The 114,900-nt window shown below is 43.4% G+C and overlaps 3 protein-coding genes and 2 non-coding genes across 8 annotated transcripts; 3 read left to right on the top strand and 2 right to left on the bottom strand.

Moving 5' to 3' along the window:
• The first annotated feature begins 11,223 nt into the window (after positions 1 to 11,223).
• VAC14 (VAC14 component of PIKFYVE complex) lies at positions 11,224 to 38,154 on the top strand. Its single transcript, XM_075282212.1, has 19 exons — positions 11,224 to 11,412; positions 12,282 to 12,432; positions 12,524 to 12,691; positions 13,354 to 13,416; positions 15,284 to 15,391; positions 16,327 to 16,436; positions 18,313 to 18,419; positions 18,839 to 18,973; positions 20,379 to 20,513; positions 27,278 to 27,320; positions 29,980 to 30,124; positions 30,526 to 30,591; positions 32,735 to 32,885; positions 35,276 to 35,408; positions 35,748 to 35,922; positions 36,320 to 36,438; positions 36,542 to 36,621; positions 37,145 to 37,295; positions 37,431 to 38,154. The coding sequence occupies exons 1-19, from the start codon at positions 11,309 to 11,311 to the stop codon at positions 37,585 to 37,587; spliced, it is 2,301 nt and encodes a 766-aa protein (XP_075138313.1). The 5' UTR covers positions 11,224 to 11,308; the 3' UTR covers positions 37,588 to 38,154.
• Positions 26,183 to 26,253, top strand: TRNAG-GCC (transfer RNA glycine (anticodon GCC)). Its single transcript has one exon. It is a non-coding gene; the product is annotated as a tRNA-Gly (tRNA).
• On the bottom strand, positions 26,890 to 26,960 carry TRNAG-GCC (transfer RNA glycine (anticodon GCC)). The gene has a single exon. It is a non-coding gene; the product is annotated as a tRNA-Gly (tRNA).
• Positions 38,155 to 42,230: 4,076 nt separating the features above from the next.
• Positions 42,231 to 83,379, top strand: MTSS2 (MTSS I-BAR domain containing 2). 4 transcript variants are annotated; one of them, XM_075282207.1, is made up of 15 exons: positions 42,231 to 42,634; positions 61,095 to 61,156; positions 67,373 to 67,446; positions 67,531 to 67,615; positions 68,324 to 68,415; positions 68,529 to 68,603; positions 68,843 to 68,851; positions 71,904 to 72,061; positions 72,137 to 72,244; positions 75,806 to 75,903; positions 76,136 to 76,262; positions 76,341 to 76,415; positions 77,067 to 77,228; positions 77,997 to 78,162; positions 78,766 to 83,379. In XM_075282207.1, the coding sequence occupies exons 1-15, from the start codon at positions 42,566 to 42,568 to the stop codon at positions 79,548 to 79,550; spliced, it is 2,145 nt and encodes a 714-aa protein (XP_075138308.1). In that variant the 5' UTR covers positions 42,231 to 42,565; the 3' UTR covers positions 79,551 to 83,379. The 4 variants fall into 4 exon arrangements, with proteins under 4 accessions (XP_075138308.1, XP_075138306.1, XP_075138309.1 ...); XM_075282205.1 differs by having other exon boundaries at positions 76,064 to 76,262; XM_075282208.1 differs by lacking the exon at positions 68,843 to 68,851.
• A 5,840-nt stretch (positions 83,380 to 89,219) lies between these two features.
• IL34 (interleukin 34) lies at positions 89,220 to 100,048 on the bottom strand. Its single transcript, XM_075280642.1, has 6 exons — positions 99,987 to 100,048; positions 97,787 to 97,863; positions 95,584 to 95,684; positions 93,986 to 94,063; positions 92,635 to 92,796; positions 89,220 to 89,890 (listed from the first exon to the last, which is right to left on the bottom strand). The coding sequence occupies exons 2-6, from the start codon at positions 97,818 to 97,820 to the stop codon at positions 89,660 to 89,662; spliced, it is 606 nt and encodes a 201-aa protein (XP_075136743.1). The 5' UTR covers positions 97,821 to 97,863; positions 99,987 to 100,048; the 3' UTR covers positions 89,220 to 89,659.
• Positions 100,049 to 114,900: the final 14,852 nt, after the last annotated feature.

Genomic DNA, 114,900 nt, shown 5'->3' with positions numbered 1-114,900 from the left:
CATGTATCCCCTTTCTCAAGACAATCTTTACGTAAAACAATGAGCAGTTCACTAACATAAGACTTACTTTTAACAAATCATTATCTAGTTGGACCATCTAATGTTACCAGACCTCTATTTGGTCAGATACCAGAGGTTTTCTCTGATGTGTACCAGCCTGGTACACAAGTGGAGGTGATTATACATTGAACATAATATATTCATGTAGATATTACTTATCAAGAGTATTATTGTCTTGGCTTTCTCTATTTTAAAGTACAGCTGGATACCTGTATATTATGTGGTTTTTCATTTCGGCAGTGACCTCATTAACATCTCAAAACAAGACAGTCAGGATCACAATAGAAGCTCACAGCTCTAGAGATAAAATCACTGACCTGTCATTGCATCCACAACCAAAAATAGATAATGTCACATTTATCTACTTCCCTGCACAGAACATGAGTAGAAAACTCTGCCGTAGACATCAGTGAGACAGCTCCAGACTATTGCTGTCCTATGGCCATGATTATACTATAAAGAATATCACTTATTGCTGTTAACACAGCAGAGGTGAAGCTCAAGCAGACTGGCAGCCTCATAATCACACAGAGAAAATAGAATAAAATACTACAATCAGAAAATAAAAGCACATTAAAAATAATGACAGATTTCACTCTCTGATTTAGCACATAAATAATTGGTGATCATTTCATTTTAAGGCCTCCACTAGCTGGTCTGGCAAGGGAGGGGATGATAAATCCCTACTACCAGACAACAAGTGAATAAACACTAAAACCTGATGAGTATATAATTGTGAAATCATCCTAGGGGGGCGTTCACACTTGTGACAGAAATTGCAGAAAAACTGCTTGGGGACAGTTTGCATACGGTCAGCTTAAAAACCCATTAATTGCAATGGGTTTTAAAACAAACCACCAGTGTCTGTATGCAGCCTTTCCGTCGTGAAACCGATTTTTTTTTTGCACAGACACAAAGTCCTGCATGTCCAACTTTGTGTCTGTGCACAAAAAGCGGTAATGATATAAAAGTGTGGATAAAGCCGAAGGCAATAAATTCACAATATTATCACAAGGAGTCCCTGAGGATTGTGAGAGGATCTAACAGAAACGGTTTTGAAGGCTTTACATAATCTTGTTGCTGAACGATATAACAATAGCAAAGTCAGTAAGGATGAAGGAAAGTTTCTGAAGATGATGAACCATTCATTTTATATTTTTATTTTCTCCCAAGAAAATTGAAAAACCAACAGATAGGCCTATAATATCCGGAATCTATTCCATGATTTATAATCTCTTCGCTTACATTGATAGCGTGCTGCAGAGGTTTGTTATTAATCTTCTATCATATGTAGGAGATTTAGCCCATATTATTATCCAGTTAAAAGGATTTACTTTGGAGGAAGGGATGATATTGGTCACCATTGATGTCACTTCTATATATAACAACCTCATACATAAGATAAGTCTAATAGCAATCCACTTATGCCAGATCGACAGAGAGATTTTGTTCTCAATTTATTTTATATTACATCATAATTACTTTCCTTGAAGTAGTCTTGTGTATACAAAAGAAGGGCAGAGCTATGGGGATAAAGTTTGCCCCATACTATGCAAATTTAATTATGGATTACTGCAACACTAATGACTGCAGTATCAATGGTTGGTTCTTTAGTTTTTGACTGTAAGTTTGTGGGGCACATGGTATGTACAGCATAAGAGGTACATAATGCTGCAAGGTTACACCACCAGTTAACAGAGAGCAGCATGTCCGACTTTGTGTCCGGTTTAAAAAAAACTGTTTCACTGCGGACAGGCACAAAACGCTCACGGGCGCTCACTTTGCAAACCCATTCAAGTGAATGGGTTTGAAAACTGACTGCGTTGTTTCCGTCCCCTGTCCAGTTTCTCGGGAAAGAAGACGGAAACCCGACGGATTGTCTAAAGCGGGCACGGGCGCAGGTGTGAACCCGCCCTTAGATAGATAAATCACTCTCTGAAAAGTCACTAAAGTTGAATGGAGCAGGTGAGGGCAAATTGGGCAATAGTTCCATTCAATAATGCACAATAAAAAATAAAATCACCTTTCTGCTCCTTGTACTGTTAGCGATTATTATCCAGATGCCGAATTCCAACTACAACAGAATCCCTGAACACTGAGCAAAACACATTGAAAAAGCATTGCGTCCAGTCTTAATGTACTCACTACAAGACTACTTCCACTCTCAGTTCTGACAGGATAGGACTCTCATATCTTCAACAGAAGTTTCTCTTCTCATCCTCCATTGTCAGAATCACAAAGGAGCCCAGCGTAGTGGAAAAGAATTTTATTCATCATACTCCCAATCAAACTTTTTGTAACAAATATTGAATAAAAATCCTGGCAGCATCACTGCAGTGGCCCATTGTGTATCTAACAGTCGAGGACGAGATCTAAAAGGGAAACTTGAAGAGAACAGAATCCTGTCCTGTCATATGCTGCGGTCTTTTCCACAGCGTTTTTTGGCAGCAATTTCCTGCATCCGACCATAGCCTAAAGTAATTTTGCACAGGACTGTTTTACATGGAGGAAGAGGCAACAGTCCTATGTAAGTTACCATGTCAGACTGAAACTGTGTCTTATACAGGACTGTTCCCGCTCACTCCATGTAAAGCAGACATTTCTGTTACACAGGGTATATGTAAAGGCAGCAGTCCTATGTAAGGAAAATTATAGACAGGCCAGGGTGGCCATTAAACTGTAGGTGAAGCATCAGCTGCCATCTCACTAACAGTCCACTGACTCCTCAATCTAGAAGCCCTCAGGTTCTGAACAACCCCGTAGGGGCCCGGGGCAGGTGTAAAACAAAAAAAAAGAAAAACATATTCCCTGGTGCTCTGGTGTCCACTGCGGCTTGCAATATTTTTCTCTACACATGATTCATGCATATACCCAGCAGAAACCATACTGACCCCATTATAGTCTATGGGGTCTGTATAGTTTATTAGCTAACTTCTTTTTAATGCGTATAGGTTTCCATTCCGGGGAGTCCCCAAGAGGACTTCCCAAATGGAATACGGAACGCAGATGTGAACCGGGCCTTAGAAGGAGATTATCTGCAAATAGACTAAGTTTATACTAGTGGGGTCCGGCTATGATACCTTATATGTCTGGGTGAAGTCGAATTGCTTTGGCAAGTGGCTCTATCACCAGAGCAAACAAAAGTGACAATGGAAGGCAGCCCTGGCAGGTGACCCTGATGATTTGGATGGGTGCAGAGGTTGTAGTGTGAAGTTTTAGGGACACTGTGGGGCTTTCATAGAGGAGTGCCAGGGAAGAGGAAAACCAAAAGCATGCAGGGTTCAGAAGAGATAAGGCCAGAGGAGTAGTGTTGAAATCTTTTTCCATGTCAGTTGCTAACATCAATAATGGAGAACATTGAGTGTGGGAAGAGTGGATAATAGTTAGGACTCTACAAATTTTATCAGGGGCTGGGCGAGTTGGAATAAATCCAACTTGATTATTATGTACCAGGCTGGACAAGCAATGGTTAATTCTCCGGACCAGAATAAAAGTGAAGATTGTCAAGTCAAGGTTAAGAAGGAAAATGAGGCAGTAGTTTTTCGGTGTAAGTCAGTTTCTTCTTGGTTTGATTAAAACTGTATCCTTAACCATGAAGAATTTCAGAGGTATCTGAGTAGAAGAGGAAATAGTTACAATAGGATGTGATGTGGGGGTTGTCATATAGGGGCAACTTTTTGTAGTAAATCGCCATTAGGCCGTCTGGGCCTGGGGCCTTGCCTAATAAGTCACTTCACAGTATCCTCCACCGCCTCATCTGTAATAGAAGCCTATAGAAGATCACTCTGGGATGTCAGTTGGGGTAGCTGAAGGCACTGTAGGAAACGATCAATGGGTGGGGTCCGTGGGCAAGAATATAGGGACTGGTAATATTGTTGAAAAGTCTGGTATACTTTATCAGGATGGGAAGTGACAGTCCCAATCTGATTCATAATAGGAAAAGCAGAGTTTGGCGATTCCTTGCTTCTGAGTTTGCGATCCAGCATTCTTCCATCTTGTTGGCATATCTGTAGAAGGTGGCTTGCATCCAGCGCCAGGCTCTCTCAGTGCAAGTCGTAAGAAGAGCCTGTAGCTTTACTTTTCAGTCTTATATTTGCTTACTCAGGTTCAGGGAACAATTGATTTGATGAACTGATGCTCGAGATCAGACTGCAGTTTAGTCCTTTCCTTTTTCCACCTTGACGCCGAATTGATTAAAGTGCCAGTGATGAATTTTTTATGGGCATCCACACTGTCCTCTCCGAGACCTCAGCCAAGCTAGAAATAGAAATATACAATCTGAGGTCTTGCTTAACATATAGCTTAACAGTGGGGTCAGTGAGCATGGATTCACTTATATGATATTATACAGTAATCTTAAACACACTAAGCACTGTATCATGGTCAAAGAGGAATGCAAATGTCTGGAGTATAGGAGGTAGGGCAAGGATAGAGCATTAGTACTGAAGAATAGTACATGTAGTCCCTAACAATGCCATGGGAGTCTCTCCAAGTGTCTGCTAAATGAATGGAAGCAAACCATATGCTTAGGGCTTTCTTATCCCTATGGGATCACTCTGGATGGGTTAATGGTAATGCCAGGGTTAATGGTAAAATTAAAGTCCTTGCACCAAATCAGCCTACTGTAGGAGAGCTGTGATAACTTAGAGCAAACAGTATGGACTGTCTGTAATGGAAAGGTAGGGGGAGCGTATTAATACATAAAGATTGTTGCTGTACAGTCCCAGTGATAGTGATTGCTAGATCATAATCAAGTGCATATACTCACTGCTACCAATTCGATCAAATCAATCCAAAGTCCACAAAAATAACTTGCATCAAGGTGACTCTTGATGTGAAGGTCAGGTTGAAGATGTTCTGTACACCTCACCATCTGCCATTCTCTTTTTTTTGAGAGTGCAGCAGTAGAGCCAAGTCAGTGTATTGGATTCCGGCTCTCTCAAGAGTTCACCAGGAAATTTGAGTTGTGAGTAAACGAAAGTGCAAATGGGAACCCCCATCAATATTTAACCAGAGCTGCCTGCAATGCGAGGTGATCAGTCTGATAGCTCGTCTTCTGGCAAGTGTAACCAGGCTGAGAGCTACATAGAGGTGCCCGGTAATCCTGGTAGGATAAGGCTTTCACGAGCAGCTGAAAGAATCAAATCAGGGGAGTCCTCATGTGAGGGTGTCCCAACGCTCAATGGATCCGAGTGATAGGTCCACCTGTGAAAGTTTCCCACAGGTCAGTAATAAACTCAGGAAAGCCTCTGATTCTAATTTTCCTCTACAGGATTTACAGCTGTGCTCAAAAGTTTACATACCCCAGCTGATTTTTTGGTTTTTTTTCAGAGAATATGAATGATAACACAAAACCTTTTTCTCCACTCATGGTTAGTGGTTGGGTGAAGCCTTTTATTGTCAAACTTCTGTGTTTTCTCTTTTTAAATCATAATGACCCAGTACAAAAGTTCAGATACCCCAGTTCTCAATACCATGTATTGCCCCCTCTAACATCAATGACAGCTTGAAGTTTTTTGTGGTCGTTGGGGACAAGGCTCTTTATTTTCTCAGATGTTAAAGCTGCCCATTCTTCTTGGCAAAAAGTCTCCAGTTCCTGTAAATTCCTGGGCTGTCTTTCGTGTACTTGAGATCTCCCCAGGGTGGCTCAATGATATTGAGGTCAGGAGACTGAGATGGCCACTCTGTGGCAATGACTGAGGCTTAGGGTGCCTGGACCGGAGACAGAGCAGCCAACTGCAAGGCCTGCAACATCAGCAGAAATGGTGAAGAAGTGGGAACCGCCGCCATGACAGATGAAAACGCAGTCAGTTGTTGATGGAGCAATTTCACAATGGACCGGGTCATAGATTGCGCGCTGAACTTCTTTTTAGATCGGGTCATAGTCTAGGACTCATGAGGGCTTCCACCAGTGGGTATTATGCAGGTGGGTGGAGTAAAAACAGTGTGACCACCACCCAAGTTACAGTGCTCAGTAAAGCATGTCTATGTACACCAAGTGCCTTCCATGCATCCCCCAAAATTAAAGAATTTTACTCTCTCATCCTTTGTTAGTTTTATACAATTTAGGTGGAATCTGATTTGATTAGATTCCAAGGTTTTCGCCAAAAGTGACATTTCCAAAAAGTCCTGTATTATTAGAGATGATCAGATCTCAAAGAGCATCGCCTCTAGTTGGATCCTCAACAATCTGAATCATAAAATTGTCCTGAATAAGCTGATGAATTGCCTCCACTCAGCAGACAATGCAGAACTATAACCCTGGTTAATATCTTGGTAGTTAAAATCTCCCATCAAGGCCACTGTCCCCGCCTGTGCCACCCACTGAGGTTTCTTATACACTTGATCCTCTTACTCTTCGGTCATTTGTCATTACAATGACGGCCGTAAATGACGGCAGTAAATTACGGACGTCTTTTCCTATAGAACTCTATGTAAACGTTTTATGACGGCCGTAAAAGACACACAAATTACACACAAATGACGCCTGGCGTTACTCTGTGTGAATGCAGCCTTAAAGCGGGGGCCTCTTGGAGACATCAATTTGTCGTAGTGGTTTTAACTGGTCTAAAATGACATCAGTGTGAGTGAGTCTTATACAGTGTCTTATTTTTTAGGGCCCGTTCACACGGCAGAAACCTTTTCCGCTGTGTGAGTTCTCCGTGCAGCTAGCCACAACAGAATGCTGAAGCAGTGCATTGTCATCCCATCGCAGCATCCCGCTCCTGATTAAGCCTGAATGAATGGGCCTAATTGGAAGTGAGTCTCGAGTCAGCCGCAGAATCTGCGGGAACATAGGGCATGTCACTTCTTCATCCCGCTAGCTGAAAAAAATTTGCTACCAGGAAAAAAAGCAAGCGACTCCCATTGAAATGAATTGGAGCTTTTTTTGCAGGCGGATTTTGAGGCAGATTCCGTGTCAAAATCCAGCTGCAAAAAAAAATCAGTGTGAACATACCCTTACTCTTTTGTTTTTTCCTCTGCACCCTTTTTTAAACACTGTGTACATAAAAAAAAAAAGTTTGGTTTAAAAAAACCAAAACAAAAAAACCCACTTCTCTGCAATATTGTAGAACAGAAGAGCATGCCACTCCACCTTCTTGTATAGAATAACTGAACTAACTGGCCTTTTTCTTGTTCCATATGTAGGATATCGACATTGTCTGGATACAGTTGATATATTTTATAGAAACAGTAATAGGAACATTCCTAAAGATATGGAGTATCTTGGGCATAATTAGTATTTTTATTACAGCTATTCTACCTAGCCAAGAGATGTCGAGCCATTTGTAACGTGCTAAATCAGTTTTTATGGCCTGATGTAATGTTTCATAGTTCGCCAAAAATTAATAGGATTCTTAATTATGGAAGGGAGGTGACAATCCTTTTATAGGGGTATTGGATTGAAGGTTGGAAAATGCTTTAGTAGGGAGTTCCATGTTTGAGATTTATTTTCATTTACTTTAAAGTATGACACATTGCTGACTGTTTCCAGTATAGACATTAAGGCCGGGGCCCCACGGGACGTAAACGCCGCAATTTGCTAGCAGAGGGAAAAATCGCGGCGTTGTACAGTGCAGGCAAAGTGGATGGGATTCATGCGAATCCCATCCCCACTTTGCGGAAGAAATCGCAACGCGGACATGCTGCGATTTGCAAAGCCGTTGCAGCTTTGCAAATCGCAATATGTCAATTATATCCACGGAAACGCCGGCGGCTTTCCCGTAGATATAATGTTAAGAGAAAGTCCGCAGAGGAAAACTCTGTGAACTTTCTCTTAAAAGCGCTGTGGAAATAACCGCAATGTGATCACGCAGCGGTTCTTCCTGCACCGCTTTATCACTGCGTTTACAGCCCGTGGGGCCTTAGCCTAAAACTGGCAAAGTAATACAGGGGGAGGTAATAGCCAACATAACATCATCAGAAAACAGACCAGTTTTCTCTACTTGTCTCCCATGTAGCTGTGAAGAACTGCGGATTGTTCCTGCTAGTGGATCCATAATAAGAGCAAAAATAAGAGCAGCCGACTCATTCCATGAGCAATTTTGAAGATAAGAAAGGGTAAGGGGGCGTTCACACTACCGTCGGTGTCCGACATGTAGTGTCTGCTCCTAGTGTCCACTCAAAATCTGTCACGGACATTAGGAGCAGACACTAGCTGTGTCCGTGACACCTGTCATTCATCTCAATGGGCATCGGGTGCGTTCTTTTGCACTCCGTGCCCGTCCTTCCCTGTCCGCAAGTGAAGATGTCCGACTTCTCAAGCGGACAGAAGAACCCTGGTTCTTGTCAGGTCCTGAACCAAAAATTGACCTGGTACTGATTGCTTAATAAAACTTACTTGGTTATATTTAGTCAGAGATGGAAGCATGTCAATCAGGCTATTAGCAATTAGTTATGCAAATATTTTTGTGCCACTGTTTAGTAGTGATTTGGGCCTCAAGCATTTCAAGCATGTGTCCGTTAGCAAGAATGTAGTTAAAGAGGACCTTTCATCAGATCGGGCACATGCAGTTTTATATACTGTTGGAAAGCTGACAGTGCGCTGAATTCAGCGCACTGTCGGCTTTCCCGATCTGTGCCCGGTGTAAAGCGTTATCGGTCCTGGGACCGTAGCGCTTTAGTGTCAGAAGGGCGTTTCTGACACTTAGCCAGGGACGCCCTTCTGCCCAGCAACGCCTATCGCGCTGTACTGTGGAGTGGGGAGGAACGCCCTCTCCCTCTGCTCACACAGCTCGTCCATATACGAGTATTATCAGCAGCAGGAGGGGGTGTTCCTCCCCGCTCCACAGTACAGAGCGATAGGCGCTGCTGGGCAGAAGGGCGTCCCTGGCTAAGTGTCAGAAACGCCCTTCTGACACTAAAGCGCTACGGTCCCGGGACCGATAGCGCTTTACACTGGGCACAGATCGGGAAGGCCGACAGTGCGCTTTCCAGCAGTATATAGAACTGCATGTGCCCGATCTGATGAAAGGTCCTCTTTAAAGGGATTCTACCATTAAAACCCTTTTTTTGTGGATAAGACGTTGGAATAGCCTTTAGAAAGGCTATTCGTCTCTTACCCTTAGATGTGATCTCCACCACGCCGTTCCTTAGAAATACCGGTTTTTACCGGTAAGCAAATTAGTTCTCTTGCAGTGATGGGGACGGGCCCCAGCGCTGGAAATGCGATGGGGGCGTCCCCACTTCTGCTCAAGAACAGGCTCCAGCGACGCCTCTATCTTCGGCTGAATCCTCCCCTTCTTTCGTCGTCTTTCTTCGGCGTCACCTCCGACGCCTGCGCAGTTGGCTCTGCCAGTGAGAGACTAGTAGAGCCGACTGCGCATGCGCGCAATTGCGGCCTTGGAACTATGGACCTATAACAGTGACTGTCTTTCTGCTGTCTCTAATATCATGTCTTCGCTCATGTTTGACTCAGACCTTTCCTTCACCCCTCATATTGAATCACTCGCACGTTCATGTCACCTCCACCTCAAAAACATATCCAGAATACGCCCTTTCCTTACCAGAATTACATTAAGGACACATTGTCTCTCTGATTCACTCTCGCCTTGACTACTGTAACTCCTTACTAATCGGTCTTCCCGTCACTAAACTCTCCCCTCTACAATCTATTCTGAATGCAGCGGCCAGGCTCATCTATCAGTCTAGACCAGGGGTGCCCAATACATCGATCGCGATCTACTGGTAGATCGCAAAGGACGTATGGGTCGATCGCGGGATGCAGGGATCCCCAGTGTCTGCTTGTTCACAGTGCAGGCTGAGAGTCATCTCCGGACACTAGTAGATCTTTTGCCTTGGTCAGCTAATAAAGTAGCTCACACGCTGAAAAAGTGTGAGCACCCCTGGTCTAGACGCTACAGCGATGCCTCGGGTCTGTGCCAGTCGCTACATTGGCTGCCTATTCATTATAGAATAAAATATAAAGTTATCACCCTCATCCACAAGGCTCTCCATAATGCCGCACCTCCCTACATTTCCTCCCTCATCTCTGTCTACCGCCAAACCCGTGTTCTCCGTTCATTCCATGACCTAACACTTACATCCTCTATTATCAGAACCTCCCACGCCCGTATACAAGACTTCTCCTGAGTTGCACCACTTCTCTGGAATGCTCTACCCCGGACAATCAGATTAACTCCCAATTTCGACAGCTTCAAACGCAAACTAAAGACGCATCTTTTCAGACAAGCCTATCACAATGTCTAACGTAAACCCTTAACCCTCCTCTGTCCCCGTTCCCACATTACCCCACATGATATGAGGCCATCTCAGGATAACTTTATAGGTCCAAGCTCCATCCACATGTTACAGGACACGACTGGTGACGGCTCATAAAGTTTTATGTTTGTGTAGTGAGTCACCTCTATTACAAAAGTGTCTGACCTCTGCATAAGCAATACCGCCCCTGCTACCTCTTGTATCACCCCCTCTACCTCATAGATTGTAAGCTCTTGCGAGCAGGGCCCTCAGTCCCATTGTGTGAAATGACTTTCTTTGTAATGTATCTGTCTGTATTTGAACCCTACAAATTTTACAGCGCTGCGGAATATGTTGGCGCTATAGAAATAAAATTTATTATTATTATTATTATTATTATATTATTACCTATAACGCTATAAGGACATAGTGGCCGTTAGTGCACTCACAGGAGCGGGTATTCACCTGTCAGTAAATAAATAAACAAAACTTTATTGTGCACTTTAAAAAAAAAGGAAATACATATGACCAGATCCAGAATAAAAAAAAATGTTCTGTAGTTTAACAAAATGAGCAAATCCTTACAGAAATCAAGATGTAGCCAAGTCCCTTTGAAGGAGCTAAATATTATCAGTTTTGGACCTGACCACTAGGGGGCAAAATGGTCTCTACAAATGATGTAAACAGATCGCTGATAGAGTCGGCTATTCCATCACTGGTAACGACCTGCTCCTTATGGATTAGCCAAATCACTGTGAGCAGACTAAATACTTCTATTAAGGAGGTGACCACTAGGGGGCACCAGTGTCCTTACAAGTGATGGGGAATTGCTCACGTACAGTCAGCTATTCTCACCACTCCGGGTCCTTGTGGTGATGTTTAGTCACAGTGGGTCCTCTTTTTCGTCTTGTCATATGTCAGCCTAATTTATTCTCTGGGACTACATGTCCCATGATGCACCGCGACCGTCTGTCACCTGACTTAGGGGCGTGACCAGGGCATGTGACTGCGGCCGCTGTACCGGGTTGTTGTGGAGTGAGCCGGGAAAATGAACGCGGAGCGGGACCTGAGTCCCCTGACACCGAATATCGTGCGGGCGCTGAACGACAAGATGTACGAGAAGAGGAAGGTGGCGGCGCTGGAGATAGAGAAGTGAGCGACACCCGGGAGAGGGAGGGACAAGGGAGATGACACCCGGGTGAGGAAGGGGACGAGAGAGTTGACACCCGGGTGAGGGAGAGGACAGGAGGGATGACACCCGTGAGAGGGAGGGCACAGGAGAGATGACACCCGGGTGAGGGAAGGGATAGGAGAGATGATACCCGGCTGAGGAAGGGGACTAGAGATGACACCCGTGAGAGGGAGGGCACAGGAGAGATGACACCCGTGAGAGGGAGGGCACAGGAGAGATGACACCCGTGTGAGGGAGGGCACAGGAGAGATGACACCCGTGTGAGGGAGGGGTCAAGAGAGATGACACCTGGGTGAGGGAGGTGAAAAAAACACCCGGTGGAGGTAGAAGGAAGGCACCTAGAAAAGGGAGGTTCAAGTGAGAAGACAGCAGGAGTAGAGAGGAGACTACAGAAAACACTAGAAGGAACAAGACAGAAGACACCAGGGAGAGAGAGGGATGAGAAAGGAGATACCCCGCATGGGGGGAGTGTTCAAATGTAGAAGAGACCCCCAAGTACAAATGAAGACACACCTGGGAGAAGTAGAGAATGACAGAAGAACCTCCGGGGAGGATGGACTGAGAAAGGAGACTGTACGATAGGAAGGAATATGAGCAAAGACATGCAGGAGAGGGAATAGACAAGAGCAGGGAGGGACTGAATGGAAATACCTAGGAGAGGATGGGACAAGAAAAGTGACACATGAGAAAAACAGGGGCAGAGACCCAGGAGATAAAGGAAAGAGACTAGATAAGAGGCAGCAAGGTATGGAGGAGGACCCTAGTGATAGGAGGTAGATACCCTTGGAAAGCTGTCTTTGTAGACCGTGTCTTTTCTATGTTTTTGCAGGTTGGTGCGGGAGTTTGTGGCGCAGAATAACACAGCACAGATAAAACACGTCATTCAGATCCTTTCTCAGGAATTTGCTCTGTCACAGCACCCGCACAGCAGGAAGGGGGGCCTCATAGGACTGGCTGCCTGCTCCATTGCGCTTGGCAAGGTGAAGACTTGGGCAGGGGATGATTTGGGATGGGGGTCCCTGCTTTCATGCTTACCCAACAGCTTGGATTAATCTTCTGATCTTGCTGCAGGACTCTGGCCAGTATCTACGAGAGCTCATTGAACCTGTCCTCACCTGCTTCAATGATGCAGACAGCCGGCTCCGCTACTACGCGTGTGAGGCGCTTTACAACATTGTGAAGGTGGCCCGTGGTTCTGTTCTGCCCCATTTTAACGTGTTGTTTGACGGACTCAGTAAGGTAAAGTGACAGCGGCGACATCCTTCTGATTTATATGTCGTGTCCTCAGCCTGGCCTATACTTCTTCTCATGTGACCTCCACTGCTATGGAATAATTTTATAAGATCAAGTGACAGGAACTCTGAGTGACTTTTTGTTTTAACTTGAACTTTTGCTTTCAGGACAGTTTTCCTGAAGATTTAAAGAGGGTTGTACGGGAGTTGGGAGTCTGCCGTGAATATGTTTAGGGCTGTATGGACTCCGTTCTGAATCTGTACAGGGCTTCTAAGGGAGTTGTGGCTCCACCTTGAATATGCATTGAAATTTAGAGTTATGGGGGCTCCCACCTACAGTTGTACAGGCTGTAGGGAAGTTGAGGGCTCCACCCTGAAGCTGTATGGGACTATAGGGAAATTAGAGGCTTCTGGGGTGTCCACCTTGCAGTTGTACTGAGCTGTAGGGGAGATGGGGACTCTTAGGTGAAGATGTACAAAGCTGTAGGGCTCTTCCCTGAAAATGTTCTGGGCTACAGGGGAATTGGAGTTCCACTCTGAATATTTCAGGGCTGTTGGGGAGTGGGGTGCTCCTTCATAAAGATATATAGGAGTTGGGGATTACAACATTGATTTGGGTCCTCCTCCAGTGTATTTGACTTGTTGTTTTTCTCTTTCTGTATTTCACAGCTCGCCGCTGATCCTGATCCCAATGTAAAGAGTGGCTCTGAGCTCCTGGACCGACTGCTAAAGGTCATTATTGGAGTCACCACATGGGTGTATTAGACTGTGACCACAACACTGTGTATGTTACTGTGCAGCTCCTGACCCCTTAGCCAGTGCCCAGACAGGGCTAAACATCTACATGCAGCCACACACTGTATATGACCAACTATTTGTACATCAAAATACTGAAGAGTGTTCCACTCCTATTTCCAGACTCTGGGTGTTAGCTACATAATCTGTGCTAGAGTGTGGAACAGTATTCATAGGTGTCTCTTATACCCCATATTACCCAAAATGAAATGGTAACAGCCCCAAGCACACCACTGAGTATATTATTGACGTGAGGCTGAATTTGTATCAGAATGTGCTTGGAGAGATATCTAAATCCATTCTATGATGCAATCAAGATATTGGGACCTTCTGATCCATTCCGTTCTGATAAAGCAAGTCCTATCCTGTTCCGTGTCATCGGAACAGAATGGATCGGAAGCCCTATATGTGAATATATAACAGAATGTACTTGGTTGTCACTCCACGTGTCATCCTAGCTCATTCTACTGCAAACTTGGCCCTATACTATGGTGTGTGTATGATGCCTAAAGAGGTTGCCCTGCTCTTTTTTTATTGAGATACTGCCCTCAGGATAGATTACCAGTAAGAGATTTTTAAGGGTGTGACACTCAGAATGCAGCGCTCATGCAAGCGTCTTGATCCCTTCACTGCTTACATCACACACAGCCTGTTTTATAGCAGCCGAATCTATAGAACTGAATGGGTTAAGGCTGTAAGTAGATCACATGGCCACTCTGAGACAAATGGCATGTGCTATGAACAGTGAAGAGGTCACAGTGCTTGCAAATAACTGAGGATAGGTCTTCAATTAAAAAAAAACAAAAAAAACTGGACGAGCCCTTAACAATTGATTACAATGGTTTGTCTTGTGACAGTGTCTTCTTTCTAGATACATTGGGAGGTTGACCGGCATCAACCAGACTTGGGACTGTTCCAAGCAAGTACACATGTGACTGAGGATACACAACACAAATGTTATGACCTAATAGAGACCTAAAATGTGCAGTTCATCCAGGGAAACTTTCAAATTGTTAGGATGAAAGCAGAGAGAAAAGTCAGGGGAAAACCCACAACAGGAAAGAGATGATGAGATATTATTGAATACAATTAAAGGGGTATTCCCACCTCACATACTGATCAGTCTTTACTGCTGTAAAATCTTCTTTCTTCCTGGTTTCTTGCATCATTTGGTGGGCGGGGTTTCACATGCAACCTGCCGTTTAGCTCCTCCCCCAAATTTGCGTGTAGCTCCGCCCACCCATATTGGACTATGAAGTACAGGCAGCAGCAACTCCATTCTGTGTTACATACAGAGACTGCCTGTCTCTGCCATAATGAACACAATTGTATTAGCTAGCCTGATAACTGGGAGAACAGAAGAAATGAAAGCAGCTCCTCTCCCCTATCTGCTAACAGGAAGCTAGGTCATGTTGTGTAGACACAGGAATAGCTAGATACACAGGCTCGCTCCCTGCACTTAGCCCCTCCTCCCTCCCCCCTGAGAGCAGCAGATACATCACTTGACTCATGAGCAGCTAGGTCAGGGCTGTGGCCACAAAGAATTGAATAAAGTAAGATAATGGACAAACAAAGCAGTTTTGCTGAAGCAATGTATTTAGGAAAAGTCTTACATCCACATTAACAAGCATTATAGATAGGATCCTTGTGATGGGACAACCCCTTTAAATATGTTTACACAGAGTTTTTCGCAGGTGGATTTTGACGCGGAATCTGCCTCACAATCTGCCTGTAAAAAAAGGCTCCCATTCACTTCAATAGGAGCCGCTGACTTGTTTTTCACTTGTTTTATTTTTTATTTTAGGATATTGTCACTGAAAGCAGCAAGTTTGACCTGGTCAGTTTTGTTCCACTTCTGCGGGAGAGGATTTATTCCAACAACCAGTATGCCCGACAGTTTATTATTTCCTGGGTGAGCAGCTCATCTGTTCAGACTTGTCCAACTTTTTCAAATCTCTGTATATCCAAGGTTCTATGCAAAATACCATAATATATCTGTAATGGGTGGGGGTCCGATTACTCTTCTTTCTTCCAGACAGCATAGAATCTATTCTGCTCTCTGCAGCCACCACTAGGTGGAGCTCACTTATTTATTCTTTATTTCACTGGGAGCTGTATGAATTTGTATGCAATCATCTCCCCCTAGTGTTGACAGCAGGTAGAACTTGTATTGTGTAATTTTTGTGTGTGAAAATTGGGGTCTGATTTGGATGACTGGATCATGGACATATTGGAATATGATTTGGGTGACTAGATCCTATTAATAGGGGGATTTGATATAGGTGACTGGATTCTAATGGTAAAGGGTAACAGCATTTTTACAGCAGTGGGAACTGCTATTGATAACTGGATGCTGGCAGTAGTAGAATTTGATTTCAGTGCCTGGATCCTGGCAGTCAGATCTGATGTGAGTAACTGGATGTTGGTAGTACTGAAATCCAATGTAGTTGGGTGGATTCTGTCATTACTCAGATTGAGGCTGGGGCCCCACATTGCGGAGAATCAGCTTTTTTTGTTTTTATTTTGCTGCAATTTTTTTGAGCCAAAGTCAGGAGTGGATTGAGCAAAAGGTAGAAGCACAAGAACTTCCTTTATATTTCCATTCCTTTTGTAGCCATTCTTGGCTTTGGATCAAAAAACCCGAGCAAAATCTGAAATAACTAAAAAAAAAAAAAAATCTCTGTTTCCACAGTGGGGGATCTTAGACTTAATGTCGGTAATCCGATACTAGCAATAGTTGGGTCTGATGTGGCCGAGTGGACTCTTACAGCAGTGGGAATTCTTCTAATAATATATGAGACTTAATATGCACATTTATTTGTGGTCTGACTTTCATTTTTGTCTCAGATTCTTGTTCTGGAAAATGTTCCTGATATCAATTTACTGGAATACCTGCCAGAGATTCTGGATGGTCTATTTCAGATACTTGGTGATAATAGCAAAGAGATACGAAAGATGTAAGTGCATGTAATTACAATTTGTGGAATTGGGGGTGGAGGGTCTGTGGATGTAAAACAGTCATGTAATGATTTCCGAACGGTCAAGGGTCTCTTATAAATAAACAGGCCTCAAGAATGAAAACATTTTTTGTTAACATGTCATTTAGCAAAGAGGCGTGTAGCCTGTCCATGCATAACAGATGCTCCACTTTCGAAATAATAAACATGAAAATTACTGGGACTGGGTTTGCCCAGTATTGGAGCATAATTTTCCTAGTCACACGGGCCCATACAACAAGCGTACACTTATTTGATTTAGAGAGACGGTTTCCAATACAGCACAGCTCCAGAAATAATGATAGATTTGTAACAATTATATTGTGGTGTTCCTCTGTTATTCCTCCTAGAAATATTCCAATCCTATTAACAACTGGTTGTTACCCTGATGCTGTCCAGTTGTTGTTTCCCATTTAGGGAGACACTTTTATTTTTTATTTTTTTTTTCTTACAAGGATTGTAATGGCACCCAATTGACAATTTATTCACAACGTTTTGGGAGGAATACCAGGAAAATAACAGTGCAGATGTAAAAAAAAAAAAAAAATCAGCTACAACTGTTATTTCATGGGGATTGCAAGTCAGCAGAGGTGGCAGGTCCTTTTTAACACTTTCCTGCTGCAGGCATTTTTTGATTTTCGTTTTTGAGCTTCGCAGTACATCATATAGAATATAATGTGGTACCATTACAAAGTATAATTTGTCCTGCAAACGTTAAGTCCTTATATAGCTCTGTCTTATAAGTCCGTTGCCCATAGACTTCATTGTTAAAAAATAACGGACACTTGCCATCCGTTTTTTTTTTTTAACGTACAGAAAAGTCCTGCATGTAGGATTTTTTTGTCCGCTGGTAAAAAAACAGACTTCTGTCAGATTGGGTGTAAACTGACACAAATGGACACAAGTTAAATTCCCATTGAAATTAATGGAAATTTTAACGGATACTGACGGTTCAGCTAGTGTCCGTTGCCAAAATCTTGTAATGGACAATGGCCTCGGGCACTACTGACGGTCACCAACGGTAATGTGAACACCCCCTTAATGGTGACAGTCTTTTGTCTTGATCAGTTGCCTTTGCATACTTTAAGACTTTAAGTTCACACGGATAGTGTAATGGCTGACTTTGGCACCGAGAGTGACGCGGGTAGCTGTGTCACTCTCGGACCAAAATCCGCCTGCCACTGCTGTCGCGGCTCCTGACAGTTGCGGCTTCCCCCTCCAGAGTAGGCACAAATGAATGGGCCGACTCTGGAGGTTGCTGCCGCGAGGCGGACGCCGAGGCTCAACGAGCCGCGGAATCTGCCTGAAGAAAGGACAGCCCGCTTCTTTTTTCTGTGAGCAGCAACATGCCGCTCACGGGAAAAAGTAGCCTAGTGGTCGCCATAGACCACCATTGTGAGGGGGTGGATTATGCGCCATAATCCGCCCCCTCTGTGCCAGTGTGAATGAGCCCTAAGGTTTTAAGATCCTGCTCCACTAAGTTTCTCAGTTTCACACTATACAATCTGATCAGTCTACATCTTGGTACAGTACAAGTGTCTTTTCATATTGTGACTAGAGATGAGTGAGTACTATTCGAAACTCCAGTTTGGAATAGCACGCACCCATAGGAATGAATGGACGTAGCCGGCATGCAGACTTGGCCGGCTGCTTAACCCCCTGCGTACCGGCTACGTCCATTCATTCCTATGGGTGCGTGCTATTCAAAACTGGAGTTTCGAATAGTACTTGCTCATCTCTAATTGTGACTATAAACTAGGGCCTTTTCAGTGGACACAGGGATTTCAGTTGTCAGATTTTCTAAACTCTGCTACAACTGGATGTTGTGTTTCTACAGGTGCGAGGTGTCTCTGGGGGAGTTCCTGAAAGAGATCAAAAAGATGCCAGACAGTGTGAAGTTTGCTGAGATGGCCAATATTTTGGTAATCCACTGTCAGTCGTCAGGTGAGTCCCCAGCAGTGTATAGCCCTGACCTGGTAGAACTCTTATGGTTGGTTCACACTAGCGTGTGTATTCTGTCTGGTTAGAGTCCACATGGAGACCCCCCTTCCCCCCGGACGGAATCCAAACGCAATTGCAAGCGATGTGCTGTCAAAGCATATGGACCCCATAGACTAAAATGGGCTCCGTGTACTTGGCACACACTGCCCGCACTAATCATTTGTGCGAGCAATGCGCAGCAAGCACACAGAGCCCATTATAGTCTATGGGGTCCGTGTGCTTTGCCAGCACAGCGCTTGTATTCCGTTCCGGGGTTCTCCATGCGGACTCCTTCTGAACGGAATACATATGCTAGTGTGAAGCAACCCTTACCTGTAGCTCTGCACAGCAGTGACATCTCTTACATGTTTTGTTGTTACCAGATGACCTCATACAGCTGACTGCCATGTCCTGGATGCGGGAATTCCTTCAGTTGGCTGGAAGAGTGATGCTTCCATATTCCTCAGGGATCTTGACTGCAGTCTTGCCTTGTCTGTCTTATGATGACCGTAAGAAGAGTATCCTTTATGGAAGTGCACTTTAATATTAACCATTTTCCCAATATCTGGCGTAATCGTACAGTAATAGTGTCGGGTCTTTAAATATGACAGCTGCTCTGAAGCAGAGCAGCCACCATTGCTGCAGGATCTGCTATTCAGAGATCAGTTCTTTCTGATCATGGGCATTTTAAATTTTTATGGGCCTGGACTCCCCCACATGAAGTTCCCATTGGCCTGGTACTTTTTAGGTTACAGGACAACTCCTGCGGAGTAAGATTGCAGGAGCCATCCTGTCTCCCTGATGGTTGTGAGCATTTTAAAGGCTCCCTAGCTTGCCTTCCCTAGATCTCTGTTTAGGATTGCTTGTGGAAGCTCTCAATAAGAAACTTTCCCTATAAACACAAATACAGTTGTATTGTAGTCTATTGGACAAGCGATCTAATGATCACAAGTTCATGCCCGCTAGGGGTTTATTTAAACCAGGGGTCCTCAAACTGCGGCCCGCCAAGCACTTCTGTCTGGCCCCGCCGACAACGCCGGCAGGCGTGCATTTATAATGAAGCTCCTGGGGAGCTCGGGCCAGGCCATGGAGCGCACTTCACTTTACCTATTGGAGGGCACCGCTCCCGATGTCTGTGCTACCTGCTCTGCCTCTGGCCCACTGTTTAAAAAGTTTGAGGACCCCTGATTTAAACAATTTGTTTAAAACAAATGTAAAAAAAAAATTCAAATCACTTTGTCTAGAGCAGTGGTTCTTGTTTGAGGTACCGAACCCACCAGTTTCATATGCACATTCACTGAACCCTTCTTTAGTGATAAATCAAATATGATTTTTTTTCCAAATTCAAGACATAGGTACCGTATATGCTAGAGTATAAGCCGACCCGAATATAAGCCCAGGCCCCTAATTTTACCACAAAAAACTGGGAAAACTTATTGACTCGAATATAAGCCTTGGTGGGGGGGATGTATTCTAGGGAAAGGAGTGATTTAGAACTTTTATTTACTTTATTTTTTTATTATATTTTTTAAAGCTTTTTTTTTTTTTTAACTATTTTATGGGATATTCTATACATTACTATTGCAGCTGGTCATAGACCAACATAGACAGTTAAAAAAAACAAACAAAACCCATAAGAAAGTGGCGCGAATGCAGTTTGGTTTTTTTTTTTTAAATTCCAACCCATTCTGAATTTTTTTTTCTAGCATTCCAAGTACATGTTATGGAATATTATATGGTACCATTACGAAGTACAATTTGTCCTGCAAAAATAATCCCTCATACAGTTTTGTGACGAAAAAATAAAGAAGTTGTGGGAAGACAGAGAGTAAAACGCAAAAATTTAAAAATGGCTATGGCGGAAGGGATTAATATGTGATACCATGGCTTCTTCTGTATCCTCCTTACATCTTGTGACTATAGGTATTAAAGAAGTGGCTAATGTGTGCAACCTGAGCCTGATGAAGTTGGTAACTCCAGAGGACGATGAAAGCGATGACACAAGTCAGTTACCAAATCAGGAGGAGCCGCCACCATATCAAGAGACTGCTGATCACGGTAAGAGAGTGTTATAGATGTAAGGCTTAATGTGACTCTCTTCGGAGAGCAGCAAATTTTATCTATGGTGGTGTGGGCAGATCTTAAACAGAGGCAGCATATAATGCTAAAGAGCAAGTGTGCATTGTGTTTACTTCAGACAATTACCCCTTTCAACCATGCAATATGATAGTATGGCACAGCCGGGAAGGGATTCCAGCTATCCCACCATAATAGTATGCAATGTAATAGTAAATCTTATATATATATATATATATATATATATATATATATATATATATATATATATATATATATAAAATCTCCTACTAATATTATAAATGTGAAAGTTTGTGAGTTTTGATGTTTGTTACTCAATCACGCAAAAACGGCTGAACGGATTTGGCTGAAATTTGGCGCAGATAGATAGGAACCCCGATTAAAATATAGGCTACTTTGTATCCCGGTAAATGACGTCACTACATTGTATATCATTGTAATGCTATCAATACATAAAATAAAGGTAACATGTTGCTTAAGAGTTCACTGTATTGTATTCGCTGCAATCTATGAAAAGGTCTAAAATGTATCTCTTATTAATACTAGCCGATAAAAGAATCACTAATAAGTGAATGTATCTATGTGCTCAAAACAAAAAATAGTAAACTGGCTGTCTAAATTTCAGTCAGACATGGGGGTGATCCTGATGTATATACTGTATGGATCACTAACCCCATCGATACTGTTACATAGGGTGTGATAAATTCTGGCTTCTATATAGTAGTCCCTAATTAGAGGAGTATATCTGCTTAGCCTGGCTGATACACTTACAGCCCGGCAAAACAAGACAGCGATCAAGAAGCCATGTTTGTTTAGAAAGGTGGACAGGGGTTCACCTTATTTTATATATAGTTTACTATATATCTCCTGATACCAAACTTGACTTTATGGCAGCCTGGGAACAAGACCTTGATTGTATCCTGCCCTCATCTCAATGGATTGACTTTTATACATCTATTACCAAAGGCATCTTTATGGGACTTTCTCTAAAAGTCTTTCATAGGACCTATCTAGTCCTTTATCAATCGCTTTTTCCCTACAGTTTCACCCCTTTGTTTTCGGGGCTGTAATGCCTTAGACACTACTTTCCATACATAGTGGGCCTGCCGTCATGCTCATTACTTTTAGCTGGCCATTCATAGAATCATGCAGCGACTTCTTGGACAGTCTTGCCCATTATCGACCCCCATATTTCTTTGTAATCTTTAGCCTGCTAGGTCCACATCACCTTCAAATGGGAACAGGTGAGTATGAGGTTTTCCTTTTTTTTTTTTTTTTCCCCTTCCCTTACCTAATATTTAAAAAAAAAAAAGAAAAAAAAATTATTGCAGCCAACTTTTTACAGGATGTGTAAAATTTGATGCCAACATAAAGCTGAGGAATAGTAAATTATATTGGCTGGTATGCCTATCTGTATGAACAGCAGATAATTTCAAACTTTTTAAACTGCATATTTTTCCAAATTTCCTATTTTTCCATAATTAAATACAAAACATCAACCAAAATCTATCACTAACACAAATGTGTGATGAAAAGCAATCTCTAATCATTTTAGTGAGTTAATGTTATTACCGCATAAAGTGATATGTCAGATTAGAAAAATGGAGCTTTGTGAAGACGTTTAAAATTGGCTGTGGTGGGAAGGGGTTAAAAATGTCTGAAGTAAATGTATTAGAAAACGTAATTCAGCTTCTGTTTGGTTGAATTCACATGTCTGGTTTTCAGTGGAGAACTGAATTGAAACAAAGAGGCAAAATGTAGTATAGACCTAATATAGATCTAGCTGCAGAGCGGCTGCAGTAAAGTGAAACTGCTTGTGAGACTTCATTCACATTTGGCAAATATGCTGCAGAAATTTGTGCACTAATCCATAAACGGTCATGAATCCTAGCAGAATATAATTACAAAACATCTGATCCTTAGAAGGATTTTAAATTAGGTAAATACAACTGCAGATGAACAACACCCCACAACAGGTTCCCCTTTTATTTGATTTTTCATACACTGCTTCTGCATTTTGGCCTATTGTTTTGTACACCCTTGCTATGGAAATTAAGAGGTTAAGTAGCATCCAGATGCACAAATCAAAGGACATTGATTAATTGATTACCAGCAAGTGTGACCACCTATATATGGTGAAGTTTTGGCAGTTTGCTGGTCTAGATCATTCATATATTCATATGTATGTTCACATGATGCCAAGAAGGCGCAATGATCTTAGAGAAACAGTTCATCATTCTAGTGTTAAATATTACTCATTAGTGGAAAACATTTAAGACAGTTGGCAATCTTTTCAGGATTAGATGTGTCAGCAAGTTTACCTGAAATTTTAGGCCATGCAATGTTCAGAGAAGTTGCAAAAAACCAAGATCTATCTCTCAGACTCTACAGATCTCAGATAGAATGTTAAAGGGGTTGTCTAGCCCCAAATTGGTTTTTTTTTTCATGCTGTTTAGAAGTGTTGCTGGGAGAAATTCTGTTTTTTCTAAAACGCACATGAAGACATGGATTAAGTTTGCAAAGTTGCATCTGACTAAATCTCAAGGGAAACCCATCATACCAACTATCAAGCACAGTGCTGGAGCTATTGCCATTGGAACTAGTCTCTTTGCAGTCATTGGGGGTTATTTATCAAATGCGCCTTCTTTTGGGTTACATTTTGCGCAAATGGGCCGTATGTGTGCCCTTTGTGACGTGATTTACTAATCGGGTGCAAGCTGTAGATAAATTCCATGCACGTGTTGGGGTTATGTGTGTTGACTTCTGGATCTGCTAGGAAGGCCTCAAATCCATTCAGCTTGTCCAATGAAGAGAGTTACCCCCCCCCCCCCCCCTTCCCCCCACTAGCTACGCCTCTGCTCTAGCATTCTTTTAAAAAGGTGCAAATAATAAATCTGGTGGACACATGTTCGCCCAAGTGGCCATGCCTACTTTTCTCGCCAAAATCACAAAGTGGTGGATAGGGAATTTTCAAGTAGAAAAAAAAAGGCTCAAACACTTCATAAATCCGACATAACAGCGAAAAAGTAGCAAGAAAAGTGCAGCCCACGCCAAATTCATGAGAAAACACGTTGATAAATGTGCCCCATTGAGTCATCCATGAACATCTCTTTTCCTTAAATGTGAAGCCATCTATGGGGCAGGACAGTGCTGAAATGCCGAGACGGGACCTTAAAGGGGTATTTCCATTTGAAGGATCCTATCTGTAGTCCTAGCTTATGTAAATTGAAGAGTTTTCCTAAATACACTGCTCAAAAACATAAAGGGAACACTTAAGCAACACAATGTAACTCCAAGCAACACTGATTGACAATCAATTTCACATGCTGTTGTGAAAATGGAATAGACAACAGATGGAAATTATTGGCAATTATCGAGACACACTCAATAAAGGAGTGGTTCTGCAGGTGGCGACCACAGACCACATCTCAGTACCAATGCTTTATGGCTGATTTTTTGGTCGCTTTTGAATGTTGGTTGTGCTTTCACACTCATAGTAGCATGTGGCAAGAAGGTTTGCTGTGTCTGTCAGCGTAGTGTCCAGAGGATGAAGGTGCTACCAGGAGACAGACCAGTACACCAGGAGATGTGGAGGGGGACGTAGGAGACAACAACCTAGCAGGACCACTACCTCCGCCTTTGTACAAGGAGGAACAGGAGGAGCACTGCCAGAACCCTGCAAAATCACCTCCAGCAGGCCACAAATGTGCGTGTGTCTGCACAAACTGTCAGAAACCAATTCCATGAGGATGGTATGAGGGCCCAACGTCCACAGATGGGGGTTGTGCTCACAGCCCAACACCGTGCAGCACGCTTGGCATTTGTCACAGAACACCAGGATTGGCAACTTCGCCACTGGTGCCCTGTGCCCTTCACAGATGAAAGCAGATTCCTACTGAGCACATGTGACAGAGTCTGGAGACGCTGTGGAGAGCGATCTGCTGCCTGCAACAGCCTTCAGCATGACCGGTTTGGCAGTGGGTCAGTAATGGTGTGGGGTGGCATTTCTTTGGAGGGCTGCACAGCCCTCCATGTGCTCACCAGAGGTAGCCTGACTGCCACTAGGAACCGAGATTAGATCCTCAGACCCCTTGTGAGACGATATGCTGGTGCGGTTGGCCCAGGGTTCCTCCGAATGTAGGACAATGCCAGAGCTCATGTGGCTGGAGTGTGGCAGCAGTTCCTGCAAGATGAAGGCATTAAAGCTATGGACTGGCCCGCCCATTCCTCAAACCTGAATCCGATTGAGCACATCTGGGACATCATGTCTCACTCCATCCACCAATGTCACTTGCACCACAGAGTGTCCAGGAGTTGGCAGATGCTTTATCAAGGTCTGGGAGGAGATCCCTCCGGAGACCTTCCGCAACCTCATCAGGAGCATGCCCTGGTGTTGTAGGGAGGTCATACAGGCACGTGGAGGCCACACACACTACTGAGCCTCATTTTGACATATTTTAAGGACATTACATCAAAGTAGGATCAGCCTGTAGTGCGTTTTTCCACTTTAATTTTGGTGGTGACTCCAAATCCAGGCCTCCATTGGTTAATGAATTTGATTTCCATTGATGATTTTTCTGTGATTTTGTTGTCATCACATTCAACTTTGTACAGAACAAAGTATTTAATGATAATATTTCATTCATTCAGATCTAGGATGTGTTATTTGAGTGTTCCCTTTATTTTATGAGCAGTGTATATTGCTTTTGCAATGCTGCTTTGTTCTCCTGCTATGTGAACTTATTCCTCTCATTGTTACACATTGTTTCCATAGAGTCTGACCTGTGTGATAAGACAGGACAGATGACATCACTCACTGCTCTCACTGTTATCTTCAGCTAATTGCTGTGTCTGTTATCTCTATGTAAACACACAGATATCAATGAGTCTAGAAGCATGTACATTTACATAAGATTTCTAGTAACAATAAGTATTGTGTTAATACATAGTGTCCTGCTCAGCAAGCTGGGGGGAGGATGGTTTGCACTGTTTGATAAGGAATACAGGAAATGAGAAGAGACTGGAGTTTGCCATGGTTTTTTCCACGGCGCTTTATTTTGCTGTGGGATGCCACGTGGGTTCTTAGGCTTAAGGAAAGCTATGCATAATGTATTCCCACAAACCCCAATGAATTGGAGAAACATTGTAAAGAAGAGTGGGCCAGAATTTCTCCAGAATGATGTGAGACTGACAAAGAATACAGAAGTACATTACTTGATGTTATTGCTGCTACAGGTAGTTGTACAAGCTGCTGATTCATGGGGTGGACTTTAGTTTTCCACACATGGCTTCATTTTGTGATATAAATAGTGGAATATGTTGCGTCATTCTTATCTGAGGTTGTGTTTACCTAAATCTAAGGATCCTAATGATAGATTTTGTTTATAATGTTCTGATATGTAAAACCATAGAATCCTGCATGACAGATGAGTTCTACTACTAAACCCCCTGTGCGTGTGACTCAGACTTATTCTGGGATTCCAGCACTTGAGGAGTTATGTGATTTACGCTGCTCCTCCAGGGCTCCAGCTGTGGAAGTTTAAACGTGGGGGGGCAGTAAAATTATTGCTTGCATGTACACGCGTACTCCAGATGTGTCAGAGCTCCACAGAGGGATTTTCACATCTGCAGCATTGGTGGTTCAGTGGTAGAATTCTCGCCTGCCACGCGGGAGGCCCGGGTTCGATTCCCGGCCAATGCAGCATAAATTTTTTTTGTTTTTTTGTTTTTTCTCTCTACAATATATTTCAGGCATAGCTATAGTGGACCAACCATATAACTGCTAGGACTATGTATGTATGTATTCACTGTGATGTGACTCCTGGTCATTTCTATGTATTTATATTTTCACCCCATATATACAACAGGGAGTGTCCCTGTGTGACAGTTGATCCACCTGTCTGTAACAATTTCTAAAGTATAGAGGGTTAATAGGACACAGGAGCTCATCACATAGCCCAGACTTGTACAGACCCTGTGCTTCTTTATGTTAGCAATAATGTTGAGGAGTTTACAGAGATACAGAGATGACTCTGCCGCCCTATATCTTCCCTGATTATAGGCTGCAATAGTGAAATAAAAGTTTCAAGAACTTGCTTGTAGGGGGGAAGGGAACAGATGTGACATTACCATTTTTAGAGTATTGTCTACAATACATACATTCATAACAATCCTCAACTATGAGAAGTAAATGTGACTGTCTATTCACTAATAGTGTACAGAGATCTTGAAGACCTCTGGTGGAGCTTTATATTCTGGAAACTGAATTGACTTTTTCTTATGACACTAATAAATATTATGTCTGAAAAATATATAATAATAATAAAAAAATTGCAACTGCATTGGCCGGGAATCGAACCCGGGCCTCCCGCGTGGCAGGCGAGAATTCTACCACTGAACCACCAATGCTGTATGTGGGATGTCACCTGAAGTGAGCTCAGACATGCATGAAGTAGACATTCCTTGGGGAATCTCAGACATTCCTTGGGGAATCTCAGACTTCTATAGTTTGAACCCTGGAGGAGCAGAGTTAATAAGGTTCTTGTTGTTTTGCTGGAATTTCAGAAAGCTCTGCCCAGGTGAAAGGACAGATACATCATTGGGGGAGGCCTGGCTTTTCTTGATGACTCATCATTCTGTGATAGCCATGGATTTATATGTTCTGCATTACATACTGACTAAACCTCTTGTTTTATTCTTTCTTTTTGCATGAACTCCTGATACAGATGACTCCAGTCTGGACAACATTAGCGTGTTTGCACCAAGGAGGTGAGGAAATTTGGGGATTCATATAACAAGTGTCTAGCAATGGAGGGAGATTTAGTCTCTACGCTGTGAATACTTGAGCCTCAAGATGGGAGGTCTTTACTTGGCCTCAATAGTACTATCTGTGACCACCAGATGGCAGTGAGAGCTTTCAGTTTTATTCCTACCCATCAGGTCCTCTCTTGCAGAGGCATCCTTCAATAAGCTGGGAATCTCACTCTTCATTATTATTGCAGTCACATCTTCATTTACTTGTACACCGTGCAGCAAATAATAATGAGAATAGAGCAGGAGGCTTTCCTGACATTCATATGACGTCCCGGGTCACCGGCCATAGTGCACCATATAATACTGTGATTTCAGGTGAAGTCTTCTTCCAGAGTTGGGGTTCACACACTTCTCACAGTAACTAATATCACACAGGTTATGCTTAACACAAAACAATAGCAATGCAATATAGGGGGCTTTATTAGATGCAGAAACATGCCACAAACCGATGAAACAATTACAATGATCTATCTCATAGATATGAAATCAGCCGCCAATTGCATTGGGCATCAGATTTGTCTACATACAGTGCTTGTGGAGTCAGTGCCCAGTGTCCCCATGATTGACATTGACAGCCTCTGTCTCTTCAGCCATATCTGTGAAATCATGATTATCTCTGCATTGTTATATCAGTTTATGACCACAGAGGTATTTTTTTTTTTTTTTTTACTAAAGGCCCCCACACTGCCCTATTATTGATTTGGAAGAAATCTTGGACCTGATAAATTTCCTTTTAAAGCGCACCTACAATTATAAATCCATTTTTCCACAATTAATAGTACACATAAATTTAAGAACATTTATAATATTAATAATATATTTTTCCTCCTCACAATAGGCTGCGCTCTTCCTCCTTTCCTTCACTCAGGCTGGGTTCACACTTCTGCTGTCCCCCATTCTGTTCTCCATTCCGCTTGAAAAGTTTTGGGGGCAGAAACCCAGCGAACCTTATGGTAGTCCATGGGATCCGCAAGTTTCCACGGGTAACTGCCTTTTAAGTGGATTGGGATTCCATTTTTCCCCGAGCATAGGTGTGAGCCTAGCATCAGTGTGTTATCACTAACAGCATCTGTAACCTTCTTCAGCCTCACACACAGAAGTCTATGAAAAGGGGAGGAAGGGGCTGGCCAATAGATTTATTGCCTCAGCCTGTGCAGTGGTAGAGCAATAGACTTTTATATTAGATGTAACTCAGCCTGCTAAGTAGAGACAGAAGCCCATTGCATTAAAAGCTATTGTAACATTTCTTATACTCGCCTGTACTACTTTATTAATGAAAAGCTATTTTATAATCGGAGGCATGCTTTAAGTTTCACACTATCGGTGAATAAGGAACATTTTTGCATGCAGAGGCTGAAAACCTTTGCTGTCCTGTTCACATTGCTGAAGGTTTGTTACATTTATCAGTATCCTGTCCTATTACTTTGTTTTACTTACTGTATAATTGTCTATAAAGAAGAAAATGTTTGTTTTTGTACCGTGTTAGCCAGTGGGTATGAAATATAAAAAACAAAAAACTTGAGTCTTCAGTAGATGATACCTTTTTTAATGTCTAACTCATAATGATGACAGATTATAACGTTTCAACGCTCTTTGGCTTCTTCTTCAGATATAACTAAGAAACATGTATATACTAATAAACCTCTTCTCCTCATCCCCCTCCCTCCTGAAATCCTATCCCTATGTGTCCTGTTGTACATAAATATGCAGCCGTCAGAAATTGTTCTTAGTTATATCTGAAGAAGCCGAGAGCTTCAAAACGTTATATTCTATCATCATTATGAGTTAGCCATTAAAAAAGGTATCACCTACTGAAGACTTTCAAGTTGTTTTTTTTTTTTTTTATAATTGTCTAGACTAGATACAATTTTACTAAACTGTGAGAATTTCTATGTAAAGTTGAGGAAGACATTTTCTATACTACATTTTCTAGTGTTGCATTAATTCATGATATACTAAAGTAGCAGCTCCTGGGGATAGCCCTCCGGCTCATATACTGAACAGGATTTTGTCCAGGGTAGACCAGAAACCATTTGAGGACAAATAAGAATACAAGAGTTCAGGTGCCTGGGTGGATCCTGTGGTTTTGGACTGCACATATTGCATCAAACCATGAGCTGCCAGACTTATTACATCTGGTGAGGTTTTCAGCCACTTGATGTAAGCAGAAGTGCTTTAATTCCCCTACAGTAAGCAGAGATCTTGAAATGGTGAGGAAATAGTGGAAGTGATAAAGCTCATTTTCCAGGCGGCTGCGCTGCCTCTGTAAGTTCTGCCTGCAGTGAGCGGATGTTCTGGAGGAGATGATTGTAGGATTCCTGCATTCATCATGTGGCATTACCATAACAATGGTGCTGTGAGCATGAGAAGCCGCTGCCAGGTCGCCCCTCTTCCGGCTAACAAGTGATTAATTAGGAGTGTTAACCCTTAATGTAAAAAAGTGTGCCGCAATTATGGTGACGGCACAGCCCAGGCGAGTCATCGTTTTGCCTATAATCATTATTTCAAAATATTAAGGGCACCCTCATACACGGCCTAAATGAGGAAACACAAAACAGTCACCCTCTGTATTTTGTATTTTATGCTTCTTGCTTTGTTATTTTGTGGCCCGCAGTTCTCCTGCAGCTGCAGTGACTCTTAATCTAGATGGAATTGTTCAGGTACTGGACCGGTACCTACATGAACCAAGCACAGGCATGATGACCCGAATCTGTGTGCTAAAGTGGTTGTATCACCTCTACATAAAGACCCCACGCAAGGTGCGTACTCTCAGAGCTACTCTCAAGTTCTTTTATACATTCAGGTAGTGGGCATATATAGACACTATAGATTACTAGGTGTAAATACTTGTCTGAAAGCTCCTCCTGTACTGGGGAGCCGTATACAGGCACCATAAATGACCTGTATATTGGAAATGAAGGGTCAGAGGAATTTGGGGCAGTATATAGACACTATAGGTGACATTCTGTGTAGAGTTGTATAGTCCACCCTTTTATATCTAATATGTGCTTATGGGGAATGGTGGGGGGTGTAGACACTGCAGATGATTTCCTGTATAGAGATGTAGAAGGGAGGGAGGGAGGAGGGATTGGGGTATAAATCCTGTAGATGGGTTCATACAATTACAATGTTGTTGACCCCTGTTATCCTCTTGATGCAGATGTTCCGTCACACTGACCTCCTGTTCCCCATTTTGCTGAAGACATTGTCTGATGAGTCTGATGAGGTGAGTAGTATGGTTTGTGCTGCTGCAGGTATCTAGTGAGGACAAGACAGATGTGCAGTGTACATGACTTGTGTATACGATGTGTTATGCCTTGTGTGGCCTCAAGGGGGAGCATAACTTCTGTCTACTGTATCCTTTAAATCCCCCTCAGGCCTGAACTTGGCATAACAGAGTGTGCACAGTTCTCATGGACCATTGTCATTCATTGATTTTCTGTTCTGGATTATTTTAGATGCTGAAAGTTTAAAGGAATAAAACTAAATAAAGTTTTCCATTAAACTTTGGGTCCGATCCATTGTGTGCCTTGTACGACAGCTTTTGTTGCACCTGACTGTTTATGGCAGAAAATTTGTCTTTTTTTTTTTTTTTTTTTTTGAAATCGTGCCTCTCTCACCATTTTTCAAAAAAATTGGGTGTAGAAGTGTAGGACCGGGGTGGAGATGCCTCACCTTGTCAGATTTACTATAAGGCTTATCTTACATCTTCGCCAGAGTCTGTATTGGAGACTCCATCTCTGTGTCCCCTTGCAAGTTGGCAGAGGAAACAGCTTTGCACAGAGGACTTTTTCGTCCCCCAGTTACAGCTTTAAAAGGACGGACACCCAATGGACCCCATTATAGTCAATGGGGTCCGTCAGACACTGTGTGTTACAGCTATTCTAGCAGCCCACCTCTCCGCTGTTCTGGTACTCCAACGGACCAGCACAAGGGAAATGCAATGCTAGTGTGAACCTAGCTTAACTCGCACTAAAAAACTGGCACGTGTTATATCAGAGACTGGCGTGGAATTAATTTCTGATGACCTTCCACAATGCACCTGAATTATTAAGAGACCGGATTCTCTTAATAATTCTGGCGCACCTCATGCCAATGCACAATAGTGGTTAACACCAGTGCACAAAGCAGCCATCTTAATAATTTGGCACATTTGTGTAGCTCTTTTCAGGATCTTTGCTTGCTGGGAGTGACTGGAAATATTCAGTGTTTGCACCAAAAGGCTGTAAACCTGATCAAATCCAATTGACAAGAGTCGCAGATGTAGCAGACCTGTATACTTGTGTGACCTGGGTTGCAGCTGTGTGAAATGTTGTGTTGCTTTTGTTCTCTGTTTTGCTGGGTGATGCTTGAGTTTCTGTCTGAGGCTGTGCTTGAAAAGTCTACAGTACAGAACACATGAGCCGTTCCCATGTGGCTGGTGATGTGCAATGGTTACATGTGTTATGCTGTTCTGGGCAGTGATGTGGGCAGGGTTCAATATCTGGGGTATTTCCTTGGCACCCTTCACCATGAATGATATGCTTTGTGTTTTGGAGATAAATGCAGTGTGGTGTTTGGGTTGGAAGTAGTTAATGGAGCTGGAGCGTATTTTCCCCCTCCTCTAGCAGAGCTGCGGGGCGGCCGTGCTTGTTTCCATGGTGACAGAAGGCTGGATTGCTCTGCAGAGCATTACACTAGGCAGAATGCTGTGTCCTGAATGTTAATGGCAGCCTCTGCTGCTCCCCCTTCTCTTAAATCCCATCATCATTTGTAGGCGATTAACCCTTTGTATAGTGGTGGTCAGAGGCCAGGTCAGTTGCTGCATATGTACAGAAGTGTGCAGTATTGGGGTGCTTTTGGTAATTTTCTGCAGTTCCTACACAAATTCCCCTTTTAATATGGAAATCGGATAAAATTGTGTTGAGAACTGGACCAGTCTTTGCATTTGCTGCATGACTCTGGGCTATAGGGAAATAATGCAGCAGATTGGCAGCTCTGAAATGATGGGACTAGAGATATTATGAGTGCACTACACAGGTACGATGATGATGAAACGTATTTGGTGTCTGTCAGCTGTACTGTGATCTTCATCCTCCCAGTGTCCTGTGTGCCTCAAATGAAAGGCATCCCATGTCCTCTGAGTGCAGCCTCCTCTCTGTCCTCATCATCATCTCCTACTATGATGTTGAAGATTTCTGTTGGGGACCATGTGGTGTCTCTGACTGCAGATTATTCCCCCTACAACAAGTGGACTGAAGAGATGATGATGATTCCTGTCCCTCTGATGAATGGAGGCACCTATGTGTCTCTGAGCGCACGCACACCTTTCCCCTGACTCCCCTTACCATACCTATTTGACCTAATGGTAATAATTATTCTTTCCCTAGGTCATCCTGAAGGACCTGGAGGTTCTCGCAGAAATTGCCTCCTCTCCAGCTGGACAGAGTGACACTGCCAATGAGGAGATTGCAGGCAGTCAGACCAAACTGCAGGTGCCTTCCCCAGCTCGTGGAGTGTTACCTGGTAGCTGCAGTGAGGGTGAGCAACTATACCATGAGGGGAACTTCACGGACCCCAAATAATAGTGGAAAACAACACTAGGGACCATAATACTATGCACAGCTGACATCAGTACTCCCCCCCCCCCCCCTCAAAATACCCAGATGATAGCAGCACTGTCCTCTCCCGCCGATCTATCTATCTATCTATCTATCTATCTATCTATCTATCTATCTATCTATCTATCTATCTATCTATCTATCCAGCTGACAACCTAGTCCTGTTCATACAGCCGAGGTTTATTACAATGTGTGTGTGCAGGTAAGAGCTATCAGCTAGGACTCCAGAACAGAAGAGAGATTTCTGGGGCTGCTGTGTTTACCTCAAAAGAATTTTCAACACTGATACGTTGTAAAATAAACCTTTGGAGTTGGAGCTGATTTGGGTGGGGTCAGACTGGCAAAAAAAGTTACCGACTCCAGCTTTAAAACATAATCATTAAGTGTCCATTCACACAGTTTTTTGGCGCTGATTTTGACGCTAAGTCCGCCTCAGAATCCACGTGGAAAAAAGCCTCCCATTGACTTCATTGGGTTCCTTTTTCAAAATCAGCACCAAAAAACTCCATGTGAATGGACCCTAACTTTTTAATATTTCCTTATACAATTATTAATATTGTAGAAATTATTAGATACATAGCATGTCACAGATTTACAATTAGTTTTACGGCTTTGGTCTATGATTAGCAGCCATTTGTGAAGGAGTTAGCGTTAGAGCAGGAGTCCCACTGAGATCAAGCAGAGATTTTTAAAATATAGAACAAAATGTATTAAATGATAACTCAACTTTTGAACCACTTTAGATTTTCTGGCAGTATTTGTGTCATTAATACATTTTTTTTTTTTTAATAAACTTTATTAACAAATTTAGTCTCCTTTCTGTGAAATTCTGCATTTCTTCAGTCTTACGCTTGCTTGTGTATTAAGAGCTGTCCCTGCTTCTCACTGTATACGATGTTCAGGCTTGTGTGTGTAATGAAGAGAAAATGACAATGAAGGAAGCGGTTATATCTCAGGCTTCTGGTGTCATATGAAAGAGCGATTCCCATCTGACAATAAGGTAAAAGTTGTACCTGACTGAAAATATAATCGGGACTGGGAAGCAGAACTGTAACCTTAGTGTGCGCTTTAATATGACAACGTTTTATAATGCCTGAGATATTTTTGCTTCATTACACTCACAAGCCCATACACCATGAGAAGTAGGGAACAGCTGTCAAGAGTAAGAATGCAGGAATGCAGGATTTCACAGAAAGGAGCCAAACCTGCTTAATAAAGTACTGTATATTACAAAATCTATTAATAATACAATACTGTCAGAAAATGAAAAGCTGTTTCACAGTTTAGTTTTGCTGTAAGAGTTGCACGCCTCTTAATATATTTTGGGCAACTTTTGCTGTCCGTGCTCTACAAAATGAAATCTACCGAAGCATAAATTATAGGGAATCTGTCGGGCCATTGGAGACCACATCCGTTCCCTCTATACTCCACCTATATTATTACTTTTGCCTGTATTGTGTGAAGCATAAAATTGCAAAACCTGATGCAAAGGCCTTGATGCAGTATTCCTATAGTCTTATTAGAAATATATTTTTTATGATTTTAACGGGATATCTGGGTTCAGGTTATAAGGATATTTCTTTTATTACAATTTACCAATATACTTTCACAAACCATCCTGATCATGTGATGCCTGCACATAGTTCTGATGTGTCCATCACATGACCAGGCATTTTATCCCCTGGAAGTAATCAATGAAAGCAAGTATATCGAAGACCTTGGTGAACCGAATCAGAAAGACATTTGGAAACTTCAGGTTGCTTATACGAGGAGTATATAAGAAACAAGATAGAAGATTATGCAGTCTGTATTGTTTGCACCTGTAGTCTGTATCTGTCTTTTAAGATCCTGGTAACTAATGTTCTCTTGTTGGGAATAATGATGAGCAGATAGAGATGAGTGGAGTATTTGCCCCCTGTATAGACATTACATGGCAGAATACATACTCATTTCTGTGCACATCTCTGCACTTGGAGGCCACAGGTTTTGTTAGTCCTGTCTGTGTTATCAGAGGATTACAGAGCAGGAGAGAGGGGAAGTTATTGTTTCTCATGTAGCTATTTCTGCACTATTAGTTCTCTTCTAATGTTGGGGGTCACGCTCCGTGTGGTAGTGCAGCTGGCGCAGGGTATGTAGCTACACTTATGTTTTATACTGCACTCTGGTTGCAGGAAGTTGCTCCACTACTCCACTTTCCTCTCCAATGAAGGCCAGCTTGCAGGTTTGATGTCAGTGAGTGCCACATCCTGGCGTGTTTGGCATTACATGATCTTGACTTCACGATCTTTTGCCTGTTAATTATCCTAACAGGAACTCGGGGTCCGGAGAGCTCACCCTCAACACCCACCATGAATTCCTATTTCCACCGCTTTATGGTAAATCTTCTGAAGAGATTCAGCAGCGAAAGAAAACTCCTAGAGACGAGGGGAGCGTTTATTATCAGGTATCAATGCAGGGGAAGGGATGGATCATGTGTCCAAGGAAAGAGGCGCTTAGACATATATCACTGTACCTCCATTCTTATGATAAGTCATGGTTTCATTCCCTTTACACTACATTCCCTCCATTCTAATTATAAGTTGGGGTCTCACCCCCTTACAAAACAGAGCCTCGATTCTAGGGATATGTTTTCATCTCTGTCCCCTTACACTACAGAATTATTATTGCTCTTACTATGTGTTTCCACCTCCACTAAGCAACCATGAGGAGAGGTCTGGTTTGTAGCGGATCATGATTTTGCCAATCCTCATATCTTTTTTTTTATCTGCTGTCTTCCCTTCAGACAGCTGTGTCTTCTCTTGAATGCTGAGAACATCTTCCACTCAATGGCAGACATCCTGCTACGGGAGGAGGATCTAAAATTTGCATCTACAATGGTCCAGAACCTAAACAGCATCTTACTGACTTCCTCCGAACTCTTCCAGCTGCGGAGTCAGCTTAAAGACCTTCAGACCCCTGTACGTATGTCCCCTTCCTACACTGTGAAATACTGTTCTATGACCAATTCTTAAAAAAGAAAATAACAATATGGGGTAATAGAAACGTATAACAACCCCTGGGATGAACCTAAATGTGTTTAATGTGACAGTGGAGAATGAGTTGGGGAGTGTAAAGGCTGGTGGAGGGTCTTGTCCTATAGAGTGGGAGAGGGACCTTATCTCAGAAAGTGTGGTAGGTGATCTTTTCTGTAAATTGTGGTTATAGGATGTTGTCTCATAATGCGGAAATCTCATCCTGTTGAGATAAGGGAGATCTTGTTTTGTACAACTGGGAGGATCTCATCCTGTAGAACTGGGTAGTGAAATGGTGAATGAAGGGTCTTCTTTCTAGCATACTGACTCTTGTTTCTTCTAGGAGAGCTGTAACCTGTTCTGTTGCCTGTACCGCTCCTGGTGTCACAGTCCTGTAGCTACTGTGTCTCTGTGCTTCCTCACTCAGAACTACCGACATGCTTATCACCTCATCCAAAAGTTGTATCCTTTGCTACTCTGCTCTCAGTAATGAAATGGCCACTGCGCTCATTGGGTGGCTGCTGCTTTCAGGCTCTGTTATTGTTCTTTGACCTCTCACTTGCAGTGGGGACCTGGAGGTCACTGTGGATTTCCTGATTGAAGTGGACAAGTTGGTGCAGCTGATAGAATGTCCGATCTTCACATGTGAGTACGTCCAGTGCCTGCCGTGTATACAGCACCCCCAGCACTAGGCAGGAAATAGAGCAGAAGTGATGAGTTGCTGCACGGGGGACTCTATGAAGAGCAAGTCAGGTCAGGGTAGAGCAATCTAGAGAAAAAAATGGAACAACATTTCACTAGTGCAGATTCACATTTATTTTTCAAATTACGTAGGATCCCTATGGTGTCACCAATAATTCACAATGTCTGTATTCATGTAGTGGTTTGCGTTCTAGAAAGCCATTCATCTGCTTATTTTAGTGTGGAATGACATAGCTAGCAGTAGCAGGTCAGGAGAGAGGAGCATAACATGGAAGGGGGGAAGCGTACAGTGTCAGAGGGGAAGGAGGGGCATATACAGTCAGAGGATTAGGGGGGTGGAGGTTGATTTCATTTAGAGTTCTAGACTTTATGGATGGGGTGACCTTCTCAGTGGGGTGTTGGGTGCTCTGTGGCCAGGTTATTACTATAGTTTATGGCGGTGACCTCTTACCTGTCTATTCTCTAGACTTGCGGCTGCAGCTCCTGGATGTAGAGAATCACCCATACCTGATCAGAGCACTTTATGGTCTCCTCATGCTGCTTCCCCAGAGCAGCGCCTTTCAGCTGTTGTCACACCGACTGCAGTGCGTCCCCAACCCTCAGCTCATGAGATCAGGGTAAGTCTAGGGGTTCATACATGGTGGCAAACCCTGATCTGTGTGTGTAGGACAATAATGAAGCAGTATACATTTGGCTGGATATTGACCTGCATAGTTTAAAAATTTTAAGGTATCACTCTCTTCTCTTTTCAGACTTGCTGAGTCAGCACCTCTGAGCTCCCCCAAATCAGACTCTGAAAGGATAGACTACACAGAGCTGCTACAGCACTTTGAAAAGGTTCAGAACAAGCACCTAGAAGTAAGACACCAACGAGCCGGGGACATACTGGAGCGTCGTCTGGGGCAGTGACTTCCCTCCAGAGTGCACTGAGCTCCTTCTTGCCCCTTGGTTTATGTAGCTCATCCCTGCTCCCGTTCAGGCCAGACCCAGACTCTAGCAGCCACCAGTGACATGGAGTAGCTGCAACCTTGGATGTTTGCAAAGGGGTAATGGGCTCACAAGGACTGCACTAGACCAGAGCTCCTGAGCAGAATCTGTTAGGGATGTTTTGGGGGGTTCAGCGGTTCTTGCCCCAGCAGTTGTCAGCATATAGGACATCACCCTGAAACTGGGCCTTCACTGTGATTGGCTGGATCTATATATCTTTAGGTGATGCCACCATCAAGGATCTGCAGTAAGGACAAAATGGGGCATCCTCTGTTCACTCTTCTTCTGTTCTGTTGTTTTTTATGAGTTGATTAAAGTAAGAGACGTCTCTTATGTAGTGTTTTTGCTTAAACATTCCAGAAACCTAATAGAGGAATTGCAGGTAGACTCACATAACATAAAGGGGCTCACCTGTAATTATACCCACTACCCGTTTCCAGCAGACCCATTGACAATGCCACTTACCTGAACAGCCCCTCCCATATGACTGTAATAAGAGTCTATCATACCCAGTGCTAGTAAATTTGTATTGTCATCAAAATCTCTTTATTCAGACCTCTAATAATCCGTCATTTGTTATAAACACTGCTATGATACATGACATTGCTCAGATTAAGTGGTCATGTTCTATTCTCGATTTTTCATTACCTCCACCCATTCACTATTCCATATTATCTGATGATCCGGTTGTCATGGATTGAAGGAATGTTACTGTATTGCTATCTTGTCTATTGCTTGGATTTGGGGCACGTGAACCTCCCCCTGACTGATCCACAGTGCAGTTTCAGGGGTTCGGTTCTCTCGGCTGTGGCAGGCAGTCTTGTCAGCAGGGGATGGCCTGGGAGGACAACAAGGTCAGGCAGGGGGAGGGGGATACTAGTTCCCACGGCACAGAGACTGTTCTCACGGCTCAGGCTTTGTGCTGGGACACGGTCATTGTGCGCCTGTATTTATGTAACTGCACAGCTGCTTTTAACCCCTCGCCTGTTGCTGCACAGCTCATTCCATGCTAATTAGCTGCTATAGATGACATGGCAGAAGAATTTTGGGGGAGCCCTCTGAGCAAGCGCAAGCAGTAATACATATTGGGATTCATTAATTTGAATTTATAATGGAGAAAATTAAGGGGAGGTACTGCATCCTAAGTCGCTATGTCCCCAAGAATGACATTTAATAGTAGATTCCCTGGCTGCTACTAACTAAAAATAACTTCAATGTAGAGTCCGGCACCTAATAATCCAGAAAATCTGGTAGTCTAGCACTTGCGTCCATCATCAGGGAATATCAGAAAGAGAATGGCGACTTCCTTGTATTACAATAATAATGTTGGGTCCTGTACAGAAAAGGAAGGGAGCTGTTCACTGACTGTATATGGGCTGTTGCTATATGTAGGAAGGCAGTCACTGATAATATCTCCATATACTGTTATGTCTACACCATAGTATATGGAAATATATATATACATGTTGATAGTCACTGACAGTATGAGAGTGCTGCTACTCTACAACTGGTAAATGTCCATGCTATAGGGACAGAATATGACACCTTCTTGCTGGTATGGCAATGTAAGGGGACTGCAGGCACTACAGAAAGTGCAAAAATGTACATTGTGATGGAGAGGCTAATGGAGAAGGGAATATATTAGAGTATGGAAGCAAATGGGCAACTCCTGAGAACAAACCCTCTTACAAATGAAGAAAAAAAAGCTAGTTGTAACATCAAAGCTTAAAGACTAAAAGTGTACACGCATTTATTATTCACTAAGACCAGTATTAAGATAAATTGCTGTGTGTCTTATCTGCCAGAAAACTGATTTAGCTTGACAAAAAAACTGTTTCTGCCAATCACAATGATAGTAGCATCTAATAACTCCGCTATAGAGATAAAGAAGATGAGGAAAGTGAGAACTGATCTGTTTATACATGGCCAACTTCTACCCATTTCACCCTCTGTAAGATTGGTCTGATTGGTTGGAAATTTGTGTGTTAAAGGTGAAATTCACATCTACGGTCGGAGTTTCTGGAAATTCCTCCACTGCTGTCATTTAAAAACAATAGACACTCAACACACTCCATTATAGTCAATGGGGTCTGCTGGGCTCCGTGTATGTACTAAGCTTTAGCAGTCCAGGTCTTCAGTTTTTGAATCCCTCAAGGGGCCTGAACATTAGGAAAGACAATGCCAGTGTGAACCTAGTGTAACCGAGCTCCACTGAAAATACCTCGCTATGTCTGCTAGTCATGGCATCACCATACACACGGTAGTACATTATTTTCACATAACAATTGGTATCTTTTTTTTTGTACAAGGCTGTTGGATCCATTTTCAGGGTTGCGTCCTGCATTATACTCCAGAGCTGTACTTCTGCTAGTGGAGTCACTGTGCACATACATTATATAGATTATGTACTGACACTGAATTACAGCCAGTACTTTATTCCAGAGTGGCACGCTCTATTTTACAGGTGGAGCACTGTGTGTGTATATATATATATATATATATATATATATATATATATATATATAATATTATCATGTACTGATCCTGGGTTACAACCTGTACTCCAGAGCTGTACTCAAAATTATTTGTGTACATACATTATGTAAACTTAGTTTACATAATGGAGATAAAATTCCAGCTTCAACTGTGGTTCCAAATATCCAAACGTGTATGGTACGATAAAAATTAACTTTTATTTCATTCCAAAATAAAAAGGTCACATCTTGGCTAGGAAATCAGCATACAAAGGGAAAACTTAGTTTACATCTCCGTCAGAGTCTCTGTCTCAGTGTCCACCTGAATCAGCGGATGAAAAAGTCCTACATACACAACATTTTCATCTGACGCTGTCATGAAAAATACCTGATGGACCTCATTATAGCCAATGGGTTGAGTCCACAGGATAGGTCATCAGTATGTGATCTGTCGGGGGTTTGATGCACGCATCACACACAAATCATGCTAGAGACCAGGCAGTGTGTGTGGTTCTGTCCCTGTTCAAGTAATAGGAGCAGTGCTGCAGTTCACCAGAACCAGCGCTATGCAGGAGATGGGGCTGCTGCACTGATCCTAATACTTAAAGGGGTTGTACCATCTCAGGAATCCTATCTATATTGGTCGCTTATGTAAATTGAAGACTTTTCCTAAATATATTGCTTTAGAAATGCTGCTTTCTTTGCCTGCTATATGAACGTATTCCTTCCATTGTTTACATAGCATTTCCATAACAACGGACCTGTGAGATAGGACAACTGACATCCCTTACTCAGTGTTGGCAGGACAATCAGTTCAGCTAATTGCAGTTTGCTGATAAAGCGAGTCTATTATCTCTCTCTATGTAAACACACAGATAACACTGAGTCCTCTCTCTACAAGCGTGTGCATATTATCTGATCTGCATAAGTATAGTGATACTTCATTATAGTGTACTATTCAGCAAGCTGGGGGGGGGGGAGAAATGCAGGAAGTGAGAAGAGGAGACAGCAGGCAAAGCTGAACAAGGAGATTGGAAAACCAGTTTAAATAGGAGCAGAACTGCATGCGCCGCTTGTCCGCTAGCAGCTTCCGATACCCGTAAGTTACTAGAACAGATGATCTTTTGGACCCCAAAGGATTCCATATTGACCTGTTCTGTGAATAATTCATCTGTATGAAAATTCAATTTGGGATTGGAAAACCCCTTTATATATAACCTGCATAAACATCCAGAGCTGTACTCTCTGGATGGAATTATTGTGCAAATCAATGACATTACTTATCCTGTATTGATTGTGAACTATAACTTGCATAATACTTCAGAGCTGCACTCACTAGTCTGCTGCTGGAGTTACTGTCCCGCAGTGATCCTGACTTACAACCTGTGTAATACTCCACAGCTGTACTCTCTACTCTGCATTGCTTCTTTACTTCCAGCCTGTATATAGGGCTGAAGGCTTCTGTAATGGTTTCTCATGGCTATTCAGCCCTTGGTGACACTTCCCAGAATACAAATCACCAGACAGAGCAGAGATTTCAGCTGTGAAGCTGCAGAACAGCAAGTGCACCTGTAATACAGGCTGTAACTCTGGCTTAGAAGGGGGGAAGTAATGTACTACAGGTACACAGAGTCCTGTCAGCAGAATACAGAGTTCAGCTCTGCAGGATATTAGACCTCCTACTTATTCTGCAGTCTCCTAGAAAATGGATGGGAGTAGTGACATCTCAGATTTGATCCATACAGTACACCTGTCGCTGTTATTCACTTTTATGACGTCACTAGTGAAATCTGTGGCATCACTTTGGAAGGTCTGTGGACTGTGTGATAAAATCACGACACCCCAGGGGGGCTCACGGGGTATATATTGGGTGTCTGAGACAGGAGTACATATGACGTCACTGGGGCAGGTCTGAGGTAAATTATTTGTGACTCCATGTGGTCGGGTGGCGGCAGTGTCCGGGGATGATCCGAAGATTGAGCTCTGATCCCCCAGTGTTATACAGACAGCGCCCCCTCCCCTCCCGGCTGTGACAGCTCCGTCCCTCCTCCCCTCCCTCTCTCCCTCCCCTCTCCCCAGTCTGCAGTGCAGGCAGCAGGCAGGCAAATCGCTGCAGAGTCCGGTGCTCCCGTTTTTCCTCCGATCATCAGTGTTGTCGTTCACCCGCCGCTCGCCTTTGGTCGATGCCTTTCCCCGGAGCTTGGCGCCCTCCCTTGATCCGGAGGATGAGGATGCTAGGCGACTGCTGCTCCCCCTGGACATGGGGTATCTGACTGCAGAGACTGACTGATCGGGGGCATTAAGCGGGGAGGGGGAGGGGATCCCCGCTTTGGACTCTCTGGAAGTCGCGTCTGTTTCTCATCTGCCAGGACTCCCGGGACTGCACCCCAAAACTCAGGGCACCTGCACCCCAATATTGGCGCAGCATGGAGGCGGTGGACAAGGAGTGCGGGGCGCTGGGGGGGCTTTTCCAGGCCATCATCAATGACATGAAGGTAACGGATGGTGGGGGTCCCCAGAATTATTAAAGGGAGGGGGGAAAGGGAAACGGGGCCGCTTCAATCACCCGGGGCTCTGTCATCTCCCAGAGATGGGGGAGGGGTCGGGCTGGCATCTTTGTGTAAGTTGCAGGAGGCTGGGCTGCTGCAGAGCATTTCACCCCTGCATTACCAGGGTGTTACCAGGGATGTCACCCGCTGCCCCTACACCTGGCGGGCATCATGCGGCACCCACCTCCCCTCCTCCTCATGCAATCTACTCCATCTTATGTTCCCAGGTCACTAGTGGGAAATGCTGGCGGTTATGCTTGATCATAAGGGCACGATAACTCCCGCCATCCACTACCCGCTAGGAAAGTCCTTCGTAGCCTGGGAAATAGCATTAGATCTAAGACTTCTCCTGTCTGTCATTGAAGGTCAGAGATGGAGACCAGGGACCAGGATGTCTAGTGATGCAGAGAAGGGGCCAGGGTCAATGATGTCTAGTGATGGAGACAATGATCCAGGGACTGGGATTTCTAGTGATGGAGAGAAGGGACCAGGATGTCTAGCGATGGAGAGAAGGGGCCAGGGACCAGGATGTCTAGTGATGGAGAGAAGGATCCAGGGACCATGATGTCTAGTGATGGAGAGAAGGGGCCAGGGACCATGATGTCTAGTGATGGAGAGAAGGATCCAGGGACCAGGATGTCTAGTGATGCAGAGAAGGGGCCAGGGACCAGGATGTCTAGTGATGGAGAGAAGGGTCCAGGGACCAGGATGTCTAGTGATGGAGAGAAGGGGCCAGGGACCAGGATGTCTAGTGATGCAGAGAAGGGGCCAGGGTCAATGATGTCTAGTGATGGAGACAAGGATCCAGGGACTGGGATTTCTAGTGATGGAGAGAAGGGTCCAGGGACCAGGATGTCTAGCGATGGAGAGAAGGGGCCAGGGACCAGGATGTCTAGTGATGGAGAGAAGGATCCAGGGACCATGATGTCTAGTGATGGAGAGAAGGGGCCAGGGACCATGATGTCTAGTGATGGAGAGAAGAATCCAGGGACCAGGATGTCTAGTGATGCAGAGAAGGCGCCAGGGACCAGGATGTCTAGTGATGGAGAGAAGGGTCCAGGGACCAGGATGTCTAGTGATGGAGAGAAGGGGCCAGGGACCAGGATGTCTAGTGATGGAGAGAAGGGTCCAGAGACCAGGATGTCTAGTGATGGCCAGGGACCAGGATGTCTAGTGATGGAGAGAAGGGGCCAGGGACCAGGATGTCGAGTGAGAGAAGGGGCCAGGGACCAGGATGTCTAGTGATGGAGAGAAGGATCCAGGGTCAATGATGTCTAGTGATGGAGAGAAGGGGCCAGGGACCAGGATGTCTAGTAATGGAGAGAAGGATCCAGGGTCAATGATGTCTAGTGATGGAGAGAAGGGGCCAGGGACCAGGATGTCTAGTAATGGAGAGAAGGATCCAGGGTCAATGATGTCTAGTGATGGAGAGAAGGGGCCAGGGTCAATGATGTCTAGTGATGGAGAGAAGGGGCCAGGGACCAGGATGTCTAGTGATGGAGAGAAGGATCTAGGGACCATGATGTCTAGTGATGGAGAGAAGGGGCCAGGGACCAGGATGTCTAGTGATGGAGAGAAGGGTCCAGGGACCAGGATGTCTAGTGATGGAGAGAAGGGTCCAGGGACCAGGATGTCTAGTGGTGGAGAGAAGGGGCCAGGGTCAATGATGTCTAGTGATGGAGAGAAGGGGACAGGGACCAGGATGTCTAGTGATGGAGAGAAGCATCCAGGGATCATAATGTCTAGTTATGGAGAGAAGGGTCCAGGGACCATGATGTCTAGTGATGGAGGGAAGGGTCCAGAACTGGTGATGTCTAGTGGTAGAGAGAATTATTTAAGTTTAATGATGTCAAGTGATGGAAAGGAGGAGCCAGGGTCCCTAATGTCTAGTAATGGAGAGAAGGATCCATAGTCAATGATATCTAGTGGTGGAACGAAGGGACCAGAGTCCCTGATGTCTAATGATGGGCAGAAGGGGCCAGAGTCTGTGATGTCTAGCGATGACCAGAAGGGTTCAGGGTCTTTGATATCTAGTGATAGAGAGAATGGGCCATGGCCCATGATGTTTAGTGATAGAGAGAAGGGGCCAGGGTCAATGATGTTTAGTGATGGAGGAAAGGGGCCAGAGTCAGTTATGTCTAGATAATGGGAAGAAGAGTCGAAGGTCCATGACGTCTAGTTATGGAAAGAAGATGCCAGGTATTGTGATATCTAGTTATGGAGAGACTGGTTGATGGTCCCATATGTCCAGTGATAGAGAGAAGGGTTCTGGTTCAGTAATGTCTAGTGATGGAGAGAACGGTCAAGGTCTGTGATGTGATTGAGAGAAGGGGCCAGGGTCAATAATGTCTAGTGATGAAGCAAGGGGACAGTATCGGTGATGACTAGTGTTTGAGAGAAGGGGTCAGTGTCCATGATATCTAATGATGGCGACAATGTTCTAGAGTCTATAATGTCTAGTAATAGACAGAAGGGTCCCTGGCTGGTGATATGTAGCAATGAAGAGATGAGTCCAGAGTCGGTGATATCTACAGATAGAGAGAAGGGACCCGGGTCCATGATATCTAGTGATGGAAAGAAGAGTCCAGATTCAGTGCTGCCTAATGTTGGAGAGAAGGGCTGAGGGTCCATCATGTTTAGTGATAGAGAGAAGGGGCCACTTTCTGTGATGTCTGATGATGGAGAGAAGAGTCCACAGTCAGTGATATCTAATGATGAAGAGAAGGGTCCAGGGACAGTGATATTTAGTGATAGACAGAGAAGTCCGGGGTCCCTGATGTCTAGTGATAGAGAGAAGGGTTCAGGATCAGTGATGTCTTGGTGATAGAAAAAAGTGACCAGAGTCTGTGATATCTAGTGATGGAGAGAAGGTGCCAGGGTTTCTAATGTCTAGTGATTGACAGAATGGTTCAGGATCCCTGATATCTAGTGATGGAGAGAAGGGTTCAGGTTCAGTGATGTCTAGTGAAAGAGGGAAGGGGCCAAGGTCCATGACGTGATGCAGAGAAGAGGTCATGGTCCATGATGTTTAGTGATGGAGAGAAGGGGCCAACTTCAGAATTGTTTCTCGGGAGGGAAGGGGATTCGATTTGAGGTTCAGAGTGTTTTTCTAGGAGAGAATGGGATTGGCATTAGTGGGATCTCTCTGGAATGAAGGGGTAGGGGTCACAGTGATGCCCCAATGGTCAAAGTAACTTTGCAGGAGAAGAGATCAAGGGTTGAAGTGATTTCCTGGGAAAAAAGAGGACAGGGGTCAGAATGGCGATCCAGGAGAGAAGAGGCGCAGGTTGAGAGTGATTTTTCCAAAAAGAAGTGCTGATGTCCCTAGAAAAAAGGGGCCACAGAAGAGTCTATGGTCAGTGATGCCATGAGGGAGTAACAATGATGTTCCATTGGAAAATAGACTGGGTTCAGTGATATGTCTCAGGGAAGAAGGGGCTGGGTACAAAAAAAGCCAGGGTCATTGATGTCTTGGGAGATAAGGGACTGTGGATCAGAATTCTATTCCAGGAAAATAAGGTCTGGGATCAGTGATGTCCAGGAGGGATGGAATTGGGGTCAGAGAGATATCTCAGGAGAGAGGGGCTGGAGTCACTGTAATGTCTAAGGGAAGAAGGGTCTAAGCTGCAGTGATGGAAAAAAGCGACCAGGATCAGAGTAGTATTGTCCCAGGAGAGAATGAGCTGGGCTCAGAGAAACGTTTCAGAGGGAGAATGGCTGACTTTAGATTAATGTCTCAGGAGAGAATGGGTCAGGGTCAGAGTAACGTACTTAGGGAAAAGGGGCAGAAAAGGGTGGGCTCAGACTACAGTCCCAGGGAAGAGGGGCTAGAGTCAGAGTGGTGAAGGGAAGGGGCTAGGGTCAGAGTGGTGGAGAGAAGGGGCTAGAGTCAGAGTGGTGGAGAGAAGGGGCTAGGGTCAGAGTGGTGGAGAGAAGGGGCTAGAGTCAGAGTGGTGGAGAGAAGGGAAAGAGGACAATGTGATAAAGAAATTATGCCACAGTCAGAGTAATGTGGGAGAGGATGGGCCAAGGTCACCATGATGTCCTGGGAGATAAGTGGAACTGAGGTCAGAGAGATAACATGTACAGTTACCAATATTTTCCTGGTGAATGGTGGGATGTTCACATACTTTTCTTGGACTCTGTGTTTTTTTCCTTTGACCCCCATACAGTTCCATGGAAAGGAGCCATTGAGCAGGGCCATAAATGTCTGGTGTAATAGGAACGTTAAATCACTCAATAATAAAATGTTGGGCAGCTTTTTGATAGACTCATCATTTCACGATCTCTGCTTACTGTCAGTGAATGGGAAGATTTTTGATAGCAGAGACTGAGAATCCATTGCAATGTTACTTTGAGTTCTCAACTTTTGAACCACAAATTCTATTCTAGTCCAGTGTGAGGAGTATATATAGAGCAGATACTGAGTATATGGACACCGTATAGTATTTCATTTTGTAGGGTAGGTGTCACATACCATTACTCTTGTGCTATAGCACCTTCAGATTAAAGCTGGACAAACACATTAGACTTTACACTACCGAAGTGGCAAATGTTGAATGTTTGTCGAATGCTACCAACACTAAACCCGTATAGCAGACCATGGACTACAGTTAGTCACAACCGAAATTGTGCATTTGCCCATCTGTAATCGCTTGTGTACGGGCTAGACTGACAGACCTGTGGGTGGTTTGTGTATGGTGGGAAGATACTTCTCAAAATACAGGCTGGTTAGAAACCCGGTGGGTTGGAGCGAACGTTCGTCTAACAAGCATTTGTCAAGATGTTCTTCGTGAGCTTGGAACAGCTTAAAGTACATTTGTTTCATACGAGTGATGACAGTGTTAGTGTAAAATCTAATGTGTATGACCAGCTCTACTCCTGGAATGTCAGGACCCCTCAATACGTTCCCAGAAGTCTCTTTTTTGGTACATGCTAGTGTTCATCCTTCATGCAGGATTTCATTCTCAGGATCTGCTCTTTGTATATGTGGAGCTATATATGTATATATAGATATTTATATATACTCACTGCACTCTTGTCCTATATGATGGGTGTAATTCTCAGTATCTGCTTTTATTCTGGATATATGGACACTGCTTAGTACCACTTCTCTTATTCTCTATGCTGGTTGTATTTGTCAGTATTTACTACCACTTACCTTGTCCTGTGTGCTGCCTATAATGTATATTGTGTATATATGGACAGTACACAGTACCACTTCTCTTGTCTTATATGCTGGATGTAATTTTCAGTATCTGCTCTTGTAGTATATATATAGACACTGCGTAGTAGCACTTCTCTTGTCCTGTATGCAGGATGTAATATAGGTATTTATCTCATGCTGCCTACTGGTATCTTCCTTTATCTTGTGTATCTGGACACTACACAGTGTCACTTCTTTGGTCCTGCTGAGTGTTTTTTCGGTCACTGCTATTAAACTGAGTCTTGTCAGCAGGAAAATTGGTATTAAACTAATGAGAGTTCCTTCTCGATGGTTTCTACACTTTCCAAAGATGTCTTTCTGTGTCTGTATTGCAGCTTAATTTTCATGGTTTTATTTTTATGCAAATTACCTGAAAAGTGCGTTAGGGGCGTCTGCTGCAGGGGCTTCACTTTCTATTCTAATCGCCATTAACTGCAGACAAAGTGGCAGATGTCATTCAAGCAATGGAGGATGAAGCTGGGCAGCAGTTAGAGGGTGATTATCTACAGCAGAGAACCCCCCCCCTCCCCCAATAAAAGCCCTTTTCAGCTAATTTGAATAACAAATAACACCCTGATGTTTATGAAAATGGATCTATAATTTAAGTAAGAAGGACATCTTTGGAAAGTGCTGAAGCATCCCTACAAGGTACAGTTATTAGTTTGATACAGATTTTCCTGCTGACAGACTCCTTTTAAGTTACCCACACATATTAGGCTATGAAAATAGATGGTTTCAAATAAAAGTTCTTGATTGAGGACACGCCATTGTCATAAAAAGAAGTCAGTCTCATATAACATGTTCAATTGTCAAATGAAAGACCTTTCTAAATGTGACCATACATAAATGGTTGTGAATGACTCCGTTTCAGATGCTTAAAGGGAAGGTGTGCGCCAGAAAAGGTTATATTTTTTATTACGTTTTGGTAAATATATTTTTGAAGAATTATTGATGAGGTTGTTAAAATTTTTTCCCTATTTTCGTCTATATTTTTAAAAATTCTTTAAAAATTCTGCAGCTCTGACTCTGCCCACTAAGCCCATTATATGCTGACACTTGTTTTCTGTAGAATTCTTTGCTGCAGCCCCTTCACTTACCAGCACGCTGAAGATCATTAGAGATGAGCGAACAGTGAAATATTCGATATTCGTTTCGAATAGCCTTTCAATATTTGACTATTCGAACGAATATCGAACCCCATTATAGTCTATGGGGAAAAAAGCTTTGTTTCAGGGGAACCACTCTTCGACTCAAGAGAGTCACCAAGTCCACTATGACACCTCAGCAAATGAGGACAACACCTCTGGAATGCAACTGGGACAGCAGGGGAAGCATGCCTGGGGGCATCTAACACACCCAAGTCCCTGTATTATGCCACTAATAATGCGGGAGCTGACTTTTTCCCATAGGAATGCATTGACCAGCGTTGATTGGCCAAATGCTATACAGAGTACAGCATTCGGCCAATCAACGCTGGTTCTGCCGGAGGCTAGTCTGAGGAGGCGGAGTCTAAGATCGGTCCACAGCAGTCTCCATTGTGGTCTGATCTCAGGTATAGCAGAGTTGACACAGCTCTGCTACACCTGAGATGCAGCAGAGCTGGCCGTGCACTGAGCTCTGCTACACCTGAGATGTAGCAGCATTGAGTGCACAGCACTGCTACATCTCAGGTGTAGCAGAGCTCAACGCATGGCCAGCTCTTCTGCATCTCTGGTGTAGCAGAGCTCAGCGCACGGCCAGCTCTGCTGCATCTGTGGGGTAGCAAAGCTGTGTCAACTCTGCTATACCTGAGATCGGACCACAAAGGAGACTGCTGTGGACCGATCTTAGACTCCGCCTCCTCTGGCAGAACCAGCGTTGATTGGCCAAATGCTGTAGATTGTATGGCATTCGGCCAATCAACGCTGGTCAATGCATTCCTATGAGAAAAAGTCAGCTCCCGCATAATGCATGATAACAGGGATCGCGACCAGATAGAGCCCCAAAGAGCTGTTTGAGTAACATTCCTACCCTAATAAAGCTAATTCCTAGCTAACCCTGCCTGTACATCTATCCCTGTCTCACAGTCACATAGTTCACAGTCTCATATGAACCGAATCTGAAATCCACCATTCGTATAAAATGATGGTCACCTGATTTAGCCAGCCAATTACTTTTTCCGATTTTTTTTCAATGCCTCCGATGTTGTAGTTCCTGTCCTACCTCCTCTGCGCAGTTATTGGTGCAAAAAAAGCGCCAAGGAGGGAGGGGATATAAATTTTTAGTGCGTTTGCTGCGTGGTATTCGATTGGAATCAAATATCTTGAGCAGCCCGATATTCGATCGAATACCAATTCAATCGAATGCCATTTGCTCATCTCTAATGATCATAGCTATCATGAATATGAAGAGAAGACACATCTACCCCGCTCTGTGCTATGACCTCTGCAGAGGTCACAGAGTATTCTTAGAAAACTATTCCATAGAAGTCAGTAGGTTCTGCTCCAGACTTTTGTGACTATGGCCCATGGTTCAACTCCAGGAGGTAGGAAGTCACAAAGTATTTTAGGCTTAGTGGTAAGAGTTGGAATTCCAAGATTTTTATAATATAGATAATAACAAAGAATATTAAAACATTATTAGGGCCCCTTCACACTGAGTATACGCTCGCTGATTCGGAACGTGTAACACTTTTCGAATCAGCGGCGTTAAAACAGATCCCATTGCTTTCTATGCGAGCCGGAATATGTGCACTCCCCATAGAAATGAATGGGCTGCTTTATAGGGAAAAAAGCAGGCCATTCATTTCTTTGGGGAGCGCACGTATGCTGGCTCCCATAGAAAGCAATGGGATCTTTCGTGCTTAGTATGCTTTGTTGTTTTGTATATTTCAAAAAATTCTTCAATAAAAATTAAAGTTAAAAAAAAAAAAAGAAAGCAATGGGATCTATTTTAACACCGCTGATTCGGAACGTGTTACACTTTCAGAATCAGCTAGCGTATACTCCGTGTGAAGGGGCCCTTACCAAAAATTCTTGAAACATATATGGTTACATATAGTGCAAAAAAATAGAAAAAAATCAGGGCACTCACCAGCCAGTAGTAAAATTCACCAAACTTTAATAATCTTCCATAAAAATAGGCACTTGAACAGCATTTACAGATGGGGGTATGGTAGATGGAATGTAGAAGAAATGAAGCGAAGACCGTTTCGTGCTAAATGCACTTCATCAGGCTTCCCCATATATATATATATATATATATATATATATATATATATGGTTACACTTTACCTTTAAAGCGCACATAAACCTTAGAAATAGATGAAATCCTGCTTTTCTTTATTCTCTTTTTGTGGATAGATGGGATCTGTATGTTAGGCTTAGTTCACGTGAATAGGGTGTGGCGGAATTTGGTCCGGAAAGAAAACACTTCAGGAATTAGGAAGCGGTTTTTGGACACTGAGGCGTTTTTTTTTAGCGTTTTTTTTGGTAACTGCCTCAAAAAACGCCAGGCGGTTTTTCCCTCCCGCACAGCGAATGGACATTAAAAAACCACGTCGTGTTTTTTTGGCACGGTTTTTTCCTCCCATTCACTTGTATTGATTTCCTGAGGTGGAATCAAGAAAAAGAGGTAAAAAACTGCTAGCGGAAAAACGAACGCTAACGGTCTACATAGACCACTATTGTATGGAGGCGGATTCCGCGTCCAAATTCCGCCCCACTGGGCCCATGTGAACGAGCCCTTACTTCTCAGTGGAGTATAGGTGTATTACATATATTATTGTCACAAATACTGCCAGAACATCAAAACGTTGCATTAAAGTTTAATCACACTTTAACTTCATTTACATTGACAATAGTTGAAGGACAAACAATCTCTTTGGAGACAATGTTTCACAGCTGACTGTGTCATTGGTGGGTTAAATCACTGGTTACATTCATTAAAATCCTCCACTTTGATCAACTTCGCTAATATTTTTGACTACAATATTGCTGCAAGAAAAAACATCCCCATAAGCTTTTAAAGGGATTATCCAGTTTTTCAAAATTGATGTCCTATCCTTGACAAGGCGCGGCTGCACCTGGGCCGGGAGCCTCAGAGGGCCAATAAGGTGTGGAGACCAGTACAACAAACAGTACACTATAGTTGTGGGGCCTGGGTACAGGGTTCGATTGAGGCCCAGGATCTTTATGTTATACATCTGTGTCCTATCCATAAGATAACCCCTTTAACTTGCCTTCCAAAGTTTGAAATTCACAGGTAAAACCTGCACAATAATTGATATTCTACAGGTTTTTTTTACACAATACGTAGACGTGCTATGGTGAAAGTGTAAATCGCGGCAGCATAGTCCCCGAAGACCTTCATCTCTGAGCAATCTTTTCTTTCTCCATACACCAAGTCTCACTGAGCATGTATAGCCAGTATGAATGACTGTGACGGCCAATGAGGCCTAAAATATGTATTGTTTACCAGGGGGATTCATTGTTCAGCCATTATTGTCCTCTAATGTGTATGGCCATACTGACTACGTTGGACTGCTTCACTTGTTCTGAGCTCTGTAAGGACAGCTTCAGTCATAGGCAGTGCCCCTGGTGTATTCTTTAGGTTATATGGCCACATGGCAGGAATAGAAAGGGTTAAGCTGTGGTGTCTCCTCCATTGACGGGATTTCTTACTTATGACAAGTGTTGGGGCTGCGTCTTGGCAGTTGAGGAGTGAGACGCGTTCACACTCCGTCTGGCGTAGGGAGGCGGCACATATGCTCAGACATCCATGATGTAAATGTAGATTCTGAGCACTGACTACGGAGAAAAGACTCAGGAGATCATCGTCACAGGGCCCCAGTCACCAAGCAGCATCAGTCTATATCAACCTATGAAAAGAAGGAGCCAAGATCACCAGAGACTCAAAATAAAAAATAAAGAAGCTGGAAAGGAGGAGACTTAAAGGGCCCGTGCCAGTGCATTCTGTGGCCTTCCGACTTGTAATGTTCATGTTCTCATCTCGGTTAGTCGCACAGCTTAGACTAGTATAAACACAGCAGCAGCTGCAAGAAGGCAACGTTGGTGCCAGTAGTTTTATAAGGACTGGTCTGTGGAAATTCTGCTTTCTTTCAGCTTTAAATCAAACCTATGAGGTCTAATTGGGTCACTAAACCATTCACAGGCCCATATAGACTGACTTAGTACCCCAAATAGCTTACCCCTAACCCTGTCCTTGCCTGTCAGCATCTGTGGTCTCTTCAGTCACTCACTGAAGCCAGATGAGTACACCGCAGCTTCAGGCACTTTCACCGGACTTCAAGTACAAGTATATCCTCTACTTCACTATAGGACTGCGCAGGCGCCTTGAACACCAGAGATTGAGACTCACCATTAGGTAAGTATAAGGTTATTTTTTTAATAGTGGTCATGTACAGAGTAAGGACTGTGGCGTGGTCAGTGTATTATTGGTGTATTTCACAGATAACACACAGGCCCACTCTGTTCTATAGGCCCATACACACAACCGTAAATTACACTCTCCTGTGTGTGCGGAGCCGACAATCTAAACCCACAAAATATAGAACAGGTCCTATTCCAGACCTATTTCTGCGGTCCTTGCTTCCGGGGCTCCTATTCATTTAATGAAGATTGCTGACAGTTTTTACGCAAGTATGTAAAATGTTTATACACAAGATCTCAAGGAACTGCAGAAGATGGGTAGGATACATTGGAATATCGGTGGTGATTGTCGGTGAGGTAGTTGGGTCCAAATCCCACAAAAATTCTATGTATACACCTTATAAAAAATAGAAATTCGGCTAAAACTACTCATGATGTGGTAACATATTCCTGAACACCTTTATAAGCTTAAAGGGGTTAACCAGGGAGTAATAAAGCGTACCAGTGCATTACCTGTGCTCTTTAAGCTTTCTTACTGATGTACGCCCTGTCCCCTGGAGCCCCAAGGTTACCTGTGCAAAGGGCAGCTGGGGTGGCCTGAGCTCTTATTCCTCTGCTTTCCCCTGCTGATGCTCCCACTCTCAGTCACACAACCAGCTTTACTTTACTCAAGGAGACCCTACAGGACAGGTTTTATAGAGAACAGTCGTACCGCTAAAGGCATAAACATTATAAACACGGCGAAACATGCTGCTGGTTACCGTTGCAGATAGTGTTGTCGGCCTCTGCTGAAACAACAGTCTAGGTCTCTGAGCAAAACTGTACCTTGAGTTGTAACAGGAGTTGCAAATCCCAAGGGATCGTGCAAGTTGTTTATGGCAGATCACTTATGCCTGTGAAGGGCCTTTCCTCCTAGCTGACGTGGAAGATAAAAGTGTCTGATTTTAACATGTAGAACAATTCAAGGTTACATTGCATTGGTAGAGGATCTAGCCTAATTGCAAGTGTGTCAAATGACTGGAAAAGAGTAGTCTTCCATTAGTTCCTACAGTTTAGAGGAGGTTTTGTGAAGCCTGAGGATGCCAATAGTCTCATTTGAAATAAAGGTAATCACTGACAGCAAAATATCCCTGTTCAAAAAGTTTCTCTGGGCCTTTACCCTTTAACAATAATAAAGTCACATAATGTACACAAAATGTATAAAGTGAAGGAAATAAATATTTGATCCCTTGCCGACTTTGTAAGTTTGCCCACTGACATGAACAGTTTGTAATTTTAAGCGTAGGTTAATCTTAACAGTGAAAGATAGAATATCCTACTAATATTATAAATGTGAAAGTTTGTGTGTTTGGATGTTTGTTTGTTACTCAATTACGCAAAAAACGCTGAACGGATTTGAATTAAATTTGGCACATAGATAGATAGTTTGTAAGCTCGATTAACACATAAACACCTAGTCTGCGTGTTGCTGGCCTCGATGATCCACCTATATTCAGCAAATTGCCTGCTCTGGTTTCGGAAGCTCTTAAGCTGTCCTGCTGCTGAACTTGTTCCTCACACTGTGCTTGTGATTGTTGCGGCATCTCAGCAGCTTGTTGGAAGCCATATAATGAGCGTGTTGTTTGCATTGATGATCCACCTGCTCCAGCATTTCAGCAGCTGTCAAGCTGGCCTGCGGTTGAACTTGTTCCTAGCGCTGTGACTGTGATTGTTCTGGCATCTCAGCAGCTTGCTGGGATGCCATATAATAAGCGTGTTGTTGGCGCCGATGATCCCCCTCAGCTCTGCTTGAGGAGAACTCGAAAAATTAGAATTGCAACAAATTAGATGTTCTTTTTCCTGACATGTTTAAAAGTAGCAAACTGCCAATTTGGGATTAAAGGTGTTTTCCCCATCCCATGTGTCAGCATGTTTCCTGGAGCAGATCGGATAATATGCAAATGCATGTACAGAATGGACTGAGGGTTAGCTGAGTGTTTACACAGATAGATAATAGACTTGGCTTTATCAGAAGCTGAGATAAGCTGTAGCCAAGAGCAGTGTAATATAGTATGTGAACATACATTCATAATAGTCATGAAGCCCTGTCATTTACCGGGATAAAAAGTAGCCTATGTTTTAATCGAGGTTACGATCTATCTATATGCCAAATTTTATTCAAATCTGTTTAGCCGTTTTTGCGTGATTGAGGAACAAACACACTCCAAACACAAACTTTCATATTAGTAGGATAGGATAGGATTACAACAGGTTTGGTCAAATAAACAAACTTATATGTTGCAGGGGAAGGAACTAACTTAGTAAACTCAATGTTATTGTTGTGTTTCCATAGAGAGATAAACACTGTATGACCTATGTAATAAGATGGGGACCAATATGTAAACAATGGAAGATATAACTTCACATATCAAGTAAATGAAGCAGCATTGCTAAAGCAATGTATTTAGAAAAAATTCTTCAATTTACATAAGCTAGCAGTATAGTTAGTGTACTTGAGATTGGAATAACCCTTTAAGATTCTGTGATTCTACAGTGTCTCACAGCTTATAATTTAAGAAAAAATGTCTTCTATGTACTTGTCTGTATTGCTGGTTGCTTGTTTGGTTACAGATGGAAAATTATTCACAGACAGCTAGCAGTTTTACTGACTTTTTATATGGGGATAACGTCCATCCTTAGATAGAGGTAGAGACCACCTTTTCAGGTGTGTGGTGTGTGAAGACTCATACAGCCATAGTTTCTTCACTGCAAGGGACCATGGGAAGGATATGCAAATCTGTCTCCCAAGATGTAAACAGGGAGACAGTGCCTCTGTTATGCTGCCCTCTATGGGAAGCACCCTGAACATCATGCCCGACTTTCCCAGAAGTCTTTACTGCATAATGCGGGGTTATAACCAAATCAATTTCTCAGCTACGGACGGCACAGTTTCTGTCTAGTTGGACTTCATCAGTGCAGCCTAGAGAGAATTTATTTGGTAGAAGTGAGAGGCTGAGATACTAGATTATGGGGATACAGATTTGGGAGACAGATTTGCATATTCTTCCCATGACTTTTTATATGAATTGCTATTTTCCTGTGTTATGCATGGTTGATCGTAGAATGGAGTGAGTATGTGCATATATCTGCTCTATATTTGCAATTTAGTGTTCATAGATCTCTTATTTTGGCTTTTATCAGCTATTTGTTTGTTCTTGTACAGTTACTCCTGGCTTGCAAACAACCCAAACTGGTTATAATGGAGAGGAGAGGGTTGAACGGCTCATTATTGTACATGGCCACAGCCTCAAAGCAACATGCAAAATGTGCTTCAGTCAAAATGGGGACATTAGGAGCAGAAAAACTAATAGGACATCATATGAAGGCTTACACAGTCATAGGCTGACAAGCAAGAGCCTGCAGATGTTACAATTTCTTCCAATGAATAAACCAAAGCAGATGGGGGCACAAGGTTTTGTTGTTGTTTTTTTTTTACATTGCAGAAAATGATGAGTGATGCCAAAAGAAAGTGTTCAGTTTGGATCAGCCCTTGAGGATGCAACAAATTGATGCAAAAAAAGTGTTGCGGAAGAGACCATGGCGGAAACACATTGTGTTTTTTTCATCAGCGTTTCACACAGAAAGAGTTTTCCTCTGTGGACTTTCTGTCTCTATTATACCTATACAGAAAATGCCAGCATTTCTGTAGGTATAACTGACATGTTGCGGATGGAATTAGCCAGAATCCCATCCAATTTGCAGGTAATGTAAAATGCAGCATTTTCACAACAGGCCCCAGAACTACCATAAGCAACAACAGAACTTCTGCTGAGATACAAACTATGTTTGATTCTACGTCGGAAATGCTGCTGCAGAAACCGCCAAAAGTCCTACATGAAACCGGTGGATCTGTTATAGTTTATAGGGTTCTGCCAGTGTCCGTGTGTAAACGCTATTTTAGCGGTCTGGCTCTTCGTCATTTGGGTCCTCCAGCAAACCTGAACAACAGAGAGCCTGGTGCTAGTGTGAACCTAGTGTAAGGCCAGTCTCAGGGTAGTTTATATTGTGGGTCCTGATTCTGGACAGGTATATCACTCTTCACCCAGATATTTGACTTGGTGTGTGGTAAGGTTACCTTGAATGTTGTTCTGCTTTCAATTGACCCATATTTGGCTTGTCTTGAGATATTACCTGGTCCTAATTTTTATACTGGATTATGATTGCTTCTTGTTACATTAATATTAACATAATCACATTTACATTGCAATGAATATTGAGGTCTGAGGATCAAACCCAATATGTTGCAGACTTTTTGCATTACAAGGTATTCTATAGCCTTTAGGCTAAGGCCCCACGGGCTGTAATCGCAGCACTAAAGCACTGGGGAAAGAACCGCTGCGTGAACGCACTGCGGTTGTTTCCACAGCGCTTTCAACAGAAAGTTCGCTGAGTTTTCCTCTGCGGACTTTTTCTTAACATTATATCTACGGGAAAGCAGCCGGCATTTCTGTAGATATAATTGACATGCTGCAATTTGCAAAGCCACAACGGCTTTGCAAATCGCAGCTTGTCCGCACTGCGATTTCTTCCGCAAAGTGGGCATGGGATTCGCATGAATCCCATCCCCTTTGCTTGCACTGTAAAACGCAGCGATTTTTCCCGCAGCGTCTCCGCTGCGGGCAAATCGCGGTGTTTACGTGCCATGGGGCCCTGGCCTTAAAGAGGTTTTCCAGGATAAAAAAAAAAATTTAATTAGACTGGGGAAGGAGAAAAAACAAAAACATACTCACCTGTCCTTGAATGCTCCGGTGCTCCCCAGCGAAATCCTGTCCTGTTGTTCCGCTGTCTTCTTGTGCTGGAAGTCTTGCTGGCTGTGACATTTTGGACACGGGAAAAGACACAGATGTCACGGACACAGGAAAGTACACAGGATGTCCCATGTCCTTCGCAAAGTCTGCTGATTGGCCTCAGTATTCACGTGCGGTTGGCTCTTCCTGCGTTTAAAAAAAAAAAAAAAACAGTGAAAGGGTCCATTGACACGTAAACGCGCTCATTTTGGCAAAATACATGTGTAAAGAATAGAGATGAGCGAACAGTGTTCTATCGAACACATGTTCGATCGGATATCAGGCTGTTCGATGTGTTCGATTCGAATCAAACATCACGTGGCAAACTCCAAAAAAATTCGATTCCCCTCCCACCTTCCCTGGCGCTTTTTTTGCACCAATAACAGCGCAGGGGAGGTGGGACAGGAACTACGACACCGGAGGCATTGAAAAAAATCGGAAAAAGTCATTGGCTGCCGAAATCAGGTGACCTCCATTTTAGACGAATAGTGGATTTCAAATCCGGGTCATATGAGAATGTGAACTTTATGACTATGAGACAGGGATAGCTGTACAGGCAGGGATAGCTAGGGATAACCTTTATTTAGGTAGGAATGTTATTAAAAATAACTTTTTGGGGCTCTATGGGGTGTGTAATTGTGATTTTTGTGAGATAAACTTTTTCCCATAGGAATGCATTGGACAGCGCTGATTGGCCAGAGTACGGAATTCGACCAATCAGAGCTGGCTCTGCTGGAGGAGGCAGAGTCTAAGATCGCTCCACACCAGTCTCCATTCAGGTCCGACCTTAGACTCCGCCTCCTCCGGCAGAGCCAGCGCTGATTGGCCGAAGGCTGGCCAATGCATTCCTATGAGTATGCAGAGACTTAGCAGTGTTGAGCCAGTTCTGCTCAACTACACCGTGTGCCGGTCAGCCCATCAGATGTAGCAGAGCCGAGGGTGCATTAGAACCCTTATGCACACTCGGCTCTGCTACATCAGATGTAGCAGAGCCGAGGGTGCACTGGAACCCCTGTGCACACTCAGCTCACGCTAATAGAATGCATTGGCCAGCGCTGATTGGCCAATGCATTCTATTAGCCTGTTGAAGCAGAGCTGAATGTGTGTGCTTAGCTCAACTACTCCACCGGCGTAGTTGAGCTAAGCACACACATTCAGCTCTACTTCATCGGGCTAATAGAATGCACTGGCCAGCGCTGATTGGCCAGAGTATGGAATTCGACCAATCAGCGCTGGCTCTGCTGGAGGAGGCGGAGTCTAAGATCGCTCCACACCAGTCTCCATTCAGGTCTGACCTTAGACTCCGCCTCCTCCGGCAGAGCCAGCGCTGATTGGCCGAAGGCTGGCCAATGCATTCCTATGGGTATGCAGAGACTTAGCAGTGTTGAGCCAGTTCTGCTCAACTACACCGTGTGCCGGTCAGCCCATCAGATGTAGCAGAGCCGAGGGTGCACTAGAACCCTTATGCACACTCGGCTCTGCTACATCAGATGTAGCAGAGCCGAGGGTGCCCTAGAACCCTTATGCACACTCGGCTCTGCACACTCGAACAGTGAGCGGCTGTTCGAATCGAATTTCGAACCTCGTACATTTTAGTGTTCGCTCATCTCTCCCATGGACTTCAATGACATTTTTTACACATATAAAAAATGCGACACGCGTTTTCAGAGTGAGCACTACTTTAGCTGGATATAATTCCATGCAGCTAAAATGAATTGGTGTGACATTTACACCAAAGTGAGAGCCACTGGTGCCCAAGGACTGGGTGCAGCTATAGCCACATCCAGGTGCATAGTGACTCACCACCCTAAGAGGAGCACCCTTACAATTTAGTAACTCTATATGCCTCACATTAATAGCAATTAGCCCCATCATGTACCCTCACATTAACCCCTGTGTGCCTCACAAAAGAGTTACTAATATGTGAGAGACATGGAGGTCCTTTATTAGTACCTTCATATACCTTACATGTTAATGAACTTTTTATGTGAGGGTACATGATGGGGCTAATTGCAGTTAATATGAGGCTAAATAACCCCATGTGCCTGACAGTAATACAAATAGTAACCCCAACAGGAAGTGAGAGGGGATCTTAGTAAACTGCAATGCATCTTGGTAGTTGTAGGCTAAGACAGCTGGAAACTACCCCTGTAAACAAATGCAGAGGATACCGGGAGCTCCCAGAGAAAGCCAGAAATCACTCAAAACAATGCTAAAGGTATTTGGGTATTGGGGATACAATAATCACGCACCTGTTTGGTCAGGGGTAGAATGTGTCAGAATATGGCGACAATAAATTTTCTCCCCAAAATTTAGCATTTTTTAAGGGATAAAAAAAACCCCAAAAACTTAGTATTCTCAGAATCATGCCAACACTTACAATAAAGGTGACGTGTCAATTTGACAGCACAATAAATGCAGTAAAAATAAAGCCTATAAGAATGTCACACAAACACATTTTAAGGCTAAGGCCCCACGTTGCGGAAAGCAATTTGTTTTTTTTGTTGCAGATGTTGCTGCGTTTTTTATGAGCCAAAGTCTGGAGCAGATTGAAAAGGTTTGGAAAATATAAAGGAAGCTCTTAGACACTTCCCTTCTGTTAAATCCACTCCTAACGTTGGCTCAAAAAATCGCAGCAAAATCTGCAACAAAAAAAAAGCTGCGTTTCCGCAATGTGGGGCTTTACTCCAAATCCACCACTTTCTGTTTTTTTTTTTTATTTCTAATTTCCAAGTACATCGTATGGAATATTAAATATGAAGTACACTTTGTCCTGCAAAAATTAAGTGCTCATACAGCTCTGTTGGGGGAAAAATAAAAAAAAAAGTTATGGCTTTTGGCAGGCGGAGAGTCATAAACGATAATCTGAAAATAGCTACAGCAGGAAGGGGTTAAATTTGATTATGTTCATGGGGAAACCCTTTATATGATGCTGAAGGGCTGACGGGCAGTACATGGAATATGTGATGATATCTCTAATTTCTTACTTTGTCTTTCTTTTACAGAGTTCTTACCCAATTTGGGAGGACTTCAACTCTAAAGCCACAAAACTCCACTCCCAGCTCAGGTAAGTAGATGATCCCCCGCCCTACAGCATGTCAAAAGGCAGGAAGGGCTCCCTGTCAGTCTTATGATCTGTATATACTGTGCTTGCGGGTCCTGTCAGATATATACTCTGGTAGCTGGCAGAGGCTTGTGCTGGACAACATATAGAGACATCTCTCATATAAAATAACATACACTGCACAATATACAGTTTTTTCTAGTGGCCATCTGCTGAGGAAACCGAAGCCTACTGCAGAATTCAGGCACAGTCATATGATGGACCCACGGGCGCACAGCATGTCACCATAGGCGATCAGCTCCTCTGACTACTGTCCTGTGACTATAACCTGCTGTGTGTCCATCACATGACCATGGACTGACTTTATCCACATCAAGTAAGCAGAATGACAGCAAGCAGAGATCTAGAAAACTGTGAGGAATTAATAGAGAAAGTATATAGGAAAATTATATCACTTATTATACAAGCAATAACATTTGCGTCTCAATATTTGTCGGAAACTGGACAGCCCCTTTAATTTGTGCTAAATTTATGAAACATGCCATGTTAAACTTGGTGCATATTCAAGCCTAATACTTAGGCCGGGTTCACACGGAGTATTCTGGCTCGTCACTTGGTACGTAGACGCCGCGGGAGGATTTGCGGGCCGTATACGCTCCCATTGTTTTCAATGAGAGCCGGTACCGTACACGCGGCGCTATCAAAATCACGGCTGCAAAATAGCGCCGCGTGTACGGTACCGGCTCCCATTGAAAACAATGGGAGCGTATACGGCCCGCAAATCCTCCCACGGCGTCTACGTACCAAATGATGAGCCAGAATACTCCGTGTGAACCCGGCCTTACATCCAACATTACCCCCACTCACCTGGAGTGAGACTGAGACCAGAATCAGTGGCGCAGCAGATATTACATTAGGTTCTCACTAGCGTTCAGCTTTCGATTCATCGGACCTGTTTGGGGACCTGAAAAACAGAAACCATATCTACTTAAAAAGTGGTTACCCATGGACCTCACAAACTATAATGGCATTTGCCTGGTTTCTGCCTGAAATCAGCGGAAAGAAAAGCTCTGTTTGCAATGGCAGATGGAGTACCTGAATGCTAGTCTGAACTGACCCTTAAATGATGTATAGAGCTGGACTTGGTGGAGGAGATAAAATGTCCACTTTAAGTGGCAGTCCGCACTATTGACAAGCGGTATATAAAACTGCATGTGCCCGAGGACATGAAAGGTCCTCTTTAAATAATCCAGAGTAGTGTACATGTGTAGAGTAGTGTACACATTGCTAAATTGAAAAAATACAGTCACTGCAAATTGCATGGATAACACAAGTGGCATAGTAGTAACTATTAACCACTTCCGGACCGCCCATAGACTATATACGTCCGGGAAGTGGTTGCCTTGTTCTGACAGGACGTGCCTGTACGTCCAGTCAGAACACAGCAGCTGCACGGAGATCGTGTAGCTGCTTTCAATAGGAGCCGGCTGTAACTTCAGCCGGAACTCCCAGAAAGAAGACAGGACAGATTTATTACCTCTCCTGCCTTCTCGATCGCTGTGTATACAACAAAGCACAGAACGGAAGTAGAACGCAGGTGTGAACCTAGCGTTAGTTATAGGAGAAATCAGCCTCAAGTACAAAAAAATAAGTGATCAGATGTCCCCAAAGGTCTCTTATCACCTTATGGGGACACAATCTGTAAAAAAAATAAAATAAAAATATAATAAAAAAAGTTTTTAAAAAATGTAAATAAAATAATCATAAAAAATAAATAAATAATACGCTAATAAAACGCTGTTATTAAAGGTTATAGCCCCACCCCCGACGACACCATACAAAATAAAAATTACCGTAACGGAGAGGAAAAACTATATTATAAAGTTTTTCAGTGACACTTTGTGTTATTAAATTAAAAAAAATAATAAATTGAAAACCAGACACAATTTCCCTCCTATTTTGTTTATATTTTCCTGGATATAAAAAAAATTTAAACACATTCGAAAATAAAGATAACATAAAAATAAAGCCCTATGTGTCCCCGAAAAAAGACGCAAAAATTAGTTGACTGAGACATACGGGAAAAATGTTACAGACCTCAAAACCGCACATACAAAATAAGCCTAAAATGTGTCTGGTCCTGGACCACAAATTGGCCCAGTACTGAAGTGGTTAAGGGCAGTAAGGAACGTCCCCTCTGACAGTACAGGGCTATGGACTGTACTGTCAGGAGGGGCGTTCCTCACAGCCCGGCTAGACTGGCAGGAACACCCTTCTGATAGTGAAGAGATATCGGTGACAGCACTGATATTTCTTGCCTCATGGCACATAATGGAAAAGCCGACAGTGCACTGAATTCAGCACACTGTCGGTTTTCTAGCAGTATATAAAACCGTATGTGCCCCAGGACATCAAAGGTCCTCTTTAGTGCATTAGATGAATTTGCATCCGTCAGTATACCTCATACTAGTGCTGCCCCCTTTCTCCCACACACAATCGCACATCCTCTTGGGTTTTGCTTTCTTTAACGTTGTCTTGTGAGTATCTTTTTTTCTAATTGATGGCTGATTTGGTCATCAAACCTTTTCAATAAAGCTACTCTATGTGGACAAAACTTTTGGGACTCTTATATATTACACTTATAGGAGCTTTTTATAACATATTCTAAATTGATAGGCATTAATATGGAGTTGGTTCCCCCCTCTGCAGCTAAAACTGCTTCCACTCTTCTGGAACAAACTTTTACAAGATTTTGGAGAGTATCAGTGGGAATTTTTACCCATTCATCCAAATGATATTGGATGAGAGGACATTGTTTGCAATCTCATTCCAAAAGTGTTATAAGAGGTTGAGGTCAGGGCTATGTGCGGGCAAGTCACGTTGTTCCACACCCAGTCATGCTGTTATGGATTTTGCTTTGAGTACTGTGGCACAGTCGGCAAACTGAGCTGTCCCCAAACTGATTTCACAAACTTGGAATCATACAGTTGTCCAAAATGTCTTGGTATGCTGAAGATTTCCTTTCATTGGAACTAAGGGGGCTTAGGCTAACCTCTGTAAGACCATCCTCTACCAAACAATTGGAACAAAGACAAACAGGTAAAATTTTTCAGTCTGCCAGAGAAAGAAGTGTGATTCATCATTCCAATGAACGCATTTCCCCTTCTTCAGTCCGGTGGTGGCATTGTGGTTTTCACAACTCTGTCGGAGGTTTGACAATGTTAATGCCAGAGTATGTTAATACCAGAGAAGGTTTGTAACCTTGCAGTTATTAGGGAACACTTGTTATCATACCTAAAAGAAAACTGTCTTTTATGCTTATAGCAACCAATCACAGCACAGCGTGAATTTTATACTTTACCTTTAAAAAATGAAAGCTGCACTGTGATTGGTAAAAAAGTACATTTTTCTTTTGGAGTATTGGCGACGTTAGGAATCTCAGGAATCTTAGTTTAGCCACTGTTACTTTAATGTTACTGTGCCAACATGTGAAGCGTCTGCAGTCTTCAGGCTCCTCCTATGCTGATCCACTTAGCAGCTGAGGAGGAAAATTTTAATTCTCTTCCCCCTCAGCCAGGTGCCTGCTATTTGTTTATACCTAGTGTGGCTTTCATATCCTGATCGTTTGTGCATGCTTGCTCTATATTTGGCTTTTTACTGGATAAGCACTTGTTTTCTGATTTTGGTTCTGACGTTATCTCTTGGACTGACTTTTAGTTTGTTACTGAAAATTTGCTTGTCTCCTGATTTTGGTTCTACCATTACCTCTTGGACTGATTGGCTTGGGTACCTTCATTCTCCAAATTCATCCGCCTGGTTTTAATCTGCTTTGTAAGTTTATTGTGGGCTCTGGTTTGACTTCAGTTTGTGCAGTGTTTATTACTGTGGTGATAACTTGGGCCAAATTCAACACACGTCTATCTGGCTTTGCCGCTGGCACTGGTGAACACATTTAGGTGTCTGGGATCTATCTCTTATCCCTGTATAAGATTTAAGCCGCTATTTCTACTGCTCCCTGTTGTCACAGTCATTGCAACTTCGCACTCGGTAACGCCATGGTGTAACTTTATGTGGTTTGACACTTTGTGGCTGAGTTTCTTTGGTTTCTAAATACCTCCAATACTCAATAATGTTACTCACAGTTGATGGTGGAATATCTATGAGGGGAAAAATTTCATGAACTACCTTGTTGAAGCTGTGGCATCTTATTACAGAAATTGAGTGAGCTCCTTAGCGCAAGCCATTCTTTCACAAATGATTTTAAAGACAGACTGTATGGCTCCATAGGAACAATCCCATCATTGGTCATGCAGTTGCACGTAATGTGTATGGGCAACTTAAGAACTGTGTCCAATACTTTTGTCTGTATAGTGTATTTATAGTCTATAGTCACCCTCCCCCATAGAGAATTCCATTTCAATTCTACACCTGGATTTGGCTGAAAAACACAAAATTTGCACAAACCCCCCCAGAAATTCAACATGTGTTTACAGCCTAAATTTGGTATGGCTGTAGTCCTACTGAACATGTTATTTATACTGCACAACACAAAATTTTGTTGCCTTTTTAACGTCCTGCACAGAAATAAGTTACCGTATATACTCGAGTATAAGCCGAATTTTTCAGCACAGTTTTTGTGCTGAAAAAGCCCCATTCGGTTTATACTCGAGTCAAGCAAAAACAAAAAAAAAAGGAAGAGGGGGTCTATGACCAGCCGCAATAGTAATGTATAGAATCTCCCATAAAATAGTGGGAAAAAAAGCTTTAAAAAAATATAATAAAAAAAATAAAGTAAATAAAAGTTCTAAATCACTCCTTTCCCAAGAATACATATAAAAGTAGAAAATGACTGTGAAAAACATACACATTAGGTATCCCTGTGTCTCACAGTGCCCGGTCTACGGAATATAGGGAATCTGCTCCTGTTCTGTCGTGAAGGGGTTAATAGGAGCACTGCAGATACCCTATACTCAGCCAGGCTGAATTCCAAGTGGGAGAAAAAAAACTCAGTCCTCAAGCTCAGGGAAGGGGCAGACAGACAACCAAAACACCCCCTCCCCTTCCCCAGCACCCAGCAACTACTGCACCCAAAAACTCCGACCATTTTAATTTTTGAAATTTTCCAGTAGCTGCTGCATTTCCCCCCCTCAGTTTATACTCAAGTCAATAAGTTTTCCCAGATTTTTGTGGTAAAATTAGGGGCCTCGGCTTATATTCGGGTCGGCTTATACTCGAGTATATACGGTAATAATATGTAATCTATAAGCTATAGGTTTCCTAACATAGTTTAAAACAAAAAAAGCTCATTGTGCAAAAAACAAACCCTCATATCACTTCGTCAACAAAAAAGTGAAAAAGTTATGGCTTATAAGATATGACAATGGGAAAAACTGAAAAAGGTATCATCAAGTATCAAACTAGTCAGTGTCCTTAAACAGCTATAATACTGTGCCCTCAGAATACAGCCATATAGTATCTAAGCACTACAGCCATACAGTACCCAAGCACTACAACCATATAGTATCCAAGCACTACAGCTGTTGAATACGCAAGCATTACAGCCATTGAGTACCCAAGTACTACAGTCATACAGTACCCAAGCACTACAGCCGTATAGTATCCAAGAACTACACCCATTGCGTACCCAAGCACTACAGTCATACAGTACCCAAGCACTACAGCCACACAGTACTAAAGCATTACAGTCATACAGTACCCAAGCACTACAGCCACACAGTACCCAAGCACTACAGTCATACAGTACCCAAGCACTACAGCCACACAGTACCAAATCATTACAGTCATACAGTACCCAAGCACTACAGCCACACAGTACCCAAGCTCTACAGTCATACAGTACCCAAGCACTACAGCCATTGAGTACCCAAGCACTACAGTCATACAGTACCCAAGCACTACAGTCAGATAGTACCAAAGCACTACAGTCATACAATCGTGCTTTGAGGTACACATTTTCAAAATAAGATGTATTAAAACTATATGGCTAAATACTTCACTGAGTTGGCGACAATTGTTTCAGCTGTTATAGCAATATATTGGTGTAAATGTGTGTCTGTGCCTGCTGAATTTGGGGTTGTGCCACTTATTTTGCAGTAAGCACTATCTTCACTTGGTGCAATTATAGCTAAGTAAAAGACTTCAATGCTACTTTGCTTTTGACACTATTGACTCTCAGACCGACTGTGTCTGTCTCCCCAGGACCACAGTGCTGGCTGCTGTCGCCTTCCTTGATGCTTTTCAGAAAGTGGCAGATATGGCGACCAATACCCGAGGTAAGTGGCTGGTGCGGTTATGTCCAAGCGTTACAATCTCATCATTCTACACAAATACATTGCAACGTACTTTTGGTTTTGCAGGAGCCACACGTGACATCGGATCTGCTCTCACCCGCATGTGTATGAGACATCGCAGCATCGAGAGCAAACTCAGACACTTTACTAAGTAAGAACTAACAGCAGATGTCGCAGCTTGTAAGAAATGTTGCAACAAGCTGGCAGCAGAAGCATTAGAAATATGCAGCCATTTATATCTAAAGAGCAGCGCCATCTTCTATTCATTAACCCCATTGAGCACCATTACCCTAAGGACTTGTTCACAAGTTGGTATTTTGCATCAGTGTTTGTGAGCCAAAACCAAGAGCAGAGACGACACAGTGATAAGGTATAATGGAATTTATTAAGGCTGGTGTTTCCCCACTGGCTTGAGATAAGTCAGAATTATTAAGAATCTCTGACAGGCATGCTTTGCTTACTGTCTTAAAAAGTGTTGAGTGGGCAGAAAACTGACAAAGAGGCAGATATTTGGGAGAAATACAACGACGTACTAAACATGCATGACTTTGACAGTGTTCTGACATAGGTTGGTTAGTAAATTCCCCCGCTACTGCAAGACTTGGATGTGTAAATAAAGTGGGTCACCATGCCCTGTAGCTCCTTAACAACGTAGTTCTGCACCAGAACATATAAAGGGAAATGCAACATGATGGGAGAAGGGAAGCCATTAAATAAGCAAGAGATCTATGTACACCACTTTGGGACAGAAATTCAGTTAATAACCCTATCTCTGAATCTGAATACCGTGGCACACCCCTTCCCCAAATACTAGGCCTAAACTCCATGAATACCACTGAACTTGATTTTCTCTCTGCAGCGCCCTCATGGAGAGTTTAATAACTCCTCTGCAGGAAAGAATAGAAGACTGGAAGAAAACAGCTAATACATTGGACAAAGAGCATGCACGAGGTGAGGAGAACCTCACCCAGCCCCTCATAATGCTGTCTGCATCCCAAATACTGCACCTATACTGCAGATTAACAGAGGAGCCACAAACCCCATTATCTTCTTTCCCCTCTCAGAATACAAGCGAGCGCGCCATGAGATTAAGAAGAAATCCTCTGATACTCTAAAACTGCAGAAGAAAGCTCGGAAAGGTATGTGTATTATCAGAGACATCCCCCTCCCCATACATATTGGCACTCTCTTATTATTTGTTACAACATAGCAGTCTGTCTTTAACCATTTCTTTCTTGATGCTTTGCTACCGTGACACTTGGGGTGTAGGTGTATAGTGAAGATATAGGATGGGACTGGTTGATCTCTTCTTGCATGCCTGTTTTTCACTAACCTTCCTTTCCTTTTTTCTTGCATTGCCTTCCACTCCCTCCTGTAGAAGTTCTAGGTAAGTGACCATTCTCTGGATTTGGGGAGGGTGAGGGTCACACTGGAACTACTAGCAAAATTCTTTTCTGATCCCCAGAAGATGCAACCAATCACAATTTGGTGAATTGAGACCACATAGACTTAGTTCACACGGTGCTATTTTTCTTGTTGAATATATGCTGGCACTCTTTAATTGCAATGATTTGTAGCACGTTACATATTTTGCCTGTATGCTAAGGGACTTTACCCCATGTAGTGGGCTGCAGCCAAAAAGCGGTTAGGGGAAAAAACGCGTCAGAAGCATTGCTGTTTTTTCTGCAGCGCTTGTTTACAGAAAATCTGCAGAGTTTTCCTCTGAAGACTTTCTGCCTCAGTTATACCTATAGATATAGCCAGTATGGTAGGTATAATTGACATGCTGCGATTTCAAAAGACGCAACGGTTTTGAAAATCACAGCATTTCCACTGCAAGTATGTTTCTCCAATTTGTGGATGGGATTCATTAGTTTCCTTCCTCTCCTCCCACTTTCTCAAACTCAACATGGAGAAAACAGAGTTCATCATCTTCACCCCACCCCGTATGGCCCCTCCACCTGACCCATCTATCAAAGTTAACGGAACCACAATTACCCCTGTCTCACAGGCCCGATGCCTTGGGGTAACCCTGGACTCTGACCTATCCTTCAAGTCACACATTCAAACCCTCAACACTTCCTGCCGCCTCAACTCAAAAACATCCACCGAATCCGCTCCTTCCTCACCCCTGAAACTACTAAGATGCTCGTCCAGGCCCTCATAATCTCCCGCTTAGACTACTGCAACACCCTCCTCCATGGACTCCTAGCAAACACCCTCGCCCCCCTCCAGTCCACCTGAAGCTGCGCTGCTTGTTTAATCCACCTCACCCCCCTATCTTCATCGGCTGCTCCCCTCTGCCAGTCCCTCCACTGGCTACCCATAGCCCAGTGAATTGAATTCAAGCTACTAACGCTAACATACAAAGCCATCCACAACCTGTCCCCTCCATATATCTCCAACCTAATCTCCCGCTACCTGCCTACACGTAACCTTAGATCCTCCAATGACCTCCTACTCCACTCTGCTCTCAACCGCTCCTCACACAACTGTCTCCAAGATTTCTCCCGTGCATCCCCCATATCTGGAACTCCTTACCAAGACACATAAGACTGACCCCCACAATCACAGGCTTCAAGAAGGCCCTGAAGACTCACCCATTCAGGAAGGCCTACAACCTCCAATAACACTATCACTGCACTGCCATCTGTACAGTCTCCCCCTCTCCTTCTGTCTCTCCCCCCTTCCCCCATAGATTGTAAGCCCTCACAGGCAGGGCCCTCTACCCCACTGTGCCAGTCGGTCATTGTTAGTATTATATCTACCTGTATATTCTGTGTATTGTATGTAACCTCCAAATGTAAAGCACCATGGAATTAATGGTGCAATATAAATAAATAATAATAATAATACTTTGAAGGTACTGTAAAAAACAGCAGCTAAACCACGACATTTACAACATGTGGGGTTTCTCCAGCCTCAGGTTCGCCCGCGGCGGAAACGTCAGGAAAAAAACACAGTGTTTTACAATCACAGCAAAGTGGATGGGATTCCAGAAAGCCTCTGCAAACTTTCTGTGCTAAGCGCTGTGGGAAGAACCACGATGCGTTGCCGCTGCAGCTTTTCTTGCAGCATTTTTTTGTTGCACTACACCCACATGGGGCCTTAGCCTTAAAATGGAAATCTCTGTCCATTATCATTCAGGTGAAACGCATAGTAACCTGTGCCACTCATTCAGGATTAGAGATGTATGCAAAAAAGGCTTGATTAAATACACATCCAAATAATTGAAATAAAAATATTGTCTAAAAAAGACAGGATGATAACGAATACAATAAATATTTATTAAAAATACATAATACAACAACAGTTGTCACCAATAATTTCATATAAAATAAAATGGAGGAAAAACCCCAGACAAATATTGATAATAATAACCAGGTAGTGGGTGGCAAATATATATTGATAAGGCATTAAATAAACTAACCAAGCAAGGTAAAATGTGGCAATTGCAACGACAAATAAACATTCAGTGCAAAAATGTATAAACAAGGGCACACCGTGCTGAACAATTATTGTAATATACCCCAAGAGAAACACCACAATACATCATAATACATAACAAAAGCATCCACCTAGTGTAACCAATATAATGTAGCCCACACAGAACCAAGCTGGAAAAAATAAATAATGAATAAAAAAGTAGCCAATGCCTACCCACAGGACCTGGGCACCCGACGAAGCCTGTGCGAGGCGAAACGCGCGTCGGGTGCCCAGGTCCTGTGGGTAGGCATTGGCTACTTTTCCCCTGACGAAGCCTGTGCGAGGCGAAACGCGCGTCGGGTGCCCAGGTCCTGTGGGTAGGCATTGGCTACTTTTTTATTCATTATTTATTTTTTCCAGCTTGGTTCTGTGTGGGCTACATTATATTGGTTACACTAGGTGGATGCTTTTGTTATGTATTATGATGTATTGTGGTGTTTCTCTTGGGGTATATTACAATAATTGTTCAGCACGGTGTGCCCTTGTTTATACATTTTTGCACTGAATGTTTATTTGTCGTTGCAATTGCCACATTTTACCTTGCTTGGTTAGTTTATTTAATGCCTTATCAATATATATTTGCCACCCACTACCTGGTTATTATTATCAATATTTGTCTGGGGTTTTTCCTCCATTTTATTTTATATGAAATTATTGGTGACAACTGTTGTTGTATTATGTATTTTTAATAAATATTTATTGTATTCGTTATCATCCTGTCTTTTTTAGACAATATTTTCATTCAGGATTAGGAAACATAGTTGTTTTCTGTGAGAAAGAGCTTCAAGTGTTCTTGGGCGGAATTATAGTATTATGTCTATTGATCACATGTCCATGCTGCAACTCAGTCCCATTCAACCCTGGCAGCGTATCTGAGGCTTTATGTCCCTCCTTCTAACCAGACTGATGGTGGCAGCGAGTGCCTCATTCTCATTCCTGTTTCTGTCCTGCAGGGAAGGGAGATCTACAGCCACAGCTGGACCACGCACTACAAGACGTAAATGACATGTACCTGCTGCTGGAGGAGACAGAGAAGCAGGCGGTGCGAAGGGCTCTGATTGAGGAGCGAGGGCGCTTCTGCACCTTCATTGCGTTATTACAGCCAGTGGTGGTAAGTACAGGTCAATGATAGGTTATGTAATACCGCATCACATGCCGCCTCATCTTCTTGTCTTGTCACTTTTAGAATGGAGAGATTCACATGCTGGGGGAGGTGACCCATCTGCAGGCGATAATCGATGATTTGATGGTACTGAGTGAAGAACCTCACAAACTGCCTGCAGCCAGTGAACAGGTCAGAGCTCTACCTCCTATACGTATAGCTAAAGTGACGCTTTGCAGTCCTATGTAAATAAAGCTTCATGTTCAGTAACTTTCTGAAATACTTTAAACTTCAGTTTTTCACCATTTTTGAAATTTGATTTCTGATGTAATATTTTTTATAGATGAAGGTTTGTTAAAATTATATCCAATCTAGACACTTCTCTGTGAGGTCAAACATGGCAGCAGTATGGATCTCCCAGCTGCCCTGATGGTTTGTTACAGTGTTTCAGTGCAGGTAACTTATATCAGTCTGAAGTCCTGGATGTTTATTACAGTCTACATTGGATACAAGAGTAACATACCCTTGGCTGTTAGAAGTATTAGGTCAGGATGAGTGTTTACTGACACAAGCATAGATCATGAATGTGCTGAGATAATGAAATCCTGGTCAGCCTGGCCTTTCCAGGTTAGGGCTATATACAGGTTGGGTTCATACGGTGCATTTCTGTATTGTTTTTGTTTAAGTTGTGTTGCTTTTTGGGGGGCTGCCGATGCTTTCACTTATAAGTAACAGCAAAACAGTCTGGCAAGTATCAAGAAATATCCCATAATCATTCAGTGTTTCTGTACTTATAAAGGAATGGTAACACCATTACTATACATGTCAGCTGTAACTAACAGCCGTGAAAATGGAAACCTCTGGCCTCAATCAAATCACGGGCTTAGGGGCCATTCACACAACTGTGTTCTGTCTACAGTATGTGGCAGCCATATTGCCTGAACTCAACACTGCCAAGTAAGGGGGCATTCACACGGAGTAACGCCGGGCGTGTATCACAGCCGTACACGCCGGCGTTACGGCAGACTGCGGCATTTACGAGCGCTCCCATTGAAGTGAATGGGAAGTGTTCGGCAGTCTGCCGTAACGCCGGCGTGTACGGCTGTGATACACGCCCGGCGTTACTCCGTGTGAATGTCCCTAAGTGAAACTTGCTGTCCGTTCAGTCCATTTAGTTCAGTATGTTTCAACCATTATAGCAGATGTCTTGATTTGGGACAACATACTTTTCTCCCCTAAATGTTACTTCTTTAATCTAGAAAGTACAGTGGCTCCTTGAAAATACTAAAATAGACAAATTACGGTGTCTGTGTCTATTTTTTTACCTGTGGGGGCCCACTTTGTATTGAAGACTTCCATTAAAATAGAGCTAAGCATTCATTGCATTGTTAACTGTATCAGGCACTGTTCACACGGTAGAATCTGATGTCGGTTTTGCGGCATATTTTGCCCCCAAATCAGTGGCAGCTTCTTACTTCATTCTTTCTCCCATTGAAAACAATTGGAATAGGACGCTGGAGAAGAAAAAAAAAAAAAAGTGTCCTGTTTGATCTTGCCGTGGACTCTGCGGCTGATTCGGAAATTGTGGCTTTAGACTGATTCATTTGGGCCAATGAATGGTGGAAAGGCACAACAATACTGATGCTCTGTATCCACCACCATGAGCCAAGGGGCAGAATATCAACAGGAATCCGAGGAGGATGTCCACCACAAACTCTTCTTGACTTCCTGACGTCTTAAGGGGTTCTATGTATTTGTATGGAATGGACTGTAGTACAGTCCACTCCAGTAGGTTTGCCTCTGCAATTTTGGTTGTTTTTTGGCTGTGGTGCACATGAGTTGCTCTAAAGGGAGCTGACTGACGCTCTATCACCCAAGCTGGAGCCGGCCCTATGACCAATCCTTAGAAATTCAGCAGGCAACCGACTCCTGTGGATCAGCTATTTGAAGCTACACTGGGGCTCCCTGAGCAGTCCTTCTGCTTCACAGGCTATGTTTTTTGGTTGCATGTCCTACTAAACAGCTCAATCCCATTCAAGTTAATAGGACTAAGCTGCAATACCCAGTACAGCTGCTATAGAATGTACAAGAGTGTTCTTGGTAAGTAGTCAGGAGGTCACAGCACTTAACCGAATGCTGTCGCCTCTTCAATCGGCAAGTGTCTCAGATGTCAGAATGCCACTGATCTTCAAGTGAAAACATGAAGAAGAGTTAAGAACTACTTAGATTCAGTCTGCTGAGACGCGACCCGTCCTATGTAACTAGAAGCATTATGTTCAAAGGAAAATGGTTTGCTATTGTTTATACCTTGAGGGACTGAGACAGACAATAAATAATCCTTGAGCCAGTTCAGAAAGCAAGTTGAGCCCCTGTTGGCCATCTCATTGGTCAACCACTCTTCAAGTGGGAATGCTGATGGAGCCAAGTTAGAGTTAGACAGTGGGGAAACAAATGAAAAACTTTCCATATGAAGAACTTATACATGGAGTGTCACCAGCTATGTATAGTGACAATTTATTCCTTGTGGAATGTGGGAGCCATTATCAGAAGTCAGTCACAATGGTTCAGGAAAAACAACAATGGAAGATGTAGGTGTCTTGCCAATAAAAGATCAATAAAACTCTCAGCTGTACTAGAATCTACATATTCTTGGTATGATTTACTTACAGTTGTGAAGAAAAAGTGACAGGTACTATCAACTTGTCATTGGTAGAGGATTGTGTTAGGCACATGGCAATTCCTAATAATAATACATGTTATTTATATAGCACCAACATACTCTACAGCACTTTACAAATCATAGGGCTCAAGCACAGACTAAATGAGACATTCTAGTGTAATAAATCACTTCACACAATAGGATTGAGGGCCCTGGTCGCAAGATCTTTCTTTCATATTCGAACCTGACAGTTTCCTTGTTTGGCTTGGATCAAAGTGCAATTGGAATGGAGATATCTATCTTGGTCACAATACGAAGACCAAGACAGTATGGCCTAACTTCTTGGGACCCTCTACGCTGTCAGCAGGAGGGAAGTTGAGAACGGCACTGCCAGTCTCTCTCCTGGTTTCTTTCTCTCAAACGCCATCCTGGTGACAAGAGGCAGTAGATAGTCTTGGTTGTTGAGTAGTTTTCGAAACTCAACCAGCCAATTCACACTTAATATGACTTGAAAGTCCACAGTAACTTGTAACTGTATCTAGTAAGGCTTCATTATTCTGGGACAGCACCAATGCTGGAGCAAATGACTAGATAGTATAGTAAAAGAGTGACATCAGAAGTACATCATGGGGTCGTCTTTCTCCCAAAGTGGAGCCCAGGCCAAGGCACCACAAAATAGCAAGGACAATTATAGCTTATTCTAGGTTGTAGTAGTCCTGATTTGAATCAGAGAGAATTTCGGAACAGCTGTGCTCTGAGAAAGTAGCATTGATGTACTATAGACGAGTTTGCAAAGAGGTTTAGCTGAGCCAAGCTTGGACAGATCTGCAGAAGAACTTGAACTGATAAGCAGAAAGTCAATCAAAAATGAAGCTTGAGTTGAATGTGGTCTGAGCAGAGTTCAGAAGTTATCCAAGGGTTAACAAACAAACAGAATTAGTAGAGTAGAGCCTGAAAAGTTTAGCACCCACCCAATAGTTGGTGGTCAAGCTTTAGGGGGTGCAGAGGTAGCAGTGTTTATTAGGCCCTGGATCCTGAGGCATCTTGTGCAATAGCATCAGTGACTGTTCTACAATAATCCTCATCTCTTCCAGGTTATTAAGGATTTGAAGGGATCTGACTATTCATGGTCCTATCAAACGCCCCCCTCCTCCCCCAGCAGTTCGGGATCTCGCAAGTCCAGTATGTGCAGGTGAGTGGTCTGGTAGCCGAAGGGAGGAGCACTCCCTCCCTCTTGCACAGCCCCCATCACTAGATCTCATCACATCCCGGTATATGTGAGAGGTGTAGATATTCTTTCCATACAATGTCCCATTGTCTTACATCATCAATGCTCTGACCATTTACCACAGTACAAAAACTGCCCCCTCCTGGCAAGCTGCCTCGCACCCCCACTCACCGGGTTCCGCGTGTCGCTATCGCAGCCTCCCGCAGTCTACTGGAGGAGCCCAGCGGCTAGTGAGTGCCTCCTCCCAGGACTCCGGATGCAGTTCCCATGAAGCAACCTACTCCAAGCCACCATCGCCCATGCCCTCGGACATCACAAGCCAGGTTAGTGGAGAACTAGATTTGCAGGTGATATGCAAAGTCCTGGCACCTTCCTATATTTTCATATGTTCCTTCCTTCAGAAATCTTCCAGCTCTGCGTCCTCGGAAGCCTCTGAAACCTGTCAGTCAGTCAGTGAATGCAGCTCCCCCACATCGGTGAGTATGGGTGGTATGTACTGCTGTTGTGTTTACCTCATAGAGGACTATCTAGTGCACTGTTTTCCAAATTGTGGGCCGTGATCCCCAAGCCAAGGTGAGAATTTTTTTACCTACTGCAAACTGTCAGCAATATTGCTTGGTATTTTTCTGCCCAGCAACAGGACCTATGAACATGTCACAGTCATGTCACCAATAACCTGCAGAGGCAGAGTTAGATCAGTAGCTCCATGTATGGAAGCTGTCCAAAGTCTAGAATGGACTGGGTGAAGTAAAGTGTGATGGGGTTCCAGAAAGTGCTTCTGCCTTGACTATGGGGCTGTACCGTCAGCCTCATCATTTACTCTTGCAGCATGGCCCAAGTAGAGACTTAATATGTCTCTCCTAAATGCAAGCCTTAACCAGCCAAGCTTGGTGTGAAGACAGCAGGTCGTGCCACATACTAATAGTACCAGGAGATAAAGCCACCTACTGCATCCACAAAAGACCCACTCCATTCTAGCATCTACCAGCTGTGAGAAGTATTAGTCTTATACAGGTTGTCAACAAGAATATTGATCTTTACAGACAGCAAGTCTGATCCTGAGAATTTAGATGTTGAAAACGCAAAACAGAGCTGAAACCACTGTAATAATAAGGTGTCTTCTGCAGGATTGGTCACGGTCTGGCCCATATGAAACACCACCTGCAAGTTCCCTTCAGCGTAGGAAGGATCGTGTAGAACATCTGAGGGAAGCAGAACTGGGGCCTGGATATCAGGGCATAGAAGACCCTTATCGACCCCGGATGTCTCCAGCTGTCATTGCTGCCAAGGTAAACCATACTAAGAAGATTACACTTACCCTACACCGAAAAGTGTAACATGAAACTCTTGGGTGCAGAATATGCAAAGAGGCCTCCACTTACATTTGCTTTCTATAATACTTGTGTCTGTTTATGCTATGCAAAGGCCTTTAGACCTCTTAGGGCTAGTTCACACAAAGCAAGAGGGGGAAGATTTTGACGTGAAATCCGCCCCCTCACAATAGAGGTCTATGTAGACCGCTAAAATTCTTTTTTCCGCTAGAGGTTTATTCCCGCTAACAGAAAAAAGAAGCGAGCTGCCCTTTCTTCAGGTGGATTCTGCAGCTGATTCAGCCGCGGTGTCCGCCTCACGACAACACCCTCCGGGCTAGGCACATTCATTTGGGCCTAATCAGGAGCGGAAAGCCACAACGGAATGTGTTCACGCTGAACCCCGTGTGAACTAGCCCTTAGGCTCCAGTGCTCCTTGACAATTGCTACTTCTGCACCCCCGTAACTATGCCCCTGCTTAGATGCTCCCTATATATAGTAAGGTAATGTAGCCCTTACCCTGACTTCTCCATATATGTAGTACTATATTGTACACCAACATTGAACCCCCTTTTCATATCTATTAATGTAATGTAACCCCCTACCCTGGACTTTCCATATTTCTAGTAACATAATGTATATCACCCACAGACCCTCTCTAGATTTATATAAGTATAATGCACCAGGCATCTTGTCACGTCATCTTGGTTGTAGTTGCCACCACATTCCTCTGCTCTGTTCTTACAGCATGGGGAGGAGGTGTCTCCTGCTGCCAGTGACCTGGCCATGGTCCTGACCCGGGGTTTGAGTCTTGAGCACCAGAAGAGCAGCCGGGACTCCTTGCAGTATTCTAGTGGCTACAGCACCCAAACTACAACACCTTCTTGTTCTGAGGACACAATCCCCTCACAAGGTAAATCTTGGAAGCCTTCCCTCGTACAGTTTACAGTGGTCACAGGTCACAAATGGAAAGGTACTATCTAGTTCAAGCTGAAAGGGCCAGCACAGTCAAGCAGTATATAAAGCTTTATCTTTTCTCTCATAATTGACACCTCTGCTTGCTTTCAGAAACTGAAACATTCATTGTTTGTATGTAAGAAAAACACTTCTTGACCTAATACTTCTCTCCATAACGTGTCTAGACAATCCTCTAATTCATTTTACCTGCTCTGATATATTGTAGCAAATTATTAGCAGAGGAGAGAGAATTGTGCGGTTACATTTAGCTTATAGTCTCTTGTTTAGATGAGATACAACTGTAACCATCTTTCAGGACAAGATCAGGATGGGTTTTCAGTATCTGAACATAAACAAGAGTGTGTTCATTTACTGACAATAAGCAGAGATACTGAAAATGGTGAGGACGTGCAATGCAATCTATTAGAAAGTCGCAGAACTTGTCATGATGGAATGATTTAATTACATACAGTATTTCCAAGAGACTGTGCTGGTTCTTAAAATTAGAGATTTCCTTCCATAAATCCTCCTGACCTGGGATTCTTTGCACTCTGTGCAGGTTCGGACTATGACTGTTATTCAGTTAATGGAGATGCAGATGGTGACAGCTCTGGGGACTTTGACCGATCCTCCACCGTTCCACGAAGCAGCAGCTTGGCACAGAACTACCGCCGCATGCTCCAAACCAAACGGCCAGCCTCTACAGCCGGTCTGCCCACTGCCATGCCTCCCTCTGGATCTGCACCTCCACCACCACAATCGGGCTCAACCCCTGGGGTGGCCACCATAAGACGTACTCCTTCCACTAAACCCACAGTCAGACGCACTTTATCAAATGCTGGACCCATTCCATGTCGCCCCCCTATTGTGCCAGTAAGAACACCCACTGTGCCCGACTCTCCCGGTGGAGGACTGGGGGGACGCTCTCGTGTTGGAAGTGAAGAGTGCGTTTTCTATCTAGGAGCAGATGATGGAAGCCCTCTTGACTATGCCAAGTCTTCTCCCAAGCGCCTCAGTCTCCCCAATGCAGCCTGGGGGGGAGCAGGAGAAATGTCTGTGTATGGAGGAGGTGGAGCAGATGAGGAAGATATTGGAGGAGGTCTTCTGGCTGCCAATCGCCACAGTCTCGTGGAAAAGATTGGGGAGCTTGTAGCAGGAGCGCATGCCCTAGGGGATGGGCAGTTTCCTTTCCCTTCTGCCCCAGACAAGAGTCAAATTCCTGCCCCTACAGGTGGAGGGAGTGGGTCAGAACCACCAGCAGGTGATATGCTTGCATCCATACGTAGAGGGGTACGGTTACGCCGAACCTTGACCAATGATCGATCTGCACCCCGGATCTTGTGATCTTGATTCGAGGGTTGTTAGGATTGAGGATTGGTGCTCAAGGGGAGGGGAGTCAAACATACTGTGACGCAAACACACCCAGAAACCAAGGGGTGCTTAACTCTTTCTATGCAGGTCTGTCCGGGGCTAGAAAGATTAAGTTTGGTGACTGACTGAAACGTTTTTACCATTCCATGCACCAGTGGGGACTGTATTATTCCATGCAACAGAGGGTTCCATGCAGACCATTTCTGATGAAGTAGCATTAGGATGAAAGTAAATGGTTTGTAATAACCAATGACAACATCCCCACTCACACAGGGCAGCTCCTCTACTCAGTGACGCACAACTCTGCAATTAACATAGTGTCAAAAGACGTCGCTATTATAGGAGCATTGTGACAACCAGGCATCAATATGAAGAGTTAAGTTGCTGTGGGTTGGTGTCTATATATTTTACACTGTAGCGGCTGCTATATAGGACCCCAGGTATCTGCTGACTTCGTTTGAGGTGCACATCTCGCGGCTTTATCTTCATTGCAGCCATGTGACCAAGGACTGTGGCACCTGTGACAACAGATTCTCCAGCTTCTTGTAGTTCGGTCTCCTCTAAATCTTGTGGTGGAAGCAGTACAAGAATTCTCTGGTTCTGACCCATATATCTACGCATCACTCTGGTTGGGGGCTCGTGGTGGATGTGGATTTGCACAACACAGCAAGGAATGCAGGACTCTGGATGACTTGTGGTGCCAGGACATAAAGCCGTGCTGCCCCCCCCCGGAACCCCAAACATTCATACTGTACAATTTGTGCCAAGTGGTTACTTTGGACACTGAGTGACTGCCATGTTTGTGGCAGATTTTCACTCATACAGTAGGTGGAGAAGTCCCTCTGGCTCAGTAATGGACTCAAAAGCCGGAAGACGCCTAAATTTCTTGGCCTCGTGGAAATGGGGAAATAGCTGACCTCATAGGGATCCTGCCTTTACTGATCACAGAGGCCTCTCTTCTAGTGCCATTCAGAACAAGCCTTGTGCCACCTCTGTGCCCATGCTGTGTAGTGAGAAGCAGTCCCAAATGTCACCTGCATCCCAGCACCATACAGGGGGCAGTATGCAGCCAGTACAGTGGGAACTGCAGTAATATGGCACCGCACTGACAACCTGTAGGAAATAGCACTTACAATTTGTAGATTTTACACCAATAATTTATGACCCTTGTAGATTTATGAATCTTACCTGTTACCATGGAAATTGTTGTGCTGGGGGTATTTCCTTAAAAGTGAACGTATCCCTGCACACAGTGAATGGGTTTGTCTGAAAAGGTACATGCCCTAGCTATGGACACTGTGTGCAGAGGTCACATGATGGAAATGTCACTCCAGTAGTGGTAAAGGCCTGTGAGGGGAACACAGCCCCTTGGCCTGGAAATGTGGCCCCTGTAGCGGGCAGTTACTATAGAGCCGTATTTTTTCAGAGATTAATAGCAAGATAAGTTTATTTCCACTAAAGGAAATGCGGAGATTTAGATCTAATGAGACAAAGAATATTTTTAGCAGCTGCTGGCGGTGCCAGGGCCACAGATCAATATCGAAATATGTAGCAATGTTCTAGCATCCCCTGCTGGCCAGGTGGAGAACTGCAATGAACTCCCTTGTAGCAGAAGCCTAAATTCTCCTGCTGTAACAATGAGATTCAGATGCCTGCAGAAAGATACTGACCGGCAGGTGCAGTTCTGTCATCAGACTCAGCAGTAACCGCAGATTACCCACAAAAGTACAGGGTAACACTTTAGAACTGGTGACATTTTAAAGAAGAAATGACATATGAGATCCCTTTAATAAGCAGAAAAATGTGAAAACTAAACACTAGATGTTCCAGGCCCAAAGGTTAAGTCTGCAACACTGAAAGATCCAGACAACAACACATTTCTCTTCTGATTTTTGTCCATTGCACTGATGTCATGGAGTGTCCACATATATACCATAGTCAAGTCAAATTATTATGACCCCCAGCTGTTATCCAGTGTACCTGCCGGGTACAGCATCGGCAGCAGCTAAACAGGCTGGGGGTGACTTAATAAGGTTGTCTCGGGTATTTGGGACCATGGTGACTGTAGTGCATCCTACATTTGCACAACACAAAAATCAAAGTGGCCCCACCAATGTTCAAGGCTGTCAAAATAGGGCGGCAGGGAAGTACTTGGAAGTCTCGGTCATGCTCTTTCTGCCACTGTGGAACATTTCTAGCCATGTGACATTCTGCATTGTCTTGCTGGAAGTTTCCATCCGCCTCAAAGAAGACAATCAGCACGTATTTGTATTCGTGATCTGCAAGGATCCAAAACGGTTCAGATTGCCTTTGACGTAAATAAGTGTGCCCAGAGAATGCTATGAAAAATTTCCCCAGGCTCTGACACTGCTACCAACAGCTTGTCTCCTTCCACCAGTGGTTGCACAGAGTTTATTCTCTGATGTTTTTTGCCTGACACACCAATGTCAGTCCATTCCATGACACAAAATACGTGAGTAATCAGAGGACACCCTTTGCAGTGCCATACTGCCATGCAAACTGAAGCCTTTTTTTGTTTGGCCCTGATGACCTTTGTTAGCATAGGCATAGTGAGCATCTAACTGCTTTGGAGCCCCATATGCTATAGGGTTCTCTGAACTGTTGCTTTAGTCACACATCTAGTAGCCTCTTGGTTCATTTTCATGGTGAGCCGCTTCACTGTAGCGTGTCAGTCAGCCCTTGCACACCTTCGTAGCCAGTGTTCACCTCTCACAGCAATGGCATGTCGTGCTCACAGTTTCCACATTGGTTATTCCCAGTGGTGCCGTTTATCCACTCATGGTTCATTTCACCGATACAGAAAGCGAACAGTTCACAAACTGTGCTGTTTGAGAAATACTGCCACTCTTGGCCAAAAGCCAATAATCGTCCCTTGTTGATAAAACTCATGACAACAATAGGTGATGTGTGTTCAGACAGCCTATCGCACATCTTATATACCCACCAAGATGGCCAACAACATATTACTTCCTTCATGGGTTACGTGCTCCTGATGCCGAAAGTAGGTCATAATAAAGGCACTTGACTATGGTGTATATGTATAAAAATCCAAGCCAGGCAGAATTTAGATGTCGATGTGGATTGGGATTTGGAATCACCCAAGCTTTCCATGTGGTCATCATAGTATCTCAGTAGTTTAGCCTCAAGCTCTGGGTATGATGGTTCTTGTCATCAGATCTCTGCATAGAGGGAAGAGACTTAAAACAAAAAAAAACTCTGCTGGGTCTGCACAAACAAGTGCAATTTTTTTTTCTTTTTTTCTGTTTGGGTGGGGGGTAGCACTTGTCTATTGGAATATGTCTTTTTTACCGAAGGAGATAGTACAAATTATATGTACCATTCTATTAAAAAACAGCTACATGGAGGCAGAGCAACCTGTAGTATTTGTAGTAATAGGTTCCACTTGTGAGCAGCAGCTTCTGCAGGTGCAGGAAGGTGTTAGGAGATGTGAATCTTCAGTCAGGGGTTTCATGTAAGTTCAGTGGTCCCTGTCTATGGTTGCTTAGACAGGACACTAGATGTCATCATGTATGTGATTCTTTCTAAGGTCATCATACTGATTCTCATGGATTAAGGTGAAAACAGTACAAAGACCTGTTTGTATCATCTTGCAACTTTGCTGAATTTCCTTAAAGGAAGTTTGTTAACAGAACTCTGCATATCAGCCCGGGCTCACAGGTAGATTGGTTAGGGCCAAAGCGTTCATATGCATATTGACAAAAATTATTTTATTAGTGTAGGCATGGATTCATGTGGGGAAGATTCAAGTGACCCTAACCTATCTGCTGGGCTGGGTTGTTTTGCTGGGTTCTGGAGAAAAGCTCTCATTAGTCAATAACTTAACAAAAAAAAAATCTCATTGGTGGAGTCTGCAATCCAGAGATCTACAGCTCAAAGAGGAGTGTTCACCATCTCCAACAACTCCAACTCTTTGATTCGTTCACTAAATGCAGTGCCATCTATGCAGTACACAGTTGGATTTATATCTCTAGCCCTCATCATTCCCAATCAATCATATCTGATTGATTGATTGATTGATTGATTAATCCGTTTTAGCACCCAATATGCTAATTAGTTTCTCTACTGTCAGGTGGGTGGTTACTGGACTGGAGCAGACAGCCTCGAAACACCCAAATTAACAGTAGAGAACTTAATTGGCATACTGGGTGCTGAAAATAATTGAACTGATTGCTCAGGAACAGTGGGGAACTAGAGAAAAAATTTCAGCTGGGCCAGAGTCAATGGAGAGGCTCCTATTGAAGGATGCAAAAAGTTGGTGGAGGTGGTGAAAGGTCCTCTATGCATTTCTCAAAGAGTTGTACTGAGTTGAATGTTAGTAATGGATCTCCTGATCAGTTCATCACAGCCTCTACCAATCAGATCTTGATTTTATGACATATCAGGAGATGAAAGAGCCTTTAATAAGAGCAGAAACATCCCGTTTTGGCCATGAAGCAATACAGAGATAATCTTTTTATTAATGTGCAGATCAGCCTCAAGTGCATCAGGGGCAGGGTCTGTTTGTCTGCAGACAGTTCCAAGTGCTCCCACTGTCCTCTGACATCGGGGCCTAATGTCTCTTTGTAGCTACAAGAGATTTTCAGCCACTGTCTGCGTCACAGTTGTCTGACTGTTTCTCTCCCGGGGCCCTTTCAATAACCTGCTGCCTTGTACTAGGGCTCTCTTAGCTCTGTGAGCCAGGGATACATGCCTAGGCAACAGCAGACCTCAGGCAACAGAGAAGTGCTGCAAGATGATTGGTGATTGTGGCCCCTGCAGTGTGATTGAGAAGATGGGGCCCAGGGAGGAAGGGTAGTTGACCTGACTCTGCATCTAGATGTAATTTCAACCATTCAGTGTGTCTCAAATATATAGAGATAATCTGAGTAGTTTCTTAATCTACCCTGCTTATTATACAGCTATACACCCTGGTTGAGATGCTATATGATTGGTATCTGTATAACGTACAACGTGTATACTGTCCCATCCTAGGGTGAGCTGAGGTCCCACCTGGCTCAGGGGTCCACTAGAGGATTCACTTGTGGGCCCATCTGAGCCCACCCCTGGTGCATCGGCAGACTGATTTGTGTATCTATACTATCCACATGATTAGAATTGCATTGCTTTATTATTTTGTGGCCACAAAGGTGTGTTTCAGCTTCTATTAAAGGCATAGTTCTGTTATTGGTTTGGGAGGCCTTTTGGATCTGGCAGACTTTTTAGACTGCCTTGCCACACATCTGATATGTTCAAATGTGAGTGGCCCTGTGTCCTATTAGTACATTGAACCCTAAAGATGGCCATACATATTAAATTACGATCACCTGAAACCTCTGATTTGGTGGGATCGATCGAGTATATAACATGTATAGAGGTCCCCCAGTAGTAGATGTCAAGGGATATAAGGATCAAGCAGTTGCATTTCAATATACTTGGTCTTTTTGTTCCTGGGGAAATAATCTACTGGCAGTACTTACACGTAGGCTTAGTTGGGCATGTATGTGTATGGCAGGGTCAAGAAAAATTGCTATTAGAATGAGTATTTGGCCAACTGTTATCTAATGTGTATTACCAGCCATACATATAATATTTTTGTCAGCCAAAATGACTAATTCATCCATTTTGGGCAGCAAATGGCAGAAAATCTAACATGTAGATGCCACGAACATCTGTTCGCAGCTGGACAACAGCAGACTTTATTGTGCAAAAAACAGATTGACTGGTCAATCAACAGCCAACTTGTGCAGACTCGCTGCACTTATAGTTGTTGATGATGGGATCTCTAGTATAATCCCATGATCACTCAGGTGACCATCATGATAGTTGTCCTAAATCTAATTTGTATGGCTAGCTTATGTCTTCAGTAAAAGTTGCAAGATGCCACAAACAAGACAAGACAGTTAATTGGAGAAGTGTGAATGAGGACAAACCAGCAAGTGGACACAGGTCTGAGAATCAAAAAAAGGAAAAGGCAAGTGATGTGGAAGGAGCCATGGTAAGAGTAATCACTGGAGGACAAGGAATTTGGACACTCACTGTGGGGGTTGTGAAACTCACTGCCCCCCAGTAACAGAAGCAAATACATTTTGTTGGAAAATAAGCTCTTCCTTTACTTCAGGTTACAGACATGAAAACTAATCTCATGCTTCACTGCCAAGATCTGAGTACTGAAACTTACAGGCTTTAGGATTGAGGCTGCACTACTGAGAAACTTTGTTAGGTTAAGTATTGTCATGGACCCTTGTGTGGATTCTGATTACTGTCCTCATCAATGTCCACCATTCTGCCTGGCCTGGGTGTTTTATATAGAAGTGTGTGTGTGGAAATTGTTGTGAATGGTGAAAAAAAACCCATAGGGTTCTCTCAGTAGTGTAGCCTCAGGCTTTGGTCCTGTAACTCCAGGTGATTAGATCTCAGCAAAGAAGGAAGATAGTACAGAGCAGTTTTCACATAAGTAAGATGTTCTGTCTCTTCCACCTGTGCAGAAATGATGGTTTATGATACAAGATGGCGTTAGCAGGTCTAGAATTGCAGACAGGAGCAGTGGGTCACACACAGCAGGTGATTGTCTGAGGGTCCATCGGCTGCTCTCATTACAGGACACAGTCCATACATTATAGTGCAAGACTTGGGTCTAGACCCAACCAGGACCTGCACTGACCCTCCCTCACTGGAGAAACCCTCACTCTAGCAATAGGATAACCCGGCAATAATAAGGCAGTGGTGGTGACTTCCACCCTGGGGATATGACCATACTGCTAATGGGGGGATGATAGAAATAAATGCAGATACTGCAGATGACTGATCAGGGACAGCGTGAAACATGACATCAGTTTATCATTCCGGCTCCCACTGACCTCAATGGTAAAAGGCTGAGCAAATCCTGCTAAAGCCTGGAGACGGCAATGGAGCACTTTGGCGCAAGTCCCGTAGAAATTAATAGGAATTTTTTTACCCCATTGTGAAGGTGTAGAAGCCCCTCCCAGCAGCTATGCATCACATGAAGGATCAGTCCTGAGGCCCCTTGGTTATAGAAAAGAAACAGAAAACCAAGGAAAGGCAATTGCAAGCACAACACTCCCCTCCCTCTCTATGTCCCATGTGTGGACAGCCTGGTCAGTCCCTTTATATATGAAGAGCCCCCTTCCCGCGTGTGTGTGTGTGTATAACACGATGTTGTACAGCGCCCCCTTTTCCCCATTACACTGGATTTCTGTGTCTCCGTTTGTATGTGTGTTCACAGGCCTGTATCTATAACCTTGCCGCCTGACCGCCGGGCGCCAGACCCTCAGCTTTACTGCCATGTTTTCACCCCATTCTGTATGATGTTAGAATTATGGGGGAGGGGCATTCCCCCCCACCCCCCACTACACTGTGTCTTACAAATGTGTAACCGTCTTCTGCTCGCTGTTCTTCCAGTTTTGTTGCCTCTTTCCCTCATGACTTTTATTCTTTTTCTAGTTCATCTTTTTCACTCAGAATTGCGCTGACGGTAACTTCGCACTGTGACGATCCAGTATTAATAAAACTTGTACTGTATAAATCGCCTGATCCACGGTTATATGACTCTTACTGGGATTTTTACATTACAGCGGTAAATATTGCATTTTTCATAGGTCTATGTGGGCCCAATAGGCACAATGAGAACCAGGTCCACTTCCACCTCCTGGTCACATCCAATGACCTATAGCTTTTGCCGTGCAGCTCTAAGCACATCTCCCCTCCGCCCGGTTAAGCGGGTTCTTACTGATTATTTAGTTTTCCTTTTTAATCCACCCTAGTTGTGGCTACAATAAAAGTGCTTAAAAAGCTAGATTTAAAAAAAAAAAAAATCAGCCTAAGTTTGGCTTCATACGAATGTTCACATCTGCATTGGAAGTGCCATTAGGAGCAAAATTATAGACACTATACAGGACACCTGATGAACCCCAATACAGTTAGGCTGGGTTCACATCTGTGTCAGAATCCTGCTTGGATTTCAATGGTCCCTAAATGAATGGAGGAGAAAGAGTAAGGAGAAAGTAAAATCAGTGAATGAAGAAGTCCTCTCCACACCTCTGTCCAAAATGACAGGGCAAGTCCAAGAATTATGAAGCAAGTCACCCCCTGCCTGGGTACATTGCCAACATCTTGCTGGTACTTTGGAAATAAGGGTATGAAGCTTAGTGGATATAGAGAAATAATCAGATGCTATCTTATATAGCCATTGAATGTTGCTTACTTGCAAGTCCTATGAGGAGTAGTGATCCTCTCGCCTCAGGCAGCAGTTTGCCTGATTTTGGAAGAGGTGGCACTGAACCAACTCCTTACACAGCTCTAGTTAGAGGGAAACCGCTGATCAATCCCTTGTACGGCACTATGCTTACTATTACCTATTAGGCTGGGTTCACACTACCATTGGACGGACACAAAAGTCCTGCATGTACAATTTTTTTTGTCCGCGAAAAAAAACGGACATGTAACGGATTGGGTGTAAAACAGACACTAAAGGACAAAAGATAAAAGTGGTTCAAATTCATTGACTAAAACATCTTTAGGTTCACATGAATCAATCTGTGGGGCTGGGTTGAAAAGTTGGGTTTTGGTGAGACTTCCTTTAAAACACAACAAAAGCACAGCACAGCACAGTGAATACTGTAATAATGAAACACTTAAGAAAATGGCAAAAGTTCAGTTTTTTTTTCCTATGCTACCCCATTCTGGAATATTATAGGGGTTATGTTGGGAAAGAGAATATTTACAGCACTGCATAAACATCCCTTAATCATGTAGATGAGGGTCTCCCACAGCCCCAATTATTAGATTTGCAGAACACAGTGAGATTCCAGATGTCTATGCTCATCCTCTTCAGAGTGTCAGGGGACCTTCATCTATATGAATAAGGATGTTTATCCAGTGCAGTAAATACAATGTGAAAACTTCTCTCCCCACATAACCCCTTTAGAAATGGAGACATATTGACATAGTTAATACAGAAGAAAAAGAGATACGTCAATCAAGCTTAACCAGTGGATGGGAAAGGACATTAGAGAGTACATTTTGTCCCACAAAAAGTAGCTCTCATGCAACACTGGATGTACAAATAAAAAGTTATGCAAAAGAAAAAAATGGCTGCCATAGGAAGGAGTTAAAAGTGGCAAGGATTTGGAAGCAAGCCAGAAGTTGCAAACATTTGTGCAAACAGGTCTTGTGTAAAAAGTTGTGCCCTTCACATGCATACATCCATTGTATTCCTGGTGACCACTGTTTTTGGAGAAAACGTTATATGCGATCTGTATAATGAGGGGCAGGGCCCCATAATTTCAACACAACAGAGGCTGCATGGATCTGGTCCTAGGAAGAAACAATGACATTACCAGATGTACTAAGTATTAAAATTTATTCTATTATAAAATTATGATACAAATAATATTATTAGAAAAATAAATGAATCCGATAATAATAATAGACAGCATGACACATTTGGGTTGCTTCATCACAAAAAAGGTGCAAAAAGTAAGGGAAGCTAACTATGGCGCAGTACCATTCTTGTCTGTATACTTCTGATGCCCGGAGAACCAATCCTTCATATCACCATGGATCCAATAACGATGGATACCAGGGCACCAGTGTAAGCAACACACAAATAGGAACTGCAAGTGGCTGGAGCTCTCCCATTATACATGTGATGTCATTACAGTGTACATAGATTCTTCAAAGTGACATCATACATGATGTCACTGTGGGTTTGGAGGGGGATGTGCACAAGCAGAGGTTGTACTGCTGGATGGATATGGGTGGCAGGGTATATGGCTGCTGAGGAGAGGGGAGGCACTCTGCTTTAACCCAGGTACTTAGATGCCATTCTAGATAGAAAGAAGGCCTCTTGGTCCATATACACAGGCAGCTGGGCTTATCATCCTTATATTCTTCCTATTGATGGTTCCTGCCAGACTGAGGTGAGGTAGAGCTTATGGGGTCCTCCTGATATTAGAACATGTCATTCCCCCAGACATTCATAGGTCTCATTGCACATTAGGAAACTCCAGTGATGAGGTGAATGCAGGCTGCAGCTATTCTTTCTAACAGGATAGCCTCCGCGTATTGGACAAAACTGGAACTGTTCCATTAGGGCAAAGTGTGTCCTCCTCCGAGTGTGACCCGTGCAGACAGAGGTTGCATTCTTCCTGGTATAAGGCATCTAACACTCTCAAGCAGTCATCCAGCAGATCCTTCGGAGAAACACCTTTTACTTTGTTTCCTGGTGTCCATAATCGCCCCAGAATATCCTTGATGACATCACTCAACTCTGGCTGCAAAACCAGAACAAAATCATAATAAAATGTACAAACATGAAACATTTACTGCTGGATGTTTTCACGATTAGTAGTTGCAGTTGCAGCATACTCAGAGTTGCAGTGACACTCCATGTACTTAACTAGTGAAGGTGACACAGAGATCTTTATACAAACAGCAGGACTCGCAGCCATAATTGCCATGTAGGCCCAGCCTATCACTGACTCCCACAAGACTTATTGATGGACTTCCAAGGAGACCATATGGCAATGACCAACACTGAGAAGTTGCAGAGTGACAGCCAGCACCATAATGATAGTCACACAATACCACTATGATAGTCGCATGGTTACTGTATAGTTTATACCAGTGGTTCTCAAGGCACTGCATGCATACCCCTGGGTGTATGTCCAATTGTCCCAGAGGTTACACGTTGCGGTGAGAGTCGCTCCCCAATGGTAGTTCATGGGGTTTGCCACCCCATGAACTACAATTATACTCTGCCCCTCAGAGTATAATTTGCGGAAAAAAACAGTGATACTTACCTGCCCTGGGCTCCAGCGCTGCTCCCCGTGCTCCTCCGGCCTACAGAGATGACATCATCTCTGTAGGCCACAGCAGCATAGGGAGAAGTGCCGGAGCGCAAAACAGGTAAGTAACACTGCTTTTATGTTTGATTACCTCATTTCGACCTCTGCAAATTATATTCTGAGAGTCCGAAGAGACCCTCAGAGTATAACTGTAGTTCATGTATGACAAACCCCCCCCCCCTCCCAATATATCAAGTATCTGTACCCTAGAAAACAATGCAGATTCGGCCAAACCCAATACTGTAAGAAAATCCATATGTATGTAAGATTTTATTAATGTAGATGCTCCTCAGGGACATTATACTGCATGGATAGGGCCACTCAGGGATATTATACTGCATGGAGGCCAGTACGGGACATTACTATATTGGAGCTGCTATGCATTGTGGGGGGTTCCTATTTTAAATGTGGCGGCCATTATATTATATGTGGGGGACGCTGTGGCAGTCATTATTTTACATGTGGGACAATGACGTGTGAGGGCCATTATACTACATGTAAGGGCACTGGTATGCCATTATACTTATTGTGGGGTCACTGAGGGGGCCATTAAACTACATGTGTGGGCACTAAGTGGGCCATTATACTATATTTAGGGGCACTGAAAAGGCCTTTACATAACTGGATAACGAGAGCTGCAAAAAAAGGCTTGTTTTATTAACATTTATAAGCGATTGCTACTTTGGGGGTACACGAAGCTAAGAAAATCTACACACACAAATTATAATAAAATTATCAAATTTATTAATCACTTAAGTAAAATGTACAAATAACATAACAACATATACATATAAATGGGGGGACAAGGTAGTTCAAGTCCCAAAGAATACCTGACCCCAGATAGGTATGGGCATTATATGGGATCAGGTATTCTTTGGGACTTGAACTACCCTGTCCCCCCATTTATATGTATATGTTGTTATGTTTTTTTGTGTTATTTGTATATTTTACTTATGTAATTAATAAATGTGATAGTTTTATTATAATTTTTGTGTGTAGTTTTTCTTAGTTTCTTGATTATTTTGTTACACACAGTATGATATGCTGCTTTTTGGATTATTAATTTAGGGGTACACGGTTGGGACATTTTCTCACCAGGGGGTACTTCGCTTGAAAAAGTTGAGAACCACTGGTCTATACCATAGTGACAGCTTTTGAGTTACAGTCAGGACCATGATAATAGTCGCATAGTCACAATCTGTACCATGCTAATAGGTTGCAGGGTCACAGCCAATAGCACAGTCATAGTCATGGTAATATTTGCAGGATTATAGCCAGTACCATAGTGATAGCTGCTGAATCACAGACATTACCACAGTGATAGTCGCACTTCACAATCAGTGACGTTACAACCATAGTGCGACTATCACTGTTATAGTGAGTACCAGAATGATAGTAACAGGGTCAGCCTTTATGGAGCAGTCACCCCACTTTATACAACGACCCAGAGGAAAAGACACAATTATAAGATGACCTCACCTTATTATAGGGCATCACCCAGAAACATGGCAGCTGAGTGGATTCTGTGAGGCTGGGAAGCAGTAAGCGGTGGTTAGTTAGCCATGCATGAGCCACAAAAACGTCAAATCAACTGCCATCAAATGAGACAAAAATGATAATTATATAATGCGAGACAATAGGATATCTGCATACCTAGCTGATATTAAAGGGAAACTCCACCCAGAACACAAATAAACATCCACCTATCATTTACTGTGAATCATTTACTTCTCTTTTACTGATCCTGAGCTACATAATGCCTTAGGGTTGGTTCATACTAGCGCTTGTATTTCGTCCGCAAGGGGTCCGCATGGAGACCCCCCTAATGGAATACCAACGCTGATGCAAGCGAATTAATTGTGCGGGCAGTGCGCGGAAAGCACACGGAGCCCATTATAGTCTATGGGCTCCGTGTGCTTAATTACACAGCGCTTGCATTAGCGTTGGTATTCCATTCGGGGGGGTCTCCATGCGGACCCCTTGCGGACGGAATACAAGCGCTAGTGTGAACCAACCCTTATACTCTAGTCACATCCACAGATATAATCACCATTCTGCTACCATATTATCCAGACAAATCCAGAGCTGCAGCCACAATTCTGACAAGGATGAACATGTGTTGGGTGGAGTTCCCCCAAGATAATCTTGTGAATATCTGCAGTGTATCTCACCTGTGGGCTGACATGCAGTGCATTAAACATGTTCCTCAGGTCACTGATGTAGGATTGGGAGGGGTGTCTCTGGGGCAGCACACGCCATATACTTAGCAGAACATTCTCACTGACAATGTCCCATAGGAAGCGCAGCTCCTCCATTGTGGTACCTTCACTGATCTGCAAGGAAAGAGTCATATAGAAACAATAAAGCAGCACCACCTAAAGAAAATTGACATAACAACCTTGAGATGAGAGCCATATGACATAAATCAAAAGATGAGACACATACAGTATAATATAAACCGCAAGACAAGAGAAGACAATGTAAACCACAAGAGGAGTGACATGGGATAAAAACCATAAGAAAGCACAGATACAATATATAGCCATGAGACGAGAAACATGATATAAAATTACAAAGACAAGAGACAAACAATATAAACCATGAGACAAGTAGTAAGTAGCATAAGTAGTAAGTGTGGTGATCACGTGGCTCCTCATCCCTATAGATCACAGATGTCAAACACAAGACCTGCAGGCCAATTCCGGCTGTGGCCTTGTGTTTTGTGGACCACTACTGAAATTAAGCAACCTGAGGCGATAACCTCTGGCAGTGCTTTACTGCAGTCACTGGGGATGGCAGTCTTTTTTAACCAATTGAATTATAGCGGCTGATATACTCACCAGTTCATGCTAATGTCCAGGAAGGCCTCCGCTACCGTGTCACAACGCTGAGGAATGCCAGGGCATTATGCTACGTCCTGACGTTCTTCAGCATCGGGTACAGGAGAAGCCAGACTGGTCAGGAGTGTGGACAGATGGATAAATTATCAAATGTTAGTCATATGCTGTTTGGGGGCCAAAAAGGAGGCCATATACTATGTGGGGGTTATATACTGCCTGGGGTAAAAATACTGCGTGGGGGTCATATGCTGTCTGGGGTTCAAAACAAAGGAGGCCCATATACTGTATGGGGGCAAAAAGGAGGTCATATACTGTGTCGGGGATAAAAAATGGGGTCACATACTGGTAGGAGCAAAAAAAAGAGCCATATACTGTGTGGGGGCAAAAAATGGGGCCGTATTATGTGATGCAGCCACGTGATCACCACACCTACTACAGAATTCAACATGTTCATCCACAACTACTACAAAATTCTTGTCCAGCTCCTTCATTTCCTACTCCATTACAGAAGTCTCAGGTCCAGACAGCACTCTACAGAGAAGATTGTACTGGTTTCGCAACAGGACTGAACAGATCCTAGCTGTCTTGACCCCACCACAGGTGACAAGTCTCCATATTGTGCAGGAAAACATACAAACACAGGACACATAATATAAATGGAGCGTGATGAAGCGGTGTTTACCAGGTTGGTGATGTTCTGACACTGAAAGATCTCCTCATACTTCACAGGCAGTTGATAATCAGTCGGGAAGTAGTCGCGCTGCAATAAGAAGCCAGAAAGTAAAAGTCAGGATATTTTGGGATATTCTGAGGTTTATGGATGAGTCCATGTGGCATATACGTATCAATCTGTCAGATCTATCCTCGCCCTACAGGCTCTATCACATTTCACCTAGGTTTAAGTCACAATTTTCATGTTGCCGATATCATGTTTATTTAATAATAAAAAAACAAACATAATAATGCTACAGGTTGCTTTCCATTGCACTGTAACGCAACCCCCCCCCCATATCTGTCAGATTTCTGTCATTTTACAGGACAGAAGAACGGCACAGTGTCTATTGTCTTAAACATGATGTGACCAGGTCCTAATGGATACCTTCAGCAGCATCATATTGAGAAAACATAAATTATATTTTTAATAAAACAAATTATGTAAGTTATGTAGATATGATTTGGAAAAATATACAAGAAAAAAAATTACAATAATTCAGATGAGTCATTTCCTTGTGGAAAAACGTAAGCTCCTCCTTCCCTGGTTTTTCCCCTTTCTTCAGCCCTTCGTGGAGTCATTGGAATGAAGAGGGTGACTGTTACAAGGTTGACTTTTGGTTGAGGTTCAACCATCTTGCAATCTTTTCCAGACACTTCTGTTATGATGAAGATTTCATAGTAGATTCTGTGGTGGATAAATGATATGTTGCGGTTCTGTGAGCATATAGCTCTCCACCAGCATGTCAGACGACATTGTTTCAGCAGTCCACTACGTTCATACATTAACCCCCAATGTTCTTCCTGTATAATGGTGGCATTCTTCTGGCTTCTATAGATTAGATGTCACCTGTAGGTTTTCTGTAACATTGTCTTCCTGCACCATGACCTTAGTGTTGACGATAATGGACTGAATTTCAGGGCTTGTCAGAAACATCTTCCAGCATGTTGTGTTCTTAGCCTGATCTTCCTGGATAGTGATGGTCTCCTCCTGGCACCTTCCCTGTAGACGTTATGTGTCTGGGATTTCTGTAGTGGTTGCCTCCTGTACTGGTATGGGTGATATATAGTTACTGTTACCATTACCAGGTCCTCATTTCAGGTCTTCCAGGTAGTCATAAATACAGGAGGAAGGAGGGAACTTACTTTGTCCACAAGAGAAAATGGCAGATCTGCAAAGTACTGTGTATTCATTTTGTTCTTAATCTTTTTTGTGACTTTGTGTCCTTTATCTTCTGTGTAGGTGATACTGGAACGCTATACATGGAGGTACTTACTTGAAGGGATTTTATCTTTATATTTGATTATTGGGGTGCCAACAGCATCTCCCACAGAAATCAGCTGTTTGGGGCTGCTGCCATCATACACAGCACAGGCCCATAAGCAATTGGCCCCAGTCCGTCTATAGTGGGTGCAAGTCAGTACTACAGAATAGCTCCCATTAAATTCAATGAGACCTGAGCTGTAGTGGCAGCGACTTGAATATAAGCCATAAAAAAATAAATCCTGAGCATCCCCAAACACATACCTGCGCCGAATCTCTAGCCTGTCATTCTGCCCTATACTTACCATGTACATGATGCGGTTTTCATACTGTAGTTTACGACTTATCAGTTCAATAAAGTGACATTCATCTTGAATCACTGCCGTCCTCACCAGATTGAGAACACCTGCAATACACAAGCCCCAGCTGTATCATCTGTATAGTGACATCACTGCTACTCTCAGGTCTGCCACTGGTAACTTATCTTGGTCTTCTACAGAGCTAGACTCACTCACTTACTGATCTTTCTGTCTGTCAGTCTCTACTGCAATTCTGACATTTTACTCTTAAATCAAAAAGTTCAGGAGGTACAGGAATATAGGCCTCTTCCAGATTTTGTACTGCTTCAGAGCAGGAAAAGATAATACCCCATGACCCCTTTCTGAGTATGTTCACATATATGAGTTACATCACTACCATTGTCCCTTAGTCTTTACAACTGAAGCCAATACATCATCATCAGGCTTTTTAACAACTTTCCACTCCAAAACCATAAGTTATCATCAGTTGTCAGTATCAGTTGTATGGTATTTTTGGACAAAAAGATATGTCTGACTATAAGACGCACTCCAGGTTTAAACAAGAAAAATAAGGATTAGGCCAGGGGCAACGAATGTTGTATTATACAGTGCAGGTGGTGAATATACTGTGCAGGGGCACTAATGTGGTATATTGTGCAGGGGACACTAACATGGCATTATACTGTGTGGGGGCAACAAATATGGCATTATACTGTGTGAGGGCACCTAATGTGGCATTATAATGTGCAGGGGGTAATAACGTGGCATTACATGGTGTGGGGGAAACTAACATGTCAATACACTGTGTTGGCAACTAACATGGCATTATACTGTGCAGGAGCACCCAACGTAGCATTATATTGTGCGGGGGCACCTAACGTGGCATTACACTGTAGTGAGGAACATGATACTGTGGGTGGGGGCATTAAGGAGCATCAGACTGTAGGGGGCACTAATGGAACATTAGTGGTCCCACACAGTATAATCCCTCATTATTGTGCCTCCTCAGTATGCTCCTTAGTATCCGCCCCCCCCCCCCCCCCCCCACACACACACACACCTACAATATAATTCTCCATTAGTACTTCCCAGACTTAATTTACATTAACAGCGGCCGGGAGGAAATTCCCCTCCCACCCGCTGTCCCCAAATCCTAATCCCTTACACTAAAGGGCAGCAATCATCCCTACTGTGCTAGTGCAGGGGATTGGGGCTTGGAGATGGACAGCGGGCAGGAGACGGTTATTCCTGCCTGCTGTCAAGATGAAAGTACCAGGAGGCAGAGGTCCAGACAGCAAGTGGTTCACTGCAATTGTTGGCTTTACTACCAGATGAAGGGGATTCAGGCCACAGCACCTACAGGAGGATATGCTGAGCCCAGGAGAGCAACCCATTGCACATGCTGAAGCTGCAGGTAGTATTTTTCCATCCAGCTGAGGCAGAGACCTAATGCCAACTGTGCCAGAACTGATGCCTTAGAAAACTATGGGATCCATCCTGGCATCAGTTTCCTTCCGGCTTGTGTGCATCACACTGGATGGAAACTGATAGGTACTCAGTACATATATGAACGCATCCTTTAACATACGTAACACAGACGTTAATCCATTTATATATGTAACATGGTTACATTGATTTCTATTGGATGCATGTTACCATCAAAATATACAAAAATAGAACATGCCAGTTTTTATGATATGTGGAAACACTCTCACTGTTCTTAAAATGGCCTTGTGATGGGTGTTAAAAAAAGAAAGTCACAGTCATTTTTCACTGTTGTGTGAATAAGGCCTTACTAGTTTATAAAGCACTGACATGGAAAAGAACAGAGTAAATGTCCTATAATAAACCTTATTATAACAAAAAAATGGCAAGAAGCAGCTGCCAAGGCAAATAAGCTCATGAGGTGCATCAAAAGGGACATGGGTGGCTACTGCAACCATAAAGATGACCACAATTTGAGCTATTAAATGGATGGTTGTGACCTAATGGCAATGTAAAAATATATCACAGAGATATCTGCCACATATCTAAATGTAACAAGGAGAAATCCACTATGAATGGCAGAAAGAAGGTCTCTACATCAATGCGGAAGGGGGTCCTTTACGGTAAGAGCAGTGAGGCTATCGAACTCTTTGCCAGAGGAGGTTGTCACAGAAAACTAACTATAAGAGTTGAGAAGGTGCATGGATGCCTGTCTGATACTCACAGAGGAAGAAGATGACTCCTTTCTGTATGGCCATCTTGCTCACACGTCTCCAGATCACTGGCCTGGCTCTTTTACTTCTGAAAGAAAGAAAAGTGAAACTATACAAAATGTGTGTACCCCTACAATATAATCCACACTCCAGAGCTCAGCATGGACACCCTCCACCCACCCAAATATGTCATTCAGCTCTGAAATCTGCTACCTCAGTGTGTCCCATGAGATGTCAGCTGCTACTCTCATTTAGGGGAATCCATCTGGATTATACTTCCTGTAAATTTCAGCTTTCAGTGGCAAAATTATGACGCTACAGCGCAATATCAATGTGGGTCCTCATATCATGACTCACTGATAATACCAGAGAATTGGTGTCACAACAAGAAGCCACTATGCAATACAACATTTACAAAGGAGCCTGGAGAGAGAGGAAAGTTGAACCCAACATCCCGCAAGTATCAACCGCTCTAACACTAGGACAGACTGTACCAGCAACGCAATATGCAAGACCAATAATACCAGTGACCTCAGCAGCCTGTCTATACCAGGAGAATGTCATCTTATACTAGATATACACAAAAAATTATATAGCTGAAGATACCCGCGTTTCAGAAACATGATTCATATCACTATATACAAAGATGATTTGTCATGTATCACCAGATGTGCTGATTTAATCATATACATTGTCAGACAGCTCCTGCCTCACCAATCTGCCCCCTGTATGAAGGGGGGACATGAACCTGAGGGCAGATAGAAGAGGGGCATTCAACTGGTGGCAAACAGAGGGAGACATTAAACTGGGGACAGATGAAGGGAGGCATTAAACTAGGGGCAGATGAAGGGGGGGGGTCTTTAACCTGGGGGCAGTTGGAGGGGGGAAATTAAACTGGGGGAAAATGAAGGGGGACATGAAACGGGGCGCAGATGGAGAGGATACATGAAACTGGGGGGCAGATAAACTGGGGATATGAAACTGGTGGCAGATGGAAAGGGGCATTAAACTGGGGGAAGATAGATGGGGGCATTAAACTGGGGTGATGAAGTGGGATATTATACTGGCGGGGAGATTAAAAGGGACATTAAACTGGAGGGGAAGATGGAGAGTAACATTAAACTCGGAGTAACTGGAGGGGGACATTAAACAGTAGGGGGTCACTTTAAACTGGGGGCAACTAGAAAGAGACATTAAATTGGGGCAATCGGAGGAAGACATTAAACCGGTTTAATGTGCCCCTCCAGCAGCCCCAGTTTAATGTTCCCCTTTACTTTCCCCCAGTTTAAACTGGGACACCAGGAGAGGGAGTGTGGGGCAACTGGAAGGGAACATTATAATGTGGGGGCATATAATGTTAGGGTGACTGTGGAAGCATTATATTTTGTGGGGGCACAAAGAAAAATGGATGAGAATGAGTGGAGAAAACATAGAAGTGGGTGGAGCAAAATTCGCTGTGGTGCACATGGTGCACCGCACACTCTATCCCTCTTTCTGTCCTGTGAAAATTGGGAGGTATAACATACAAGCTGTAGACATATAATTATTTACAAATTATGCCCAGGTTATTCCAGCATGGTCCATATCACCATATACAAAAGAATGCTTATATTTTACCATTTCTATATATAATTATATGCTATGTGAAGATGTCCATATCACTATGCACAGGAAGATACCAGATGTACAAGATAAGTGTATACCAGTAGATTTCCGTTACATCAACATAACCCATGAAATCCCTGTATATAACAGTTTAGTGGGGAGGGGGGGATTATACAGTTCCGAAGAACAGCAGATAATTGTTGGACGGGATTTTCCAGCATCTGGATGCAATAGTCAGTTATTAGGGTGGGGCAGGCATCTGGGTCACTCCAGCATTACAGGGGCATTGAATGTAAAACTGCATGGGCAGATCTGCTATTCAGGAGGCTGGAAAAGCTGTGTGGCAAGCTGCATTTGGGAGCTTCAACGACAATCATTTTTAGAATAGTCTGGCCCTGCCCTGCAGCTCAGACACAATTTGTTCCAGGTCTAGTGACACATAAAGAGACAGTCCACCTGTCACCCATCTCCTTCCCATGTCCTGTACAGATGGCTGCGCTGTTATCAGCTATTTCCTGATATTCTCATTACTAGGTGCTGGTGACCACATTTACAATGTCTGTCTGTCTTCTATGTGTTCCCACTAACTAACAGATGTGGACTCACCAGGGTCTGGTCTTGGTTTTCAGTCTTCGCTCTGCGCCACGATCTCTTGTAGGGTTCTATGTAAAAGAAGCGTGCGACTCTGAGCTATGCTGTGTATGAGTTCCTGTCTGGATCATTCTGACTGTGGGTTACATCTGGGGTCATGAAGGAGGAGGAGGGGGGAAGGTGGTGGTGGAGCTGCAGCTCTTCCCTCCCTCCCCTGCAAGCAACAGATGTAAAGTGCAGACTCCCAATAGCTCAGTCTACTTTCTTGTAAACACTGCAAAGTCATCCACAAGAAGCATATTACCATCTCCAAGTATAACAGCATACTCTTCATACCTTATACATAATCATAAATCCATACCCATCATATCCCACTGCCCAGTATTTCCTCTACACAGGAGTATGCCACCATGCCCACCATTTTCAAGAGTAGGCAACTTTTGGCACACCAGCTATTGTGACACTACAATACCCAGCACACACACACTTCTTTTGTTCTTGGAACTCACTTAGAAGTGAATGGAGCATGCTGGGAGTTGTAGTGTCACAGTAGCTGGGGTGCCCAAGGTTTCTGACCCCTGATTTATTTTATACATGACTGTGCTGCTTTCCAAAAGATACAGCATGATACATACCCACATTTTAATATAGTAGATGATTTGTATTATAACCATTTTGGGTGAAAACAAAATTGCTATTTTTTTGTGCAAGTTGTGTTTTGCACATCACAATATGACCTTTTCTATCCTTTACACTGTCCTCCTAACTTTTCTGAAAGGTCATGGCCTGAGCAGGGCCACTGACCTCATCAGATTTATAATTTATGCCAGTTTAGTGGTGTAAAGGATACGTGAAATATACGCCAGATACTGTATGAGTTGGTTAAGCTTTCACTGCAGGCATGTGGCTCAGCTAGCAGATGCGTCTGATTTACAAAGAGGCAGGCGCTCGTCATAAATGAGGTGCAGAGTTTATCAAGACTGGCATACTATACGCTGATCTTGAGATATCCCCTGATTGTTCTAACTACAATTAATATTCAATCAGTATGAGCATATGGGGGCTATAGAGGATGTATCACCCCTTCTGACACATCTGTAATATTATAAAGAGCAACTGCAGAAAAAAAGACATCAAGGCAGTCCATTTGGGGATACACACAGATATTCGGATGACTTGGATGGATTGCTCTACTCATGTACTTTACCTCTGGTTATTACAGCTCTGGGGAGATTATCTGTTTATTCTCACATGAAGATTAATAATAATAAAATAATAATAATAATAATAATATAAATAAGTTTGGATGTTTGTTACTCAATCACGCAAAAATGGCTGAACGGATTTGGATAAAATTTGGCACATAGATGGTTTGTAACCTGGATTAACACGTAGGCTTCTTTTTATCCTAGTAAATGACATGGCTTCGCAACTGTTATGAATTTATATACTATATTAAACTGCTCTTGCCTGCAGCTTTATCTCAGCTAATTGGAGGTTGCTGATAAAGCCTGGTCTGTTATCTCTCTATGTAAATACACAGATAACACTGAGTCCATTATGAACAAGCACTTGCATATTATCTGCTCTGCTCCAGTGCTGAGACACTGACATGGGAAAACCCCTTTAATCGAAATTGGCAGTTTGCCAATTTTAAACACACCGGAAAAAAGTAAATCTCATTTGTTGCAAAATTCTAAAACCACGAGAGCTATGAAGGAAGCCAGAAGTCCACAGACTTCTCAAGCGGAGCTGAGGAGGATTGAGCAAGCTAGGCGTCAAGCGGCTCTTAGGGTGGCCAAAATGCCAGAGCAGACGGATCATCAACACCAACAACACACTCATTATATGACGTCCCAGCGATCTGCTGAGATGGCAGAACAATCACGGGCACGGTGCAAGGAATGAGTTCAGCGATAGGCCAGCTTGACAGCTGCCGAAACCCAGAGCAGGAGGATCATCAATGCCAACAACACGCTCATTTTATGGCGTCCAAGCCAGATGCTGAGATGCCAGAACAATCACAGGCACAGTGAGAGGTACAAGTTCAGCAGCAGGACAGCTTTAGAGCTGCCGAAACGCCGGAGCTGGCGGATCATCAACGGCAGCCATTTGCTGAATAAAGGCGGATCATTGACGCCAACAACACACAAACGAAGTCGCGGGCAGAGGGTAGTATTTATATATTTGTTCATTGGTGATACTTTCTATACACAAATATAGTACCATACCTAAAATGTATGTACAAATACAGTACCATACTATTCATACCACCATGCATGAATATGCTACCATGGATATAATACCACCATTCATGAGTAATTATTATACCTATTATAGCACTATACATACTACCCTACCAATTATAACACTTATGTGTGGTTACTACCATTTACATCATACTTTCTATATGCAAATATACCATACACCCATACACAAGAATATTACTCTACTCATCATACTCCATGAATAAGAATACTACGATAATCATAATACCACCATACAGGACTATCTCCTATACATAGGAATACAACCATGTCCATCATAGAATCATACATAAGTACCATAGTTTACTCACCTATATGGAGTATGATAGCTATCAATCACACTTTCTATACAGAATTCTACTAACATTCACCCATTCATGATTCCACTAATATACCCATCAAACACAAGCATAAAATCATACCCACTCTACACAAATATTTTTGTGATGAAACAAGAGTGGGGGGAGCTCCGGATGCTAATGGGGGTATGAGATCTGAAATAACTCAGGGATAAGTCAAGGATTTACAGTTATTCAGCATTATTATCAGAGACTGACTTATGAGCCTCATTGTCCATGCATTGGGTGGAGTGGTATGGCATTCATTGTGCATGTGTCACTCCTGGCATGTACTGTGTCTAATGGATCCAGGACATGTGGTGACTGGTGGACAGTGATATGGACTCCTATGAGTAGCCAAGGTTCATATTCATGGCATCAGTCATCCACACAGCACAGACATTGTGACGACTGCCCTCACAGTGCTAGGACCTCTGATGATGACATCTTTAGCCAGGAAATGTGACTCTCCTGAGGGTGTGCAGATGGAGGGGGTTTTGTTGTCTGCTGATGATGCCTGTGCTGCTCACTGGAAGCTCAGCTACTGGTCATCAAAAGAATTGATGAACACAATGACCATTGGAGACACGGAATGTAGAACTTGTGAATGTGAACTATTGTTCACTGTTATCAGCCAGTAAGTAGCTTCTCTTTGTTGAGTCTTTGTGCTACTGGAGGAGCGAAGGGATGTGGAATTGGTGGAGAGGGTGATATTGAGTAATTCTTTGGGCTAGAGGTAAGAGATTATACTCTGGCTTTTACACCAGGCTGCTGTCTACTTCTTAGAGTCCATGCAGAGCGTCCCTCTGGTTTCTGTGCTACAGTGTCTCGCCACATGGTGCCATATGATACCTCTGCAGGACACCAAAGGAATCCAATTATGGTCTCGGTCAGTGCATGTGTCACTCGGTCAGTCATCCTCCATATCAAAATCAAGGCCATGATGGCAGACTGCACTGGTGTGTCCAACAGAAAAAAACAGTCAGCAATGGAAATGTATGCATTTAGCATATTTTTTGTATCCACTAAACAAATACTCAAAGCATGATCTGAACACAGTCTAATAGATGTAATGGTATAAGTACTGCACCTCCCACAATACATATCAGCAGAATATGAACCATAGGCATTGCCAGTAAGATGACAGGTCTAGATTTCAGAGCCAACAGGAAATTATGATGTGACAACAATACTAGGGCTGGAGTATAACTATGTGAAATGTTGGGACTGCTCTGAACATGCCAGGAACAACAAGAAAACATGGGTGAAATCTGTGTTTCCCAGCAAATGCAACGAGATAAGGATTTTACAGTGAGTACAAAAATCCAATCTTCTTGCTTATTTCATGACACAGCACCATGAGCTAACCTAAAGCAGTCCCAGAAGGAGGGAAGTACATGGCCATGAATGCAATCTTGCACACAACCACTTGGAGAACTTTGCGACCCAAAATGGCATCAGTAGAGGCCACAGAACAGATCTGGTAGAACATGGTGAAAGTGTGAACAGAGGTGGCAGCCTTGCAGAGCTGGTGGCTGAAACCTGATGCCAAACAGCCCTGGAGGTCTCATTGGCCCTCATGGAATGAGCAGGCACACAGAGAGGCGGTTACCTGACCATGAGCTGATAGGCCTACCTGATAGCAGATCGACTCCACCTGGAGATGCAAGTCTTGGAAGCAGTGAGGCCTTCACAGAGGTTCTAAGGGGAAAGAGTGAGTGAGAGACAAATAGACCCGAATCGCCCAGGTCACATCCAAACAGTAAGAACGCTCACGTGGGTGCTTGGGATCCAGGCAGAAAGACGGTAAGGCTGCATTCACACAGAGTTGTTTGGCTCAAGAATTTGGTCAGGAAACTGACTCAAATTGCTCCTCCTAAAAACGCCTCACCATAGGACTTGGATCTCAGGCCCTGAGTGCTCAAGGAAACGAAGACTGCTTCCCAGCTGGAAAGACTGGCATCTATGGAGATCACCTGCCAATGGAGCAGAAGAAAGGACTTCCCCTGAGAGATTTTTGAGGAGGAGAGCCACCAAAGAAGCTCTTAGCGAATCCGAAGTGCCAGGCAGTCCAAGCTGCACGGAGACTTGTCCCAGTGGGCCAGAATCGCCAATTGCAGAGGATGCGAGTGGAACTGAGAAAAAGAGACAGCCTCGAAGGTTGAGACCATCGTGTCCAGGGGATGCATTCAAAACCAGAGAAAGCACGAAGAGTTCCTCCAAATTTGGGACACACTAGACTGACGGGTCAGGATCTTGGACTCTGGAGGAGGATCTTGCCCTGGTGCATGTCAGGGATCAATGCTCAGGAATTCCATCTGCTGAGAAGGCACAAGACAAGATTTCTCCTCACTGGTGAGCCAGCCAAACTGGCAAAGGAGATTCGAGGTGCTCCTTAAACCAGTCAGATTGTCCTTCTTGGACAAAGCTGTCATCCCAAGAAATAGGAAGAGCCATAACAGCCTTTTTAGAGGAAAATTCAGCGTTCCTTGAACGGCTCCAGACAGTATGGCGGATTGCCACTGTGTTGATGGCTGCCTTGGCAAAATAGTGAGCTGTTTCCAGATTAAGATTGCACAGGTATTTGGAAGCATTCAAGATTTGAGGAACAAGTAGCTGGTTGTCAAGGAGGTTGGCTCATGGTGGAGGGGGCACAAGGAAAATAAGGGTAACACCTACCAGACCACGGTAAAGAATGTCCAATTGCAACTGCAGCAGGCAGGACAGAGAGGATCCCTCAGGTGCAGTGTCCCTCAAGAAAGCAGAAAAAAATCCCTGAGGAGAACAGCAGGAGTTTATGAGTAGAAGAAAAACAGAAAATGCAGAGATTAATCTCTCAACTTCCTCCTCCCAGGAGAGCTCCCTGGCCAATATGAATGCCTAGGAGGAGTCTGGAGGTCCAGGAAGCCGGCAGGTCTAGTTGAGGCCTAGTCCAAGCTGAAGTTGGGGTCAAAAGCAGTAACTGTTACCGGTGGTGTGGGGCTCCGGAAAACCCAATGGAGGGCCAAATAAGGTACCGGGGGACAGGAATCAGCATCCCCACTCATAATCGTAGCCCCTACTCCTAGTGTGAGCCTCCTGGAGGTCAGGTCTATACCCATAGTGCTGTATTCCCCAATTAAATAAGTGAGGAAAAACAATTCTTGACCCACTCAGGGACTCTAAGGGTAAATTCACACTGCGTTTTTTGGAACAAATTTTGATGCGGACTTCAATGGGATCTGTACACTTCCTTTTTCATTTGCGGCTGATTGCAATTCAGCCACAGAATCCGCGGCAAGAAAAGGCAGCTAGCTTTTTTCCATGAGCGGGAAGAAACCGCTTGTGGAAAAAAGAAGCTAGCTGCCCTTTCTTGCCGCGGATTCCGTGGCTGAATCAGCCGCAAATGTCTGTGGCGTGACACTCCCTCCCGACTAGGCCAATTCATTTGGTCCTAATCCGGATCAGAATTCCGCGACAGTCGCGCTAGCTGAGGGAGGCGTTTTTTTTTTTTACTGGATTCTGAGGCGCATTCCCACATCAAAATCCGGTACAAAAAAACTCAGTGTGAACCCAGCCTTACAACAGACTTTATGGCTGGTTACTGTAAGGAGTGCCTAAATATGGACTTACGGATTGTAAAAGTTACCCAACTGTACCTCCAGATCGTGTTGCTATTGGCTGCACCAAGTAAATAATTAAACAGTTGGGATAAATTCTGCCTTTGATCCCAGTTGTTACAGCTGTCAAGTTGGAGTCTGCACCATCATGGTGCCCTACATTTAATGTATGTAGGACACAGTGTCTCATTCCAGCTTCCACAGGGATTGCCATCCTGCTGAGGTGTTAATGACAAATCTAATAACATTGATTCCCACCCACTGTATAACTAGGCAGATCTATGGTTTAGGATCCAGGGAAAGTAAGGTGACAAGTGCTCTGGGAGCGGTGATAAGCATAGTGGATGGCACACAGTTCTCTCAAGAACAGGTGACACAGAAATGGTTGAACAGAATTCTAAACAACCTGCGAACGAAGCAACTTGGATATCGGAACTGCAAATTCTGAACCACAAAGACACTGGGTTATTGTACAGATGCAGCAAACAGTAAGGGCATTTATTAAGACTGGCCGTTTCTAGGCATTCTTAAATCACTCCAAAAATACTTTGGCCTCTTAAGGGAGTCTCTTTATTCTAGTGCATTTCAGAGGGTCCAGTGCACCAGCAAAATCTCACAATCCAGGAACTAGTGTACATTTCAGAAATGTGCACGTTCTCATAAATTCTTGCACTTCTTGGAGATTTTTTAATTAACACATTTAAACACAGAGACATGCACCATAAAAATCTGTCACTTTTGTACACGTAAAATGGCACTATCACTTTAATTCCCCATAATGTCTTTCTATACACTGCACTGTTCCGTTGGCAACAAGAATATATTTAACCATGTCTCAAGATCAACATTTCCCTCAAGGAGTCATGTATAGAGATCATATGATCACCATAAAGAAAAGGTGACTTAAGGTTTCTGCTCATAAATAACAGGAGGCAGAGTATTTATATAACAGGCTTGCAGCGTTTCGTCACATGCTGCAGCCCTCTCTATACACTTGGGAGTCTGTACAGGATAACAGACAATCGCCAAAATTGCAATTTCCTAATTAATGCTATTATAAGGAATTGTCTTGTAACAGCAAATTCTGTTACAAAAGCTACAGAAGAGCTCAAAACACTGAAGCAAACCCTAAAGTGTACAAGGCTAGGCTCACACTACTGTTACTTATTCTCAGTTGCTCTCATGCATTGCAGGAAGAGAGCAACAAACATTAAATGACAGATGAGCCTCCTCCATTGGGTGTCCTTCTATATTCACACCAATGTAAAAGCTTTCTTCTGTCATGATTTTTCTTATGATGTAGGAAAAAGTTGTGCATTTAAGACTTTTTCTTCCAGTATAAGAAATGACAGAAGACAGCGTTCATCAAGCTGTTTACATCAGAACCAATGGAAACAGACACAGAGGCCACCCGTGTCTGTTACTCTGCTACAGTTAATGTCCCATGCTGTCATTCTATGATAGATGACAGCAACGTACATTAATAACAGCATTGTTACCGAAGTCTAACCAGCAGGATTGGAACTATTCAGGTCCTTAGATCATTTACTGCAAGATCTTAACCCCTGAATCATACATTTGTTATCAAGCATTTTTTAGCTTCTTTACTCACTCCTCTATAACGGTGTTTCCTCCCTTCCCCTCTGAGCAGGTACATGCTTGTACTATCTGTCTGGTAAACAACTGCAGTAATGCATTTCGTTCTGGTTCTCACTAGCCCCTTCCCAACTTGTCTGATGTCTATGCACTGCTCTACCACTTGCTAAATAGGTGGAAACTTATTTTGAAAAGTTAACCCCTTCACACCACTGCAATTTTCAATTTTGCATCTTTGTTTTTCCCTTCCACCATTCCATGAGCCATAATCTTTTCATTTTTCAGTTCAGTCGCATGAAGGATTATAGTTTGTGAAACAAATTGTCCCATTCAATGTCTTGTACAACGTACTGGAAAGCTGGAAAAAAAAAAATCAGAAAGAGTTGAAATTGGAAAAAATTGGATTTTTTATACTCACCGTAAAATCCTTTTATTGTTGTATTCACCGGGGGACACAGCACCATGGGTATAGACCTGGCCACTAGGAGGCTGATACTAAGAGAATAAAAAGCTGTTGACTCCGCATCTGGGCTATATCCTTCTCACAGACACTGTGCTAGTCAGTTTGTACCGCAGCAGTAGTAGAAAGACACCAAATAGCAAAAAAGCACAGAATCAACAAACACCAAACTGTACCAAACTGTACTGCGGATAAAAACGAAGCAAAACAACTTGGAAGGGCAGAGCCCAACCCCTAAGCCATAGACCTCCTAGATTGCAGACCAGGGCCATAGGAAGATGGAAGCAGGCAGTTTCAGGGGATGACCCTCAGGGACGACGGGCAAAGCATCTGAACGATGAATAAAGAGTCAGGGTGACCCAAATGACATCCTGGCAGAGAAAAGAATGCTAACATGGATGCTCGAGGTCCGGGCATAAAGATGGAAGATATGCCCTGAGGATGGCAAGGGAAACCACCTTAGGCAGAAGGATGGAGGAGTACAAAGGAAAACTTTGTCCCAGCGAAGAACCAGAAAGGGAGGCTGCCGGCAGGGCAGCCAGCACAGAGGGCCTGCAAACGGAGGTAATGGCCACCAGAAAAGCAACCTTCCAGGACAAAAGGCAAAGGGGGGAATCCCGTAAAAGCTGAAGGGTGGGGGCCAAAGCACTCCGAGGAGAGAGAAGATCCCACACATCCGTGGGTGGACAAGTAGGGGGAGGGAGCGCGCCACTCCCTGTAGGAAAGTCTTCACCTGAGGCCAGAGCCTACAAAAGGGAATCTGAGACCGGACGAGGAAACATGGGGAGAAGTGTTAGCCATGACCCCTATACTGTGCCCTAGTGAAGTGCAGAGGTTGTCTCATATTTATCTTTTGCATAGGGACTATAGGACTCCACAGAGACTGTTGTATATGCATATCCGTTCTGATGCCAAATGCCCCCGCTGTAGTATAGAACCTGCACATCTCCTGCATATGATGTGGGAGTGTTGGGAGTTAACCGATTACTGGAATCAGGTACTGTCCTTGCTTGGCCAGGTATATTCTATTGCCCTTCTGCGCTCACCGTTAGTTTGCCTCATAGGTCATTTGGGGGAGGGTGTGTATCCGGAAAGCCCAGCATTTATAGGGTTGTCTAGGGTATTGTATCAGACAAGAAAATTGATTGCTTATCATTGGTTGGACCCGAGCATTCCTTCTCTGGTAGAATTGACATCTAGAGTTAATAATACTATTAGGCTGGAGAGTGGAGTATATACACAAAGAAGAGGGGCCACACGGTGGCTCAGTGGTTAGCACTGCAGCCTTGCAGCACTGGAATCCTCGGTTCGAATCCCGCTAGGGGCAAAAAAAAAAAAAAATCTGCAAGGAGTTTGTATGTCCTCCCCGTGTTTGCATGGATTTCCATCCCATACTCCAAAAACATACTGATAGGAAAAAAATGTACATTGTGAGCCCTATATGGGGCTCACAATCTACATGAAAAAAAAAAAAAAAGTATATACACAAAGAAAGGCCTAAATTTGAAACAATTTGGGGGGCATGGTTGGATACACCTGATCTTCCCTCCCCGTTTCTGATTAGGGATAGATCTCTCATTTCTACTTTATCTGTTTCCTGATTCCCTGAGCGCTATTTGCTATGAATCGTAGGATGTTTGGGAGATTTAGTGGGGGTCCTAATGGACTCCCCCCCCCCCCCTTTATATGTCCGATTGGGTCTTCATATTTACTTCAAAATGTTGTTGTGTTGCTGTTGTTTTGTCGATTGTTTGAATTTATGTACAGAAAAATTTGTAAATAAAAACCTGATTAAAAAAAAAGAAAAAAGAAAGAGGGTAGCAAGAGGGGAAAGACCCAGAGATCTAGGCTAGACATATAAAAGAAAAACACACACACACACACACACACAAAACCTTCCCCCAGGAACCTGGGAAAAGAAAATGACAACGGAAGACAAAACAAGCAAGCTCACAAAAGCAGGCCTAAGACTTCCACGAGCAAAGGAAGAACCTAGCTGACCGTGGTTTACAGGCTTAATTAATGGTCTGGACTAGAAAGGAGCGAACACTATTCGAAACAGCCGTTTCAAATAGCACGCTCTCATAGAAATGAATGGAAGCTATTTGAAATGGCTGTTTTGAATAGTGTTCGCTCATCTCTAGTCTGGACATAGAGTTCCGAAGACCCACAGCATGTCATAACCCTGGCTTCACCAGCCATGCATTAAATGCAGTTGAGGCAAGGCAGAGTGGAAGTCCTTGAGAGTGGCAGAGTCCTTGAGAAAGAAGTGCAACCACAGAGGAAAAGCCAAGGAGCACCCGCCAGCAGGAACATGACATCCGCGTACCAGGCCCAGGATGGCTGGAACCCCCTCGGACTTGAGCTCATGAAACCCGAAGAGAGTAGAAGCAGAGAAGGAAATCCAACCAGGTAATCACAAGAGCGGCAGCGACAATGGGCTGAGGGCCCTGGCCACGAGGCATGGAAAACTGGGACTCAAGAAGGAGACAAAGAAGTCGACATGCCCCACCAAGGGATAATCTGCGAAAGGAGAGGGAAGAGAAACTCCACTGAGAATGTCCTGGAGAAGCAAGCCAAGAAGATCCAGATGAACCTGGGAAGACTGGAGAAACAGGCACATAAACTGGACAAAGACCAGTCCCAGCAGACCAGAAACACCACTGCAAGGGCAGACAGTCCAGGACAGCCTCCTGGCCAATGAAAGGGATAGGAGGGGCTGGGAGAGCCCAAAGAGGAGGTGGGCTTATGTGCAGCCTAGTCCCCGGGAACACCGTGGCTGGCAGCGGAAAAACGACGGCTCCGGAGGCTCCCACCGGGGCAGGAAACAGTGGTCAGAGAAGGAGGGTTTCATGTAGAACCCACGAAAAATGGACGTCACCCCCCCCCCACACGGGTAGCCGCTCGGGGAGAGGGGGGGAGAAAAAAAAAAAAAGGCCAGGGAGCTTCATAGAAAAGGCCTCATCCACATAGGGAGACCTAGAATAAACCTATACATCTCCCTCTGTGAGTTGATCTATATTAGCTAGTTTAACCCCCTGAGAAATGAGCCCAGAAGAGAGGAGGTGAAAGAATAATACTCACCCATCTTTTCTTCTTATACTCACCTGTCTGACATATTCAGGGTCACCTTCTTGGTGGACCTCGCATGTGGGGTCACCGGCAATCTGGGCGCCAATGCAGCAAGCCGTGAGTGGGGACTGGGTGACAGGTGCTTCCGCAGAGTGCTGCGCCCGCAGGGGGGTATGACTCATTGATAAAGTATTTGTAATGTTTTGATACTTTAAAAAAAAAAAAAAATCTGCTGCCATCTTGTAATGCCTGTAACTATTTTTTATATATATTACTATACTATGGAGCTGGGTAAGGCAGATTTTTGTGCCGCACATGATGGCGCTTTTATTGACACCATATTTGGGAAGGTCTGTTCGCTTGATCACTTTTTATTCCATTTTTTTTTTTTTTTTTTTTTTATAGGAGGCTAAAAGTTGAAAACCACTATTTTGATTTTTCCCTGCTATGCCATTCACCATATGAAATTAATATTTTAATAGTTTAAGCATTTTTGAGCATAGTGATCCTTAAAGTGTTTATATTTACTTTTGTTTTTTTATTTTTACATGTGATCTAGGGAAAGGAGATGAGAGTTAAACTTTTATTTTTTTGCGTTTCACTTTTATATATATATATTTTTTTTTATTTTCAGACCCCCTAGGGACCTTAAACCCTAAGTGGTATGATCACTCATACTATTCACTTCAATACTAATGTACTGCAGTGAATAGCTAAATCCCTTGACTTCTATTACCTGCTGCCTATGGCAGTGTGTAATGGTGCCATTCTAATGACAACACAATCACAAAGGCGTATTGTCGCTCAACCAGCTAGTGGAACTGCAAAAAAACAGAGCATGAGATGTAGGCTTCACGGAAAAACCCTCTGGACTGTCAGAGTCAGTAGCAATAGTCTAAAAAACAAAAAGTATTATCCAGCATGCCATATATAAAAAATAACCTTTTTAATCAAGTTTTAGATCCTTGTATGTGTCTTTTTTTTTATTACAATGAATTAAAAGGTTTTTTTTGTTTTTTTTTATATATGGCATGCTGGATATTACTTTTTGTGTTTTAAGAAATACTAATGACAATCCTGGGAGCATTCAATAGTCTCCTGCCTGTCAAGACAACCAATTGCCGCCCACCATTGACGTCCTGGAGGGCAGCGATCAATTGAAGATGGCAGCACCCATGGCGCCTGCGCACTGTAGATGCCGTGGTCACATTTCACTGTGGCATTTAAACGGAATCTATCATTGGCTATAGTGATTAACTAAGCATATATTTGCATAGCCTTTAGAAAGGCTATTCCAGAAATACCTTATATTCATTAATCCTCCAAGCCATTTTTTAATTAGTCTGCTTTTATTGATATGCTAATAAGCCACCACTGAGCCTGGAAGTCTCTGTGATGATCTCTGAGCACTGCTTGTGAGATATGTGTAAAGAAGGGGGAGGTGAGAGCAGGAAAGGCTGAAGAGTCATCATCCTTCTTTACACATATCACACAAGCAGTGCTCAGAGAGCATCACAGAGATTTCCATTGCTCCGTGGTGGCTAATTAGCATATCAAGAAAAGCAAGCTAATTCAAAAACGGCTGGGAGGGTTAATGAATAAAATGTATGTCTAGAAAAGCCTTTCTAAAGGTTACGCAAATATATGAAATCCGTGAAGAAAATCCAGCTCCACTCCAAAGTCTTTTAAATAAAACTTAACATTTATTGTACACTGTATAAAATCCAATCAAGTTGATGAAACATGAACACCATTACGGTGGTTCCATATCCATTGTTTCAAAAGACGCAACTGACGCGTTTCGAGGATTGTTCCTCTTAGTCGTAGCCTAGTTTTCTACCTCCTAGTAGGATATATACACTCATCGACCACTTTATTAGGTACACCATGCTAGTAACGGGTTGGACCCCCTTTTGCCTTCAGAACTGCCTCAATTCTTCGTGGCATAGATTCAACAAGGTGCTGGAAGCATTCCTCAGAGATTTTGGTCCATATTGACATGATGGCATCACACAGTTGCCGCAGATTTGTCGGCTGCACATCCATGATGCGAATCTCCCGTTCCACCACATCCCAAAGATACTCTATTGGATTGAGATCTGGTGACTGTGGAGGCCATTGGAGTACAGTGAACTCATTGTCATGTTCAAGAAACCAGTCTGAGATGATTCCAGCTTTATGACATGGCGCATTATCCTGCTGAAAGTAGCCATCAGATGTTGGGTACATTGTGGTCATAAAGAGATGGACATGGTCAGCAACAATACTCAGGTAGGCTTTGGCGTTGCAACGATGCTCAATTGGTACCAAGGGGCCCAAAGAGTGCCAAGAAAATATTCCCCACACCATGACACCACCACCACCAGCCTGAACCGTTGATACAAGGCAGGATGGATCCATGCTTTCATGTTGTTGACGCCAAATTCTGACCCTACCATCCGAATGTCGCAGCAGAAATCGAGACTCATCAGACCAGGCAACGTTTTTCCAATCTTCAATTGTCCAATTTCGATGAGCTTGTGCAAATTGTAGCCTCAGTTTCCTGTTCTTAGCTGAAAGGAGTGGCACCCGGTGTGGTCTTCTGCTGCTGTAGCCCATCTGCCTCAAAGTTCGACGTACTGTGCGTTCAGAGATGCTCTTCTGGCTACCTTGGTTGTAACGGGTGGCTATTTGAGTCACTGTTGCCTTTCTATCAGCTCGAACCAGTCTGGCCATTCTCCTCTGACCTCTGGCATCAACAACGCATTTCCGCCCACAGAACTGCCGCTCACTGGATGTTTTTTCTTTTTCGGACCATTCTCTGTAAACCCTAGAGATGGTTATGTGTGAAAATCCCAGTAGATCAGCAGTTTCTGAAATACTCAGATCAGCCCTTCTGGCACCAACAACCATGCCACGTTCAAAGGCACTCAAATCACCTTTCTTCCCCATACTGATGCTCGGTTTGAACTGCAGGAGATTGTCTTGACCATGTCTACATGCCTAAATGCACTGAGTTGCCGCCATGTGATTGGCTGATTAGAAATTAAGTGTTAACGAGCAGTTGGACAGGTGTACCTAATAAAGTGGCCGGTGAGTGTATATATGTTTCAATCAAATTAAAAACACCTGTTGTATCCACAAGGCAACAACCTTCCTAAGAACAAATTAACCTTTTCACTAACACACACATTTAAAAACAATGAGAAACAATGCAAAAGACAATAATGATGTACATATAATTCAAAAGGACTACATTCAAGCACAATAACCACCACTGAAAGGAAAATATATAAATAAAAAAGAAATAAAGAAAAACATGTGAATAAACACTATACCTTAGAGAGATGTCTCCATTTAGAAATTAAACCTTCCATGATTTGCTGCACCAATATCTCCAAAAATGTTGCTCCATGGAATCCCTACAACAGAGCTGGAAGATGTGGTCAAAGATGACTAGTGCCAATTTCAAATACGGCCATATTTGAAATTGGCAATAGTCATCTTTGACCACATCTTCCAGCTCTGTTGTAGGGATTCCATGGAGCAACATTTTTGGAGATATTGGTGCAGCAAGTCATGGAAGGTTTAATTTCTAAATGGAGACATCTCTCTAAG

Source organism: Leptodactylus fuscus, chromosome 7, assembly GCF_031893055.1.
Source record: "Leptodactylus fuscus isolate aLepFus1 chromosome 7, aLepFus1.hap2, whole genome shotgun sequence".
NCBI lineage: Eukaryota > Metazoa > Chordata > Amphibia > Anura > Leptodactylidae > Leptodactylus > Leptodactylus fuscus.
This window is presented reverse-complemented; position numbering and strand designations above follow the sequence as displayed.

What these genes read in the sequence shown, in the direction of transcription:
- VAC14 (XM_075282212.1), top strand. Translation starts at nt 11,309, where the DNA reads ATGAACGCGGAGCGGGACCTGAGTCCCCTGACACCGAATATCGTGCGG. An exon ending in AATCCACTGTCAGTCGTCAG is followed by an intron (nt 18,420 to 18,838) that starts GTGAGTCCCCAG and finishes TGTTGTTACCAG; the next exon opens with ATGACCTCATACAGCTGACT. An exon ending in ACATAAAGACCCCACGCAAG is followed by an intron (nt 30,125 to 30,525) that starts GTGCGTACTCTC and finishes CTCTTGATGCAG; the next exon opens with ATGTTCCGTCACACTGACCT.
- IL34 (XM_075280642.1), bottom strand. Translation starts at nt 97,820, where the DNA reads ATGGCCATACAGAAAGGAGTCATCTTCTTCCTCT. An exon ending in AGGAGTCATCTTCTTCCTCT is followed by an intron (nt 95,685 to 97,786) that starts GTGAGTATCAGA and finishes TGTGTATTGCAG; the next exon opens with GTGTTCTCAATCTGGTGAGG. An exon ending in AAAACCGCATCATGTACATG is followed by an intron (nt 94,064 to 95,583) that starts GTAAGTATAGGG and finishes TTCTTATTGCAG; the next exon opens with CGCGACTACTTCCCGACTGA.
- MTSS2 (XM_075282205.1), top strand. Translation starts at nt 42,566, where the DNA reads ATGGAGGCGGTGGACAAGGAGTGCGGGGCGCTGGGGGGGCTTTTCCAG. An exon ending in AAACTCAGACACTTTACTAA is followed by an intron (nt 67,616 to 68,323) that starts GTAAGAACTAAC and finishes TTCTCTCTGCAG; the next exon opens with CGCCCTCATGGAGAGTTTAA. An exon ending in CGCAAGTCCAGTATGTGCAG is followed by an intron (nt 75,904 to 76,063) that starts GTGAGTGGTCTG and finishes CATTTACCACAG; the next exon opens with TACAAAAACTGCCCCCTCCT.